Genomic DNA, 144179 nt, shown 5'->3' with positions numbered 1-144179 from the left:
TTGATTTATTTCAATCTGATGTTACCCACGGCTCAAAGTGACCATTTTCCCATCTGCAGCGTAGCCCAAATACTGACAATTAATATGGTAATGCCGTTTTAACCTGGTGCTGTTTTGCTTATGTGAAATCCATCTCTGAACCAGTCGTGCATGAACCTGACAGAAGAGGACTTGCAGTTTAATTCCCATTGGGGCATTATGCTGAAGGCCTTTGGGAAAAGTATGTGAAATGATTATCCAGTGTGATAAAATCCACTTTGTGGCACCAAATTGGGTTTTTAAATAATCCATGTAATTGAGTTGGCTGGTGACAATGACTGATTTTTGGTGAATATATTGTGCAAATTTTTAAAGAACTTATAGAGACATTTGTTATACACTGTGCTTGAACTCATTTCTGATTTTCTCCCCACAGCTGTATAGACTCGTGGTTTGAAGTGAATAGATCATGCCCAGAGCACCCTTCTGACTGACCTCTCCTGGCCTGCAACTGCTTACAGCCTTCTGTTAAAGGTAGGTAGTCAGACATTAACTAACATCACAAAGGCATGACTGTTATCATTGGAAGCCAAAATAATATGGGGGGATGGATCTCTGAAGTTATGACTGAGAAAATGGGGCTTGTGAGCATTATAATCTGCTTTTATAATAGATGCTAATGCGGGAAAGTAGAAAGCATATTTCGTCCATTAAATAAACAATGAGTTGACTTGGTTTTCTTCAGTGCTTAGTTTCTCGATAAAGGTAAGCATTGCTACTTGGCACACATTAGAGCAAGTGGATGGGCAGACTGTTCGATTATTCCGGTTGAATGTTACCAGGTTCCCCAAGCATCGAACTCATAAAGGTTGGAAGACGAATGTAGAACCCACAGTAACTGGCTCCCAGAAATATGCATAAAGAGAACTCTCCCCACTCCTGATGTAAGGTCTCATACCAAAACGTCGACCATCCCTCTATCTCCGCAGATACTGCCTGGCCTGCTGAGTTCCTGCAGCATCTCGTTGTTTACTCCAGTTCCCAGCATCTGCAGTCCCCTCTCCTCAACCAGTCTTGATTAATCCCTGCACTTTACATTTTGCCTGAAGCCAGTTACGGGGGACGGATGTTGTGATGCAGCAAGCAACTACTGTGGACTTGCACAATACATTACCAAGAAAAAAATAATTTTCAGTTTATTTGCAACGCCACAGGAGTAATATGCAAGTAAAATATCCGTGGAATGCCTTGCTTTTGACTTGCACAAGTGTATTTATTTATTTGGTCTTCGTGTAAAGGCTTTGTTTTGTATCTTGTCAAATTAGCTTGATGTCAATTAACTCATTCTGGTGAAACTCTAAATTTCCATTCTTGGTTACTATGGGGCAGATTTGATGATAATGAGTTATAACATATGCTCAAATACATTTGTAACTTTGCTAATCTGGCTGTAGGCTTTGTCTGTTGTTGGTCGGTGAGAGAAGGCAGTCCATGAAAGTGTTGTTCACTTAGAGAGTAGACTACCTTTGGCCAGGACCAAATAGCAGTCAGTCAGTCAGTGTAAAGTGGATGTATTTATGACACAGACACTTGCGTTTAGAGGCAGGGAGCAAACCCTTGGTCCAACAAAATCTTGGATCTCTTTTGTTACACAGTTGCCTGCTGTTGAACTTGCTGTGGGAGACAATTATGAAAGGACAATAAAATGTCACAGTGGTTAAGAAAACACAGCTGCTTTATTCAGCAGATACAATCTATTCATTATGGGAAAATATTAATCTAAGTAAAGATTGCAATAAATTTGAATTAAAGTTTATTGCATGAAAACTTAATTGTATTCTCCTAATCATATATTGTACAAGTCGACCAGGTGGAATGAAGTACAACCACAAATTTTACTTGGAATAGCTAAGGGATAGCATGAGTGCTGTGTCATCATTGGTAGGTCTTGAATGATAACTGCAGAAGCTGCGATTTTTGGTAGCCCAGTTCAAATTTCAATTAAGTGCACTTTTGAAAAGTGCCTCCATTCAATACTTCACCAGATCCAACTATCAGTGTCGCTGTAACAAAAGAAGGAACAAATACACAACTGGTCTTAGTTCTGGGATTCTAGGTTTGCATCAACAATGAAGACAGAAGTATAATTTTTTTATGTCCAGGTTTTCAGAACAGTTGAGGATTAAAAACGAGACAGTTTATTGGGAATCTATCAGCAATCCTCTGGGATTCCAACATGTCAGGCTGCATTCAAACAGACTCCAAAAGGAAGGCTGGTTGTCAACTACATTATGGTTAACAGTTTAATTAGAGTCATAGAATGATACAGTGTGAAAACAGGCCCTTCAGCCCAACTCGCCTACACCAGCCAACAATGTCCCAGCTACACTAGTCCCACTTGCCTGCACTTGGTCTATATCCCTCCAAACCTGAACTATCCATGCACCTGTCTAACTGTTTCTTAAACAATGGGATAGCCCCAGCCTCAACTACCTCCTCTGGTAGCTTATTTTGCTCCTCTGGCAGCTTGTTCCATATACCCACCACCCTTTGTCTGAAAAAGTTACCCTTCGGATTCCTATTAAATCTTTTCCCCTTCACCATGAACCTATGTCCTCTGATCCTCGATTCCCTTCCTCTGGGCAAAAGACTGTGCATCTACGCAATCTATTCCTCTCATGATTTTGTATACCTCTCTAAAATCTCCCCTCATCCTCCTACGCTCCATGGAATAGAGACCCAGCCTACTCAATCTCTCCCTATAGCTCACACCCTCTAGTCCTGGCAACATCCTTGGAAATCTTTTCTGAACCCTTTCAAGCTTGACAATATCTTTCCTATCACATGGTGCCCAGAACTGAACACAATATTCTAAATGCGATCTCACCAATGACTTATACAACTGCACCATAACCTCCCAACTTCTATACTCAATACTCTGACTGTTGAAGGCCAAAGTGCCAAAAGCCTTTTTGACCACGTTATCCACCTGCGTTTTGACCTTCAAGGAACCATGCACCAGTACTGCTAGATCCCTCTGCTCTACAACACTACCCAGAGGCCTACCATTTACTGTGTAGGTCTTGCCCTTGTTCGAAGTCCCAAAATGCAACACCTCACACTTCTCTGTATTAAATTCCATCAACCATTCCTCAACCCACCTGGCCAATTGATCCAGATCCTGCTGCAATCGTTCACAACCATCTTCACTATCTGCAAAACCACTAACTTTTGTATCATCAGCAAACTTGCTAATCTTGCCCTGTATGTTCTCATCCAAATCATTGATGTAGATGACAAACAGTAATGGGCCCAGCACCGAACCCTGAGGCACACCACTAGTCACAGGCCTTCAGTCTGAGAAGCAACCTTTCACCATTACCCTCTGCTTCCTTCCATGGAGCCAATTTGCTATCCATTCAGCATTTCTCCTTGGAACCCATGCGATCTAACCTTCCAGAGCAGCCTACCATGTGGAACCTTGTCGAACGCCTACTGAAGTCAATAGGCAATAGGTGCAGGAGTAGGCCATTCGGCCCTTCGAGCCAGCACCACCATTCAATGTGATCATGACTGATCATTCACAATCAGTACCCCGTTCCTGCCTTCTCCCCATACCCCCTGACTCCGCTATTTTTAAGAGCTCTATCTAGCTCTCTCTTGAAAGCATCCAGAGAATTGGCCTCCACTGCCTTCTGAGTCAGAGAATTCCACAGATTTACAACTCTGACTGAAAAGGTTTTTCCTCATCTCCATTCCAAATGGTCTACCCCTTATTCTTAAACTGTGGCCCCTGGATCTGGACTCCCCCAACACTAGGAACATGTTTCCTGCCTCTAACGTGTCCAATCCCTTAATAATCTTATATGTTTCAATAAGATCCCCTCTCATCCTAAATTCCAGTGTATACAAGCCCAGTCGATCCAGTCTTTCAACATACGACAGTCCTGCCATTCCGGGAATTAACCTAGTGAACCTACGCTGCATTCCCTCAATAGCAAGAATGTCCTTTTTCAAATTTGGAGACCAAAACTGCACACAGTACTCCAGGTGCGGACTCACTAGGGCCCTGTACAACTGCAGAAGGACCTCTTTGTTCCTATACTCCACTCCTCTTGTCATAAAGGCCAACATGCCATTAGCTTTCTTCACTGCCTGCTGTACCTGCATGCTAACTTTAAGTGACTGATGGACAAGGACACCCAGATCTCTTTGTACTTCCCCATTTCCTAACTTGACACCATTCAGATAATAATCTGCCACCAAAGTGGATAACCTCACATTTATCCACATTAAACTGCATCTGCCATGCATCTGCCCACTCACACAACCTGTCCAAGTCACCCTGCGTCCTCATAGCATCCTCCTCACAGTTCACACTGCCACCCAGATTTGTGTCATCTGCAAATTTGCTAATGTTACTTTTAATCCCTTCATCTAAGTCATTAATGTATATTGTAAATAACTGCAGTCCCAGCACCGAGCCTTACTGTACCCCACTAGTCACTGCCTGCCATTCTGAAAGGGACCAGTTAATCCCTACTCTTTGTTTCCTGTCTGCCAACCAATTTTCTATCCATGTCAGTACCCTACCCCCAATACCATGTGCTCTAATCTTGCCCAATAATCTCCTATGTGGGACCTTATCAAAGGCTTTCTGAAAATCCAGGTACATTACATCCACTGGCTCTCCCTTGTCCATTTTCCTCGTTACATCCTCAAAACAATTACAGAAGATTAGTCAAGCATGATTTCCCCTTCATAAATTCATGCTGACTCGGAACGATCCTGTTCCTGCTATCCAAATGCTCCGCAATTTCTTCTTTTATAATTGACTCCAGCATCTTCCCCACCACTGATGTCAGGCTAACTGGTCTATAATTTCCCGTTTTCTCTCTCCCTCCTTTCTTAAAAAGTGGGATAACATTAGCTACCTTCTTAAAAAGTGGGATAACATTAGCTACCCTCCACGTACCCTCCACGTAGCTATCCTGCACTCCACGTTTACTCCTCTTTCTCACATTCACCCACCTTCGCTCTTCCTGTATCCTCAGTGCGACAACCTCACTGTAGGTCATCCAATTGCTCAGGGCCAACACGTTTATTCAGGAGCTGCACCTGGACACAATTTCTGCAGGTGTAGTTTCCAGAAGCACCAGCGATGTCCCTGACTTCCCACATCCAGCAGGAAACACACTGGGTTACATCAGCAAGTTAGCTTTACACTACAATCATTTTGGACTCCATAAAATTCCTCAATGAACATCGCAACAATGTAGGGGACCTGATGGCTTGATGGGGTAATGTACCAGTAAGTAGTGGAACACACAGCTGCTTTCTCGACTGCTTGTTTAAAATATACGTGCGAAGAAAGTTTGCAATTCACCATGCAAAGTCTGATGTACCCTGCGTTGCATTGGAATTTGAAGGACCAAGGTGAAAAGCTGCAGTAGCAGGTTTCAGGTGTGATTCAAGTGCTCGGCTTGATACTTCTTAAAGGTCGAGAGCAATAAATGTAATTATTTGAACTCCAGAGTTCAGATTAAGAGGTGTTTTACCTTGGGCAGGTAGTCTCTGCCACTCATGTTTGGGATGGCCTAATGTCATTTCTTTGGTGTTCTGGCAGTGTAATGTTTATGTCTGCTGCTGTGGCTACTGTGTGTGTCAGTATTCCATAACCTGTGCCCATCTGGGCAGAGCTTGGACAGCTGTTTTCCCACCAATATGAAATTACCATTGGTAAATCTTCCTCCAACATCTGTTCTCATGATTTCTGAGTCATCAGGTGAAACCCCCGCCTGTCTTTTTGCTGGACCCACTGAAGTATGAACATCTAAGAGGTTTTCTTGAGAGGTTCACTCTCAAAGTTATCTTTTTGTACCACCAACTGTGGAAGATTAAAATGATACAAATCCAGCTTCAAGAGTCAAGACTGTTTAATTGTCATATGTACCAAAAACAGAACAATTAAATTATTTCTTGGGGAAACATAACGGGTGACCACCCCTACCTAAGATGGTAATGATGTGGGGCTTGGATAATGGCAGTGCCGTTGAATGAAGAGAATTTTGATTAGATTGTTGTTGGTTCTTTGGCATTGTGTAGTATAGATATAACTTGTTGCTGAGCAGACCAAGTAGGAGTGTTGTCCAGATAATGTAACCTAAGGCCATGCACTGGTTGGTAATAGGCAGAGCAGCACATCAAACTGGATTTTCAGCAGTTGTCTGTAAATAATCTAACTTGACTTGGAGGGCAGATCAGCTCTCACTGCTCTCTCCCCTGGTCAGACAGACCATTCCAATATCACAGGCACAAAACATTGTGAAGAAAACAGTTACTAACTGCAACCTCACTAAAGCTGCTAACTACTGCTCATTGAAAAGGCTACAGATGTCCTGATATGGCAAGGTTCTTGAAGCTTGCAACTAGCTTCATTAAAACTATTTATGAATAAAAGCAGAAAGGTCAGTGTATGAATGGATGGGAGCTTTGATTTTTTTTTGTCTGAATAGCACGCAGACAGAAGTGTTATATAATTTGCTGTAAACAGAAGACATTTTATTCCAGCAATAAGCACACTATAGAGTAAGTATATATGAAGTAGCAACATTATTTAGCATTATCTTTGACACCTCTCTCCACTTTCTTGATTTCTCTGTCTCCATTCCCGATGGGACAGACTCTTGACTGATGTCTACTACAAACCCACCGACTCCTACTGTGATCTGGACCACACCTTCTTCCATCCTGCCTCTTGCAAAGACACCATCCCCTAAGCACATTTTCTCCTTCACTGCATCTGCTTCCAAGATTAGGCTTTCTAATCTAGAACATCCATAATACCCTCTTTCTTCAGTAAGCGTGGTTTTCCACTGCTATTGTAGATGGATCCCTCACCAGAGTCTTCTCTATGTCCCGTAGTTCTGCTCTCGCTTACCCTCCCCACAAACAGAACAAGGATAGTGTTCACCTGGTCCTTACCTTTCACCTTGCCAGCCTCCACATCAAACTCATCATTACTGACATTTCCACTACCTTCCTCATAATCCCACACCAGTCACATTTTCCCGTCCCTGCCCATTTCCATTTTACGCAGAGAAACCACCTTCCCACGCAAACCACCCCCTCCGCAGGTGCTTTGCCCTGCAACTGCAGGAATGTAACACCTGTTCCCCTCCCTTCTCCTGCACATCCATCCAGACAGTGGTCCTTCTAGGTGTCACAGACATTCATGTGCACCTCTGGCATTACCATCTGCTGCATTTGGTGCTCCTGAATTACATTGGCGAGACCGAGCGAAGGCGAGGCGATTATTTCATCAAACATCCACTCGGTTTGCCAAGGCCTGTTGGATCTTCTAGTTGCTGGTATGAACGTTGAATTCTCCAATTTCAGACACCTCACCGTTTCCCCCCTCTCTTCCCTATGTCTCATCTGGATGCGCACCCATTGCTCCCTTTCGCCTTCTCCACCATCCGCTGCCACCTATTTTCCTTCGTCTGGCTTCACATTTAATTCCTCTTCTATCCATCTCTCCTTATCTCACACTTTTTGTCTTTTGTTCTCTGGTCGTTGTCCATCCATTTGCCAGTTAAACCCTTCTCACATGTATCCACCTATCACTTGCCAAACTTTGTCCTGTCCCACCTCCTTCAACTTTCTCCCTCCCTCTACCACAACAATCAACTGAAAAAGGGACTCGACCCGAAACTTTGTTTATCCATGTTCTCCAGATATGCTACCTTATCCACTGAGTTACTCCAGTATTTTGTGTCTTTTTTTGGAAACCAGCATCTGCAGTTCCTTGTATCAGCGATATTTAGGACTTAGATTATGGGATAGAAGCGGTTGTGTGCATAGGTATTGAACCTGTGCGTTTTTTCTTCATTCATCCAAATTTTCATCCTCGTGGCTTTTGCATCTGAAATAACAATGAGGGTAAATTGATTTGCAACCTTAAGCATCTGCATAAGTTGAGTTCACTGCAGGAATTGGGAAACATTGTTGAATACATGTGTTGCTCCAGAGAGAGCACACGGATGTGATCTCAATGGCACACACATTGAGATGCATGGACCTACTTGAAGTTATTATACATATTTGACTTTTTCACATAATTTCTGTAAGAGCGAATTTCCGTAACCGAAATGGCCTTAACACAGTACGTGTAAATTTTTAATGGTATAATGTATATTAATCACTGCCTAATACATTTTCTGACATTGAAAACTAGCTCTCACAGGATGCAATCTTATTAGTGTTCAATTATTGCTGCAGATTTTTTTTAAACTAAATAAAACCAATCTAGTTTCTTTATGTTTCATGTGCTTCTCACTTAAACCGTTTTATCCCTCTTTGTATTCTGTTTTCTCATTTGAAATTAAATTCAAAATTCAAATTGATGTTTTCCGATTCAAACTTAAAGGCGGCGCTGCCATAGCAGCTGCGGCTTACCTGCGGTCCATTTGTCTTTGTGTTTTGTTGTTTTGTTGTGTCTTAATTGTCAATGTGATGTTGTGTTTTTGTGTTTGTGTACTATGTGTGGGTGTGGGGGGGAGGGGGGGAACTGTAAAATTGTGACTATGTGTCCCTTCCGAACGGAGACCCGACCTTTGTTTTCTGGGTCTCCGTTCCTGCTGAGGCCTACCATCGGCCCAACTCCTGGAGCTGGCGGCCTCCAGGGCTCTGGTTCGCAGAGCCCGCGGATCGGACTTACCATCAGCGGAGCCGGCCGTCTTCGGAGGCTGCGGGAGCGGCTGCGACTCGCCTTAGGCTCGGGCCGCGTGGATGCCGACATCAGGAGCTCCAGCAGCGGCAGCGTGTTCGCCCGCCCCGGATTGCGGGGCTTGGGTCGCGGACATTTCACCGTCCGGCGCGGCCTAAAATAGGCCGCGGGATTTTTCTCTGCTGGGTGGGGACTTCAATGTCAGGAGCCACGACCGCCCCGACGTGCAGCAGCAGCGGCAGCGACAGCGTGTTCGCCCGCCCCAGATTGCGGGGCTTGGGTCGGCCCGCTGCGGACCTTTCACCGTCCGGTGCGGCCTGCAGCCACAACAACCTGACTGCGGGAGAAGATGGCAGGGGAAGGGAAAAGACATTGTGGCCTTCCATCACAGTGAGGAGAGGACTGGAGGAGACTCACTGTGATGGATGTTTCTTTTTTTTGTGTGTGTTTTTGGGGTTGTGTAATTTGCCTATTTTAATGCTTTATTGTGTAATCTGCCTAATTTAATGTTTTATTGTTGGACTGTGGGTGACTGAATTTCGTCCAAAAAAATCGTTTTTTTGGATGACAAATAAAGCTATCTTGAATCTTGAATCTTGAATCTTAATAAAGATTGTTAATGGTTTTTCAGTCTGATTGAAGTCTGAGTACATTCACAATTGTTTAACATGTTCATACAGAGTTCAAATGCTCTACAGAAGCAACTGTTTTATATTTAGTTTACGTTTTAGTGCAGAGTCCTATAAAACATCTCTGTTCTTGTTCAAGTGTAATGAAAGCTAAGCTAAGCCCAATTCATTCACTGCTGAGAGCAAAATACAGCCTATTATGTTTTGTGTAAAATTTACCCTTTTGCATTTGTATGATTTGAGATTATTTTTAAGGGTGCAGAAAGACAAAAAGTAAAGGTTTGATATAATTAGTTGTACATTGAAACTTGCATGTAAGTCAACGTTTTGTCAATATATTGGAAATATGGAGCCTTATTCATTTTCCATTGCTGGAGTTTTGGAAAATCTACATGGAAACCTGTAAACTTTAAAGGTTAAATTAAGTACCTGCAGGAAGAATCTTCTCAAAGAGTTTAGAATTTAATGAGAATTTGAGAAACCAAAGTTGTTAACATTTACGTTAGGAATATTTGAACGCTCTAAGATCAGAATCAAACAATTTGAGTTCAACATCTAATTATAGTCAAGCTATCTGCCATGTTGTAGCTAATCTAAGAGTTTTTCCCAAAATTATTTTGCTTCGAACTGTGTTTAGGATAGAGATATTTGAAGATCTTTTTTTACATTGTACAAAAACTTAATTTGATTTAATCATTTCACAAATTTATGGATAAACGATAAAAGGTTGTTGCCTCTGAGGGAAGGTCCTTGAGTGGAGAACAGGTTGGGAAACCCAGTTGCACAGTTTTCCTCACACATTCTTCAGATGGACAAAGGGGGGTATGAGGGCAGGACCCAATGATGTATCAGAAGGGAAAGCTTGATGAACTGGGAGAAAGCACTTTTTACAAGCCCACATTGGTTTTGCATTTTTAATCTCTTCTGTGAGGCATTTTTTGCCCCCTTTCTCTATTGGGTTTTGTTTGGCTTCAGGTATATAGATGGTTAGGATTAAACCTGGACAGCTGGCTAAATACTGAATCAATTCTTCCCTTAATCTTCTAATTTACAGAAACATGGATTGAATTCTCTGGAATCTCTCCTCAAACTTTAACCCTTGGAAAACCAGGTATCATCCTGTTGTGCATTCTCCAAGGCCAATGCACCCTTTCTAAAGTGTGATGCCTGGAATTTTTCACAGAACTCCAGACGTAGTGTGATCAGGGCTTTGCTTGAATGCAGCATGTTCTACCTTGTTCTTTGATCTTCTTGATGTGGAGACATTGTCCCCATGTCTTTTGGGGACAATTTTCCAGACCCACTCATTTTAATGATGAATTGTTACATGCCCATAATCTTACCCACAGGTTTTAGTTCATGTTTTGTCCATTTTGCATCCAGAGTTGATGCTGTTGCATTTGTCTCTTTTGTAATTCATTTTGCCTGTTCACTAAATCCATTAATGTCTCTGTAATTCAGTGCTTCTATCTGCATTCATTACAATCCTCCTATCTTTCTGTCATTGATTAACCTGATGGGTAATTGTTTTACACTGCACACTCCACACAGACAGCACCCGAGGCCAGGATTGAACACACCGATATTGCTGTGAGGCAGCTACTCTCCCAGCTGTACCACTGTGTGGCCCTCATGTCATCCAGATTGCAATTGGGTGGTTTTTTGGTTTGTTTTTCTTTTACTTGTGTTCTGCTTCAATCCATTTATCCACCCAAGGCTAGCAAATTAACCTCGTCCCCCAGAGTGTTTAATGTTTCTATACCGCAATATGCTTTAATTTGAAATCCTTCCAATGTTTTTCTTTGTGGTTATCCAGTTGCGGATTTTTACCGTGCTGAAAATCTCCAAGCCTTCAATCAGTTTCCAGGCAAAGATTTATGAATGTATTAAATTCTGCAGTACTGCAATCACCCCATGTGATTTTAATCAATCAAAATAAATGGCAGCTTGTTTTAGAATATTTTTATTTGTAGAAACCTCAGTGATGTACGCTGTTATGAACCTTGTAGGTGAACTCTAGTGTAACGGTTGGCATGGACTCGGTGGGCTAAAATCAAGTCAAGTCAAAGTCAGTTTTATTGTCAATCCTCAGCCAGTTTACACAGACAGAAAATCGAAATACCGTTTCCCACAATCCCGAGGAACAAAGTGCATAAAACTAAGTTAAAATTAAAAAGGCACAGCAAACAACAATCAACATAAAATATAAAATATAAAATATAGTCACTTCAAATGCGTTAAAAAAAATTTTTTTAAGTGTCTGGTGCTGGATGTGCGTGTGTGTGGGGTGTTAAAGTCCAGGTCCAATAGGGGCAGGGGAGAGAGGAGGAAGGGAGGGGAGAGAGTTCAGCATCCTGACAGCCTGGTGGAAAAAACTGTTCTTTAGTCGGGTGGTGCTTGACCTCAGGCTGCGAAACCTTCTCCCTGAAGGCAGGAGGGTGAAGAGGCTGTTGGAGGGGTGGAAGGGGTCACCCACAATGCTCAATGCTTTGCGGGTGAGGCGGGTGGTGTAAAGGACTAGGAGTGTTGGGAGTGAGGCGCCAGTGATCCTCTCAGCAGTGTTCACTATGCGCTGCAGGGTCTTGCGGCTGGAGGCTGTGCAGCTTCCGAACCACACAGTGATGCAGCTGCTGAGGATGCTAAAATGCCTGTTTCCACGCTGTATCTCTAAACTAATATATGTTCCAGTTTCTGGATGATATCTAAAGTAATGCCTTTTCTTTTCTTTCAGAGCGCTTTGCTCACTTTGGCTAAACCCTTACCTGGAGGTTAAGAATCTGAAATGGTCAGTTTACCCCAAAACTGAAAATTCCAGTACCGGTTTTGAACAGCTGAAACAAAAAGCACCAAACAAAATTTCTGCATCCCAAACCAGGATAAAGAAGGAAGTATGTGAAGGTCAACGGGCGGTGGAATGATCATGTCAGCCCCAGAATAATGTAACGGCTGTCAACTGATTCAATTAATGAAATGCCTGTATGGAATAAAAAGAGGAAAAGGACTAGCCAAACAGAGCATGATTGCTTTTTGGATTTGAGAGTGCTGTGCAAAAGACAGGTCTCTGGGATATGACTCCATGGAGGCAACCACAACAGGGTTACAAAAGCAAAGGAGAGTGGATTTTCACATGTGTTGACCAAGTTCTGAAAATGCCAGAATGTAAAGCATTGAGTGTCTGTGGGCTTGTAGTTGTGTCCATGATGTGTTTACACAGTGTCCAGTGTAGTCAGCGTGTTCTTGCTGATGTTTGTACAGACACAAGCACTCTCCTGATTTCCTTCCATCCCACTTTGTGACAGATGATGCCAAAATTTATCAAAAAACAGACCTCGCTATTGTTCTGCAAGGATTTCTTCCTTGTCAACAGTTTTCCGCCAGAAAGTCTCTCTGCACTAATATTTGAACATGGACTCTGTCTTCTTGAGCTCTGCAACGTTGTGCTACAGAACAGCACATTCATCCTTAAACAGTTAAAATCTTTTCTTTCCTCCAAAAAGCCCTTCTGGAAATTTTATGGCTTCAGTTTCCGCCAGAGATGAGTGAATCTGTCCTGCTGTTAAAGATATCAATTTTACTTCAGCTTGAAATGTAGCCTGAATGTTCAGGCCGGTGTATTAATAACAGCCAGGGAAAGATGCTCTCTTTGTTTGTTGAGATGTTTTGATATGGTGTACCATCACGATGTTCAATAAACTCTTGAATTAGCATTTACATTAACTTGTGTTAGACAAAACTTAAACTGAATAAAGAGTTCCCTTTCCTGATCTTATTTTGCCACAAACAACTTCCCAGGTGAACTAAATAGCATGGCGTAATTTGTTTTTTACTACTTTGGTTGAATAGGCTTCAAGTAAGTCTCAGGAAATGCAATGGACCTGCACGTGACCCAGATATGGGTAGTTCTCCACTTTCTTTAGGGACTACAGTGACATTGGACAGCCATGTTATAGCAACGAGGGCTCTGAGTGTTTGATCAGAGCTGTGGAGTGTTGCTGCTACCTGGCGATGTGTTTACAAGGTTTTGCAAGTTGACAGGAGTAACTGAGACGAGGATTCATGATCCCGTGCTCTGTGATCCCACAGAGCTCTCGAGCAGAGCCAGTCCGCTGACCTCGACAAACCTAAATTTGCTAGGTAGAACTAACCATTTTATCAGGGAGTTAATCCTCGCTGCAGCATTTACTAATAAATGAAATGGTATTTTGTTTTCCAAAAAACTAGTGTTTATTGTTGATGAACCCTCAGACAAACAGATCAGAGATGAAGTTTTTCAAGAAAGAAAGCAAATTGGATTTGTAGACTGAACGTTCAGAAGGAAAATGAGGACCATGCACACCAGCATTTCTATTAAAAATGGTGGTTGCCAGCTGACTCTGGAATCACAATATGAAATTGCACTAGTATTCAAAAAAACCATTTGAGACTATGCTGCTAGCAGTTTGGGGTACTTTAAGTCACTGCATGACGAGCAGAGAGTTTGAGTGTAAGATACATTGCTGCAAGAAATTTGTGCTTTTCCCAGAAATGTGAGTAGACCTAGCACTTCCTGGAACTCTGTACAGTCATTGTGAAATTAATGTTTTGATGTGGTGGGTTACGGGCTTTCCCATATGTACAGCGATTGACTTGCATAGCAGGATGGCATTGCTGCTGTTTTTACTGTGTGTTTTGTTCTATCCTCGGCTTTACATTACGTAATGGTTTCTCTGCGTTTTCTGTTTATTTGAATGAGTTGACCAGATGTCACACTGGTGAAGTCTCCGTAAAGGGAACGTTTACCCATATGAAGATGTTCAGAGAGCCAGTGAAACAGGAACTTTTCTTTTAAAAGAAAGTTTTGATTTAAAGATGTTGCACAATACACAGCACATTTATAATGACTTAAAGTAATGCACTTTTTGTTTATTGTGTATTATATTTTATTTTAGTTTACTGGATGCTTTTGCACAGCTTTTAATCTGTTACAGATTCTCACCTAGGTTGTCCTGTATTTCAAGGTGAGCATTGTGAAAAGTAAATCAAAATCTAAATCTATTTGCTTAATTTTGAATGCTTTGTGTAATCATTATTACTCTAATTTATGCAGTCGCAGTGCCTTCAGTTTAAACAATTTTGGTGCTCTCATTGAGCCTATTCGTTTTCAGCTTTTTCTGAGTATTAATTAAGGCCTGTCTTTAATATTTTTGTTGGACACTAGGGAGATTGGTTATTCTTGGTGTATTTGGCCCAACTAAAATATTCTCTTTTAAATCTCATGATTCTCACATCTCAATTCAAAAATTGAGACCTCTCACTTTAAATGTGTGAAGGAAATAATGAAGCAAAAAGTCTAAAATTGCATCAACTCTCTTTCTTCTCTACCTAATAAACCTCTTTGCAGTTTCTCCTCTGCAGCTGACATTTGACAAATGTGTAAGAGCTGAGCCCTTATTTCAGCAGTGCACTGTGGTTTGTTGCACTGTCTGAGTCTAACTGCACTAGGTTTAGCATTAAACTATTTCCGTCATCTACGAGTACAGTTGAGGAGCCCAGTAAAACAGAAATTATGGAATCAAATCAATTGGTTTAATGTTAAACATCCCTATGTAAACATTACACATACGCTTTTAATAGGAATTAAAAAGAGAATACATTGAAAATACCCAGGACCTGTAATATATTGAAATGTAAAACCTATGTTGCAATCCTCCTCAGAAATTGTGGGTTGGTAAATGATTGCAATATAAAGAATTTATTCTAAAATCCCACAAATGTTTCTACCAATAGTTTTTAATATAATCTTTCTGAAAGGCTAGATACGAGATGCTGTACCACAGAATGTGGGACAGAGTCGGTCATTTCTCACATGATGCCCTTGGTGGTTTTTGCTAAGCCAGAACTGATCACTTCCCCTCAGATGGGAAGTGTAGTTCAACAGGTAATCCACCACAGGCCACATCAATTCAGAGGGCTTATCGGCTGCTCTGACAGAGAGGTTTGGGGAAAAGCCGACTTCCTCAAATGATGGAAGGTGATGTGAGAAGATAAAATGGCTACCGTGGGGAAAAAAGATGCTCTATTTAAATAAGTAAAATGCTTTGCTGACATTAAGCTAATTTGCCAATAAATAATTTTACTTGTATTATATTTGTCTCACAATGAATTAGAGATTGAAGATGAATTTTTATGATCTCATCTTTGGGTTTAAAATTGAAGAAATGAAATTGTTGGTATGCAAGAAATTAAGTATCTGATCACCATGTTAACATCTCTCAAGGGTAGTTTAAGCTCGTGTGATGAAAAAGACACTCTTCAAGTGTTATAATCTCCAATTGACCCACTGGGTGTCCACTTAAAAATAATACTGTCCCCACAGATAGTACCTGGACACCAGCTTTAAACAAAGTGAGCAACAAAATGTCACTTTAGTACCAAGCCACTTATAAATATTATATAGCTAAAGATTTATATTAATTTCTAACATATCCAATTTTATTATTGTGCTGAACAATCACGAATAGCAAGTGCCATGAATTAGATGAAAGTATCCTGCCCCTTAATGTATCCACTTTTGCTCCACATCCCTTGCCTAACAACTTTATCTTTCTGCAATTTTTGATCGGGGTGAGGTAGGGGGAAAGCAGGGTAAATTTGCTCACTCTAGTTCCAGATTGCAGTTCCAGTTCTTCACAAATTTCCAAATAGCTTGATTTTAAATTTTGAGATGTTGTAAATTTCTACTTGGTCTTGAGTCCTCCACTATTAGGTATGGACGAGCAAGACTGAGCTGTGATCTAAGTGAGATAAAACAATGTCCGGTGCTCGAGGGAACACGTATCAAGTTTATGCAATTCAAATTTAATCCCCTAAATCTAGTCTCATTTTCATTCATCAGCATTGCACTCCTTCTAAGAAGATTAAATTCTTCCTGAAAAGGGTGCAAATATTAACAGTGTATCCCAGCTGTATACAAAGATATATGTTCCCATTTTATAATTACTTTCTTTTATCTGAGTAATTAAAGTAATAATGGGAAATTGGAACCCTGAACAAATCCCACATGGTGAATCGGTCTTTAGGAATGGAATAGGGAATCTGGGGAATATCACATGTCACATCTGTTAATCAGTTTACTACCGTTAATCCCTTCTCCCTCTTGACCAATTTCCAACCCAAGTTAAAGGCTCACATATATTTAGCCGGTCTATCCTGGTGACTGTTTTGAGTAGCTGCCACACAGCTGATGATAAACAGGCAGGCAGGCTTGCACTCTGCTATCTCTCTTCATCTTCAACAGTTCCAAACCTAATGGCACCATTGTTAATGCATGAAAAGTTTGAAAGTTTTTGATTGATACCTCCATAGTTCTCTCACTTACTACATGGGTTGGAAGCCACCAGATCCTGGAGATTTATCTATTCCTGTCTTGTTATTTGCCTTTTTCTCACATTCATTTATTTTTAGATTCCTTCCAAAGTACTGCTGTATTTAAGTCTTCTTTCCTTACTGTGAAATCAAATGCCAACCACTCATTCAATCAACATGTCTCTCTATTGTGATTTCTATGACAATATCCTGGCTCTTTTACTGGACCCACATCTTTGGAAATTCTTAATTTTCATTATTAATAACATTAATTAGTCGATTTTTTTTAATTTTGCAGTTCGTAGCGTTTAGTTGTAAATGCTTCAGCAATTTAATTAATATTTTCCACAATGTAACAGTGGAATTACGCAACTGAAAGCAGCCTCTGTCTCTTCTTTCCCTCATTCTCCCCAGTAAAATGTACTTGGCTTTCAGATGTTGAGCCCAGTAAAGAAAACAAAAGGGAGGTACATCTAACTTGCTTTTTTCTTTAACGAGCATTATACGCAATCACAAAGCTTGATGGCGAGTAGTGATTGTACGTGGGAGTTTGTCAGATAAATCCAAGTCATTCTTGTGAACGCACATGTTGCCCCACTAAATATATCTGGTCAGATGCATGTAGGGGAGCCGGGGAAGGGGAAAAGTAGATGTGTTATAAAGCTTAACCAAGCAGAATCACAAAATGAATTACAAATGGCGTGTATTCTGCTTCCCTTGCTGTACAATCATTCTGTGTGACTCGGGTGTTGCCTTATTCAAAGAGTTGTCTTTATGTCTTTGTGTAAAGATGGCGCTGATGTAGCCGGATCGGTGAAAGTGACCCAAGGTGATTGCTTCTGATAATGTAAACCCTAGATTTCTTTTTCAGACGAATGCATAAATTTAAAACATGGTATGGATCCTTGGACTTTAAAGCAGTATTTGAAAAAAATAGCAGCACATCTAAACAAAAGCAGACTTTTCAAAGATGAAATACTGTATTGATGTGTGTCATTAATTTTCAAGTCAATTTTTTTTAAGGACTTGAATATAATGGGATAATCTTTCAGCTGTCCTAGTGTATTTTACACTGTGCACTGTAAGCAGGCTTTCACCAGGTTTCAGTGAGAATGGATGGGATTTGTACGTAATGCAGTTTCTTGAAAAATGTTAAATGTTTACAGGCATATGCTTTTTATATTTACTGAGTAGAAGTTGATCCGAAATTAACACCAAAAAAATGAACTTCATTTTAAACAAACAATATCCTGTATGTTGATGTATAGTATGTATTTCGGAATTATGGAAAATAAAATCTACACATTCCCACATTCTGTCTCCAGTTTATTTTGCACTCCCTTCAAATCATCTTTAAAGCTTAATTTAGCGATTGAGTTTTGAGATTACTAAACTCTTGAATGTCTATCTGGGGTGTAGTGACTGACTGTTGTGGGTACACGGGTGTACTGAGCTTGAATGTTGTGGATTCACTATTGGGGTGCAGAGTCTAACTGTGGTGGGTCCTCTGGGGCACATGGACTGACTTAGTTCCCAGTTGGGGTGCATGTGTCTGACTGTTGTGGGCACTCCGTCGGGTCTCATTGCCTGCGGTCCATTATTAGGGTACAATGTCTGTTGTGAGTCATTCGTCTGAGGTATGTTACTTACAGTTCTCCTTTTGCTGAATTCCCAAAGTTGAATATGATGTGATGTTAGAAGTCCGAAACTTGAACTGAAACCCAGCCACTTCCTGTCACACAGAAAATGGGAGTGTGGGGGCAGAGGATGTCCCTTGAATGGGGAAGGTCAATTAACTAACCCACTTCTATTCAGCTGGGGGCTCATAAAATTGTCAGTAACTAGTTTTGTTTTAGCTTTAACACTACCTTGATTCCTAGACTTTGCAAAAACCTACCTTTTAAAGGGAGATGAGAATGTAACACTTTTCAAACTATCATTTGGCCATTGGTTACACTGTCCTCTCTGAATGAGACAATGGGACACTTTGTTGATTCAATTTTGGGGAATGGGTATGGCCTAGAGGGTCGATGTTTATTGACCATCCCTGATTGTCCTTGAGAAGGTGGTGGTGAGCCACTGCCTTAAACCACTGCAGCCCTTCGAGTGAAGACATCGCCACTGTTTTTTGGGGGTAGAAGTTATGGGATTTTGACCCAGCAATGCTGAGGGGCCAGTGACACATTTCCAAGACAGGATGATGCGTGATTTGGACAGAACATGCAAGTGGTGGTGTTTCTATGCACCTGTTGCCTTTGTCCTTTATCTTACAAAGGCAATTTTTTTTACAGGGTCAAAATGACAACGAAAACACCATTCTAAAAAGACATCAATCCAACAAACGTATATATGGATAAGTACCAAAGAAAAAAAAATACTATCATCCGGGACACAGTCAAGGCCCTGTGTTGTCCAGCAGCCCTGGAAAGAGACCAAGATCCCGTGGACACTGCTCCCTCTCCAGAGGTACCCATGCTTGGACATAAGACTGGAAGAGGGGCAGGCAGTCAGCCCAGGCAAAGCCCTCAGCTGCCCGCCACCATGACCCACTGATAGCCTTTGTCCTTGGTGGTAGAGAACCCAGGTCAGAGTGGTGGGGTTGCAGCTCACCCCCAGTTCCAATCTCACAATTGGTTGTTTGTTTCCCTCCTCATATAATCCAAACTCCAAATCCAACAGCCACCATGCACATGGGGTCAATGCCCACCACTTCCATTAATCCTACTCGCTCCAATACCAATCCTAGTCTCGAATCTCCCTTTGACACTGACCTCCCACCTTTCCCCTCCGTACTCTGAGTCTCTTCTATCCTCCTCGCCTCTCCCTGGCTGCAGCCGTTGGTGGGTAATCTCTCCAGCCAATCTCAGCCTGGCTGGCAGCTGCTGCCACCAAACAAGTATATTAATTAGTTCCCGTGATGAGTCATTGACCTAAAACATTAACTCCTGCCACAGATGCTGCTTGATCTGATGAGTATTTCCAGCATGTTCAGTTTAATTTGCATTTGATTAGGACTGCCCTAAATTTGGGAAAACTCGGGGGAAATTCTATCTTCCAGGTTGTTCTGACCACAGGATTCCTGGAGGGACAGAGCGATTCTCAATAGAAAAGTGGATCGACAGAACAGGCTTTCATCTGAAGCTCGGAATTCCTGAGGTAAGACTTTGATGTGTTTCTGTTGCGGTTGGAGATCTACTCTGACAAGTGGAAAAGGGCGATGATACTTGCAATGGTCACTGTGGTCTTCTGGATGATGAAGGTCCCCAATGGCATATTGTCTGATTTCCACTGCGTGCATCATATTGGAGCAGCCTCATAGGTTACAGGATGGGGGACATTGCAGTAACAAACATTTATTGACCCTTTGCAAAGAGTTTGTCTTTTTTCTAGATATGAGAGTCATTGCTAACTTGCCCTTGCATAACACCAGTGAAATCGAACTCCCGATTGCCGTGTTTTTGTTTTACATAGAGGTCGCCCTCTTTCAGATATAACGAACCGTGCAATGCACTGTATGACATTTTAATGAGACGGGTAATTTGCAAGAGCCATGTATTTAATTAGAAGGCACTTCTAATTACTAAAATTATCTACTGACTGTCTCTAAGCAAAAATGATAATTGAATCAATAAGTTATTCTGGTTTGTGATACAAGAACAGATTGCTCAACTATAAGTTAAGTTCACTTATCCAAGTTGTTTTTTGTTACATTGGTCTCTCGCCAGTACACAGAAAGCATTCCCAGGATCAAAAACCATAGTGGAATCAATGCTAAAGGGGCCATTTCAGCATTTCACTGAGGGATGTGTTACACAGGTAGTGCTGCTGAGCCAGGAACCTGGTGCTATTCCTGCCCACCTTGCTGCTTTGTTAGGACCCTAAGGTGCCAGTAAGCCAGTGTGAATCCAGCATGGAGTCATCTCAGGGCTTAGTATGGAGACGATGCCTGTGAGGATGAGTGTAGGGCAGGCTAAAAGGAGCAACGATAGAAGGATGTCAGGGCTGGGGAACACTGTGCAGCCAGACAAGGAGGGGGGTAGAGAGTAACTTCCATTGCCTGTCAGGGCTGAGCAGCTGTACCCATTGCCCCAACCAGATTCAGCCCTCATGGGCAACTTCACAGTGAACCCTGGGACAAATCATTGCTGGTAGAGTGCCAGCAGATAGGAAGGAATAGTGCCTGATTCCTAGCACAGCAGTGCACAACCACACTGGATATCTTCTGTAAAGTGGTATGGGATACTGTTCAGACTTGAGGGCCAAGTGTGCTGACACGAATCCCCATCAGCAGGGCAGCACCAAGGGGGTTTATTCCTGCTTTAGGATCTGGGAGTTGCTGGCATTTACTGCTCATCCCTAAGTGGCTTTAAGCAGGTGGTGGTCTTGAATGGCCTGTATCCAATTCTCCTTCTGCTTTGAGCTGCTTACAGTCATTCTGAATACTTGCCACGGTAATGTTAGGAGTGGCGTTTTGGGATTCAGGCCATAATGATGGTCCGGGTGATATATTTTAAAGTCAGGATGCTGTTCGACTTGGAGGGAAATCTTAAGGTGGTGTGGTCCCATACACCTGCTGGTCATTTTTGGTGGTATGTGTCATCGTCTTGGAAAAGCCACTCCACAGTCAGAATGCTAAAATAGTCTATTTCTCATGAGAACAATTGTGCCTTTTATTGCGACCTTCATCAAACTAGCCAGTATGGAATACGAGTACAATTTACTGATCACGCAGCACAAGCCGTGCAGATTTACTGCCCAATTTAAACTTTTATAATTTTGTTGAATCCTAAAATAAGATACTCGTTGCAGAAGTATTGAACTATTTATGCTATGATGCATCTGACTTAATGCAAGGATGGATTTAAAACCCAAGTGGGTTAGCAGCTGGGAATTAGCAAAGGATAAATGCCTGAATTTGATGAGCTCAGAGGGTCAGATAGTTCATTGCTCCTGTGGCAGGTTGGGTGAAAGTGCCCTCACTTACCATGTTGTAGCGAGTCTTAATTGGACGATGCAAGTCAAACATCAGTGCGATACAACGAGTTGCTGAGAGCTAATCTGCAGGATGGGACCAGATACAGGAAAATACGACCATCTTGGGAATGCTGGAAAGAGGTTTGTTGGGATGAGAACTAATAGTAAAATGGTGCTGATCAGAGTGGGTACAAAACATATAGAAGGCACCGCGTACCCATCAGATGTTTGCGGAGGCTGCAAGTGGAAGATTTACTCCATGGCCTGATATTTGGTATTCCATGAAACCATACTTTATATCTATTACACAAACCAGGATTGGATGGGTTATGTATTCTTCCAGTTATTCCACACAGTGCCTAATTTTAGAATTCAAGTACTGAATGTGAGAGAGGGTAGGTGATCTGATACAGACATGAAATTCTGACAATATTTTTTTTTTGAATTAGTAAACGTCATACTAGATCTCCAAACTTCTAGCAGACTTACAATCTAAAACATGGGACTATGACTTCCATTAGGAAGCTTAACTGTTTATACCTTTAACGCCCATTTTTACTCTTTGAATATTCACACTTTTGCTAACTCTTGAAAGTCCCCAAAAGTCTTTGCAATGTGGTTTCCAACATCTACAGATGCTAAAAATACTCATTGCGTTTAATGGCATAAGCTAAAAGATATATTGGAGCTACACATCAGGTCAGCTAACATTGGTGGAACAAGATAGAGAGCATGCATTTAATTTAGTTTAGTGATACAGCATGGAGTCAGGCCCATCAGCCCATCGAATCCCCGCCGACCATCGATCATCTGTGCACTAGTTCTATCCTACACACAAGGGGCGATTTACAGAAGCCAATTAACGTACAAACCTGCACGTCTTTTGGAATGTGGGAAGAAACCGGAGCACCCAGAGAAAACCCACGCAGTCACAGGGAGAACGTGCAAACTCTACAGCAGCACCTGTAGTAATGTTTCAGCTCTGGTAGTTGTTGGTAATAAATAGCAATTAGGTAAGTGAAACAGACTACAAATGCAGGAAATCTGAAATAACATCAAAGGGTGGAAAAGTGAATCGGATCAGCCTGATCTGCTGAGTTTGTCAACATTTTCTGTTGGGTAAGAATGGGCCAAAAAAGAGACATGGTGAGGAAATGAGAGGTCCTGTAATGGGGTGGAGAATGAGTGATTCCAGTAATATTGCTTTCAAATACAAAACAAACCTATTAAAGTTACTCACTCTAAGGAGAGCAAGTAAATAAAATTGTGTTACTTAGGAAATTCTAGCCCAACTGAAGAATGACAAAGAGTTAAGCAACAAAATGATACCCATACTACAATCACGCCATGTACCACCAGAACAAGGAAAGTCATGGGAAATAACACAGGACTCAAGAAAAAGTGACTGAAAACACATTGAACTGAATTGCAAAGACATGGTTTTGACATCAAAGAGTCTGGGTATGAAGGAACTGACAGCAGGGTTACAAAAGTCCAGAAGTCTTTCATCGCCAGAGGGAAAAATGAGCATTGCTGTTGGCTGTACTCACGGGAAGAGCAGTTGTACAGGACTACAACAGGCTTCCCGCTGATCCAAGTAAAATAGAGAGCATGCTATCCTGGAAAGTACAAGACATCAAAGCGTGTGCCCTTTGGGATCCAGACAGTCTCAGTGAAGCATTGCATAATGGCGGACTTTTGAGAGATTTTCTGAATTTATGTGCTGGTCCGGGGATGTCTGGAATATCAGACAGCGGTAAATCGGATCAATACACTATTTGAGAAAGAAAGCACAAGAATGTGAGAGTTTTATATTAGTTTTTTAAAAAAGAGGATAAATTAGTCAAACATGGAACGATAGAACAATTTTTTATTGATTTTTAGAAAGCTGCTGATGGAATCTGACAGCAAGCTGTAGCATGTAAATATGCCTGTCAGGGCAATTTGAGTCCAAGATGTGAGTGAGCAGAGGGTGTTAGTGAAGCCGAACAGATAGGTTCCTAGTAATGGTGGAATTATTGAATGTGTAGTGGCTAATATATTAGTATGTATAGAATAGAAAATAAGATTTTTTAAATTTCAGATTAGAAGGTTGGATGCTAAAGGAGTTACAATTGTACTCTCAGCTGATCAGTATTTTATGTTGCTGACTATTGTGAAGAAACAATGTTTGGCATATCTGGGTTGATATTTTATATAATGTTTGGTGGGAAAGCGAGCTGTGAGAAGAAAGCAAAATGACCTAGACTGGATATGTGGTTGGGCATGAAGGTGGTGGAGGTGATGTAGGTTAATTGGCTGGGTAAATGTAAAAATTGTCCCTAGTGGGTGTAGGATAGTGTTAATGTGCGGGGATCACTGGGCGGCACGGACTTGGTGGGCCGAAAAGGCCTGTTTCCGGCTGTATATATATGATATGATATGATATGATGATATAATGTGGAAAACATCCCGTTATTCCCTTTGGTGTGAGAATAGCAAAGCGGAATATTATTGAGGGCTTTGAACATGGTAAAATATCGGTGTTCATAGTTCATGAAACATGAAGTTAACATACAGGGTACAATATGTAAACAGGAAGGCAAATGCTACATAGATATTCATGGCAAGGTGAATGGTGTAAAAGGGGATATTTTGTTGTAGTTAAGCAAGGTGAGTGGTGAGATAATGATTGAAGTTCTGCATGTGGTTTTGATCTCCAGACCAACGGAAATAGATTTTGTCCTCAAAGGTCTGCAGATTCATTAAAGTGATTCCTCAGAGTGTATGGATTAAGAATGGCCTGCAGTCACTGGGGTTTACAACCATGAATGATAATCTTAAAACATATTTGGTTGTAAATGTCAGGTAAATACTGAACAACCTTTTGCTCAGGTTTGATAGTCTGGAAGTGGGTGGCACCGTGGTGCAGCAGTAGAGTTACTGCCTTACAGCGCCAGAGACCCGGCTTTGATTGTGACTATGGGTGCTGCTTGTTCCGAGATTGTACGTTCCACCCGTGACCTGCGTAGGATTTTTCAGGAGCTCTGATTTCCTCCCACGCTCCAAAGATGTACAGGTTTGTGGGTTAGTCGGCTTGGTCTAATTGTAAATTGTCCCAAGTGTGTGTGAAGGATAGAGTAACTGTGTGGGGATCGCTGGTTGGTGTGGGTCGAAGGGCCTGTTTCTGTGCTGTATCTCCACGTTAAACTAAACTAATGGACATGTTTCAGGAAGGAGGGTCCACACTTAAGGGAGATGAGAAAATAGTTTACTTAGACAATTGCAAATGTTTGGGTTTCTCTGGCCTGAACACCATGATGCCTGGTCATTGAGTTTATTCGGGACTAATCTTCAGGGGTTTAGGCAATAAAGTAATCTAGGGACAGGATCTGTTATTGAACAGCAGAGCAAGACCAAGGAGCTGGTTGCTAGGTCAAGGTAGTTGCCGGAGAAATAAAAAAATCAGATGTGACTAATGATGAAGTGTCGGGGTTTGAGGTTCACCAGAGAACTTAATGGAGAAGGGAAAATGGAAGTGACAGCAGGTTGTCAGAAGGGATAGAAAAGTGCCAGGAGATTCGTAAAATTATCTTAAAACTGATGAAGGACGACCCACTTTGGCTTGTTATACTTAAGTGAAGAAAAATTCAACTATCCTGTGAGGAAGAAAACATCTGATTCAATAATATCCAATGGGGAAAGAAGCCCTCACCTGGGCTGATCTGATGAAGTCCAGACCTTCACCAATGCTGCCCTCTGCAGTAATCTAGTAAGCACTACCAGCATCTGCAGTTATTTTCTACACTCGTATTCCGCTTGGGTAGCTTGCAACTCAATGAATGGTATGAACATTGAATTCTCTCATTTTAAATAATACCCCTCTTCCCCCATTACCTTTCCAGTGCCCCCCAAACTGGTGCACACCTATTTCTCCCACAATCCCACCCCTCTTGACCTTCCCCTTCCACCAATATCACTCTGGCTTTATATTTCACTTTGCTCTTCTCCTTATCTAACACCCTTGTCTCCTTTTCATCTCTAGCCAATCAACCCTCCCTCACCTGAATGCACCTATCACTTGCCAGGCTTTGTTCTACTCCACCTATCTTTTCTAGCTTTCTCGACCCTACTAAAACCAGTCCGAAGGAGTCCAACCTGAAACGTCACTTATCCATGTCCTCCAGAGATACTGCCTTAGCAGCTGAGTTACTCCACCACTTTGTGTTTGATCTTGTAAGCCATTCAGTTACATTAAATCTGTATGAAAATCAGTAATTCAAATAAAACCGATCGATTACTTGGCAGCTAATATTAAGTACTACAAAGGAAGCACCGCGGTGCTAGAGTAGTGCTGCTCCTTCACTGTTCCAAAGCCCCAGGTTCAATTCTCTCTTTCTCCTGACTCTCAGTCTGAAGAAAGGTCTCGACCAAAATGTCACCTATTCCTTTTCTCCGGGGATGCTGCCTGACCCACTGAGTTGCTCCAGCTTTTTGTGTCAATCTTCAGTTCAGTTCACTGTGTGACAAGATGTGGGTGATATGGTTTCCTCCCACATCTCACAAATGTGCTGGTTGGTGGGTTAATTAATAGGTAAATTACTCCTAATGTAGGAGAATCTGAGGGAGTTGATTTTTCATTGCAAGATTTTGGAAGGTGATTTTTCATTGTGAGATAAAGGTGTTATATTTTCCCATTGCATACTGCTGAGAAACAAAAGCATACAATTGAACTTCCAGGCAATCATTTCCGTATATAGTGTAAACTGCATTCTATCTTGCATTTACTAAATTGGCAAAGGGAGGATGGTGAGATGTGAGGCTGCAGAGAAAATAATTGCATGAACTGTTCTATCCTTGTGAGCAAAATATAAAGACTCTTTTTCTCCAGGTGAAACAAAGTTGTGCATTTCTATGTCGTTAAGATGCTTTTATATTGACCTGTAGTGGATTGGAAATAATGTGTTGGCCTGTGGATTTTGTTCAGCTTCAATACACTTGATGTTTGCTACCGTGTCTATTGTTGTGTTAAGATGGACTAGTGGCAGAGTTACCTGTGGCTTGCAGCTTTGAGCCTGCACGTAAACTTTAAGTCTGCCTCATTAGTGGCAGCACTCTGTTGGCTCAAATCCCACACTGAACATCCCAATACATGAAGGGTCTCGACCCGAAACGTCACCCATTCCTTCTCTCCCAAGATGCTGCCTGACCTGCTGAGTTACTCCAGCATTTTGTGAATAAATCGATTTGTACTAGCATCTGCAGTTATTTTCTTATATCCCAATACATGTTTCAGGTTTATAACCATATAACAACTACAGCATGGAAACAGGCCTGTCCGGCCCTACCAGTCCACGCCGACCATTCTCCCTGACCTAGTCTCATCTACCTGCACTCAGACCATAACCCTCTAATCCCCTCCTATCCATATACCTATCCAATTTACTCTTAAATAATAAAATCGAGCCAGCCTCCACCACTTCCACCGGAAGCCCATTCCATACAGCCACCACCCTCTGAGTAAAGAAGTTACCCCTCATGTTACCCCTAAACTTTTGTCCCTCAATTCTGAAGCTATGTCCCCTTGTTGGAATCTTCCCCACTCTCAAAGGGAAAAGCCTACCCACGTCAACTCTGTCCGTCCCTCTCAAAATTTTAAAAACCTCTATCAAGTCCCCCCTCAACCTTCTACGCTCCAAAGAATAAAGACCCAACCTGTTCAACCTCTCTCTGTAGCCTAAGTGCTGAAACCCAGGCAACATTCTAGTAAATCTCCTCTGTACCCTCTCCATTTTGTCGACATCCTTCCTATAATTTGGCGACCAGAACTGCACACCATACTCCAGATTCGGCCTCACCAATGCCCTGTACAATTTTAACATTACATCCCAACTTCTATACTCGATGCTCTGATTTATAAAGGCAAGCATACCAAACGCCTTCTTCACCACCCTATCCACATGAGATTCCACCTTCAGGGAACAATGCAGAGTTATTCCCAGTTATGTGCGGATCCATCAGTATTCGGATAAAATGTAGTTAAGGCTTTCTGTAGTTAAGTTGAGGGAGGATGTTATAATGCTGTTTGAAGGGCAGGAGTGATTTCTTTTGCGCGTTAGACAAACCTTACTCCTCAGACGATCAACATTGATCACCATTATTTGTCACTATTGCGCTGTTTGTGGAACCTCAGTGTAAATTGGCTGCTGAGTCTCCAGTGGCTGTACTTCAAAAATATTTAAATTGTCTGTAAAATATTTTGGAATGCAAACTGAAAATGCCCAAAATAAAACGAGGCAGGTCAGGCATCTGTAGAAAGAGAAAAATATTTCATCTGAACTGAAAAAGAGAAACAGATTTACCTGGATAGCAGAGAAGGTAATGGGCCAAAGGGAGTTTCTCCATCAGGGTGAAGTAATAGTGAAGGTAAGGGTTGTCTGGAATGTAATGCTGATGTTGTGGAATCTAACTATAAAAAAAGAATGAAATGGAAGAAACACGACTAGCCAGCCAAAAATAGCCAATTCTCATTCAAACACAAAGAGCCAGTTGGAGGATTTAATTTAGAGAATGAAAGGACACAACCTTCTCAGTCACAAGATGAGATGGTATTCTTTAAGTTTGCATTGGGCCTCATTTGTAACACTCCAGAAAGCATGGACAGAGAGGTCAGAGAGGGAATGGGATGAATTAAAATGGCAGGTCACCACGAGCTCGGGATCATTCACACATTCTGAGCACAGAGATTGAAAGAAGTGCAAGTGAACCATGGCTTCCCCTTCAGAGGCTATTTGGGTCTCTGCGTGGGAGGAAGGCAAGAGGTGAAAGGACAAGTGTTGCATCTCCTGGCGTTGCAAGGGAAAGTGCCATACAATGGGAAGTGGTGGACAGGGATGGAAAATCAGACCAGGGTGTTACATAAGAAGTATCCCATCGGAAATGCTAACAGGTTAGGGGAATGTGCATCTGCTGATGGAATCCTGATAGAGCTGCTGGAAATCATGAAGGATGATCTATTGAATGCAGAGGCTGGTGGGATGGAAGGTGTGAGGACCAGAGGAATTCTGCACTTGCTCTTTCTGGGAGGAGAGGTGGTGAAAATAAAGATGCAGAAAATAGATAAGTTGCAGTCAAGGTCTCTGGCGGGATGGAAATGATATTCTTGCAATTCCTCCCCCCTGTGCTACACTTGATTTGATGAGTCATTCCATGCAGGTACCTCTGAAATGTCTTCTTCCTAAACTGTGGCTTCTCTGCTGCTGCAGTGGTTCAACTGGGTATTTTTCATCGGATGTTTTTAAGGCAGAGATTGACAGATACTTATTTAGCAAGGGTGTCAAGGGTATGGGGAGAAGGCAGGAGAATGGGGTTGAGAGGGAAGATAGATCAGCCATGTTTGAATGGTGGAGTAGACTCAATGGGCTGAATAGCCTACTTCTGCTCCTATGACTTGTGAACCCATGAACTGACATCGTTACCTGTGTGCAAAAAAAACGTTTCAGTATACTTTGATTCGGAAATTAAAGTTTATTGTGCAAAGTTTGTACAATTTTAACTGTCGGCACAAGGAACTGCCAGATGCTGGAGTCTTGAGCAAAACACAATGTGCTGGAGGGACTCAGCGAGTCATCATCTTCACTCTGACGTAGTCTTGACCCGAAACGTTGCCTGTCCATTCCCTCCCTAGATGCTGCTTGGCCCGCTGAATTCCTCCAGCACGTTGCGTTTTACACAATTTTTAACAGATTTGGATTTAAAATAATTAAATTTAAGAACAAATCAGGATTGGCATTGGATATTGTAGTGTGTGACGCTGTCAATGCAAGATCACAATATCAGATGTTCCAGTTTATTAAATTGTGCAAGTAAGGCAGGAACATATCAGATCCTCCAGATGAATTTAAAAATCATTTCATTTCAGGACCCTGATTCATTTCACTCATTACTGACCAATTCTCATCCCATGTGAAGTCACTTCTCCAGTAATTTTTACAAGAATTTTGCTTTCAGCATAACCATAGCCATTTCCAACACTGCCAAATGCAAGATTTGACTCTGAAAGACAATTATTGGTTGGTGTTGCTCTATTTTCAATTGGTCTTGAGTTCATAAACACAATGGAAGACATTTGCTTCCTATAATTTTCAGTTTCTCCATTATAATTTAGTTAATGTGGCACAAGACACCTGTGCTTAGATTCTCCAAATCCAGGAACACCTTTTGTGAGTGTAGTAAAAACTGTAGTAAGTGTTAGGCTTTGGCTCGAGAGTGTAGTAAAAACTATTTTAGCTGTACTTTGGGAAATATGTGTTGCGCAATGCCTTGTGGTCCTCCAGGCACGAGCAAACCTTTTCAGCACTTGCTCCAGCACTTGTCAGCACCAGAGACTGGTATCACCATCCATCTGAGGAGATAGTGTGAACTTCCTTGCTGGTGGAAACTCAAAATCCTGGTACACAGCCCACAATCCATTTCTGACATTTAAGTGCTGTAACTTGCTTTTGTGATCGTTCCACCGATACTCAAAGTATCCTGGTTGCCTTTTACAACGTACCTTTAAATATGACAGGAGAGGGGCGATTGGGCTGGCGGTCACAGGGGAAAAGAGTAGAAACAAGATGGATGTCATTCAACCGTTTGAGTCAGGCTGGATTAGTTGAATCAGTCTATTTCAGAGTCGGAACAGCAACAAAAGGCAGCCAGTTGGTTGAGTGATCAAAATTGGCTTTTTGGATCGGGCAATAAAAAGGAGATGTGTAGCAGGGGTCTCTTGCGAGCGGCCATGTTGGGAAAGAAGCTGCATGGAGAATTGCTGTGCGATGGTAAGTGTTAGGCTTTGGCACGAGAGGCTTTGGTGAGGAGGCTGAACAAAGGGGGACAGGAGGTAAAGATACAGCCTGCTGTTTCTTGTGTGATTGTAGTGCTGGTCGGTAGAATGGTGCAATATTCCTGCTGCTGGATGTGGGAAATCAGGGTAACTGTTGGTGTCCCTGATGATGACACTTGTGGGAATTGTGTTCAAGTGTAGCATAAGTGGAGCTGCAGACGGACAACCTCAGCATCCATGAGAAGGAGAGCTTGATGGGTAGGAGTTACAGCGAGGTTGTAGCCGGGCCCTAGGGAGTGTTGTAAACCAGAGGGATCTAGATAGAATGATCAAGAAGGCTTTTGGAACATTGGCCTTCATCAGTCAGGGTATTGAGTATAGAAGTTAGGATGTTATGTTTCAATTGTACAAGATGGTGAGGCCGCACTGCCTTCAGTTTTGGTCACTCTACTACAAGAAGAATGTTATCAAGCTGGAAACAGTGCAGAGAAGATATATGAGGACATTGCCAGGTCTTGAGGGCCTGAACTACAGAGAGAGGTTACACAGGCTAGGACTTTATTCCTTGGAGCACAGGAGGATGAGGAGTGATCTGATGGAGGTGTATAAGATCGTGAGGGGAATTGATAGGGTAGATACACAGTCTTTTACCCAGAGTTGGGGAATCAAGAACCAGGGGACATAGGTTTAAGGTGCAAGGGGAAAGATTTAATAGGACCCTGAGTGGTAACTTTTTCACACAGAGGGTGATGGCTGTAGGGATCGAGCTACCAGAGCAGGTAGTTGAGGCAGGAATTATAACAACATTTTAAATGCATTTGGATGTACAGGGATAGGAAATGTTTAGAGAGATATGGGCCTAAGGTGGACTGGTGAGACTAGTGTAGATTGACCATCTTGCTCAGCATGGGAAAGTTGGCCTGAGGGGGCAGTTTCTGTGTTGTATGAGTATACGACTCTAAAAGTCACCGTGTTCCGCAGTAATGTTTTCATTCATGATGGGAAATATGATTTCATGTTTAACAGCTGAATTTTCTCTGAAGTAATAGGGAATGTAATTCAATATTGTTTTTCATTCTTACATAGAGCAAAATAATCAGTGCACGACATGTAGTAAAAGATTTCAAATCGAAAGAAACCTATCTAAAAGGAAAAAATTGCATCTGGGGATTAAAACGTGCCTATGAACTCTCCTGGAACAGGAATCTTTTTAAACATCTAGTGGGGACAAGTCAAGCATCCTCCTTTATGATTCAACTGTATTTTTAAACATGTTCATGCCTTGCATCCATCAAGTTGACAATTTGAAAGCAATGTTTCATTTTTCATCAAATCAACTGATCTATTATTCAAGTGAAAACTGGAGTGAACTTTATCTGTCAAGCAGCTGTAATTAATGTTGGAGCCAATGTCAGGAACTCACTCTTGGGGTGCAACAACCACCGTGGAAGAAAAAAACTACCCATGCATTGGCTTCTCAGGAAGTTCTGTATGTCCATTGATTAATCCCATTCACATTTCAACTTGCAGATTGTTGGGAAGTGGAAATCTTTGGCCAGACAAAGGTTATTCCCTTTCAAATGCTCTCCACCACTTTGCCTGGATTCATAATTTGTTTTGGATCCAATGCTGCCTTAATTCCTCTCATCACCTGCATACCGACGGCACCAATTTCTTCAGTCAGGAGATGCCGTTTGCCCAAGCCTATGCCGTGCTCCCCAGTACAGGTGCCATCCATGGCCAGAGCTTGTCTGTGCAAGAAGGAAACAGAAGACCAAATTCAGCCTGCTAATCCCTTACAATCAAATATCTTTCAAAGCAGTGCAGGTGCGCACTTAAGTAGATGAGGTACCAAATTCTCACCCAGTACATGGATAGAGTGAGATTACATGGTGCAGCTAGTAGAGCTGCTGCCTGACCTTGTCCTGGGTTCCACCCTGACCTTGTGTTCTGCTTGCATGTTCCCCCTGTGACTGCTCTGGTTTCCTCCCATTTTCCAAGACTTGCATGTTGATAGGTTAATCCACATGTGGGAAATTGCCCATTTTATGTAGGAGTGGCAAAATCTGGGGGGAGGTTGTGAGGAGAATGGGCAGCACAGTGGGGCAGCTGGTAGAACTACTGCCTGACAGCACTGGAGACCCTGACCTCGGGTGCTGTCTTTGTGGGGTTGGTACATTTTTCACCACGTTGGTTTTCTCCAGGTGCTCCAGTTTCTTCCCACATCCCAATGACATGCGGGTTTGTAGATTAAATGGTCTCTGTAAATTGTCCCTAGTGTCTAGGAAATGGATGAGAAAGTGGGATAACACAGAATTAGTGTCAACAGGTCAGCGTGAACTCGGTGGACTGAAGTGCCTGTTTCTCTGCTGCATCTCTAAACAAAAGTAAAATCACAATGAAAAGTGGGATTAGTATAGGGTGCATTTCAATGGGCGCTGTAGGGGCAGCATACATTCACAAGGCTGAAGGGTCTGTTTCCGTGTTGTATGTCTCTGTAACTCTGAACAGTCTGCATGTTTAGTTTTGATGTCACGGCTGCAACACTGGAGTACAACTAGACATTGAAGAGATAGTGTGGGCTTTGACCAGAATCACTGGCACCAGTTTAAAGGCTGCAAGTTGCTGGAGTGTGAACTGGTGCAGCAGAAAATACTTAAAGAGACCGTCTCCAAGCTTGCTCATGAGATATTCTCCAATGGACCCGATATCTCCAGTGCTCTGGGCGAGTCCTCCTCCTCCTGTTTATAACAGTCCATTAGTCCTTGGGAAATGATGGATCCAATTCTGGGATCTGCCTCATCACTCCCAAAGCCAGTTTTTCATTTAATATATACAGCGCGGAAACAGGCCTTTTCGGCCCACCAAGTCTGCGCCGCCCAGCGATCCCTGCACACTAACACTATTAACACTATCCTACACACACTAGGGACAATTGTTACATTTACCCAGTCAATTAACCTACATACCTGTACGTCTTTGGAGTGTGGGAGGAAACCGAAGATCTCGGAGAAAACCCACGCAGGTCACGGGGAGAACGTACAAACTCCTTACAGTACAGCACCCGTAGTCAGGATCGAACCTGAGTCTCCGGCGCTGCATTCGCTGTAAAGCAGCAACTCTACCGCTGCGCTACCGTGCCGCCTTGATTCATCCCCACCCACTGAAGTGGCGTTTCTTGTTGAGGACCATTGTTCCCGCCATGGTAAAGGAATGCCCAGGTAAAAGGATACAAGGCAATTGTGTTGCTTGTGTGCAAGACCCCTCGAGTATTGTGTACACGTGCAAAACTCCCTTGGAAGAAACTGGTGTCATTTTAGCCCGTTTCTACACTCCTTCAAATTTCTAGTCGCAGGTGTCTTATTATGTAAAAAATCAAGAATTGCTGTCTCAAATATTCACCAGAAAACCTAATTGGATCTATTTCACTTTTCACGAGGACCTATTTCCATAGAGATAAGCTCTACATTAACAAAGACAAACCAAGTGTATTTACTGATTATGGCATCAATACAGGTTTCAAGGAAAGCTTAAAGTGGTGAAAACAAAGACTCTTGGGTATTGATTACAGGATTTATAGTTTAAAAAAACCAAGGTCAGTAAAGTGGCTGTCAGTCTGAGGAAGACACAGATTAAATCTCCAAGTGGCCCAATCTATAAATGGTCCAAGAGTTGTGGGCAGGTGAAACTTAATATTTAAAATGCAACTACAATGCGCATTGTGTACTTTCAGTGGATGGAAACTGACCAAAGAAGGGGAAGTTGAATGAGATCTGAGAATGTTAGAGTCAATGCTTAATGTACAATCTCTGAAACATCAAAGTGCGTCAAAACAGTGCCAAATATATACAGTATTTTAATCCGATCATACCTCGGGTATGGTGTGCCTTTTTGTATAGGACTAAAAATAAACATGATACTAATCCATATGACCTAGGAAACCACTCGGCCCATCGAGTCTATGCTGGCTGCCAGAGCAATCTCATCATCCCATCCACACCTTAATCCGCATTAATTCTCCTGCAACCTGTTCTCTCTCTCGTGCCCATCAACCATCCCCACCCCCACCCAGACATTCACACTACACGTAATTTACATTCTCAAATCAACCAGCAAATCTTTGGGTGGTGGGAGGAAACTGGAGTGCATGGGGAGCAAAATGAGGTTAAAATGAGCTTGAGGCACATGTCTCCTGAGTTCTCCATGACCTCGTCCATCCTGTTGCATATGGTCTCAGTAAAATATTGTTACTGTACCTGGCCAATCTGTCAGTAAACTCTTTCACCCTTCGCTCCTCATCCTTGTCCATTGGGTCCATCGTCATCAAGCAGTGGAAGTTGCCATCTCCTACATGACCTACAATAGGTCCTTGAATTGGAATCAGATGATTGATTAGTTGTATTGCATAAAATGCAATGAAGAAAGATAGAAAAAGCAAGAACAATGAAGCCTTAATGACGTTGAGTTCAACGAGATTCCAATCAAGGTCATTGACAATGACCATGCTTAGGCATATCTCAGGAGACAATGTTTCATTTTTGTCTTAAAGACACTGGAGAACACAGAACATTCTGTTCCTTGAGTGGAGTCTCAACCATTCTGCACCTCAAATCATTCTCTTACCATTTCTCCACTTCTCATAATATTTATATCTAACAAAGGTTTCAATTGTTTATCAGAAGGGAGTTCCAGGTTTCATCTCCCTCTTCCTTGGTATCTCTCTCTCTCTCTCTCTCTGCTATCTCCTCCCCTCAAAATCTCTCTCTCTGCCATCTCTTCCCCTCAAAATCTCTCTCCCCTTCACCTATCCTCCTTCCCTTCCTCTATCTCTCCTTCAACCTCACCCAACAAACCTTCTCCTCCCATCACACTTCTCCCATAACCCTTCATAATTACCCCACTTTGCTCCACCTCGTCACATTTCTCCTCATCCCCATTGTCAGACCATCCCATCTTCTCTCCTGAACTCCCGCCCTCCCTCTTATCTTCCTCTTCCTCCACATCCACATCCCTGAACCTCTTTCCCTTTCTCCCATCAGGCCGTCATCATTCCTCTTCCTCAGCTGCCTTGTTGCCATTAGGCAGATTGGAAGCCAAGGACTGCCCTCTGCTGGTTTGGCCATTGGTTGATGGATTGGGCTCATGAGCTTTTGACTGGGAGTAGAAGTGATAGTGAGAGTCTACATCTTGTTGTGAATAGAACATTGGCTGGCGAACGGGAAATGAAAGTGGGAATAGATGTCTTGTACTGGCTGGCAAGATGTTGTGAGTGCTGTACCACTGGGATCAGAGCTAAGGCTTTAACTTTTTACAACTCGTTTAAATGACTTGGATGAAAGCACAAAATGTGTGTTGCTAAATTTCCTGATGCAACCGTGACAGGCAGGTTAGTGAGTCATGAACAAGACAAAAACACGGGTTAGAAGCGCATATAGAAAGGTTTCATAGGGCAGCCGTAGATCTGGTAAATGAAGTATGACTCTGACTCATCTCTAACCCCTCTCACCCTGGCCGCAAACTCTGAAGCATTTCCCTGTTCTACTCAATAACCAAAGTCTGTAGTCTCTTTTTTGCTCTGGTTTATTTTCACCCACATGTTTAGACCGTAATGTTGTATCCTTATTGTTTTGATGTGTTTATGCTTTATTCTTAATTGTTAACTGTATTTTGTGTTGTCATTTGTGAGCGGAGCACCAAGGCACATTCCTTGTGTCTGCATACTTGGCCAATAAACTTATTCATGAATGGAAAGTTAAGAATGCAGAAAGTTGTCTTAATTGTGAAAGATTGCAAAGTTCTGAGATAATTTGTAAAAAGCTAACAAATGTTATCATTTATTGTAGGGGGAGAGGTCATGACTCAGTTAAATATGGCATTTGTGACTAGATTAATGTGCACAAAACTGGCCTGTGTAGGAAGGAACTGCAGATGCTGGTTTAAACTGAAGAGAGACACAAAATGCTGGAGTAACTCAGCGGTACAGGCAGCAACTCTGGATAAAAGGAATGGGTGGCATTTCAGGTCGAGACCCTTCTTCAGACTGAGAGTCAGGGGAGGGGGAGATACAGAGATAAGGAAGTGTAAGGTGTGAGAACGAGACATCAAAGGGGAGTGCAGATGAAGGAAAATGTAGAATAGATCATTGTTAGCTCGGAGAAGGTAACAACAAAGCAAACAGAGATAAAATGTAATCTGGGATAGTCAGACTGGTCGGAGAACTGGGAAGGGGGGGGGATGGAGAGAGAGGGAAAGCAAGGGTTACTTGAAGTTAGAGAAGTCAACATTCATACCGCTGGGGTATAAGCTACCCAAGCGAAGTATGAGGTGCTGTTCCAGTTTGCACTGTGCCTCACTCTGACAATGGAGGAGGCCCAAGACAGAAAGGTCGGTGTGGGACTGGGAGGGGGAGTTAAAGTGTTTACCAACTGGCCTCCTTATTTCATGTTCTGGAAGCTGTTCAGGGAAGGTTTGCAAAACTAACAAGTTCATAAGTTACAGGAGCAGAATTAAGCCATTTGGCCCAGCAAGTCTACTCCGCCATTCACTCGGCTGATATATTCACCCTCTCAACCCCATTCTCCTGCCGTCTCCCCATAACGCCCGACACCCTTACTAATCAAGAATCTGTCCATCTCCACCTTAAAAATATGCATTGGCTTGGCCTCCACAGCCTTCTGTGGCAGAATGGGTGAATGTTTTAGGAGAATAAGATTTCACAGGCCAGGTGTGTATCTTTTAGGAGTTTAGATGAGTGAGAAGTACATGATTGAAACATCTGGATCCTGAGGGTTCAGGGTGGATGCGGAGGGGAAGATTCATGTGATAATCTAGCACCTCGGGATTATTTTTAAAATAAGGGATTGCCTATTTAAGACAGAGGGGGCTTCTTTTTTCCTGAGGATCATGTCTTCAGACCCTTCTTCCTTAAAGGACAGTCGAAGCAGAGTCTTTGAATGTTACCATATTCCCTCCTCTTACTTTCCAGGATTTAGACCCAGCGATGAAGGACTAGTGATTTATTTCCAAATGAGGATGGTGTGCTGTTTGAAGAAAGAGTACGATGGTGATAGAGCCTTGAACCTGCTGCCCTTATCCTTCCTGGTGGTAGTGGTCCTAAGTTTGGGAGGTGCTGGTACAGTAGCCTGGGTGAGTAACTGGTGGTCACTGCACACTAATGTTGGAGTGAATGAATGTCTAGGTTAATTGTTGAGTGCCAATCGAGTGGGCTACTTCATCCTGATGGTGCGGAAATTCTCAAAACACATTGAGGTGCATTTTCCCCCTCTTTGAGGTGCATTCATCCTGGCAAGCGGAGTGTATTCCATCATACACCTGACTTCTGCCTTACTGATGGTGAAAACGCTGTGGCATATCTGGAGAGGTATCACTTATCACATGATACCAAGCCCAGACCTGCTCTTTCAGGTTTCAGCATTGATCCAAATGAGATTCTGGACAATGTTGACAATTGAAGGTTGGGGTTTTGACTGTAGAATTGCATGTCAAGGGTCAGACTCTCTCTTGTGGGAGATGAGCATTGCCTGACACTTGTGTCATCAGCCCATGCCTGAATGTTGGCCCAGTCTTGCTGTATTCAGGCTAGAACTGCTTCGCTTGTTGATGAAATTGAATTGAACATAATGTAATTGTAAGAACACATTTTTACTTCTGACCTTATGGTAGAAAGTTACTGATGTAGATAATTGGAGCTGGGGTATTTTAGAAATCACACAGACCATGGGCTGGGATAGTGAGCTTCACAACTACAACCACCTTCCCCTTATCAAGGTATGACTCCATCCATTGGGCTGTTTCCCCCCCTGATGTCCATTGGCTTCAGATTTCCTTGATGCCCCCAAATTATTAAAAAGCTTTAACTGAGTTATTTTAACTTGTAGTTTTTTCCTTAAAATTAATGTTTACAGGTTTCACATGTGATAATATGCATACCTACTTGAGTAACCATTTTACTGGATTATTTTAGATTTTTCACTACACTGTTTCCTTGGTACCTGAGCAACTAGACTGTACTGACTGGAAGGACACAAAGTGCTGGAGTAACTCAGCAGGTCTGGCAACATCTCTGGAGAACATGAATAGGTATCATTTTGGGTCGAGACCCTTCTTCAGACTATAATGGCTACTCTGGCCCTCTTTATCAAGTACCAGTGCTTTGATAAGACTGAGCTACATTTGGAGAAACTTTTACTTATTCTGCACTGACATGGGAAATCAACAAAGGCGTTAGTCCATTCATTCACGACGTTGAATTACATGGTACACAGGAGTTAAACAATCGTGTCCCAATGTAATACTAAACAACATTGACAACAGCTACACCCCACATCAATCCCAGGGGATGAATCTAAATTTGGCAGTGGACCCTAGGAAGCAAGTGTGGCAAGTGTTTGGCAACCACCAACCTGTAAGCTTTGACTGTATCAGGTCATCTTTAGTAGTCACGATGATTTCGGGTAGCTTTGAGAGTGGAACACACACGTCTGTAGAATAAGCCTTCAAAAATAAGGGAGAATTGTCGGTCGGTTTGACTCGTCTGAAAAGTTTGTTTGAAATTATGGAAGTGAGGCCCGAAGCTGCCTCACCTTACAGCCCGGCCGCAGGGCCCGCGCAGCGTACCACGCATTGTGCCGTGCTTGCCATAGCTTATCCCGATTTTCTTGATCTTTGGCCCAAATAAAATCAGAGCCCCTGTTCGCCTTCGCTATTTCGTCTGAGAAGCAAACAAAGACAAATATGACACAGCGGGCAGCCCACTGAGCAATACAGACCAGAGGGTTTAGTGCGGAAGAATGAGTGTAAGAAAATAACTGCAGATGCTGGTACAAATTGAAGGTATTTATGAGATGAATTCCAAACACTGAATCTCCACATCACTGGAACTTGAAACCCATGGGAGACAATTAAGCAGCACTATTGTCTTATCCTTTTCCCAGAGCGCGACACATTTTTCCCTTCAGTTCTTTTCTCCTGAAGATAATTATTGAACCCACTTTCATCATTCTGTTAAGGTGTAGGTTCCAGATTGTGACAATTCACTGCACAAAACATTTTTTATCTCGCTGCTGGTAATTTTTCAACACACAGGCCAAACTTCCACCAGGTGTGGCATGGAAGCAAAATACCAGAGGTGTGAGGAATTGTACGGGTGGTCAGGTTGAATCCTGAATCTTGGTCTTGATTAGTATGGGTGTCAGGGGTTATGGGGAGTAGGCAGGAGAATGGGGTTGAGAGGGAAAGATAGATCAGCCATGATTGAATGGCGGAGTGGACTTGATGGACCAAATGGCCTAATTCTTCTCCTATATAATTTATGAACTTATGAATCCGGGAATAAACACATACTCGATGGGTCAGGCAGCAACAATGGAGAAAGTTAGCATTCAATGTCAGTGAATTTTCATCAGAACCATTTCTCTCTCCCCAGATGCTGTCTTGTCTGCCCAGTATTTCCAGCATACATTGCTTTATCCCAGAAGTTTTATGTTATACAAATTACCAATTTAAATAGTTAATATCATCCAGGATTGGTGATTTTAGAGGAACTATCCAAATTAATTGCAGGTTTCAATAAGAAAAAAATTGGATGAGTTATATCAGTGCCTCAGACTGAGAAATAAAGATTGATAAATATTTAGGTAAGTTGTTGAGTTATTTTGAAAAAATAAGTTAACCTGCCCTTGCTGTCAGTCAGGGAACAGTACTTCAGTTTAGGTTGCCTCTGGCCGCCTCTGTCTGGGCTGGAAAATTAGAAGCTAGTTTAAGATAGTACATAAATATATGAACCTTACAGTCAGAAACAGGAGAATTTATCATGGGGAACATAGAAATGGCAGAGCAAGTTCTTCACTGAAGACGACATAAATGAACATTTCAGTAATGTTGGGGAGTCAAGAGTCAAATGAAAAGAAGGAATAAGAGGAAATTAGCAGAACATAAAAATAGCACTGGAGAAGTTAAATGCACTAAAAACTGATAAATCCCCAGGCACCGATAATATACATTCCAGCCTTTTAAAGGAGGGAGCACGGAGATAGTGGATCACTGGTTCACACCGTCCAATATTCTGTCAATTATGAAAATTCCTGTAGATTGGAGGATGGCAAGTGTTAACATTATTTTATAAAGGTGAGAGAGCTAAAATATCAGTTAGATTAAATCAGTAATAGGAAAATTAGAGTTGTACAGCAGGGAAACAGATCCCTTGGCCCAGCTTGTCCATGCGAAACCAACTAGTCCCAATTGCCTGTGTTTGGACCTTATCGACCTAAACCTTTTCTGTCCATGAACCTGTCTAAACGTATTTTAAAATATTGTAATTGTACCCATCTTTACTATTTCCTCTGTCAGCTTGTTCCACATACCCAAGAGTCCCAGTGTGGACGTGGGGCCGAAGGGCCTATATCCTATATCCACGCCGCAAGGCTCGAAAAGAATTGATCAGGGTAGTGTGGAAAAAGTCACCCTAATGTTCTTTTTAAATGAATTCCCTTCTCACCTTAAATCTATGCCTTCTCGGTTTATCCTGGGAAAAGGACTGTGATCACCCACCTTATTTGCACCCTCATGATTTTATATATCTCTTTGATAACCCCTCAATCTTCTACGCACCAGGGAAAAAAAGGTCTGAGCCCATCCATTTATTCCTTAGAATTCAAGATCTCCAGTCCCAGTATATCCTTGTGATTCTTTTCCTTACCTGTTCCTGCTAATGACTACCTTACCATAGCTAGGCATCCAGAACTCCACACAATACTCCAAGTGTGGTCTCACCAACACCTTGTAAAGTTGTAACATGATGTCCCAACTCTAGTATTATACTCAATGCCCTCGTTGAAGGCAAGCATGCCAAACATAATCTTCCCCACCCTTTCTATCTCTCGGAGAACTACATGCTGGTATCCCTAGGTGTCTCTGTTGTACAGACATTCACTGTATAATTCCTTCCTTGGTTTAATGTCACGAAATGCAACACTTCACTTTTGTCCAAGTTAAATGCCATCTGCTATTTATTTTGCCCACTTTCCCAGTTGATCAAGATTGTGTTGCAATCTTCAATAACCATATTCACTTTCCACTATACCACCAATTCTGGTGTCATCAGTATATTTACTAACCACGCCGAATACATTCTCATCCAAATTGTTAATACTGATGACAAACAACAATGGATCCATCACCAATCTCTGCAGCACACCACCAATCGTGGCCTCCAATCTGACTAACAACTCTTCACTGACGCCCTCTGACACTTATCACCGAGCCAGCTTTGTAGCCAAATGGCAAGCTCACTGTGGATCCCATGAGGTCTACCCTCTGAACCTGCCTGCCATGTGAGAATTGTCAAAGGGTCTTGGTAAAATCCATGTCGACCATAACCACTACTGCCCTGCCCTGATCAATCCTCTTCCGAGTCTTATGGCGTGGAATTAGGCCCTTCGGCCCCACTTGCCCACACAGGGACTCTTGGTTACCTCTTCAAAAAAACTCAGTATGACATACAATTTCGTACACCCAGAGCTATCCTGACTTTCTCTAATCAAAGTTGGCCTTTCGAAATGAAGGTCAACCCTGTCTCTCAGAAACGCCTCAATAACTTTCCCACCACTAATGTTGGGCTGAAAGGCCTGTAGTTCTCTGGCTAAACCTTGCTGCAACTCTTAAATAAAACCACAACATTAGCCACCCTCTCACCTTCCGATGAAACAAATATATCTGCCCTTGCCTCCCTCCCTCTCTAATGATTTAGATGAAGGAATTAGAGTAACACTAGAAAGTTTGCAGATGACACAAAGCTGGGTGGCAGGGTGACCTGGACAGGTTGAGTGAGTGGGCAGATGCATGGCAGATGCAGTATAATGTAGATAAATGTGAGGTTATCCACTTTGGCGGCAAAAACAAGGAGGCAGATTATTATCTCAATTATGTCAGGTTAGATAAGGGGGAAGTGCAGCGAGACCTGGGTGTCCTTGTACACCAGTCACTGAAAGTTGGCATGCAGGTACAGCAGGCAGTGAAGAAAGCTAATGGCATGTTGGCCTTCATAACGAGAGGATTTCAGTATAGGAGTAAAGAGGTTCTTCTGCAGTTGTATAGGGCCCTGGTAAGACCGCATCTGGAGTATTGTGTACAGTTTTGGTCACCTAATTTGAGGAACGACATCCTTGTAATTGAGGCAGTGCAGCGTAGGTTCACGTGATTGATCCCTGGGATGGCAGGACTGTCATATGAGGAAAGATTGTATTCACAGGATTTTAGAAGGATGAGAGGGGATCTTATAGAGACATATAAAATTATAAAAGGAATGGACAAGCTAGATGCAGGGAAAATGTTCCCAATGTTGGGGGAGTCCAGAACCAGGGGCCACAGTCTTAGAATAAAGGGGAGGCCATTTAAAACTGAGGTGAGAAGCAACTTTTTCACCCAAAGAGTTGTGAATTTGTGGAATTTTCTGCCACAGAGGGCAGTGGAGGCCAAATCACTGGATGAATTTAAGAGAGAGTTAGATAGAGCTCTTGGGGCTAGTGGAATCAAGGGATATGAGGGGAAGTTTGGCACAGGTAACTGATTGTGGATGATCAGCTATGATCACAACGAATGGCGGTGCTGGCTCGAAGGGCCAAATGGTCTCCTCCTGCACCTATTTTCTGTTTCTATGTTTACCTTCCCATGCCAGTCCCATTGGTTCACATTTGACTTATAAACCTCAATCTTTCCATATGCCTGCCCATATGCCTGTCCTTGGCCTTGTTCACCCCACACCTGTCATAATGGGTGGCGATCGGTGACTTTATCTCAAAAGATATATGTGCCGCAGAGAATATAGCAAAGTTTCACCAGATCAATTCCTGGGATGGTAAGATTTTGGAATGAGGAGAGATTGGATCAATTAATGCTTTTTGCGTTAGATCTCATTGAAGCGTAAAAATACTGGCAGGGCTCAAAATACCAGATGCACGGAGGATGTTCCCCAGACTGAAGTGTGTAAAACAACGAGTCAGTCTAAAAATATGGGAGAAAGAATTAGAATGCTCGGAGGGTGGGAAATCTGTGGAGATCTTTACCAGAAAAAACAGCAGAGGCGAAGTTGCTACATATATCATGTTGAGAATGATGATCAGACATGATCAAACTAAACGGACCAAATGTCCACCTCCAGAGACTATTGTTCCCTTTTCCAGGTACATTTGGATTTCAACATTAGGGATAAGTCCATATCACTTCACATTGATCATAAGTGATCGGAGCAGCATTAGGCCAAGTCTACTCCACCATTCAATCATGGCTGATTTATCTCTCCCTCCTAACCCCACTCAACTGCCTTCTCCTTGAGGGGAAGATTGCTTTGGAAAGGCACTTAAGTTGTGATAAAATATTCTGTAGAATAAGCAAGACTGAGCTTTTACTAAACCAGATGTAGTAGATGAGGTTAGAGGAGGTGCATACCCAGTTATAAACTCATCAAACATAGAACTGTACAGGACAGGAACAAGCTTTTCATGCCACAATGTCAGTGTCAAACATGATGCCAAGATAGACTAATCTCCTCCGGCTGCATATGATCAATAGTACTCCATGGGGTGAGAGTGGGAAGGAATAGGGACATTGAGCCTACCTGTCACCTGGATCTGCTCTGCCAGGCTTTTCTCAGTGCCATGGAATTCCAGGAAGAGCGTTGAAGACACTGTGTAATTCAGATTACTGTACTTGTTACAAGCATCGATCATCACATCGTCCAGGAACTCTGGGACAAGCAAAGATACCTTTACAGCACCGTACAATGCAGCAATAAACAACATTTCACTGGAAAAAGGAAAATGAAACCAGTGAGTCAAGCAGAAGGTGGTCCAATCTACATTAAAGTCAAAAGCTCATAGTAACACCAGACAGATGTCAAAGTTTGGCTTCATTGTATTCATGGATAGTATTATCTGATTTGAATGCAAACAAAAGCTTTTCACTGTATCTTGGTACCTGTGGCAACAATAAATCTATACCTTAACCCAAGTGTTGGGATTTCAGAACAATAGCAGAGTACATTAAGGAATTTTATTCTACTTGTTTTAACCTGAATTGCTCTGAAAGTAAACTTCATGCTAAAATGAGATTTTACAAACAGTACAATCTTTACACAGTTGCAGTTGTGATGCAGCTCACAATCCCTCGTGCAGACCATCTCTGCACCAAGCTAAATGCTCGCCTGCACTCATGCATCCATTGCACGTAACTACTCTCCCCTGCACATGTCTGCTTGATCCAAGATGGTGGCCAACCCAGGCGACTCTGTGTGCTAGTCACAGAAGTAGATCTGCAATCAAGAAAGCTAATGGCACGTTGGCCTTCATAACGAGAGGATTTGAGTATAGGAGTAAAGAGGCCCTCCTGCAGTTGTATAGGGCCCTGGTGAGACCACATCTGGAGTATTGTGTGCAGTTTTGGTCTCCTAATTTGAGGAAGGACATCCTTCCTATTGAGGCAGTGCTGCGTAGGTTCACGAGGTTAATCCCCGGGGTGGCGGGACTGTCATATGCGGAAAGATTGGAAAGACTGGGCTTGTATTCACTGGAGTTTAGAAGGATGAGAGGGGATCTGATAGAGACGTATAAAATTATGAAAGGACTGGACAAGCTAGATGCAGGAAAAATGTTCCCAATGTTGGGGGAGTCCAGAACCAGGGGCCACAGTCAAAGAATAAAGGGGAGGCCATTTAAAACCGAGGTGAGAAAAAACTTTTTCACCCGGAGAGTTGGGAATTTGTGGAATTCTCTGCCACAGAGGGCAGTGGAGGCCAATTCCCTGGTTGAATTTAAAAGAGAGTTAGATAGAGCTCTAGGGACTAGCGGAATCAAGGGATATGGGGAGAAGGCAGGCACAGGTTACTGATTGTGGATGATCAGCCGATGATCACAATGAATGGCGGTGCTGGCTCGAAGGACCGAATGGCCTCCTCCTGCACCTATTTTCTGTTTCTATCACACATTACAATCGCTCCTCTCTTTTAAATCTCCGACAGCACCATTTCTTACTAAACGTTATTCCGTTTATCATGTATCTAAACACTGTAGATGGCTCGATTATAATCATGTATTGTCTTTCCGCTGACTGGTTAGCACGCAATAGAAGATTTTCACTGTACCTCGGCACATGTGACAATAAAGTAAAGTAAACTCAGCTCCCCCTGTAGTCAATAACGCCTCCTCCCTCCCACAGCATCACTCCTACACAGCCTGCAATCTCCCCAGCACTCCTCCACAACAATGCTTCTCCCCCCCTCACTAAAGCACACCTGACCCTGTCCACATTAGTCCACAACTATGCCCCCCCCCCTCGCTGATTCATGTCATCCCTGCAGCTGTTCCCACCCTCCTCACCTGTCCATTCTCCCCTCCCCACACACTCACCCACACCCACACCAGGTCCACAGTGTCTTCACAGTTTTGGGACGAACAACATGGAGGGAAACATGAAAGATCTGATTGAAAGTGGGTGGAAGGGTACATTTATGTGCAGAGATCCCGAACTGCACAGACCCGTTCTATCACCCTCCTCACATGTCTCTGGTAATCAGCCGGGCCCCAGAAAGTCCAGCTAACTCTGCCGTTCCCCATCTTTCGCAGCAAACCTGCAGGTGGTGACAACAGCTCGAACAAAGGCCAACTCTGCAAACTGTGTAATCCGATTACAACAGAGAGCAAATGGGGAGGCAGCAGCAGTTTGCAGACACCAGTCATTACTGGGACATAGAGTGTGTGCCCAAATATAACATGCTTTTAAATAATAAATTAGTAGTGCACAATGTGAAAAGTGCTCTAAAAAAATATGAACCCTTCAATAAGCACGTGAGGTGTAAAGTTATTTTGTGCATAAGGTAGACATTCTCCTGACGACACACCACATGATTGCAACTGGATTCAGAGGCGGTTTGAGGGTTAAGCAACCTACAACTCATTGGTCAGGACTTTTTTTATTATATGTATGAAGGAACAGCAGATGAAGGTTTAAATCGAAGACAGACTCAAAAAGCTGGTGTAGGTGGTTCAGGCAGCATCTTTGGAGAAAAGGAATAGGTGATGTTTCAGGAAGATGGGTCTTAATCCAGAGATGCTGCCTGACCCGCTGAGTTACTCCAGCCTTTTGTGTCTATCTTCTGTTTTATTATGTTCTGCTTCATTGCAATGGCTAAAGACCAACAGTCACACTCAACTCTGCACTGATTAGGTCGAGCATGAAAGTAGCATTTTGCATTGCTACAGTTTGTATTAGTGTATGTATTGTGCAGCACTGTTGAATGTGGGCTTATATTCACTGAAATTTATACGGATGAGAGGGGATCTTATAGAAACATATATTAAATTCTTATGGGATTGGACAGGCTAGATGCAGGAAAAATGTTCCTGATGTTGGGGGAGTCCAGAACCAGGGGTTACAGTTTAAGAAAAAGGACTGGGATGAGGAAAAACCTTTTCACCCAGAGAGTTGTGAATCTGTGGAATTCTCTGCCATAGAAGGCAGTGGAGGCCAGTTCACTAGATGCTTTCAAGAGAGAATTAGATATAGCTCTAAGGGCTAACGGAATAAAGGGATATGGGGAGAAAGCAGGAACAGGTAATGATTTTGAATGATCAGCCATGATCATATAGCATAGCGATGCTGGCTCGAAGGGCCCAATGGCCTACTCCTGCACCTGTTTTCTATGTTTCATAGAGCGTGAAGATCGGGTATTTGACCCTCTGGGCTGACCATCAGGCATCCATTTACACTAATCCCATTTTATTCTCCCCACCCAGTTCTGCCACTCACTTACATACCTAGGGCAATTAATCTACCCATCCGCACATCTTTGGAATGTGACATGGAACCTGAACACCTGGAAAAAAGCCCTCAAGATCAGAAGGAAAACGTGTAAATACTACACAGACAGCAGCGATGGTCAGGATTGAACCCAGGTCACTGGTGCTGTGAGACATTACCTCTACCAGCTGTATTACTGTGTCACCCTGTGTTTAGAGCATTGCACTGCAGTAGTCTAGAGCTTGTGGTCTATGTGTTGCTATAATGCTGCATCAGAGTACATTCCGTATGCATTTGGGTTGGGGGTTATCCTGAAATCTATTATGTACAGAGCAATATCTGTTCTTTCACACGTGATACTTCAGCAGTTTCCACAACCCAGTTCCAACATGTTGTTTTATACCCCGTGTATAATGTTAGAGTGCCTTACCTATCCTTGCTATGGGAATGCCATACTGCAGCACCTGCACCGTACAATCCACGGCAGCCTGGACTGTTGGAAACGTGCAGACTGCAGACACCATGGACTCCGGTATCCCGTAGAGACGCAGTGTTGTCTTGGTGATTATTCCCAGCGTTCCCTCTGAGCCAACAAAGAGATTTGTCAGATTGTACCCGGCGGACGTCTTCCTGCAGGAGGAACATTTTATCACAGTGTGCACTCAACACGTTTCTCCCAGGCTGTGCAGCCCATCAACAGATGTCTCCACTGGCGGGAGAGTCTAGGACCAGAGAATAAAGGGACGTGCCTTTACAAAGGAGATGAGGAGGATATTTTTAAGGTGGAGATTGACAGATTCTTGATTAGCACAGGTGTCAGGGGTTATGAGGAGAAGGCAGGAGAGTGGGGTTGAGAGGGAAAGAAAGATCAGCCATGATTGATTGACGGAATAGACTTGATGGGTCGAATGACCTAATTCTGCTCCTGGTAAACATAAACTAATGTAAGGTACATATCTGTACATTAACTGTAGATTTGGACTGCGTTTCATCATATTTCCCCAGAGGGCAGATGAGCCTATAACGAACATCTTTTCATTTCATCACAGTCTGTAGGGAGTCGACCCGAAACGTCACCCATTCCTTCTCTCCAGAGAAGCTGCCTGACCCGCTGAGTTACTCCAGCTTTTTGTGTCGACCTTCGATTTTAAACCAGCATCTGCAGCTCTTTCTTACACGTCTGTCTCTTCCCACTGCTCTCTGCACTTCTTGTCAAGGCAGTTTGTCAATTCCGCAGCCTTGGAGGCAGCCTCTTCGCCAGGTTCAGCGTACAGGAATGCATCGTAGCATGCGTCACACTCTCCGTCCCATGTGGGGATGTACCGGCGATGATAGCCGCGAAGAATGGAACTCTTTGCTGCCCTGATGAGGAGTTTGCAGAGGGCTGAGTAGGCATTGTCCAAGTTGGTGGGGGTTGGGATGGGGATGGGGATTGGGGGGTGGGGATGAGGAGTTTGCAGAGGGCTGAGTAGGCATTGTCCAGGTTGGTGGGGATGGGGATGGGGAGTTTGCAGAGGGCTGAGTAGGCATTGTCCAGGTTGGTGGGGGTGGAGGTGGGAAAGGCTATAGATCCAGAGGTCCACCAGACCTCTCCACAAGCTCCTCGAACGGCTTCTCCTGGCCCGGCTCGATCCAATCATTGACCCTCAACTACCCGCTGAACAAGCCGGATTTCGGCGTGGACGCTGCACCAAATAGTCAAGCTGACCAACGACATCGAAGACAGTTTCGAAAACGGTCAATAAACAATAGGTGCAGGAGGAGGCCATTCGGCCCTTCGAGCCAGCACCGCCATTCAATGTGATCATGGCTGATCATTCTCAATCAGTACCCCGTTCCTGCCTCCTCCCCATACCCCCTGACTCCGCTATCCTTAAGAGCTCTATCCAGCTCTCTCTTGAATACATTCAGAGAATTGGCCTCCACTGCCTTCTGAGGCAGAGAATTCCACAGATTCACAACTCTCTGACTGAAAAAGTTTTTCCTCATCTCAGTTCTAAATGGCCTACCCCTTATTCTTAAACTGTGGCCCCTTGTTCTGGGTGACAAGGCAGGCATCACACTGGTGGACCTCACCGCCGCTTATGATTCTGTGTGGCACCAGGGCTTGATCTCGAAGCTCCTCCGAACCATCCCTGATCGCCATTTAGTGCGGCTCCTTGCCAACATCCTTGCCAACTGCAGTTTTGTACTCAAGACCAATGACGGACAATCAAGCCGACTGCTATGCCTAAGAAACGGAGTCCCCCAAGGCTCGGTACTGGCCCCCATGCTCTTCAATCTCTATATCAGCGATCTGCCACGCACGACCTCGCGCCAGTATGGATACACAGATGACTTGGCCCTACTGCACTCGGACGAGAGCTGGTCAAATGTTGAGGATGTGCTCTCGGCGGATATGGAACTTGTCGCGGGCTGCCTTAAGATCCGGAGACTAAAACTGAGTGTGGCAAAAACCACCACAATGGCCTTTCACCTGAACAACAAGGAAGCTCAACGCCAGCTAACCGTCACCCTCAATGGGTCATCCCTACCCTACAACCCATTTCCTACATACCTCGGGGTGAAACTAGATCGGCAGCTGACCTACAAGCAACACCTTGAAGCTCTCCGTGCTAAAGTCTCAACAACGCCCAAGCATGGTGCCGCAGCGCTCATACTTGCAAGCTAGACGCCACCCTCAACGACACCATGCGGATCATCACTGGCTGCCTACGCCTTACTCCGACGGATCTCCTGCCGGTGCTCGCAGGTATCGCACCCGCCAAGCTTCGCAGAGAGTTCTTCACTCATAGGCTGGTGTGCAAGGCTCCGTCGGACGCCAAACATCCTTTGCACCACCTCGCCCAGGATTCACAGCAACTGGGACCTCAACGCCTGTCATCTCGTCACCCTTTCACCCATCATGCAGCGCCCCTCTGTGGCTCCGGTTTCAATATACGAGGAGCATGGAGAACCAGCTGGGAACAGACATCGCGACCTCCTCAATTCACTGTCGCATCGAACACCACAGCCCCACCCGGCTCGGACATGCCCCACTACGAGTGGGTCGCCCTGAACCGGCTCCACACAGGGGTCGGCCGGTTCAACGCCAACATGCATCATTGGGGGTTGCGTCCATCAGCAGCCTGTGTGTGTGGAGCAGACCAGCAAACAGCGCAGCACATCATTTTCAACTGCACTGTCCTCCGTCCCCCTGGTGGAGGGGTAGACCTCACGGCCCTTGACAACACCACATTGCACTGGCTACAGCGCCTGGAGGGGGTTACATAATTTCTGCTGCCTCAAACGCAAGAAGAAGAATGATCACAGCCTAATGTACGTGGGAGCAGGACTTCAGCCTATTTGACTTGGAGCCGGATGGACACTTGCACTTTAATCAGCAACATCATGTTGTGTTTTCTGCCTGACGAGAGGCTGATGGGAATGGGATGTATTGGAGAAAATGAGGCTCTGGTGCAAACTGTTTGTTTTCACCCACTGATAAATTCTATAGCTCCCCAAGGATATCAGAGGACCCATCAATTCCAAATATGTTAGGAACATAAGAAATAGAAGCAGGTGAGGCCCATTCAGCCCATCATGACTGCTCTGTCATTCAATATGAGCACGGTTGATATTTTATCCCAACACCATTTTCCTCCATTAACCCCATATTCTTTGACTCCCTTAATATTCAGAAGCTCATCAATCAACGTCTTGAATATACTAAGGTAGACACAAAATGCTGGAGTAACTCAGCGGGTCAGGCAGCATCTCTGGAGAGAAGGAATGGGTGATGTTTCGGGTCGAGACCCGTCTTCAGACTGCTACATGACTGAGCGACCACAGACCTCTTAGGGCAAGAATCCTAAAGAGTCCTTGCCCTTTGGGTGAAATGTCTTCTCACCTTGTCCTGAATGGCCAATCCTTATTTTGAGACTATGAACCCTAGGTTATAGACCCCCTCAGCCTGCTGAAATGTCATCTAGCCTCATCTAAATAAGAACTTAGTGTGACTCAATGAGATAACTTCTCCAGGAACTATAGAATGCCATGTTAGATAAAATGCTGAAGGCAGACACATAAATGCTGGAGTAACTCAGCGGGACAGGCAGCATGTCTGGAGAGAAGCAATGGGTGACGTTTCGGGTCGAGACCCTTCTTCAGACTAGATAAAATGCTATTTAACAAGGAGTGGTATTTTATGCTTTACTTGCTTTCAGTACCTCGACCTCCTTTCTGCTCCTGCTGTGTACATGATGCTTCCATCAGCCAGCACCACTTCCAAGTTGATCACGTTCTCCCTCATCGTGCCGTACCGTACCGCATTCGTACCCGAGGCGCTGGTGGCGGCCATTCCGCACAGGGAAGCATCCGCTCCCGGATCTGTGGAAGAAAAGGGAGTCTGTGAGGAGTCACCAGAAGGCTCCTCGTCTCTTCTTCGCTTTGCTCCGTCCCTCCACCTGAATGGATTCTCATTTTCACCACAAACCCCCAACAGGCGTTACCATTATCCCCATTTGCCCACCACTCCTATAATGGACACAACGCAAGCAAACCATCATACATTCATAGTCAGACAGCACAGAACCAGGCCCTTCAGCCCACCAAGTCTATGCTGACCATCAAGCACCCATTTAAAACTCATCCCATTTTATTCTCTCCACTTTCTCATCAACTTTCCCCAGATCCTACCAGATACCTACACACTAGGAGAAACGTACAGAGGCCATATACCCACGCACTCGGAAAAATGTACTGAGGCCATATACCTACACACTGGAGAAATGTACAGAGGCCATATACCTACGCACTGGAGAAATTCACAGAGGCCTACTATTAACTTACCTACTAACCCACACATCTTTGGGATTGGAAAACAAACAGAGCGCCCAGAGGAAGCCCATGTGGTCACAGGGAGAACGTGCAAACTCCACATAGGAGGCAGCAAAGGGCAGGTTTGAACCCTGGTCACCTTACCTGGAGCTGTAAGGCTGCACCGTGCTGCCCTATTTCGGGTGAGACTTAATGAATTCCTATTGAAAGATGCTGTCTATGACATTTAAACCGCTGCAGACCTCTTGATTATTAAATCGGACCCATGTGAAGGTTGTACATTTTCCCTGTGACCTGCGTGGGTTTTCTCCAGGTGCCCACACACCCAAAGACGTACAGGTTTATAGGCTAATTGGCTTGGTGAAATTGTACAAGGCTGTCCTTCGCTGCCTTCGGTGTGGAGTTTGCCCACTAAATTGTCCCTTGTACAATGATAGTGCGGGGATCTCTGGTCAGCGCAGACTCGGTGGGCCGAAGGGCCTGTTTCCACTCAATATCTCTAAACTAAACCTAACAGGACCTCACTATAAGCGTTGATATCTTTATTCGAGAAAAACTTCACCTGTGAAATCTCTTTCATAGCACCATCAGAGACAATGTAGTAAAATCAGAATAATTTCCCACAGGGCAAGGTCCAGAATAATGCAACCATACATGGCGAGAACAAACATGCAGCCACAGGTGCTGCTGGCTTTGTCTTGCTGGCAAATCGAGCACTGGTTAGAGGATGTGTACATTTCTGAGGAGGTCAATCTGATAATCAATATGCTTAGTTTGGTCTGGCGATACAGCATGGAAACAGGCCCTTCAGCCCACTGAGTCAATACCGACCTTCGATTACCCGTTGACACCAGTTCTATGTTATCTCACTTTCCCATCCCTTCCCTACAATATAGGGTCTGGTTTACAGATTCCAATTAACCTTCAAAGCCGCACGTCTTTGGGATGTCAAGAGCGTTTTATTGTCATATGTCCCGAAATGGAACATTGAAATTCTTACTTGCCTGTGGGAAGAAACCGGAGAACCTGGAGGAAACCCATGCAGTCACGGGGAGAACGTGCAAATTTCACACAGATAGCACCCAAGATCAGGATTGAACCCGGTTCTCTGGTGTTGCGAGGCAGCAGCTCGACCAGCTGCGGCACTGTGAGATCAGCAGCTCGACCAGCTGCGGCACTGTGAGATCAACAGCTCAACCAGCTGCGGCACTGTGAGATCAGCAGCTCGACCAGCTGCGGCACTGTGAGATCAGCAGCTCGACCAGCTGTGGCACTGTGAGATCAGGTGTCCTGAGGAGTTCAGGGTCCATTTCATGGGCACACTTAAGCCAAACTTACCCACTGGAAACCAGAGTCCACTGCCTCGCAGGTAGTTATTCAGGCTTTTTCTGGTGACTCCTGGTTCCACTGTCACATCAAAGTCAACTGTATTGAGTTCCACGACTTTATCCATCTTTGTGAGGTCAAAGCACACACCTCCCTAATGAGAAAAGAAGCAACAGATGTCAGAGACTCCATTAGTCACTGGGAGAGAGGAGGCAAGGTGGTGAGAACAAACATTAAGAAAGCATTTGTAGGACAGACACTGAAACCAGTCCAGTACATATGTGAGGCAGGACTGGAAGCAATATGGATGAGTTAAACACTCTGAAGTGTCCTGAAAGTCATTGGTTTGAGGGCAATTAAGGATGGGTGATACAGATCAGTGACACTCACGTTGCCATGAATTAATTAGAAAATATAGTGATTAAAGACCAGACTTGTAAAAAATAGATTTATAGCACAATATTGTATTCTGCAACTACCTTTGAAAAATGTTCTGTTTGCGTAGCATGTTTAAATTTCATTTTAGTATCTCGCAAATGAAAATAAAACTGTTTATTCTAGGGATTAGTTCTGCGCTGAGGTTAGGGTTGAGTTGGTTGTTCTTCTTGTCTCTAATGTTCTGTAATAGTAATAACCAGGCAGAGAAATTGGTGGAAGGTGTCATTAGAAAGCGCCTGGTTTAATAGGAACCCTATTAGTGGGACTTCCTGTAGAGAAACCCAAATGAAAGGCAGGAACAATTTTGTTGAATAATTTATAGAGATGCTTTGAAGTAAACAAGATACTTATTTATTTTGGATATAAATCAGTTTGTGTGATGGCGTCTGTTCCAATAGTTTAAAAGTGGGAAATCAATTAAAACCCTTAAAAAGCAGCATCCATCTAACAATGGTGCACCCAATGGAGCTGCTGCCTCACAGCACCAGAGGCCTGGGTTTGATCCTGACCTCTCTTCCTATTTGCATGGAGTTTGCACAATCTCCCTACAACTATGTTTCTACCTTCTCAGTGCACTGGTTTCCTTCCATATCCCACACAGACAAGCTTCACCACACGAATCTCAGGGCTGGAAGAGTTAAATTACAAGGGCACGTTGCATAAACCTGACTGCTTTTACATTGTGCACAGTACAAAGGGGCATAGTGATCAGATCAAAGTGCGACAGGCAAATACCAAGCAAGGATGGGAACTGTCTCAAAATTCGAGAGTGAAAATAAGAATAAATTCTGAACGGAAATGCGGAAATTTGGACTCCTTTCCCCAAGCAGCCACAAGGTCGGTTGCTGGGTCAGTTAAAGGTTTTGAGTAGGAGATGGATATTCGTTTTGTTAGGCATGATATCCTGACAAATGGGAAGAGCTGTACAAATTGAACAGCGGTATAGATTAACTACAATCTAGCCAAACAGCAACAGAAGGGTTTTCATAGTTTACTCCTTTTTATCAGCTCATAAACAGAAATACTTCTGAACTATATATTACTAAACAGGTTGCGTGGAATATATGAGTCAACTTTAAACAGACAATCATCTTTGCTGAACCTAAATTTCAAGCGGCCCGTTCAGATCCAAAGAAAGACATGAGGGAAAAATTGTAAATAGAATGAAAAACATAACAGTCAAATATAAGAGGGCAATGAGAATGGGGAATAGTTCAAAAGGATTTTTTTTAAATTATCCCCCCCTACCCACTCCCCGCCCAAGCCAAGTACAACATCATAGTAATGTCAGGCAAGAGGAGAACAGAACTTCCTTGAGTTGCTCAAAAGTTAAAGCAAGCATCACCAGTAATCTGGGACATAGCTCAGGATGAAGGGGACCACGCACGCATTCCCGAGTGTCAAACTAGGAGAGTGCCAACTCATAAATCACCTTTACTACAGATTTGACTCATACTAATCCATTTAATTCACCACTCAGTACCGTTGGTCTGATTTCTGATGCTAAGACTAGGTTGGAAGTTTGTCTTCTGCCTGCAACCAAGATTGAGGACCATTTATGGTGCATATTTGGCCTGCTCAATCCACATCAGAAAACTCCCTCAACCATATATTAAATAACACGGTGCAAGATGATACTTTTCTCATTGTTTTAGCTTTACACAGGCGTATGTTGTAATTACTACTGCAGGAATAACTGTACTTACATCCATGAAGGGTCCCACCTTTAGAAGCTCAGTGCCCCACCCAGACTGTAAACGTGCAATTAATTCAAAGAAGCTGGAAACAGCCAGATACGGTGACGCTGTGCCTGCTGCTGCCCTTGTGGTGTTAATTTTCTAAAGTGAGAGTGGAATGATTTGTCCAGGCTCCGTGTACAAGCAGAATTTATGCAGCTGTCCAAATGCCAGGAGACCACCCGACCCCTTTTCTAACCTCCCTGGCAGGGATCAAAGGAATGCAAACCATTCCATTTGGGACCAGTTTGGTTGCAAGAGATGCTGGAATTTGACCGTATCAGTCTGTCTTTGGACTCCACTCCAGCTTTTTAGATGCCGTTTGCTCCCTTATTCCTCCTCTCTCCCGAGACACCAACAAGACATTGGGGGGGATATGCCCTGAGCGGGGAATTCGGTTCACCAGCTCCACGATGTGCCCATGTGCCAGTAGGCCTGTGAGCTGCATGTCTCCTCTGAGATCTACTGAAGCTTTAGTCTGGGGCTGGAAATGTCCCAGTGCCTGAGGACGCACAGCAGAGGATTAGCCTCTAGACAGACAACTGACACAGAGAGAGAGAGACTTACTCACATAGTGCAAGTAGAAAGTGATAAGTGTGTAAAACACACCGGCACACAGAAAGTTAGCAGCAAACAGCACACTAACCCGCTTTTCACTTACCTGTGGTAAGTGATAGAGATATTTCTAGGATAACACGTGAAATGCTGTACTGTAATTGTCTGTTACAGGAGGCTGGTGTTAAATTATCACCTTAAAATGTCAAAGTACTATTTCGGTTACTTTGAGCAGAATAATGAGCGAGTGTTTCAAAACTATGATTGGCATTTCTTTTTGGAAGGTTTGGTAAATGTTGCATCAAAAGCAATCGTACATTTTTATAAAGAAAAGGAGTTATTTAAAAGGAATAGGATTATGTGAGTGTGGCTGTCATGCAGCTATTATCAAGAACTGTCTGCAGCACCAGACCTATTGGTTACAGAGGTCGATCATAATTAATCCAAGGACCCAATAAGGACCGGCTCTTTGTTCTAACATCTGCCATTGCCGACTCCCTCCACCCTTCTCTCCGGTTCTCTGGTCCTCGAGGGCAGGCAGGGGCCAGGCTTGGCGGCTTCCCTCTTCAGGCGGGTTTCCTGGGTCAACAGTAGGCAAGCAGGCCTGCTGCTAGGGTACGTCCAAGGCCCAAAAGTCCTTGCATTCCCGGCAAATCCCTTCTAAAGTCAACAAGCAGCTCCTTGGTCTTGCTAACGTCGAGAGCAATGATTGTTGTTCTGGCACCATTCAATCAGATTTTCAACCCCCCTCCTGTACTCTTTGAGGCATCATTACCTGTTATTCAACAATGGTGACATCGGCAGCAAATTTAAAGATGGCGTTGAGGATGTGTTTGGCTGGGCAGTCATGGGTATAGAGTGAGTAGAGAAGGGGACTGAGCATATAGTCTTGAGGTGCCCCTGTGACGATGATTAGCAAGGAAGAAATGTTGTTGTCCAATTCGTACTGATTGCAGTCTGTTGATGAGGAAGTTGAGGATCGAAATACATGGAGCAGAGGCACAGTACTCTTGAGTTTAATGACAAGCTTGGAGGCGATGATGATGTTGAACGTACTCGATGAACAACAGCCTGGCGTACAAGTTCTTATTGTCCAAGTGGCCCAGTGCAGAGTCTAGAGCCAGCGAGATCACAACCCCTTTTAATCTGTGTGTCATTACATGAATTATAGTATCCCTTGGTTCCCTTTCATAATCAAACTTTGATCATTCGTTGTTGCATAGACATAGCAAATGAACCTCAACAAAGAACTCTGAAAACACCTCTTGAGATCACCTTCATAGCAATCGCATTCACACACCTTTATCATGAAAATAAACAGAGAGTAGCTGTTTAATTTCTTTGCCGCTTCCTTATTCCCCAATATGATTTCTTCTTTTCCTATCCATGAGGGGTTCACATAACCTTTTGATAATCTTTTACTTTTTGCATATCTATAGAATATTTTACAGTTTTTTTACTTTGTTTTATATTCCACATTCACCTCCCTTAGCAATGTTTTGGTCTTCCTTTGCTGAAATTAAAAATCTCCCAATCCCCAGACTTGCTGGTCTTTTTGACAATATTATAAGCCTTTTCCTTTGATCTAAATTTATCTTTAGCTTCCTTTCTTAGCCACTAGGCTGTTTCCCCTTTTGGAATTTCATGCCTTAAAGGGATATATATTTGCAGTAAACTACATATTCATTTGTAAACTGTAAGCCATTGCTTGTTTACCATCACATCATTGAATTTAGTTTTCCCAGTCTACTGGAGCCAGCACAACCCTGGTGCAGTTCTTTGTTTAGAGTTAACATAGAAACATAGACATAGAAACATAGAAAATAGGTGCAGGAGTAGGACATTCGGCCCTTTGAGCCAGCACTGTCATTCAATATGATCATGGCTGATCATCCAAAATCAGTACTCCATTCCTGCTTTCTCCTTACATCCCTTGATTCTGTTAGCCCTAAGAGCTATATCTAACTCTCTCTTGAATACATCCAGTGAATTGGCCTCCACTGTCTTCTGTGGCAGACAATTCCACACTTCCACAGAGAATTAAGACACTAGTGTCAATTGGACTAAATCATTTTCAGTCTCCATCTGATGTCCAATCACATGTTAATGTAGTGTGCCTACCCTCAGGGCCACGACGCCTCCTTCCAGCCCTGTGCTTGTACCAAAGGGGATGATGGGGAGGTCGTTCGCCCAACATATTGCAGCCAGTCTGCTGACCTGGTCCACATTCTGTGGCCACACCACGATATCTGGAGGTTTGCACCTTCACATACAAAGGAACAGTGTCGATAACGTGTGGATTCAGCACATCAATATTCCAAATACAAGACATACTAACATTGAACATAGATTGGTACAGCACTAGAACAGGTCCTTCAGACCACAATGTCTATGCCACTGAACATGATGCCAAGTTCAACTAATCTCCTCTGCCGGATCCATATTTCTCCATACCATGCACATGCAGGTGTCTATCCTAAAGTCTCTAAATGCCACTATCGTATCTGCATCAACCACTGGCCCTGGCAGCCCGTTCCAAGCACACGCCACTCTCTCTGTCAAAAAGCTCTCTACTCATCTTTAAACCTTGCCCCTCTCACCTTGAAGCTATGCCCTCTGGTCTTTGACATTTCTACCCAGAAAAGGTTCTGACTGTCTACCCTATCTGTGCTTCATTTATATCATTTTATAACTTTGTTCCCCTCTGCCTTCGATGTTCCAGAGACAATTATAGAAAAGTGTAATTTATTTAGAGAAATATATTGTTGACCATTTAATTTAAAAGGGGGTTAGATTTTGCTTTCTGAAATACGAACAACAATCCATCAATCTTTATTTAGACCCAGTACCGTTTATTGTATCAGCCATCCAAACCTTAACATCTACCAACCTTCTTAATTATTCTAATATTTACCATCTTTTGCTCAGCTTTAATTTTTGTGTGGACCTAGAATTGGGGTCACATTGTGGTCAGTTGGCAGAGGCATAAAATAAGCAGCAAAGACCAACACCCCATTCCCAACACCCATTTGACAAACAACTGGAACCAGACACTTCTCAGGTTTACTGGGGGGTTTAGGAAAAGCAAGAGGAAGAAACGGAGGACTTGAAATTATTCAATGTTGTTCATGATCGTGGGTCACACAAAGCACCCCAGAGCTAATGCAACACCACTGAGTTGTCAATACTGTTGTAATGTTTGTAGTGAAGTAACCAGCTTTTGCATTACAGGGTCCTAGCAAGAGAAATGGCTAATTCAAAGTCTTTCAGTCACTTTGGTCGAGTGATATGTATGGTTAAGGGAAAGTACTTTCATGGGGTTTGCCTGGTCACCTGGATGAATGAATTTCACCAAGTTTAGTTTAGATTGCTATTGAAGATAAAAACAGTTTTCATTTGGTCAGAGTGAACTGGATGTGAGTAGACAAATGGCTGTCCCTGACACTTTTGAAGCAAGTGGCTTAAATGAATGGCATCCCAAGTCTGGTTTCACCAGGATCGCTTAATGGCCAATGTAAACAATGACACTGCATGTCACTGGTAGACGTTCAAGGCAAACAACCTCTATGTCACAGTTTGTGGCAAAACCATAATCAAAGGTACTGTCCTAACATATACATGATCATAATCAGTAAAAATAAAGGGGAATGTCGCATCTCTCCACTTGATTCATCGTGTCATGGAATGAAGATAGGCACAACGTGCTGGAGTAACTCAGCGGGACAGGCAGCATCTCTGGAGAGAAGGAATGGGTGACGTTTTGGGTTGAGACTGAAGTTCAGTCAGAGGAAGGGTCTTGACCCGAAACGTCACCCATTCATTCTCTCCAGAGATACTGCCTGTCCGCTGAGTTACTCCAGCTTTTTGTGTCTATCTTCAGTTAAAACCAGCATCCGCAGTTCCTTCCTACATGAATCATAGAATGATGCGGCAGTCAGGAGGCATTCATATTAGAAATTAATTTATTGAATAATTAAAATCTTTCTATTAGTACTAACTCTCTCTCTCTCCCCTCTTAGAGGGTACTCCTGAGAACTTACTAAGACTGTGGTCAGCGGTCTTTAAAATCTCCGTCAAAGCTTCTGTGTAAACGTCTGCACAGGGCAATATTAAAAGCTGATCTGAAACTAGAAAGTACTGCAGGTACTGGAATGTTAAGCAAAAAACAAACTGCTAGAGGAACTCAGCAGGTCAGGCAGCATCTGTGGAGGGAAATGGACAGGTGGCATTTCAGGTCTTTCTTTAAACTGATGACGAAACAGGGAGAATGTGGATGAGAGATGAGGAGAAGGGGTGGAGCAAGAACTAGTAAGTGAAGGTGGATTCAGGTGAGATGGGGTTGATTGGCAAATGAGTCAGGTGGGAGAGAGAAGGATTGGAGATAGTAAGAAGGCTGGAGATGAAGTGAAGACAAAAGGGTTTACTGAGGGTGGAATCTAATAAAGCAGGAAGATGAGCAGTGAAATGTAAAACCAGGCAGAGGGACTAGGGAAGGGTAGGAGATGAACAGATGGAGGGCAAAAGAACGGGGTGACGTTGTGGGGGAGTGGAAAGGACTGTGTGTGTGGAGGGGGAGGAACTGAGAAAGATGACGTAGGGAGGGTGGGAGGTTACCTGAAATTGGAGAACTCAACGTTTTCTTGCCCTTGAGGTGTAGGTTAACCAAACAGGATATGAGGTGCGGTTCTTCCAGTTTGTGTGTAGCCTCACTGTGGCAATGGAGGAGGCCAAAGACATACAGGTAGATATGGAAAGGGGAAGAGGAATTAAAATGGCTTGCAACCAGGAGCTCCAACGTACCCTGGTGGATTGATAAACTCAAACTCAAAAAGCAGTCGCCTAGTCTACGCTTGATTCCACTGACGTAGAGGTGGCGACATTGAGAGCACCAAATGTATTAGAGGAGATTGGCGGAGGAGCAAGTAAACCTATGGTTCACGTGGAAGGTCTGTTGGGGACCCTGAGGGAGGAGGTGTAAAGGACAAGTGTTGCATATCCTGTGGATGCAGGGTCAGTGCCTGCGAAGAGGATCGGGTGGGAGGAGCAAATCAAGGAGGCCAAATTAATGGTGGCATAGTGGTACTGCATGAACGTTGCTGCCTCACAGCGCCAGAGACCTGGGGTAAACCCTGATTAGTGTACGTTCTTCCTGTGAACGAGTGTGTTTTCTCCAGTTGCCCCAGTTTCCTCCAACATTCCAAAGACGTGCAGGTTTGCAGGCTAATTGGCTTCTGTAAATTACCCCTAGTGTGTAGGATGTGAAAGTGGGATAACATAGAACAAGTGCACGGGTGATTGATGGTTGGCGTGAACTCGTTAGCTAAAGGGCCTGTTTCCACGTTGTATCTCCAAGTTGTGGTGAGAGAGGTCTCTGCAGAAGGCGGAAAGGAGGTGGGGACGTGAAGATGAGATCAGTGGCAGGATCGCTTCTAATTTTGCCTGTGCCGCACCCAACCCAAAGTCATTTGCAGAAAAGTGGAATCAAACAGACCTGCTGTGCTGCACATTTGACAGAACTGAGGACAAGGGGGGTTAAAACTGAACACCTCAACTGAACCTAGATAAAGTGCTGAACCAACCCAACCCCAGGGGATGGACCTGAGCAGACCACAAAGTGATACACAATGTGGGCTTGGGTACCCACCCTCTGCCAAATGCTGCTCGATGTCTCTCCTACGAGGCTCCTTGGGGCATTTTCAATGCTAGAGGGGCTGTATCAACATTAGCCAAGAATCACACGCAACATCTGACTTCCCAGCAACCATAAACCTTTCAATTTACAAATTCCAGTAAACTGATTTAAGAGGAGCTCTAAAACCACAATATTTTTCCAAAATGAAAGCTCAAACTCCTACCTGTGGTATGATTCATCTTTTCCATGCTGCTCCCGCACTGCAGTTGATGTGGAAATGTTGTCAGCTCCTGCTACAGCTCGCAGAGCGTCTGTAACGTCCCTATTCAAACATCTCTGAAGGGAAAGAGCACAGCATTCAGACAAAACCTTGCAACATTAATTGGCCCCTCTGTTTGCCTTTTGAAAAAAAAATTAAAAATCTTCCCCCCCACTTCACCCTTTCATTAGGTCGGCAATATGTGGATAGGATTTTCTTCTCCCCTATGGTGACACGGTGGCGCAGCGGTAGAGTTGCTGCCTTATAGCACCAGAGACCCAGGTTCAATCCTGACTACTGGTGCTGTCTGTGTGGAGTTTGTACATTCTCCCGGTGACCTGCGTGGGTTTTCTCCGTTTCCTCCCACACCAAAGACTTACAGTTTTGTAGGTTAATTGGCTTGGTATAATTGTAAATTGACCCGAGTGAATGTCGGATGGTGTTAATGTGCGGGGACCTCTGGTCGGTGCGGACTCAGTGGGCCAAAGGGCCTGTTTTTGCGCTCTTTCTCTAAAGGGAGGTTACGTTGCCCAGTGTGCAACTAATTAGATCTACAAACCATGTTCAGTGCGTGGATGCCAGCTGCCATGGTGCTCAAGACTGTGGAAAGGGAAGGGGATGGTGGTGGGAACTCCAGTATACAGTCGTTTCAACCCGATTTCAAACTATGGCTTGTGAAGTCTGCATCAGTGACAACTCAAAGGTATTTATTCACAAAGTGCTGGTGTAACTCAGCAGGTCGGGCAGCATCTCGGGAGAGAAGGAATGGGTGACGTTTCGGGTCGAGACCCTTGAAGGGTCTCGACCCGAAACGTCACCCATTCCTTCACTCCCGAGATGCTGCCTGACCTGCTGAGTTACTCCAGCACTTTGTGAATAAATACCTTCGATTTGTACCAGCATCTGCAGTTATTTTCTTATACTCAGTGACAACTCAACCGCCTCAGCTGATCAGGCCACTGGATCCTTCATTTGGACTCGAATGTCGATTGGCACCTCGTATTCCTGGATCCCTGTCTCCACAAAACAAAAAAAAATTACAAAAAGCTGCAGAAACTCAGCATCTCTGGAGCATACTTTATTATCACATGACATGTGACAGTGAGATTCTTTGTTTTGCATACTACACACAAGGTATGCAGAGTCTCCACGACAAAGTTACGACATATTCAATGGATCCCTCTTGCACTGTCAGACTTGGTTTTTTAAAATTGTGTTATGCACTAATATCTTGTTTTTTGCAGTCATTTTTCTTTAAGAAATGTTGTGCAATTTATGTATAATTTATGTGTGTGTTTGTCTGAGTCTTTGTGCCTTCGATGCTGCCAGAAGCAAGAATTTTCAATGTACTTGTACCTCACTGTACTTGTGCATATATGAAAGCAAATTCAAGTTGACTTACGTATTGAGGTATGACAGCCAAAAGCAGGAAGGAAATGTTAAACTTGTACATTAGGCTGTGGATGCAGATTCACTAGGCTGCAGCCAGGATGGAGGGAGTTAAATTTCTGCACAAGGATTACTTTTGTTCATTGTGATTGATTAAATTAACTGATACATGCCTTCAAAACAATGGGACTAAATGCCCGGTGGTTACAAACTAATGAGTATTTGGCCCATGGGAAGACTGTTGCTGAGGGTTGTGATTCCAGCTGAGCACTTTCCTTCCATCTCGTGTTGAGAGTACTGCTTGGGGAAAACAGTACATGCACACAGACATGGCAGAGAAGAAATTGAGGCAGTGCAGCGTAGGTTCACGAGATTGATCCCTGGGATGGTGGGACTGTCATATGAGGAAAGATTGAAACGACTAGGCTTGTATACACTGGAATTTAGAAGGATTTAGAAGGATGAGAGGAGATCTTATCGAAACGTATAAGATTATTAAGGGGTTGGACACGTTAGAGGCAGGAAACATGTTCCCAATGTTGGGGGAGTCCAGAACAAGGGGCCACAGTTTGAGAATAAGGGGTAGGCCATTTAGAACTGAGATGAGGAAAAACCTTTTCAGTCAGAGAGTTGTGAATCTGTGGAATTCTCTGCCTCAGAAGGCAGTGGAGGCCAATTCTCTGATTGCATTCAAAAGAGAGCTGGATAGAGCTCTTAAGGATAGCGGAGTCAGGGGGTATGGGGAGAAGGCAGGAACGGGGTACTGATTGAGAATGATCAGCCATGATCACATTGAATGGCGGTGCTGGCTCGAAGGGCCGAATGGCGTCCTCCTGCACCTATTGTCTGTTGTCTATTGATGAAAGGGGATCTTATAGAGACATAGAAAATTATAAAGGGACTGGACAAGCTAGATGCAGGAAAAATGTTCCCAATGTTGGGAGAGTCCAGAACCAGGGGCCACAGTCTTGGAATAAAAGGGAGGCCATTTAAAACTGAGGTGAGAAGGAACTTTTTCACCCAGAGAGTTGTGAATTTGTGGAATTCGCTGCCACAGATGGCAGTGGAGGCCAAATCACTGGATGAATTTAAGAGAGAGTTAGATAGAGCTCTGGGGGCTAGTGGAATCAAGGGCTATGGGGAAAAGGTGGGCACAGGTTACTGATTGTGGATGATCAGCCGTGATCACAATGAATGGCGGTGCTGGCTCGAAGGGCCAAATGGCCTCCTCCTGCACCTATTTTCTATGTTTCTAAAATATTAAGGGACAAAGTAATAACACAGGAGGAAAATGAGAAAGTGGCAGAAATTAAATCAACAAGAGGTTGAGGTTAGAATTCAAAATGTTTATGCAAAAACTGGAAAAGAAACCGTGACAAATATATTTCAAAGCAGTACTAAGTTCTAAGCGATAAAAATTAAAATGATGAAAGCAAATAGAAATTGTAGCAGGTGTATTATGTTAAACTTTCAATTTTTTTAATAATACAATGTCAAGGAATATTAAAAGAGCCAGCAGGTAAAATTCAATGTCCATGTCCATGAGAAATTGATTCATGCGTTAATATATGGCTGAGTTAATTTGCATGTAAAAATTATAATGAAACTCACAAAAACTTATTAATAGAGATAGGTGTACAAGATAGTTTATTCCAAGCCACAAAAAAATGTGGTAAAGGAAATGAGAGAGTATACACATTAAATTTAGCAAGGACACAAAACTAAAATTAAGTTATGTACTTCACTTTGTCATGTATCATATTTCCCCTTTCCTATCCTCATCAAAAAGTGCTGACTCCTAGCTGAAGGTACAGATTCACTGGTCCCTTAACATCACTTCTTACATATGAATCCTGAAGATTAGCATGGCCTGTCTGTTCATTCAGAGAATGCATCCAGCCCGTTCTAGTGAAAATAACCCCTATCCCCATTCCCGGGAGCTAAAACCAGAATTAACCTGGCTGGAGTCTAAATCACAATGTAGACCAAGGGCACCGAACCTGGAAATTCCCATGCCGTATGTAACACTGGATATACCCCAACAACTTAAACATTGTTGAATCCTTTTTGTACGCAAAGTTTGGTACAATACTGCTTGTAAATAAAAATCATGAAGAACAATCTAAAGTACGACAATTCATAAGCATTGCCTGGGTGTTTTAGCCACTCAGTGTACGAGTTCCAGCTGTGACTTTCTTATGTGTTTACAAACACTTTCTTTTATTAAATAGCAACAGCTATTGTAAGCACTTACACGTTAATTTGAATAAAAAAGTTATTTGGGTTTATTTTTATTAAACTATTATTTTGTTGCACGAGTCTTAGACTCAAAACATTTTACAGCTTAATTATTTTGAAATGATTTCTGTGGTAGGCAGCTTGTTTGCATTTGATAATGGGAAGGTGAACTATACAAGAAGTTCCAGCAACCACAAACTGTTAACCTTGCTGACAATGGTGGTTCAGTTGCTGTCAGTGGCTCTAATGCAACCACATCACAGAGCGATTAGGGAGAGGGATTATATTTGTGAGTTGTCGTTGAGGCCAAATTACAATCATAATGAACTGCATTTATTTTTGAGCCTAACTAAAAATAACTGACACCCAAGCTGATATTTGACGGCGAATGGTTTCAACTTCACGGGAAAGGGAGCTGGTCATTTGGTCCTTCGAGTCCATGCCAACCATCATTCGGTAAGGTCAGAACAGATCCTTTAGCACAATCCTATCTTCCCGCAAATACCTTTGCAATCCTCGATTCCCTGAGTGGCTACAAATCTATTACTCTCCTTCTTGAGTGTCCTCAGAAGTTGACAATTTTTGTTCCTCTGAGGTTGACTCATAAAGGTTTAATGCAAGCAGTTGCTCACTTCAGTTCTCAGTGACAAAACGCTTATTCCATTCCCCAGGACAAGTGAAATACCCTCCCATTATATAATTGGTCAAATGCCTTAAGAATTTGTTAAGGTTGCATCTCACTTTTACTTATTATGACATTATTGATTATTATATATATCCAAGGGTAGGTGAGTATTAAATGTATTAAAGAGGAGTTGATAACATGATATAGGTAGAGGTAGAACGAGAAATTGAGAAAGGTCGAGAGAGGTAAAGACACGTAAATAAGGGAAATGTTCTTGCTCTCCTGACAACCAGTGTAAAACAGATGGGCTGAATGGCCTTCTGTGCTGCAATAAAATAAGAAACTTGAGTTCTGAAAGATTACAGCCCGTGTTAATTCCACAACTGGTGCTGAAGTAAAGACCAGAGTATTTGACCACTTTTTGTCCCATCAATTGTAAACCAACATTCACTTTCGTTGGGAGTTTGTGCCTGAACTAACCCGTGTTGGCTCAGCAGTTGGAAACTAATTTAATGCTGTAGTTATGTTACATCTGTTAAGCAGCATCAGTCAATGTCAAAGTACTCTTCCCCACTGGTACACACCAAATGGGTTTTTTTCTTCTTACAAAGTCGGTACTTGCAGTTTTTCGCCTGTTGAATGGTTAATTTGCCAGTATTGTACTTTCAACCTTTTACCCAACTAGTGTAACATTCAAAAACTATTCATTTAATATACATGCACGACCAAACCTGTCCTTAGATTTAAAGGTCAAATGAATATTGACTGAACTTGAATTGACCTCTGTGGAGTAGTTTCGATATATATATATCTATATATAAATATAAATGGATTGGAAAACTGCGGGGCCTAGTTGGGGGGGGGGGTGTTGCGGTTCCTTCTACGCCCAGAACCGGCGATGGGCTGCAGAGGCCGCCGTGGGCGAGGGGTTGGTGAGGTTTAGCGGGCGGCCCGGACACCTCCACCTCCTCCTCCATCTCCACCTCCTCCGCCGCCTGTACCTTGGGCTGAAGCCGGTGGTTTCTCCAGCCTGCGACACGTTTGAGAGCCGGGAAGGCGCGGAGCAGCGAGTGCAGGGCCATGGAGCGGACGCCGCCGCGAGACGGATACACTCTGCAATGGATACACTCTCCACTAGATAGATACACTCTCCACTGGATACAAGTGCGCGGCCGCGCTCTCGCGCCCCTGGCGTCTCCCGCCCGCACTGCAGCCGCGTGCTCCCTTCCCCACCTCTACAATAAAAGTGCTGAAGTAACTCAACGAGTCACACAGCATCTCTGGAGAACATGGATAATGACATTTCTAGTCCCGACCCGAAACGTCACCTATCCATGTTCTCCAGAGATGCTGCCTGACCTGTGGAGTTACTCCACTACTTTGTGTGCATTTTTAAAAGTCCATAATGTAAATGAATGATTTAGTGGAGCACTTCCCAGATCTGACCTTAAAGTGCGATGGGATGGCTAATTCAGCACGTGCTGGCACAATAAGTGATGCTTGGGATTACTCCCTTGCTGATTAGCGTCCGGTGTCTCCGACTGGAAGGCACACGTAAATAGATCAAAGGGGGACCCACTGAATTACTCCAGCTCTTTGGGTCTATCTTTGGTTTAAACCAGGATGTACAGTTCCTTCCTACACATTTTGTCCGCTCCACTGCAAAATCTGCTCAAAGTATGCCTACTTTGAAATGTCCATTTAGGGCTTTATACCTATTCACGTATAAAGCCCTAAATGGACATTCCCCCCCCCCTACATCAAAAATCTTCTAACCCCCCTCTCTAACTCCAGGTCCCTCAGGTCAGCCGACTTGGGGCTACTCACTATCCCGCGGTCTAGGCTTAAGCTCAGGGGTGACCGCGCTTTTGCGGTTGCAGCTCCTAGACTGTGGAACAGCATCCCTCTCCCCATCAGAACTGCCCCCTCCATCGACTCCTTTAAGTCCAGGCTCAAAACCTATTTCTACTCCCTAGCGTTTGAGGCTCATTGAAGAGGCGCTGTGAACTGTTTGCGTGCTACTGTATGTTTCATTTTTTTCCTTAGTACCTAATCAGATGTACAGCACTTTGGTCAACGTGGGTTGTTTTTAAATGTTCTATACAAATAAAATTGACTTGACTTGACTCTCTCTGACGGGAGTTCTGCAACACCCTCTCTCGCTGCACCCCCTCTGTGATTCCTCCGGCTCTCCAGCTCTACGACCATGTTTTAACCCAGACTCGCTACCATAGCCACGTGTGTTTTATCACCATAGACCATAGCCAACAATGGACCATTGTGGGCTCTACCTTTTCTTGATCATCATTGCTTTTTGCATATCTTTCTATGCGTATTGGTTCTTTGAGCCGCCTATATCTCTCTCATTTCCCTTCCCCCTGACTCTCTGTCTGAAGAAGGGTCTCGCCCCCCAAAACGTCACTTATTCCTTTTCTCCAGAGATGCTGCCTGACCCGCTGAGTTACTCCAACTTTCTGTGTCTATATTTGGACATACCATGTGTGTTTGAATGGCAAGTACAGGATAATGTGATCTGCTGAGGTTTACACCTGTTCGGCAGCATTAGTCACTGAGCAACATTGCAGAGATCAGGGAGGAATCTTCACATCCACCCTAATGGATACAAGGTACTTCGTACCTCGATAGCACGGGAGGACCAGAGGTACAGAAAAGGCAACGGAAAGGTTTTAAATGAATGTTAATATTAGAAGCAATCTTTCACATAGGTTCAAAGCATTAGATCTGAAATTATTTTATTACAATGGCACCCGCCACTATTGTACGACGGTTAATTAATTTGTATTGGTACTTATTCACTATAACGAGTACATGCTTGCAGTGTAAATGAGTCTATATGCATAAAGGTTATAACAATAGAATTTAAAATGAGTTTTTCTGTCATTAATCTGAGTGATAATTACTTCACTAGTCCCTCGAGTCATTGCTGAGCTCTCGCTCGATAAGACTTACACAGTGATGCTCACTTCTTCTTCGAAGAGCAGCAAACTCCTGCACATCACCATCAGTTATTTTTAAAAAGTCTCCATTTCTATTGTCCTTGCGGTCCCGCATATCGTTTTGGTTTGCTGCCTGTGGAAGATGTTTTAGACTGCACTTCAGGGATGAAAGACAATTCTGATGAAAACAATCTAAAAGTCGAACGTTTCTTAGTTCAGAGGAATTTATCCTGGAATATTGTCGTAGGTTGGAGAGAAGATACTTGAAGGAACTGCACCTCACGAAGAGATGGGAGTGAAAAGAATAAGTGAGGCGATGCCCATAACAAATAATTGGATTGAGTTAAATCCAATGAGAATAGTAAATGGTTTTGAAAGCAGAAATGGATCATTCAGGATAGTTCAGGGCCGTTAGTCTTACCTTAGCCGTGACCAAACTTCCAGAATCCAAAACATGGGATGAAGTCAGTGAAACCTGAACAGAAGGTCAAGGACTATCTCAGTTTAATTTAGTTTAGAGATACAAAGTGGAAGCAGGCCCTTTGGCCCACCAAGTCCTCACCGACCAGTGATCCACAAACATTAACACTATCCTACACACACTAGGGACAATTTACATTTATACCAAGCCAATTAACCTACAAACTTACACGTCTTTGGAGTATGGGAGGAAACTGAAGCACCTGGAGAAAATACGCAGGTCACGGGGTGAATGTCTGAACTCTGTGCAGACAGCTCCATAGTCAGGATCGAACCCGGGTCTCTGGCGCTGTAAGACAGCAACTCTACTGTTGCACCACCATGCCAGCCCAAATCTTGGCAATGTTCCGATAGGTAGATTGTGTTGGAAAACTTAGCTGAATATTCTTTTACCTGAAATACAAACAATGTTTCTCTTTCCGCGAATCTCCTTGACCTGTTGAGAGTTCCGTATTTTCGGTTTTTATTCCTTTCTGCACTACCTGCACCAAAACACCATCCTGGAAAGTTTCCAGTCAGGTTTCAGAGCCCACCACAGCACAGAGTCTGCCTTGTTGAAGGTACACAACGACCTGCTTCTCGCCATCGACACAGGCGACTGTGCAATCCTGCTCCTTCTCGACCTCAGCGCAGCGTTCGATACAGTGGACCACACCATCTTTATTGACCGTCTCCGGTACGCGGTTGGCATTGATGGCACTGCCCTGAGCTGGTTCGCTTCGTACCTCAAAGATAGGAGTTTCGCCATCAACATAGGCAGTTATTCCTCTGCTCCAGCTAGCCTCTCCTGCAGAGTTCCACAAGGCTCCATCCTAGGCCCCATTCTCTTCTCTCTATACATGCTCCCCCTTGGCCAAATCATTCAAAGGCACGGCATTTCTTTCCACTGCTATGCCGATGACACTCAGCTTTACCTCCCCCTGAAACCCAACAACCAGTCAAATTTAAACAGCCTCTTACACTGCCTTGAGGACATAAAATGTTGGATGGCACAGAACTTCCTCCAATTAAATGAGAGCAAGTCTGAGGTCATCCTATTCGGCCCCCCCCCCGACTCCATCAAATCGATAACAGGCAGTCTTGGAAGTCTATCCTGCCTAGTCAAACCGCATGTCAAAAATCTCGGCATGATATTTGACTCTGCATTAAAATTTGATAAGCAAGTCAACGCTGTGGTAAAAGCCAGCTTCTTCCAACTTCGAACCATAGCTAAAATCAAACCTTTCCTCCAATTCGACGACACAGAAAAAATCATTCACGCTTTCATTTCCTCCCGCCTAGACTACTGCAACTCCCTATACACTGGGATCAACCAATCTTCCCTGTCCCGCCTGCAACTGGTCCAAAACGCCGCAGCGAGACTCCTGACGGGTACCCGTAAAAGGGACCACATCACCCCGATTCTGGCCTCTCTCCACTGGCTCCCTGTACGGTACAGAATCAACTTCAAGCTCCTCCTATTCACGTATAAAGCCCTAAATGGACATTCCCCCCCCACATCAAAAATCTTCTAACCCGCCTCTCTAACTCCAGGTCCCTCAGGTCGGCCGACTTGGGGCTACTCACTATCCCTTGGTCTAGGCTTAAGCTCAGGGGTGACCGCGCTTTTGCGGTTGCAGCTCCTAGACTGTGGAACAGCATCCCTCTCCCCATCAGAACTGCCCCCTCCATCGACTCCTTTAAGTCCAGGCTCAAAACTTATTTCTACTCCCTAGCGTTTGAGGCTCATTGAGGAGGCGCTGTGAACTGTTTGCATGCTACTGTATGTTTTTTTTTTCTTCATTAATACCTAATCAGATGTACAGCACTTTGGTCAACGTGGGTTGTTTTTAAATGTGCTATACAAATAAAATTGACTTGACTTGACTTGACTTGACTTGACTTTCCTTGCTGTCGTGCTTCATGCTTGGCTGTCTACCCGTGTCTCTCCCTGAGACCTCTTCACTGAAATTAAAGTGTGGCTTTTATTAATGCCTGGTTGCGTTAAACCACAATTTGGCTGCATCAGGAAGTAATCTTGCCCTTCTATTCATGCCAGCATCATCGAATGTTGCAACTGAGCAGGTAATTCAGCCCATCATGGCGATTGTTGGTGGAGGTATCCAATCAGTATTGACACCCTTTTTATGTATTGAGGATCTGTGCATTGTTGATAAGACCAACATTTAAGCCCTTTTTCAAATTCCTCTTTGAGAAGGAGGAGGAGAGCAACATCTTAAATTGCTACAGTTTTTCTCGCCCCTGCACCACTGGTTAGCATTGAAACAATCTGGTCCATTCTTCTTTCTGTTCCAGCACGTTGGCAAATGTATTCTCCATCACAATTATTCTTTCAATGGAAATTATGCTGGGATGCACCCTACAGTGCCGTGTGAAGTAGTTCTAACAGAGGTTTCATTAAAAAAAATCCTTACAGTACCTGATTCCTTAAGGGGTCTTGGGCACCGATTGGAAGCTGGGCATAAAAGGTATGAAGGTATGTTTGAAACCATTCCACCTCACCACATTATTGATCTACCTAAAGCAAAGCTCTGACTGTTGTCAAAGAGGGCAGACACAGAGAAGTTGTTCCATTAGTTTAGGCAGGTCCCATTAGTTTAATTTACAACCACTTGTAATGACTACCAATAAACACAAACTTTGTATGCATTTCTAGAACAGGTTTTCTCAGCCTCAGGTTTTCTCAGCCTTGATTACACTTGCAAGCTGTTCAGGCATGTCGATACGCATTTTTTTGACAGTGAGTACTTTGACTCATCAGCTTCTCTGGATCAGAATCTGAACTTGATCTGTTTACCAAACTGTGAGCAATTACCTTCACTGTTCGTGTGCCAGCATGTTCCGTATGTAACTTAGTCAATATCTTTGATCATATAGTTATACAGCATGGAAATAGGCCCTTTGGCCCAAATCGTCCATGTTGACCAAGGTGTCTACCTGATCATGTCCCACTTGCCTAAGTTTAGCCCATTCCTCTGAACCGTTCCTGTCTATGTACCTCTCCAAATGTCTTTTACACATTGTAATTGTACCCACTTCTGCTCATTCGATATACCCACCATCTGTGTGAAAAACCTGTCCTTCAGGTCCCTTTTAAATCTTTCTACTGTTATCCTAAACATTATATCTTCTAGATTTACTTTCACCTACTCTGGGAAAAAGACGGTGACCATCCACAGGAAATCTAGACAGCTCGGTATTGCAAAAGCTCCCTTGATTGCCAGACAATCAACCTTGGTGGAAATATTGTGGTCTCAGTTCTTCATCTGTGCCACATTCCAGCTGTGACCAATCTCCAAGAGTACATTCATATGCATAACGCATAACTGGATCTTTCTAAGTTTGTGATGATCACGGAAACAGTCCATTGTTGGCTGTGAGCTAGGTGATTATGAGTTATACAGACAATGAAATTCAGCAAGACAGTGAAACTAGTACAATGGCTAGGATGGGGGAGGGACAAAGAGAGAGGGGATGCAAGGGTTAGAGAAATCAATGCTCATACTACTGGGTTGTAAGCTACCCAAGCAAAATATGAGGTTCTGGTCCACCAATTTGCATTTGGCCTTAATCATTGCTTGCTTTAGCTGAGGTACACAATGGTACTTTCACATCCTCCATGTCTGAGCTGTCATGAGGCAGTCCAGGCGTTGCATTGTTACTCCTGTCTGCATTGAGGTCTCAGTATTCCAGATTGTCATAATCTTGAGTACTCAACAAGTAATTGAAGGGATGAAAAAAATGATCCTCCTAATTGTAATTGGACTAAAGGTGTACCTTTGCAAATGCCGCCTAACCAAAGTCCGATATAACTGCATCATAACTTCCTGACTCTTCTATTCGATGTTCTGACAAATGAAGGCAAGCATACCATGTGCCTTCTTTACCATTCTATCTACTTGCGTTGCCATTTTCAGCGATAATGGACTTGGACCGCAAAATCCCTAGGTACATCTATGCTGTTAATTAATAGATTTCTCTTTTAAAGAAATGAATGGTGAACTTCAATGCCACACCTTTACAAGTAACATAAAATTACATGTTCAACTACAGAATGATAAGTATAGTGCATCCATCAGTGATTATGTAATGGCTTTGATGAATTATCCATTTAGTTGAAACAATGGTGAATTGGTACTCTGATACCAATGCAAACCTTTCACAAGCTAATATTAATTGACTTCTGATGTTGTAATGGACAATATGAGCTTTATTATTCAACTGTACATTAAACATATTGTACGCATGCTCTACATCTCTTCACCATGTCCCCAAATTCTCCATCAATTAATAAATTTCAAGAATAGTTGCCAAATCTGATTACACAAGTGTAATACTATACAATTCTCAAGAATTACCTCAGTTCAAGAACATGTTCAGGTTTCAGAACCTTTGATTTTACTTATACTGTTCCTTTTATAGGTTGCAAACCAAGTAAGCCAAGGTAAACCACTTCACACTCCACTTTATAATTTCATGTTATGCCTGTATAATTGCTTCGGTACCTCTGTTAGAATTTGTGATTTTTCTTTTCTACAGCGTGCATTGCAATGAAAACATCCTCCCCATTACATAAGCAATGATTCATGTCTTGTTAAATTTCGTTCATTGTGGCTTGGAAGAGATTTAGGTGTGAGTAACATTAAATGGGTGCTTGGTGTATAAGTATAAAATCCCTTGTACATATTGAGGGTTAAGTGCTTTGGGTATCAGCAACATTTAGTTCTGCTTACGATGAGACAAGCCTAAGTTTGTTCAAACTTTTGCTGTAGCCAGCACAGTATAAGGATCTGGTGATGTTGGTGGTGGATATTATCCATTACTTATTTCCTGTTTGAAGATGACCTTCAACATATGATGAGCTTTTGACGGCACTGGGCCTACATTCGCTGGAATTTAGGAGAATGAGGGAGGACTTCATTAAAACATATTGAATAGTAAAAGGCTTGGATAGAGTGGATGAGAAGAGGATGTTTCCACTAGTGGGAGAGTCTAGGACTAGAGGTCATAGCCTCAGAATTAAAGGATGTTCTTTTAGGAAGGAGATGAGGAGGAGTTTCTTTAGTCAGAGGGTGGTGAATCTGTGGAATACTTTGCCATAGAAGGCTGTGGAGGCAAAGTCAATGGATATATTTAAGGCAGAGATTGATAGATTCTTGATTAGTACGGGCATCTGAGGTTATGGGGAGAAGGCAGGAGAATGTGGTTTGGAGGGAGAGATAGATCAGCCATGATTGAATGGCAGAGTAGACTTGATGTGCTGAATGACCTAATTCTACTCCTATCACATGAACTTATGATCTTCAACTTACTGCAGAGCCTGTTTGCTTTATCCGCACAATAGACATGCTTTAATCATTGCTATCTGTTGTTTCCATCATTTCATTCTTCTCCAAGTGATATGATTCAGTTAATCCTGGACATTCAATTTATAAGAAACAAATCATGGCTTGTAATAAATAGGTTTCACACCTGGTTTAATGCAGATATGCACCTTATAACCTTGAATACCATCATGGATTTTCTGAAACTTAATCAGTGGGATGTCTAGTTTGCCATCCTTGCACTAAACCACTACACTATAACCATCAGGTCTTAAACACTACACAGCACTAATCTCAACTACGAGCTTCTATTGATGGTCTTTGGTTGTATTGAGCACTTTGGGTTTTTTGCTGTAATATTGTGTTCATTCATTTATTGAATTTCTGGATATTATGTACAAACTATGTGTATTGCATTTACAGGTCTGTTATGCTGCTGCAAGTCAGAATTCCTTTGTTCTGTTGTCGGCAATTAAACTCTCTTGATTTTTGATATATTTTCCCAATTCAACTTCATTTATTTTCCTTTGAGGTATACTGCTGAAATTCTGTAGACGTATCGTGATCCATAATTGAGGAGTCCACAGCACCATCAGTCTTCGACAAGCAGGGCTTATTATTTTGATCAACACTAGTCTCGAAATCCTGATTCACCTGGATTTCATTTTGCCCATTTACAACATGTACATTGTGTAAGGCAGATTATTTGAGTAATTGATTCATTAAAGATTAATTGTATTAATCTTTCCTATAAATTTCCAAACAATGTAGTTTAAGGCGATCGCCGAGCTTACAATCACTTTGGACGATCACCTACTTTGAATTTGTGGCTGCTTTGAATTGGTTTCACTGGGCAATTGACTTTGCATCTCTCACAGGTAGTTCATCCGGACATACCCCTGTCTCTCTTCTTCAGCTTGGATACAATATGTGCTCTATAGTCTTGTGACTTTACACAAAACGAACCATTTGAGATAAACAAGGTTCTTTCACTTGTTGTACCAATGGCAGGTTTCCTCAAATTAAATTTGGTAACAATCAAGGTAACTTTGAATGGACCCATTCATTATTCAATCCACAAATTGAACTCTCTGTCAGAGCCCCATTATGAAGCTCATTAAAGATGTAATATAATACATGGAAAACCAATAAAAATTGCAATTGAATCTGTACCAGAAATGATGGAAGAACTCAGCTAGTCAAGCAGCAACTGTGGAAAAAGGAATTTTAGCGTTAGTTCTACAACATGGAAATAGGCCCATTGGTCCACTAAGTCCACGCCGACCATCCATCACTCGTTCACACTATTTCTATGTTATCCCATCCACTTACTACACACTTACTACACTACTTCTATGTTTCACATCCACCTACTACACACTGGGAGGCAATTTACAGAGCCCAATTAATCTACAAACCTGCACGTCTTTGGGATGTGGGAGGAATCTGGAGCACCCAATGGAAACCCACAGGGAGAACATGCAAACTCCACACAGGCTGTACCTGACATCAGGATCGAATCTGGGTCTCTGGCATTATGAGACATCAGCTCCAGCCACTGTGCTGCCTGTGCCTCACCGTACTTTTGAAAGAATGTCATTAACCTCTACTAGCTGCGCCACATTTGGGTCAATTACCCTTCCAAAGAAATGGGGGAAGAGTGGACAGTTGACAGTTTTCAAAGCAATGTTGGTAGGAGGATTGAGGTGGTGTAAGACAAACAAAGACTGCATGGAGATAGACAGTTCAGGTGGCACAGACCATGAGTGCTGGCCATTAGCAAGGCATTGTCAAGGAACGGATTGGGTAAAGGTCATAAAACGATAATGGAAGAGATGGGAGAGCAGTTTGCCTTAAGTTGGACAATTCATTGTTTATTCCAGACAGTTGCAAAGTGCCAAGACAGAAGCTAAGATGTTGTTCCTCTCGTCCATGTTGGGTCTCGCTGTGGCAGATAGGAGTAGAATTGAGAATTAAAAGACATGTAAACAGGAAGCTCGGGATTACCCCTACAGACCAAGCATAGGTGCTCTGCAAAGCGATCACACCATCTACATTTGATTTCTCCAATGTAGAGAAGATCACATTGTGAACACTAAATGTAATGGACTAGATTAGAAGAATTTCTAGTGCATTGCTGTTTCACCTGGAATGATTGTTTTGGTCCCAGGATGGTGGGAATGGAGGAGGAGAATGGACAGGCGTTGCATCCCCTCCAGTTTTATGGGAAGGAGCCGTGGTTTGGGGGGTGGGAACAGAAGAATGGACAGGAAGACACTAGTGAGCAGACCCTGTGAAATACAGAGAGGGAAGGAATAGGGAAGATGTGTTGGGATCATGTATGTGGTGACCATATAATGTATGATTCTTCAAAACTACAATAGAGTTAATGATTGATTCATCATACGAATGATTTTGTTCAGAACTTAAACTTTCTGTAAGTTTGTGGGGTTGAATTCTCCTATATTTTCTTCACAATTCTGCAAATGAAAAAATCCATTACTTTTTGAAGAGCAATTAAACTGGTTAGAATTTTTAATACCACCGGTTCAATTTCAATTAAGTAGGTCACTTTCTTCTTTGCTTGAATTACTTTGTCGAGTACTTCAGCCTTTCCTGTGCTTCCATCCGAATCTGGAAAACCATTACAACATCTCCATGTGTTCTATAAATGAAGAAAGAACTCTAAATCCTCTTTGAAAGTTCCTTGCCTTTCATTATTAAGAAACAAAGTAACTATTTTGTTTTCTTATCCCGATCTCATTGACACCAAAAGTGACGACCTGGCATGCAAGTGTTTCCTGCGGTTTCAGGAACTTTTGTTCAATGACCCTCTGAACTGCCAACCCTGTCTCTTTGAATGTAATCTCTGCAAGAACTGCCAGGAGCCCTGTAAACTGCTTTAGTGCTTTGGACCATAGTTCCCTGGCCTCCCCTTCCATGTGGCAATGATGGCAGTATGTGGTCTATGTATGTGGCTGCCAACAGTCTGTGCTCCTCACATTGCCTTTGCCACTGTTCCATTGAACATCAGGGGATGACAACTATCACTACTGTGTATACAAAACTGAGGCTGTAGAAATAACAATGCATCACTGCAACTGGTCCTAAGCCTTCTGCTTAACACACAAGTAAAAACCAGAAAAAAATCTTTTGCATTCTCCCGTGTGTTTTGTCTTGGCCTTATTGCAAATTTGAAATATCTGATAAAATGCATCAATTTCTAATAATGGTTTGTTAATTAGCGGAACATCAAGGCTGAGGCCAAGTCAATCGATATTTTTAAGATGGAGATTGACAGATTCTTGACTAGAAGATAGACACAAAAAGCTGGAGTAACTCAGCAGGACAGGCAGCATCTCTGGAGACTTCTGAAGAAGGGTCTCGACCCGAAACGTCACCCATTCCTTCTCTCCGGAGATGCTGCGTGTCCTGCTGAATTACTCCAGCTTTTTGTCTCCGTCTTCAGATTTAACCAGCATCTGTAGTTCCTTCTTACCCAAGATTCTTGATTAGTACGGGTGTTAGGGGTTATGGGGAGAATGGGGTTGCAAGGGAAAGATAGATGATCAACCGTGATTGTATAGACTTGATGGGCCGAATGACCTAATTCTGCCCCTATAACATGAACATTTCACACCTGAATCACATGCATGTCATTCCTGCAGGTTCCCACTCCACACTGACCATTCTAGTAATTGTTAGCATTGCAAGCAAGCTATAATCCATCCCGTCCAATAAGTATGTCATTTTGTGTAAATACACTATGGAAGTACAGGGATAACAAACTTCCTAACAGTTCTTGGAGGGAAGTGTCAGCACTTCTGTTCCTCTGGGCTATTAATCTTTAAACTGGGAAAAAGTAAAAGACACACCATTTACTGTCTTCATGAGGCCAGCCTTCTGAAAAATTCAACAATCCATTTGACATCTGGTGCTACAAGTAAGGATGCTTGTCTCAGCTCTGCATAGCAACCAATTTTGAACGAGAAATCAGATGGAAAACTGGGAAGTTGCAGGGTTTTTATGGTGGAAGTGCGTCAGAGTGAGGTGCTCTGTTAGCTGTTGATCTCTATGTTGTCATCTATGCTGTGCCTCAAAGCTATGGTCCCATAATAGGAAGTGAATGTAACAAGTTCTAAGTTAATTAGTGCCACAGTTAGTTCGACGTCTGATGTGAGGCACCAGAAAAAGAAAGGTTTATAAAAGTAAGGGTTCGGTTACTGTTCAGATGATTATAATTCTTATCTATAATGCTTATCTTATAATGCTTACTCTGGCAAAGGCAGTGGTGGTTAATGTTAAAATATGTTTCAACAGGATGATGGCACAATATCATTGGCCGAGACGTGAATCCCGATTATAATTTTCTGCCTAATAATTTTGCTGCCTGTTTGTATGTGTATATCTACGTAATTGTACAAAAAGAAGGTATTTATTCACAAAATGCTGGAGTAACTCAGCGGGTCAGGCAGCATCTCGGGAGAAAAAGGAATGGGTGACGTTTCGGGTCGAGACCCTTCTTCAGTCTGAAGAAGGGTCTCGACCCGAAACGTCACCCATTCCTTCTCTCCCGTGATGCTGTCTGACCTGCTGAGTTACTCCAGCATTTTGTGAATAAATACCTTCGATTTGTACCAGCATCTGCAGTTATTTTCTTATACTAATTGTACAAAAAAATTGATTTGGATGAATTTGTTTGGAATGAATGCCAAAAGTTTGCAAGTGTAAACATGCCTTTAATTAGTGGGTGGATAACACTTGCCAAGTCACAAGGTAGCACGGTATGAAGTGGAATTTGACACAAATGATTCTGGCTTGCATTGTTCTGTGCCCGTGTGGGACTGTATGGGTCATGGATCCATGGTGTTAGAGGGTCAAAATAGTCTGTTCTGTTTTGTTTTATGAGCCGTTAACCTCCTCTAAGTATGTCACGCAGAAAATCAACGAACATGGCTGCACTAACCTAGAAAAGTAATCGGTTCATTTGAAGTAGAGCCTGCTGGTACATCTGTTACCAACAGCAGATAATCCTTCGATAAATGGACCTCAAGAGCATGGACATTTGTAAGAACTGGGGAAGAGAAAGCAGCCAAAGTTCCCCCATTCACAATTCCTTCCACCACCAGTAAACATTATTCTAACAGGATGTGAATCAGTTTTCAACTTGCTATGCTGGTGAGAATCCCCACGCAGTCGGAAGTACCTGAGTTTCACTTCCAATGAGATGAAAGGAATTTATACGGAGGTGGGTTCTAGACCGTACTCCCGTGGTAACTGATGTGAACAAAAGTTTGAAAATGAAATTTGTTACTAAGCATAAAAATGTTTTAAATCAATAATTTCCCCGGGGTAATGTTTTCGGTTTATTATCCGAATGCCCCTGTAGATTAAATAACTGGCTGAAAGTCTCCTTTGGCCTCATGTTGAAACGTGCCGTGCTTTTTCTAATGACGTGTGTACTTGGACTGGATTCAATTGCATCAAAAGAAAGTAAACCACTCCTCTTCCATGATCATTAAATTGGCTTATTTTGCCGGAGCCTTTCCAAATTTTCCAAAGTGTTCAACAGCACAAACTAATGGAATGGTAAAAAGTAGGGACAAGATCAGTGGAGATTACTGAACACTTCAAGCCCATCTCTTAAAAGATGTCAAGCTGAATTCCAAACTCTCAGATGGTGGTGACGAGAATACACAGCTCAATTCACAAGCCAGAAGATTGAACTCTTTTCCAGGTAAGCTGAGCTGTCTGTGTTTGTACAGAAAGTTAGTCCTTTTCACTTCTTCCCAGCTCAGTTTTCTATTGAGTGTTAGTGATGTGTTTGGTGTGACAGAGAATGTAATCACTCATCAGATGGACAAGCAGTGACATTTGTCACAAATTCCATTTGTCACTTCACGTGGTAATGATGTTTATTTTCAATATGTATAAAGAAGTACACTTTAGTCCTCAAAGGGATAATTAATTGTAGCTGCTGGTGCCAGCCCTCGTTAGAAGTGGATTCAGGACAATTGTGGTTTCAACCTAATGGCACTGTACTCCTTTAATTACCATTGCAGTCAGCTTACAACTTGCTGTGGCTCATTTTTACATTGAGTGGAGCATCCTTTTAGTTCCTGTTCCTTCGTAGCAAACACACCATAAAAAGATATACATTGGGGCACGGTGGTGCCAGCCTTACAGCGCCAGAGACCCGGTTTCAATCCTGACTAAGGGTGCTCACTGTTTGGAGTTTATACATTCTCCCCATGACCTGCATGGGTTTTCTCCGGGAGGTCCAGTTTCCTCCCACACTCCAAAGACGTACAGATCTATAGGTTAATTGGCTTGGTAAAATGGGAAAATTGTCCCTTGTGTGTGCAGGATAGTGTCAGTGTGTAGGGATTGCTGGTCGGCGATGACTTAGTGGACAGAAGGGCCTGTTTCCACACTGCATCTCTATACTGTCTAAGAACAAAACTATACATCACTCAGATATAAACTTCCTCAAAAGCAATGTATTCTTCACACTTGTGTAAAGTATCATAAAAACAGTGTAAGGTTCACAGATATAAAGTACCATAAATTGTGTATATTTTATGGTACTTTCTTGTGTACAGTAATGTATAAACCCTTTTTCATAATCTAAAGTCACAACAGATGAGTAGATACATCACATAACAAAGTACCATCAAACAGTGCTTAATGTACATCGGGGGAAAGACTAAAGCCCTATTTAAAACTGAAAACTGAAGCTACAGACTCGGAATGTACTTTCAACCATCATCTGCAACTTGAACAGAAATTTTAAAATGTATGCATTTTATTTTTGTAGTTTGGGACAACATCTGAACCCCCGAGTGAGATCTCAACTGTGCACCAACTCCCAACCAGTCATTATCTATAAATAAAGCACATCTAAGCGACTTAATTAGGGCATTCATTGCCTTTTAAGAACTCCCAAATATTCTTTACTCTGGATTCAGCACCGGCTGCTCTCTTGAACGAAGTAGACGCCCACAGTGAGATGACAAACTGAATGAAAAGATTCTTATTAATGCTTCCTGGAGTTACATAATCACAAAAATCAAGAGTCGCATAGTTTTTCACGTGATTGTATTCTCCCTGACAATGAGGTGTGTGAGACGACACAGGAACATTGCGTTTTTATGTGCCAGCTTTCTCGGATCTGTGTCTCTTTTGCTTTGTGCGATGCAAGCTCAGGATATGAACTCAGTGGCCATGGACAACAGGTTGCACATTCAGGGTGCTGAGCAGCTTAATACAAGATCAAACGGGCTGAAGGGCAGGAGTGCCCGTTACAGCAGTTTCCAGCAACGGAGACTGTACAAGTCAGGGCACTTTGCGGAATCCGTGCAGATTATTGAGTCAAACCTACATCACAAGATTAAGAATGCACGTCCTGTTAGAAAGCCTAACAGTGTGAAATGGTTGGGAGAGGACAATGAAATCAGAGAGGATGCAAAGCATGGTCTGGGTAAGCGGACTGGTCAGAAACCAGCAAGAAACCATAGTGCAGCATCACGGATAAATCTCAATGGGAAGAAGAGAAAGAAACCAGCAAAAACTAGCGAGGACTGCCGGCTCTGGTTTGATGGATTCCATTCCACTGATTTCCTGCATGGAGCTGATTCAAGCAAACCCCTCACCTGGTTCAGTCGAAGGGACCGGGAGCTGGTGAAGCTCCTGGCTGGAGGAATTGTCCTAAAGGCTGGCTACCTCACTCGGGGAGAAGAGACGGTCCGTGTGGTACTGAGTATTAATAACTCCCTCGCTGTAGAGGGGAGCAGGGAGCAGTGCCGAGCGGGAGCCTGCGGATTAGTGAAGGAACTGAGTGACCTGAGGGAAGTCTCTGCTTTTCACCTGGACCGGATCCTGGGCCTCAACATCAGCCAGCCAGTGGTGGCACGGCGGCTGAAGTCCCTCCTGCTGCCGCAACAATACGTAGATGGTCCAGCGAAGCCCGTTGTGTTGTGGGATCCATGGACGCCAATACTTCAAGGTCCCATCCCACAGCAGGATGTCTTCCACATGGCCCAGTTCCCCAGTGTCTTCAGGAAGTGCGGAGAAGGGGGAAGTGAAGTGTGTGTCCGGGACGACAGCCCAGAGCTGCAGAAGATGAAACTGCTGAATTATTTTTTCCAGGTAATCTTGACACAAATATGTTTGGACATGCAGCACCTCACATTGGGTGGGCTCTGGACCCTGCTCGTTTACCTTGGGAGAGGTTTAGAGCAGGAGACCGTGCAGATTCACGAGGATCAGATCAGGCCTTAGAAGGTTAAATTACAAAGGCAGATTTCCTTATATTGCCTTACGTACAGAAAATTAATGGGTTGCTCTGGTTGAGATGTTTTGAAAAGGATTGATGGGGTAGAACCTGAGGGCATATGGTTTTGAAGTTCATTGATGTGAATGAAATAGTCTGGGGAGCGTGGGGGGCAAAGTATAGGTTTGTAGCGTGACTACTGACCAGTGATGAATTTCAAAGCATGCTTTCCCTACTTAGATGGGGCATCTTGGTCGCATGGATGAGTTGGGTCAAGAGCCTGTCCCTGTGGTGTTGACTCTATGAGAAGCAATGGGCTCTGCCTTTGTTTATGAATAAACAATGGCCCTTTCCTTGACATATACCAACAAATTAAAATGTTGAATCTGTCGTTCAGGATGACGTGACTTTAAATTATCTAAGATTCTGCTGTCAATTTTGCCCTGTAACCTCATTTTGCACAGTGTTCATGGCAACAAAAAGGATTTTGTAAAATAAAAGATTAGTCTCTATGCTGTAACACAGTTGAACAGTAGGGGGCGCACATTCCCACAGGAACTTTGTTACTGCTGCTCAAATATTTTTGTTCTGTCCTGCATCACAAATTAATCCCAAGTCAAGTGGATAAAACCTGCCCTCAAATCTCAGTGTAACTCTAGTTTGGCTCCGTTTTCTTATAGTACTTTGCAATGCAGTGAAAGGAATTGGATAATAATTCACACAATGAAAGCAAGATACTGCCTGATGCTGAAAGTCTTAACATATAAACAGAAAATGCTGTAAATCCCAAGCAGGATTTGCAGAGTTAACATTTAAACAAAACATATAAAATCTGTGTGGAAATACTCCACTCACAGTACAGTGATCAGGGAGAGTAGCTCTCAGACATAATTAGAATATGAAAGTCGTTTAAAAACCATCAGTCCTCTTTTCAATGGCAATCTTTCTCCTAAAAACTGTAAATTTATTCGGAGATGTAAGTAAGAATGGAGGGTAATAGCTCGAAGAGAGCTGTGCAGAATAATTTCAATTTTACCACCTTTGGTGTACACATTCACACACATTTTCTCACACATATACAAGCACATACATGGATGCACGTATACACATACATGGATGCACGTATGCATATACATGCACGCACACATAAGCAAAGGACACATGGATGCATACATTCAACTCATGAACACACACACTACTCAAACATATAGATAGTACACACATACCCACACGTCTGCATACACAAACCCGCACACACTGCTCAAACACACATGATGCACGTAATCACTGAAACACGCACAGATACACAGGTCAAACATACAGACAGCACCAACATACACATGCACTCAAACACACATAACGCACTTTATCACTGACATGCGTACACAGACAAACGCACACACCACCCAACACGCATAGTGCACATAATAACAGTTGCATACACAGCTCAAGCGCACACATTAAACCTAGCTCTTTATATTGCACAGCTTTAAACTGCTTGATGTTATGGGGCAGGGGGATAGGGTTGGATCTGTTTCCCTGATGATCACCATGCCCTCTACCCTCGAAAAGAGAATAGCTTTGCTTTTTTTGAAGAACTTGAGTTCTCGACTGGCTGCTTTTCCTCTCAGGATTCTCTGAATGGAACAAGCAGTGCAATTGTCCTGGGCCCCAGACAGGCTCTGGTACGGATCATTGGAGCCAGTACAGGGACAGAGAATGAGCAAGGGGGAAATATATGTAACTGCCTCGGCCCCTAAATATGATTTTTTGGAGAGCCTTGTGCCACAGTTGCTATTATAGATTGGTGAATTCTATTCACCATTATCTGAGTAGTGAATTGACCAGTCAGTGAGCTGAGAGATATGGGTTTTGGGATATGGCATTGAGAATGAGTTTGCTGACTTTGATGGCACATTGAATTTCTTGCAGCACTGACCGCAGGTCCTAACATTGACCTCCTGAGTTATCGGCTCTCTTGAATTTCTTGAGTAAGTGCTTGTCAGGCCCCCTGGCCCTCCTCTGATACAGGACACCCCGCCCACTGTCCATCTCTTCCAATACCACCAGCACACATTGAGACAACCCTGACCTGCTTTGCCTCATGTTGGCCCATTCTTTCCTGTTTCCCTGCATAGAGTGTCATTTGTAGAAAGCCATTACCTGCACCATTAACAAAGCCTGTCCGGACATCTGCTCTGAAAGCCAAGGGAACCGGTAACTCTGGGGGTCTCTGCCAGGACCTGTATTCTGCGCTGCAATAAATTCAATGACCTCACGCGTGCCAATAAGCTTTCACAGCTCCAGTCTAGCTTCAGCAAGTGCAGAGTTGCCTTATTCAGAACTAGCCGCCCATAGTACTGGCTGCCTGCTGATGCATCAGTGAATGAATAACATGGTTAGCCCTAGATGAATGAACCCAGGACACATGCAAATGGACAGCAGCAGGAAGTTGGCCTGCTTTGAAGGTTACGTGCACAAGCAGAATTCTGTAGATGATGGAAATCTGAACTAAATAAAAAAATGCCAACTTTACTTGTGCTCCCAATTCAGTGTACTGAGTTTGGCGCCCACAACACGATCTTATCTGCACTAGGGAATGGGACGCAGTGTGGGCGAGCACATTGCAGAGTGCCTCTCATCAGTCCATCAACCCCCAAGTTCCCAGTTGTCTGTCACTTTAACTCTCCAGTACACTCCCACCCTGACCTCACAGTCTTTGACCTTCCACATTCTCCAACAAAACATCGTGCAAGCTAGAGGAGCACCTTCCAAAGTCTGACTAGCGCATCACAACCACGCCAAATCAACACCTTTTTTCACAACAGTAACTTTGTTACAAGCTCAATGGACAACTAATACACTATTCTAAGGACATGCCGATCAAAATGGGTTAGCGTACGATGAGCTTTTGAAGGCATTGGGCCTGTACTCGCTGGAGTTTAGAAGGATGAGAGAGGACCTCATGGAAACTTACCGAATAATGAAAGGCCCGGATAGAGTTTATGTGGAGAGGATGTTTCCACTAGTGGGAGAGTCTAGGACCAGAGGCCTTAGCCTCAGAATAAAAGGATATACCTTTTACCTCTTGATGAGTACAGGTGTCAGAGGTTATGGGGAGAAGGCCGGAGAATGGGGTTAGGATGGAGAGATAGATCAGCCATGGTTGAATGGCGGAGTAGACTTGATGGGCAAAAATACTTAATTCTACTCCTATTCCTTATGTCCTTGGAAAGGATTTGAGGAGGAATTTCTTTAGTCAGAGAGTGCTGAAACGGTGGAATTAATCTACAGAGCGCAGCGGATGCCAAGTCAATGGATATTTTAAAGGCAGAGATTGGTAGATTCTTGATTAGTATGAGTGTTCGCAACAGTCTGTTCGAACTCCTTCCATCGGGCAGACGATACAAGGCCTTCTACGCCCGCACCTCCAGACTCAGGAACAGCTTCATCCCCAGGGCCATAGCTGCTATGAACCGGTCCTGCTGAGCCGGATGGCCACAATGCATAGATCAACTTGCACTTTACCTTGTCTAAAACTGTTACAATTGTTTCGTTTCGTTGGGTTGCTGTTGTCGAAATTACTTAAATTATTGCATCGTATGGGAGGCGCATTCCCAATCTCGTTGAACCCCTGGGTACAATGACAATAAAGATATATTGTATTGTATTGTGTCGGGTTATGGGGAGAAGGCAGGAGAATGGGGTTGAGAGGGAGAGATAGGTCAGCCATGATGGAATGGCGGAGTAGACTTGATGGGCAGAATGGCCTAATTCTGCTCCGAGAACTTGTAAACATAAAATAAAAAGAATATGCATACAAGCAGGTATCAAAGCAAAACATTATCATTCTTATCCAAGATGCACTCAGACAGTGAAGGCGGCCGAGGTGCCCATGGATACTGTGTGCAGGGACACAAAGGTATGGATGTAAGCTGGAAGAGGGGCAGGCAGTGGTGTGGTTGGTGGTTTCAGTGGGTCAGCAGATCAAACCGTTGCTGCTCACATGTGTAGCCTTTCCCTTTTTTTTTGCCATGTTCTTCCTTTTTCTGCTGGTCATTTCACATTCATTATCTTCTTACATTTAAAACCCCATCAGTCCAACTAATGTTATTCACTTTGTGCAGGAAGGAATTGCAGGTGCTGGTTTAAACCAAAGATACACACTAAAAGCTGGAGTAACTCCGTGGGTCAGACAGCATCTCCAGAGAAAAGGAATAGGTGACTAGAGTCCGAAGAAGGGACTCGACCCGAAACGTCACCTATTCCTTTTCTCCGGAGATGCTGTCTGACCCAGAGTTACACCAGCTTTTAGTGTCTATCTAATGTTCTTCACTAAATGCCTTTAACCCACCTCCACCACCTCTCATGAAATTCAACACACTGTCAAAAATCCTTCCCTTTGTCCTCCACCTCTCTCTGCATCGTAAAACTGCATCAACCTGAAACATTCACTCTGATTCTCTCTCCACAGATGCTGCCTGGCCTGCTGAGTATTTTCTATTTTTATTTCGATCCCCATGCTGCATGTTTAAGGCATGTAAAATTAAGCTTGCACGGTCAATGCAAGAAGCAGTCACACAGGTGATTCATTTTGTTTCTCACGAGATTTCTTCCATGATCCGAAGCACTGAATCAGTTAAAAACATGTTTTCGCAAAACCTCCTTTGATTCACAAGAAGGAGACCTCCAGTTTTAGTTCAATACATTGAATGGATAACCTCTGCCTTGTTCAGTCTGCTGCAGACATTAATCATGCTCAAACAATGGAAACTTGGATAGTCAATCAGCAGCAGGCAGATCTGTTAGCACTGATAGCGCTTGCAAAGGCCAAGAGCCCACACTTCCCAGCCTCAGGCAGGCAGTGCGGAGGTTGGGAGAGATGAATTTGAAATTGGTGTTACGCGCAAAGCATCTATATACTAAAACTCTCGTTTGTTATCTTGTTTGTGACTGAACCTCAGCCAAAATGGTACACGATAGCGCGACAGTTGTAGGCCCACCTTACTCACCATTGTCACTTTAGTGATAATGCAAGTAGTTTTATTGAAATCGGTGTTATGTTTTTTAAGTTATTCACATTTTTAAATTTAAAAGGAGGGGAGGGGAGGGGAGGAGGGAGGGAATTGGGAAGGGGGGAGTGGGGGAGAAGGGAGAGGGGAGGTGGGGGGGTGATGAGGGAGGGAGGGGGAAGGGGGGAGTGGGGGAGAAGGGAGAGGGGAGGTGGGGGGTGAGGAGGGAGGGAGGGGGGAAGGTGGGAGTGGGGATGAAGGGAGAGGGGAGGGGGGGGGTGAGGAGCGAGGGGAGGACGGGAGGACAGGGTGCTGCACCAATGCAGGAGAGGTTTGGGCCCAACGGGTCCACTTGGCGTAGTTTGATGCTAAAATTCACCCAAAAAAACCCAGAGTCTATTATTTGGTTGTACAATCTTAAACACTTTGAATTTTCATTCCAGTCAATAGTGTCTACATTAGTGAACAGTTTTTAGAAGATTTATCCATTTAAAGATTTAGCACTTTATAAAATATTGACAGTACAGTCAACCCCTTGTGTTACAGGAGGGCAAGGGGAGTTTTGTTCCCAGAAAAGTTAACGGGATTCTCCGTATAGTGAGTTGAAGCATTATATTGATTATATTGAAAAAAATTACATTGATTTACTTTTTTTGCAGGTAAATTCTGTGAGAGTGATTTTTTTTTTCCCCTTTCACAATTTATTTGAGTAGTGATTTATGAATTCTGGAAGGGTGAGTTTTGTTAACCTGAACAGTTTAATGCAGGGGCTGTGTAGGAAAGTACTGCAAATGCTGGTTTAAAACTCTGGTTTAATGCTGGTTTAAATGGTTCAGACTGAAGAAGGGTCTCGACCTGAAACGTCACCCATTCCTTCTCTCCAGAGATGCTCCTTGTACCACTGAGTTACTCCAGCATTTTGTGTCTATCTTTAATGCAGGGGTTGCCTGTAGAGGTAGTGGCTGTAATCCAGGTGTTCCCCTTTGGTACACTGGGGAATATCTCCTGCTGAGACCCACACAGTGGAGATGCCTGAGACATGGCCGTTCCCTGACTGAGGCAGGAAGGTGGCCCTTCACACAACCGGACACTGGACCTTGGACACCCACACTGCCCCACAGAACTCCTTGTCCTGCCTACGAAGGTTGTACAAATCTCCGCAGAATTCCCAGCTCCAGATTAACTATAAACCAATAACACAAGAAGCAGGATTCAATGATTCGATGGTATTTTAAATTAAACTTTACGTGTATGATGTGTGTGGGTCTCATGTACCTAGGTACAGTGAGATGCTTTGTTTTGCATACAATCTAGTTCAATCATAGAGCAGACCTCACCTAGGCAGTACCCGAGTGTCGCCATGTTTCTGGCGCCGATAAAGTTACAAAAGTTCACCAAACTGGCCTATCTTCTGCTGACCGCCACACGTGGCAACAGGTGGACCCCACTGGGTCCCCCTTTGATCTAGGCAGGAATAACCGCCACATCCCTCAAGACAGGTCCCCCAAGCTTGGCCCGCCATTCAATATTGTCACCACTCATCAACGCTGGCCTCAATTACTCTTCTATGCCAGTTTCTCATAACCCTCAATTCTTCGATCTCCCAAATATTTATTTGTCTCCACCTTAAACACATCTAATGTTCTGGCCTTCACTACCCTCAGAGGCAGGGAAATGGAATTCAGAGATTCACTACCTGTCAGAGAATAAATTTCTATTCACCTCTGTTTTAAAGTGATTGGCCCCTTGTTTTGTAGCTATGTCCCCTTGTTCGAGACTTTCCCATGATTGAAAACGTTTCATCATCTGCCCTGTCAAAATTCCTTAGGAATTTATATCTTTGAATAAAATCACTCCCCTTTCGTTGGAACTCCAAGGAATACGGACCAAACTGTCTAGCTTCATTTAATAGAACAACCCTCTCGTCGCAAGACATCAAGAAGTACTCTTCTGTACCAGTTTCTCAATCATGGCTGATCTATCTCTCCCTCCTAACTCCATTCTCCTGCCTTCTCCTCATAACCTCTGAAACCTGTATTAATCAAGAATCTATCTACAGTGCCCTCCATAATGTTTGGGACTATGTATAAACACTGCTGTAATTTCTACATGGTGAAACCAAAATGTATAAAAATGGCCTTTATTAAAATCTGACAATGTGCACTTTAACCACATGTGAATTTTTCTATTACAAATCTCAAATTGTGGAGTACAGAGGCAAATAAATAAATGATGGGTCTTTGTCCCAAACATTATGGAGGGAACTGTATCTATGCCTTAAACATATCCACTGACTTGGCCTCCACAGTCTTCTGTGGCAAAGAATTCCACAGATTCACCACTCTCTGACTAAAGAAATTCTTCCTCATCTCCTTCCAAAATGAACGTCCCTTAATTCAGAGGCTTTGACCTCTAGTCCTAGACTCTCCCACTGGTGGAAACATCCTCTCCACATCCACTCCATCCAAGCCTGCTAAATTTTCTTTGGACAACCTCCACATGAACATACTCATGAATATGAACTATAACATACTTATTTAGGTAAGGGGACCAAAACTGTGCACAATACTCCAGGTGTGGTTACACTAACATCCCGTACAATAGTAGCACAGCCTCTCTATTTATAACTTACCGTTCCTTTGTAATACAGGCCAACATGCCTTTTGCTTTCTTGAGTATTTGTTGGACCTGCCTGCTACTCTTTTGTGATTCATGTTCCACAACACCTAGATCCCTCTGAACACTCACTTCAGTCTCTCTCCATTTAGATAATAATCTGCCTTTTGATACCTCTTAACATAATGTATGACCTCACACTTCCTCAAGTTGAATTCCATTTGCCAATTTTTCACCTAATCGTCCATTCAATCTAGTGTAAGAAAATAACTGCAGATGCTGGTACAAATCGAAGGTATTTATTCACAAAATGCCGGAGTAACTCAGCAGGTCAGGCAGCATCTCAGGAGAGAAGGAATGGGTGAGGTTTCGGGTCCCGAAACCTCACCCATTCCTTCTCTCCTGAGATGCTGCCTGACCTGCTGGGTTACTCCAGCATTTTGTGAATAGCCCATTCAATCTATATCTCTTTGAAGAATCGCTATGTCCTCATCACAATATGCTCTTCCACCTACCTTCATATCATCGGCAACCTTGGAAACCTCACCTTTTGTTCTTTCCTCCAGGTGGTTAATGTAAACTGTAAACAAGTGAAGGGCAACAACTGATCCCTGAGGGTACTCCACAAGTTAAATCCTTCCAGCCTAAAAAGAACACATCGATTGCAACACTTTTCATTCCAAATTGGATGTGAACAGAACAACTCCAATAATCTGCTTTCTGATCATTCAGTAATCTCGATGATTCGGCATGTGGCTCCCTGGATAATGTCTCCCTTGCTCCCTTCTAACTGGCCTGGACCCCTGTTCCCATGCTCCCTTCCACTCACAAGTGAAGAGTGCACCCTTCCCCTCTTCTACAGGAAGACAGTTCCCTGCACCCTCTTTCGCTAATGAAGCTATGATTCCTACACTCCCTCCCAACTCACCAGGACCCTGCACTACCTTTAATCCAGAGGTACAGCGTGGAAACTGACCTTTTCTCCATTCCCTTTAAACCTGGGTTCATTGGGAAACTTAATACCATTCTGTGTAACATCTACATAAAGTGAGGTAAAGAAATGTCGAGTAAGAAAATAACTGCAGATGCCGGTACAAATCGAAGGTATTTATTCACAAAATGCTGGAGTAACTCAGCAGGTCAGGCAGCATCTCAGGAGAGAAGGAATGGGCGACGTGAAGAAGGGTCTCGACCCGAAACATCGGCCATTCCTTCTCTCCTGAGATGCTACCTGACCTGCTGAGTTACTCCAGCATTTTGCGAATAAAGAAATGTTGAGGTCATAGTCCAGAAAATCTGCTAAACCAGTCCCACCAAAGTCCCAAGCATGCCGGAATATCAGAATTTTACTGTAGTTCAGAAAAAAAACAAGATGCTGGAGGAACTTAGTGGGTGGAGTGGCATCTGTGGAGGGAGGGGGGATGATGGGGAGGGAGGAAGGAATTGTCAGTGTTTGGAGTCAAGTTTACTGTGGTATGTTTAGTGTTTTTATTCATCATCCTGTGTGAGTTTTCTGCCACAAATCAAGGGAACAGTCATTCAAATAAATAGGACAAATCAGATGGTAGAGGGAGGATACTGTGAGTAAAGCTTTACATTTGATTCAATTAAATCGGTTTACCTATTTTTAATTTACTTATGTAATACTTTTTTTAATGTTATGTTTCTCAATAGTAGGTCTTGAATAATTTTCAAGAATCAGAAGAGTTTTATTGAAATTCTTTCTTGCACTTCAGTACAATCCAGAGATACAGCGTGGAAACAGGCCCTTCGGCCCACCGAGTCCGCGCCAACAATAATCACTCGTACATTGTTCTATCCTACACACTAGGGACAATTTTACAGAAGCCAATTAACCTGCAAACCTGCATGTCTTTGGAATGTGGGGGGAAACCGGAGCACCTGGAGAAAACCCACGGGGTCACGGGGAGAATGTACAAACTCCGTACAGACAAGCACCTATAGTCAGAATCAAACCTGGGTCTCTGGCGCTGTAGGGCAGTAACTCTACCACTGTGCCACTGTGCCACTGTGCCACCTTTAAAGCAGCACAATTGAATGTGAATACAATAAATGTTCATAAACGTTTAATGTAATCAGTGGAAAGGAGACTCAGTGAATCCCTGAGGTGGAACCTATCCCCTCCAGAGACACTTGAGTTAATGCTGCTGACTGCTTGTGCCGGGGGAGGTCATGTCACCCTGGCTTTTGCTGATGAGCTGAGTGACTGGCTTCTGGTGGGAAACTGCAGATTTACAGCATGCTCTTCGATGCAATGAGCCGAGAAGGAAGAGGACAGTTCCTCATTACGACCGCACTCTGGGAATTGGACTGGTCTCAGCAATGCGGTGACCGGCCAGATTACCAGCAATGCATCCCACGGATCAGTTTAGCAGAGAATATGGTCGTAAAGCTCCATCTGTTTCCTGGAAATCAGGAGCTTAATGGAGCAGCACAGGGATTGTCATTTGGTGACAGTCACGCTTTCAGTATTGCGACTACAAATCTAGGGACAATAAACTGTACCGAAAGAGATAACATCCCCATTCCCTGACAAATGGATTTGGCAACTCGTATCAATAACTAAAATAGCCTTTACAGCAGGAGATCACACTGCTGTTGTGTTCCTGTGGTCATGTATATATTGTTCAGTGACCTGTAACATTAGCAGCTCCAGCTTCTCCACAAATACAGCCTTTCCAGCCAAGAGCTCCTGTCCTCATTCCCGTGTACAACATGGCCTCAATCACACGCAGAGAATGTATTTTGCATGCTGTTGACAGGAGTCCTGTTCATTTCCTCCACAAATATTTTGTTTATTTCAGGATGTGGAGATCATTCTGGCCAGCTTCAACAAAGGCAAGGAGAAGCAGACAGTTACTTTCGGAGATTTGGATTGGTAAGTGCTTGTGCAGTACCTAGAAAAACGGTTGAATTACACGTAATGCATGGGGGTTGTAACGTCAAAGCAGGCCATTCAGCCCAGACAGTCCATCCTAGTCCTTTTGTTCAATGGGTCATTAATGGCCATTAAAATTATTGGGTTTAATTCCCGTCACTTCGTGCATTAGAATTCCAGAATTCAGAAGTGTGACCCAGGTTCACGATGGAGAGAACTGTCTGAGAAGAATCCTGAGTCATTCTTATGCCACTACACAGTAGGGTGGCTGTGTGAATGTATAAGAAAGCCAATAGCAGTTTAGCATTTCTGATCTTGTCACTGGGGAATGATGTAAAATGGGCTGTCACACCCCTAGGGACAAAGATTTACTGAGGGACAGCACCTTTCATGAGGTTCCCAGAACAGTTTGCCAATCTTTTCCATCTGGCGATACTTCGAAATGAACTGGTTTTAAAGCTGGAAAGGGTGCAGAACTTTACAAGGATGTTGCCAGGACTGGAAGGCCTGATCTATCGGGAGAGATTGAGCAGGCTAGGACTCCATTGCATTTCTTCTTCACGTACCCATCAACAACCAGGGGGAAATTTATCGTGGTCATTTAACCTGCCAACCCATGTGTCTTCTAGTATCCATCCTTGACTGGGTGTCAGTGTTTATCTGTTCATGCTCCTTAAATCTGCCGAAGGATATTTTTTTCAATGTTGTGTCATTTGAATGGATTTTTTTCCCCGGATGGTCTATATTTTAAAAGGGATATATTGTTATCTGGTCGGCTACAGGTTACCTCCCAGAACTCTGAAGATCATCTCATCACAGTGCCTGTCCGAAATGCTCCTACGTTCCTTGTACGAAGACCAGGAATATTGGCAGAGTAAAGGGCCAGTCTCCCTTCTGAAGCTGGTGGACAGGATTAATAAAAGAGCTCAGGTTTTATTGCAGCACATTGCTGACGGACAGGTGCAGCAGAGGAGACCAAACGTGAAATGAAAATACTGTCTGAACTTGCAATTACCAACCAACAGGGCGGCATTGTGGCACAGTGATAGGGTTGCTGTCTTACAGCGCCAGAGACCCAGGTTCGATCCTGACTATGGGTGCTGTCTGTACAGAGTCTGTACCTTCTCCCCGTGACTGCGTGGGTTTTCCCTGGGTGCTCCGGTTTCCCCCCCACACTCCAAAGGCGTACAGGTCTGTAGGTTAATTGGCTTCGGTAAAGATTGTAAATCATCCCTAGTGTGAAGGTTTGTGCTAGTTTACTGGGATCGCTGGTTGGCGCGGACTCAGTGGGTCGAAGGGCCTGTTTCCGCGTTCTATCTCTAAACTAAACTAAACAGTTAATTTCATATACAGACACTCCCCGGCCAATACAAAATGGCGACTTAGGTAAACTCACACAATGTAAAAGGTTCTGTACTCACTTCCTAGTACAATAACAGCAGTTTATAATTTCCACTACAACGAACGGTTACTCAAGTTTACATCGGAAATAAGTCAGTAATTACCCAGAAGGCCGCGCTCTGCAGAAAGTGCCCCAGTTGCAGGCAGATGCAGCTGAGACAGTTAATGCTCTCAGTGGGCTATTTTAGGCTGGGGTTAAGGATGGTGATTTCACCTTACGTTAAATCTGGCTTAGGTAAGGGTTCACGGAACATAACCCTTATGTAAGTCGAGGAGTGCCTGAATACTGTTTGATCCAATAATTCACCCAAGTGAATGAACATGAACAGTAAGACGAGCAGGATACATTTTGAATATTATCATTGATCACATAATGCAGCTGCCTTATCACATAGTTCTGGCACTGTGATCAATGTTGATTGTCCTTAAAGTTATAGAGTGATATAGTGTGGAAACAGGCTCTTCGGCCCAACTCGCCCACACAGGCCAACAATGTCCCAGCTACACTAGTCCCACTTGCCTGCGCTTGGTCCATATCCCTCCAAACCTGTCCTATCCATGTACCTGTCTAACTGTTTCTTAAACGATGGGATAGTCCCAGCCTCAACTACCTCCTCTGGCAGCTTGTTCCATACACCCACCACCCTTTGTGTGAAAAAGTTACCCCTCGGATTCCTATCAAATCTTTTCCCCTTCACTTTGAACCTATGTCCTCTGGTCCTCGATTCCCCTACTTTGGGCAAAAGACTGTGCATCTACCCGATCTATTCCTTTCATGATTTTGTATACCTCTATAAGATCTCCCCTCATCCTCCATGGAATAGAGACCCAGCCTACTCAACCTCTCCCTATAGCTCACACCCTTTAGTCCTGGCAAGATCCTCATAAATCTTTTCTGAACCCTTTCAAGCTTGACAATATCTTTCCTATAACATGGTGCCCAGAACTGAACACAATATTCTAAATGCGGTCTCACCAGCATCTTATACAACTGTAACATGACCTCCCAACTTCTACACTCAATACTCTGACTGATGAAGGCCAAAGTGCCAAAAACCTTTTTGACCACCTTATCTACTTGTGACTCGTCCTTCAAGGAACCATGCACCTGTACTCCTAGATCCCTCTGCTCTACAACACTACCCAGAGGCTTATCATTTACTGTTTAGATCCTGCCTGTAATGTATTCATGCATATTCATGTGCCATGTTAATGAGTGGGTGTTCCTTTAGCCGAGAACGCTGGGTAAATAAAGGCTGGCGCGATTCAGGCAACGAACTTGTGAGTGTACTTTATCTTTATGCCGTGCTGAACATAACAAAATTGGCGACGAGGACGGGATTGTGGAGGAGACAGTTTGTTTTGCATAGCTAGCATAGCTTTTGTACTGCTAAGTTTTAGATGCTTTGCTACACCAGAACAGGCAGGAAATCCGAGCTTGTGCAAGGAAAAAAACTCTCCTCGATCCTTTGTTTTAAAAAAAAGAGAAGGACAAAATGGCGGCGTCCACGGGCTACATCGGAAGCCTGGGCACCTTTGACAAAAGTAGAGAGCTGTTCAGCTCCTATATAGAAAGAGCAAACATGTTCTTCATGGCAAACAACATCACGGAGACCAGTGGTGAAGGAGAGGTTGTGGCTGCAACAAACAAGGCCTTTCGTGAACGCATGAAAGCGATTCTGCTCACGGAGATCGGACCTGAAGTGTACGGCACACTCGTGAATATCCTTGCGCCCATAAAGGCAAAAGATGTGCCTTTCAGTGACATTATAAAGAAGTTGGAGGAGCACTTCAACCCAAAGCCTCTGGAAATTGCAGAAAGCTACAAATTCGGCACGAGAAACCAGAAGCAAAATGAGACAATCAGTGAGTACATTGTTGCCTTGAAAAACTTAACGTTGCACTGTAACTTTGGAACCTTTCTTGAACGCGCACTATGCGACAGATTTGTTTGTGGTCTAATGGACGAACGAATTCAGTCCAGACTCATGAGCACTCCTGATCTTACATTTGAGATAGCATGCAAGATTGCTACTACAATGGAGATGGCATCAAAGAATGCTCGCGAGTTTCGTTCACCACATACTGCAGTGGCCGTGTACACACACAAAGCAGCGCCTATGGCCAATCCAAAAGGGGCCAAACTGAAACCGAAATATGGCGGGGAGCCGAGTGCAGCCAGTTGTTATCGTTGCAACGGTAATCACCCATCCCAATCCTGTCAGTTCAAAACAGCTAAGTGCTATAACTGCCAGAAGAAAGGCCATATCGCCTCAGCATGTCGGGCCAAGCTTAAAGTGGGAAACACATGACAACACCAGAAAAGAGTTCACAACTTAGAGATGAACCCGGATGATAATGAACTTGGGTTGTACATCATTCATGCAACTGATGTCAATAAGCCTACAACCAGCCAAGACAAGGACTTTCGAATTAAACTATTGGTTAATGAACAGTTAGTTGATATGTGCATTGACACGGCAGCAGACTGTTCGGTCATGAACAAAGACCTGTACGAAACAAAGTTCTCACAGACACCATTGTCCGAGAGCAAGGTCAAGCTGAGAACCTACTCCGGCGAAGCCTTGGAGACGTGCGGACAAATGAATTGTAAAGTTCAGTGTAATGGCCAGTCAGTAACACTGCCCATCATAGTGGCCAGCTACAGAAATAAACCAACCCTCCTTGGAAAGGATTGGCTGAGTAAAATAAAATTAGACTGGAAGAACATTTTCAGCATCGATGCGTCCAGATCACGTCTTGAAAATGTCGTAAGCAAACATGCTAAAATATTTGCTGATAGTTACACGGGAATAACAGGATACTCTGCACACATTCGACTGCAGCAAGATGTGAGACCTGTGTATTGTCGACCAAGACCGGTACCATATGCGCTAAAGCAACAAGTGGAGGAAGAACTCAACAGGTTGGAGCGGAATGGAGTACTCATGAAGACAGACCAGAGCAACTGGGCAACGCCAGTTGTGGCTGTACCCAAGGCTGACAAAACTGTTCGACTATGCGGTGACTACAAAGTCACAATCAACCAAGCTGTTGACGACGAACAGTATCCTTTGCCAACCTCGCAGGATCTGTATGCAGAACTTAGCGGAGCAAGAGTCTTCACTAAGCTGGATTTGTCTCACGCTTATGCCCAACTCAATGTTGACAAAGAAAGTCAGCAGTGCTTGACCATCAACACACATAAGGGCTTGTATTCATATACAAAGCTGCCCTATGGTGTGAAATCTTCCCCGAAAATCTTTCAGTCCGTCATGGACAAAATGTTGCAAGGCATTCCGAACTGTGTGTGCAACCAGGATGATCTACTGATATTCACAGTGGGCATGGAAGAACATCTGGAGATACTCGAGCAAGTTCTTACACGATTGAACTGCCACAACGTCAAAGTACGAAAGAGCAAATGTGCATTTGCACAATCAGAGGTGATCTACCTTGGACTCAAAGTAGATTCCAACGGACTGCGCCCTGTGAAGGCGAAAATTGAAGCAATTGTGAATGCTCCAACGCCCAACAATGTGTCAGATCATTCTTTGGGATGGTGCAGTTCTATGCACGATTCCTTCCAGATTTAGCAACCGTGCTAAAGCCACTACATCATCTGTTACCAAAGGATGAGAATTGGATGTGGGGAAAGGAACAACAACATGCATACGACATCTGCAAGAAAAACCTGACAAGTGACAAACTCCTTGTTCACTACGACACGACGCGCGAGATGAAACTTGCTTGTGATGCTTCAAGTTATGGTGTAGGTGCAGTGATTTGCCACGTAATGGATGACGGACAGGAAAAGCCTATTGCTTTTGCCTCCCGCACCCTATCACCAAGTGAGCGCAACTATGCACAGATAGAAAAGGAAGCACTCAGCATTGTGTTCGGAATCAAGAAATTCCACCAGTTTCTTCTTGGCAGACCATTCACCCTTGTGACTGATGACAAACCACTACTCACGATATTGGGTCCCAAGTCAGCTATACCTTCCATGGCGGCATCAAGGATGCAGCGCTGGGCAATTCTGTTGTCCCAGTATGATTACAAGGTGGAGTACAGAAGTTCCAAATGCAACGCAGTCGCAGATGCGTTGTCCCGTTTCCCCCTTGAGAACTCTGATGTGGGAAGCGAGAACTCAATCTACACACTGCCAGTCGTAGATGAAGACTTTCCAGTGACTGCAACAGAAATTGCAGCTGAAACGGTGAAGGACACTGTGCTGAAGTGTGTCTATGAACAGACATTGAATGGTTGGACTGAAGTCGAGAGTGGATCAACCTCGGAACTGAAGCCTTTCTATAATCGACGACATGAATTATCATGTGAGCAGGGATGCATAAAGTGGGGTTACAGAGTGGTTGTACCAGAGTCTTTAAGAAACAAGATTATGTACGAACTTCATGCCGAACATCCTGGCATAGTTAGCATGAAGTAAATTGCTAGAAGTTTTGTGTATTGGCCTGGTATAGACAGTGACATTGAGTCACTGGTGAGCAAATGTAGCGTTTGTCAAAATTGCCGCAGTAAACCACCAAAACACCACTGCAACCCTGGTCATGGCCAAGTAGACCGTTTCAGAGAGTTCATGTAGACTTTTGTGAAAAGGGTAATGATAATTTTCTGGTACTAGTAGATAGTCATTCCAAATGGATTGAGGCTAAGCATATGGGATCAAGCACGACTGCTGAGCGTACCATAGACGAGTTGAGATCGGTTTTTGCATGTCATGGTTTACCAGAAGAACTTGTTTCTGATAACGGACCTCAGTTTCGTTCAGAACAGTTCAAAGAGTTCATGCAGCGTAACGGGGTAAAACACACACTTGTTCCCCCATACCATCCAGCCTCCAATGGGGCGGCGGAAAGGTCTGTTAGAGTTGTCAAAGAGGCTCTCAAGAAACAGGTTTTGCAGGGTAGTTCAAAGCTCAGCATGAAACATCGTTTGGCTAGTTTCTTGCTGAAGTACAGAACCACACCACACACAACTACGGGTTATTCACCTGCAGAACTGTTGATGAAGAGAAGGCTAAGAATACGCCTAAGTCTAGTTCAACCCAATTTGGCCTCGAGAGTTGAGCAAAAACAGTTAAGTCAAAAACACCACTTTAACTTCCACAAAAAGGAGAGGAACTTCAAGCCAGATGAGCAAGTTCATGTGCTCAGTCCTCCCAACAAGTCCAGTCGAGACAAATGGGATGTTGGGAAAATAGTGGAAGTGTGCGGAACAAAAAGATACTTAGTGGATGTTGGAGACAAGATCAAAAGTGTTCATGTGGATCAAATGATTCCAGCCAAAGATGAACCAAAAACTGAGCATGAATTCCTAATCCCTGAGTATTCATCTGAAAGTGAGTTAGAAAAGACTATTGTGGTTGATACACAAAATTCAGTGAGTACAGATAAAGAAACAGACTTGTCTAGTCAAGGTCAGTGTACTAACATAGAACCAAACAAGCCAACAGTTGAGTCTACACGTACATCTGTTACGCCTGTTGCACCTGTTACTGTTAGACAATCAGGCAGGAACCGCAAACCAGTAATTAGGTTAAATTTGTAAGTTAGACACCTCACTCTACAAGTAAAACGAAAATGTGTGAATATGTAAAATAAATGTATTATGTTTAGCATTTGAAATTTTGTGAATATGGTTAAAGGTATTGGTTTAAATCAAGTATCACAACATCAAAATTGTAACTGAGTACTTGGATTTAATACTTAAAAAAAGGGAGAGCAGTGTAATGTATTCATGCATATTCATGTGCCATGTTAATGAGTGGGTGTTCCTTTAGCCGAGAACGCTGGGTAAATAAAGGCTGGCGCGATTCAGGCAACGAACTTGTGAGTGTACTTTATCTTTATGCCGTGCTGAACATAACAATGTCCCAGCTACACTAGTCCCACTTGCCTGCGCTTGGTCCATATCCCTCCAAACCTGTCCTATCCATGTACCTGTCTAACTGTTTCTTAAACGATGGAATAGTCCCAGCCTCAACTACCTCCTCTGGCAGCTTGTTCCATACACCCACCACCCTTTGCGTGAAAAAGTTACCCCTCGGATTCCTATCAAATCTTTTCCCCTTCACTTTGAACCTATGACCTCTGGTCCTCGATTCCCCTACTTTGGGCAAAAGACTGTGCATCTACCCGATCTATTCCTTTCATGATATTGTATACCTCTATAAGATCTCCCCTCATCCTCCATGGAATAGAGACCCAGCCTACTCAACCTCTCCCTATAGCTCACACCCTCTAGTCCTGGCAAGATCCTCATAAGTCTTTTCTGAACCCTTTCAAGCTTGACAATATCTTTCCTATAACATGGTGCCCAGAACTGAACACAATATTCTAAATGCGGTCTCACCAGCATCTTATACAACTGTAACATGACCTCCCAACTTCTACACTCAATACTCTGACTGATGAAGGCCAAAGTGCCAAAAACATTTTTGACCACCTTATCTACTTGTGACTCGACCTTCAAGGAACCATGCACCTGTACTCCTAGATCCCTCTGCTCTACAACACTACCCAGAGGCCTATCATTTACTGTTTAGATCCTGCCTTGTTCGATGTCCCAAAATGCAACACCTCACACTTCTCTGTATTAAATTCCATCAACCATTCCTCCGCCACCTGGCCAATCGATCCAGATCCTGCTGCAATCGTTCACAACTGTCTTCACCATCTGCAAAACCACTAACTTTTGTATCATCAGCAAACTTGCTAATCTTGCCCTGTATGTTCTCATCTAAATCATTGATGTACATGACAAACAGTAACCGAACCCTGAGGCACACCACTAGTCACAGGCATCCAGCCTGAGAAGCAACCTTCCACCATTACCGTCTGCTTCCTTCCATGGAGCCAATTTGCTATCCATTCAGCTATCTCTCCCTGGATCCCATGTGATCTAACCTTCCAGAGCAGCCTACCATGCGGAACCTTGTCGAACGCCTTACTGACGTCCATGTACACAACATCTACAGCTCTGCCCTCATCAACCTTTTTTGGTCACGAGCTGTTCCAATACAATTACAGCACTGGCATGTACCTGACTATATGGCAAATTACCTAGCTATGTCCTGTTCACAAAAAGCAGGACAAATCCCATCCTACTAATAACTGCCAACGCATCTCGTTCTCAGTCTTCAGTGACTTTATGGAAAATGCAGTCGACAAAGAGCTAAGAAGCGACCTCTGACCCCCAACACCCCGCTCACCATTGCACGGTTTGGGTCGTAGCACTGGTTGAAACATGGTTGAATGGGCTGAATTCCAACAGTGAAGTAATGGTCTTGATGCCAATGCAGTGTTCAACTTTAGTCAGAGGGTGGTGAATCTGTGGAATTCTTTGCCACAGAAGGCTTTAGAGGCCGTCAGTGGATATCTTTAAGGCATAGATAGATTCTTGATTAGTACAGGTGTCAGAGGTTATGGGGAGAAGGCAGGAGAATGGGGTTAGAAGGGAGAGACAGATCAGCCACGATTGAATGGCGAAGTAGACTTGATGGTCCAAATGGCCTAATTCTACTCATATCACTTGTGACTTATGACCTTATAAGTGCGGTATCAAGAAATCCACATAAAACTAAAGTCATGGCCATTCAAAGGGAAAACATTTGTGACTGGAGTTTAGTTTAGTTTAGAGATACGGCGTGGAAATAAGCCCTTAGGCCCACCAAGTCCACACCGATCATCCGTTCACACTAGTTCTGTTTTATCCCACTTTCTCATCCACTCCCTAAACATTAAGGGCAATTTATAGAGGCTAAATAACCTACAAACCTGCACGCCTGGGAAACCGAAGCACCCAGAGGAACCCCATGTGGTCGCAGAGAGAACGTGCAAACTCCACACAGACAGCACCTGAGGTCAGGATCGAACCTGGGTCCCTGGCGCTGCAAGGCAGCAACTCTACTGCTGCACCACCGTGCTGCCCCAAACATCTGCCCGTAATCTTTACCTATTGATGCTCCAGCTACAGAAAAACTCCAATAACCTGGCACCATGAGGACCTTGGTGCTGGAAAAGCAGATTTTCAGGACAGTTAGCTGCTACTCCTATTAATTCTGTTTCTCACAAGTTACATTTTTGAACTTGAATCATACAAAATGGTGCCAGAAACGCAGCCACTCTTGTGGACAGTAAAGTACCATTGAACCATTGAATACATTGTTGTATGATACATTTTCCAATGATCCTGCTGGGTTTAAAGATACTGTGGGAAACAGAACTCCAGGGAGTTTAAAAGGGGAGGGAGCCAGATGAGCCAGGTACTAAACCATTGGGGTTTCAAAGCAATTGGACGTGGTGTTATCGAAATTTCACTGTACTTTAAGATTCAGAGGCAGTTATCCATATTATTTTAATAATATACAAAAATATCTTCTCTGTTCCTTTTATTTAGTTGTTACGGAAAATACATTACTGCAGTTAGTTAACAGTGCAAGTGAACTTTGAATCACCCTGGTTTGATGTTTAACAAATAGATACATAGCCTTTGATATTTAAAAAAAGAGAGAAAATGCCTGTCTGATTTGTAAATGACTCTGATTGACTTAAAGAATGTGAACAATTACGGTCTTGAAGTTTCATGCACTTTGGCAGCAGAGTAATACTTCATCTGTTACTGGATGTAATAAAAAATGGGCAAAATATGAAAATTGCCTTCATTTCTCTACTGGCTATTTTATTCTATTACCCAAGGCAAATATCCACCCTGAGGCCTGGGACTTTACAAAACACCTCAGAGCCTGCATTTGCAAACGGTCCCAAGACAATTGAAAATTGGTCTGTGTTATGGCTCCAATGAGTCTGTCAATGAATGAATAGCAGAACTTGTAGATGCTAGAAATCAAAACTAAGAACAGAAAACAGACCCGAAACGTCATCTATCCATGTTCTTCTGCCTAACCTGCTGAGTTGCTTCAGCATTTGTGTCTTTCTTTGTTTATCTTACTACAGAAACAGCCTGACCTGCTGAATGTTTCCAGCATTTTCTAACTCGATCAGTAACTCTGTGCAATATCTTGACATAATACTTATCGAGCAAATAGTGCCTAATTCATGCACATCCCTACAATCTACCAGCCAGGTCACCATGGAAAGCATAAACGAAGATAGACACAAAATGCTGCAATAACTCAGCGGGTCAGGCAGCACCTCTGGAAAAAAAGGTGACGTTTCGGCTCAGAATCCTTCTTCCAACTGGGGACTCTCTGCAGTCTGAAGAAGAGTTCCGATTTGAAACGTCACCTATTCCTTTTCTCCAGAGATGCTGCCTGACCCGTGGAGTTACTCAGCATTTTGTGTCCATCTTCGGTATAAATCAGCTTCTGCAGTTCCTTCTTACACACAGAAAGCACACTGTTGGTTGGCATCATAACTTGATTAGGGAACAGCTCTGCCCAAGACCGCAAGAAATTGCTGAGGGTTGTAGATGTAGCCCAGCACGTCACACAGCATAAGCTTCCCAATATTGACTCCATCTACATTTCAAGCTGCTTCGGAAAAGCAGCCAGCATAATCAATGACTGGTTCCACCCTGATCATTCCTTCTTCCCCCTGCTTCAGTCGGGCAGAAGGTAAATAAGCTTGAAAGTGCCCACCACCAGCCTCAGGAACAGCTTCTTCCACTCTATCAGGCTTCCGAACAGTCCATCCATAAGCTAGGATTCACTTCTATCCCTTTGCGGACATTGGACTTTGTCTATGGAACTGATGCGCTACAATGCTGAGAACTATATTCTGCACTCTGTTTCCTCCCCTTTGCTTTACCTATTGTACTTGAGGTTGACTTGATTGCATTTAGGTATAGTACTATCTGATCTGTTTGGATAACATGCAAAACAAAGCTTTTCACTGTACCTCGGTACACTTGACAATAAACCTAAACCATTGCATGTGATCTATTCCATGCAGTTGGTGAATGCGGTCTGTACTGTGTGTACTTAGCCCAATGTCCCACTTAGTCTGAACAAAGTGGATTTAAGCTCCTGCTCTGAGCTTTAATCACATGCCCTCGGCTGATACCATTAGACGTGTTCTCCTTTACATAAGTCGTTAAGCTGAGATCTCCTTCGCCCTTTTAGAAGGACGAGTCAGATACAAGGTGGTCATTTGAGAAAGAGCTGGGTTGTTCTAGTTTCCTAGTTGGAGACCTTCCATGTTTGATGATGAGATGTTTTGATGCTGGATATCTGATCACGTTACATGTGATTATCTGTCATGCGCCTGCCTTCCTACATTTACCTAGTGACAGTTGCATCCCTTGAATATCAGTGCCTATGATGTTGTGCCAGTTGCTACTATGCCAGAGATTTCAAGAGCCAAGATACCATTGAACTGTGGGCAGGTGGGGTGGCAACCCAACAGAGGAAGAGTGATAGAGACCAGCGTGGACAAGCTCTGCAGGGAAAACCCCCCTGAACAGGCATGTGATAATAATCTCATGATTCCTTTTTAATATTGCTGAGTGGACAATAAATATTGGCAGGTACACCAGGGGATAAACCTCTCGCTCTCCAAAATAGCGTCATGTTATATTTTTACCTTCGTACGTAGTCATTGGTGTTATGTCCTATTGGAAATTGGCAACCACAACCCTGTGGGATGCTCTCATTCCTTCAGAGTGAGGCAACTTCCATATTCATGTTCATTCTTTGAAGTGAGACTTAAATCCCCCAGCTGATAGTCAGGGTGATAGTATTACCCGGCAAGGCACAAGTGACTGCAGACTAGAGAAACAACAGCCCCTGTTCCCCTCGCCACCCGCGTCAATGATCTCACCTGTAGCGTTGATCCCTCCTACCCTCTTCCACAGTGGAGTTGCTGCCTATCCTATACACTAGGGACAATTTTACATTTTGACCGAAGTCAATTAACCTACTAACCTGTACGTCTTTGGAGCGTGGAAGGAAACCGGAGCACCCGGGGAAAACCCACGCAGTCCCAAGCGGAATGTACAAACTCTGCGCTGACAGCACCTGTAGTCAGGATCGAACCGGGGTCTCTGGCGCTGTGAGGCAGCAACTCTCCCACTGCATCACTGCACTGCCACTTCCCAACCTCCCCCCCCCCCCCCCATTGACCCCTGATACCTACCTTCCTTATCTGCCTCAACTTCCTTTTTACCTATTCATTCGTGATGTGTAGATGTAACACAGTGGCAGCATTCATTGTCATTCAGTGGTTGGGCCTAAACTGTGGAGGCATAGGAGAAATACAGCACAGAAACAGGTCCTTTGGCACATTGAGTCTGCTGTGACCATCTGGACATTTATTTTGATGCTAACCCTACTCTAACATACTTTATTTTCCCCACATTCTCAACAACTCCTCCACAGATTTGATCACTCACCTACGCACTCAGGGCAATTTACAGTGGTCAGTTTACCTCCCGACCCTCACGTTCTTGGTATGTGGGTGGAATCTGGAGCATCCTGAGGAAACCCATGGGAGGACGGACAAACTCCACAAAGAGAACACACAAAAGGATCTGGATAGAACCGTGGTCGCTGGAAGCACTTCTATTGCTGCACCACCATCCCACACCCCAAGGAGGCAGCAGTGAGGCAACCAACTTCTGGCTCTGTTAATGTAGGTAAAGTAACTGCAGTTTCTTACAATCTTCACCACCATCGAAGGGATCTACGAGAGTCGCAGCCTCAAAAAGGCAGCCAGCATCATCAGACACCCACACCAGCCTGGCCACACTCTCATTTCACTCCTGTCATCTGGAAGAAGGTATAGAAGCCAGAAAACTCTAACGTCCAAGTTCAGGAGCAGCCTCTTCCCTACAACCATCAGTCTATTAAACACTGCAACCTCCAAGTAGGCTCCAAACTATTTTCACCTGGGGGCAATATTTTTGACTTTGCACAATTATTGTTTATTTATTCATCTATTTAAAAAAATATATGTACACAACTATTTTTTGGTGTTTATTACGGGTTTTACAGAGGACGATGTTTACATACCTGTTGTGCTGCTGTAGGTAAGAATTTTATTGTTCCGTTTTGGGACATATAACAATAAAACACTCTTGACTACCTTGACTCTTGATTCAATTGTGTTCATAACCACTACTTGTTCATCACTTTCTGACCGGTATTCTGTGCTGTGCCTTGAGTCACATCAAGGGTTGTCCAGTTAAGGATGGCAGACTGATGCCTCCTGGTACCAGCATCAAGGATACCGCTGCATGATGGGATAAAAACCACGTTTCGTAGGTTGCCAAGTTTGTAATACCAACTGCGCAGAATTGTCTTTATTTTACATGAACAATTCAGCAAAAGAGCACAAGGAAATAGGAACAGGAGGAGGCCACTTGTCTCCTCAATACCATCAAGGATGATCTGCCCTGGACCTCATCTCCTCTGCTGTGCCACTTCCCCACAGCTCTCAGTTCCCTGATCTTTCAGAAATTGATAGATTCCACTTTAAACATCACCAATAATCTACCCGACAGTGTGGCATGTGGCTTTCAAAGTGCACATGGTGAAAACTGACTGTAGCCATATTTGGGATGCAACAGTCAAGTCAAGTCAAGTCAATGGGAACTACACTCGCCCCCCTGCAGGACCTATACATCAGGAGGTGCAGATCCAGAGCAAGCAACATTATGGGGGACCCCTATCACCCCAGCAACGGACTGTTCCAGCTGCTACCGTCAAGCAAACGCCTCCACTGTCACGCTGTGAAAACAGAGAGGATGAGGCGGAATTTCTTCCCACAGGCCATCAGGACTGTTAACTCTCATATCACCAGGGACTAATTTAATTTACTGTATTAATTTATTTTTTGTGTTAAAAAAAATAATTTCTATTCTGTTTTGTGGTTTTAGCACAATCTGCAGGCGTTGCCACTTTCATTCCACTGCACATCTTGTGCATGTATGTGGCAAATAAAGTTGACTTGACTTGTAATGAAAGCCGAAAATTGCCAGAAACTCCCATCAGGTGAGAAAACATTGGTGCAAGGAGAGGCGGTTAATGTTTCAGGTCCGGCACCCTCTATCAGAACAAATGATACATTTCCTGACTGGGAGAGGCTTAAATGACCAAAGGGACCATTCCTGCTCCTATATTTTGTGTTTTACTGAGGGCTTTATAACAACCACATTTGGAGTATTGTGTTCAGTTTTGGTCATTAAGTTGGAAGGAGTACAGAGACAATTTACGTAGATGTTATTGGGACTTGAGGACCTGAGCTAAAGGGGAAGGATGGGCAGGACTTTATTCCTTGGAGCGCAGGCAACTAACGGGTGATTTTATAGAGGTGTATAAAATCATGAGTGGAATAGATAGGGTGAATACACACACTCATTTTGCTAGGGTAGGGTTATCAAGTAGCAGAGGGTATAGGTTTAATGTGAGAGGGGCACGATTTAGTATGAACCTGAGGGACAAATTTTTCACTCAAAGGGTGGTGGGTAAGAGGAGAAGGTTGAGGTGGGTTCTTTAACAGCATTTAACACACACTTTAACAGGTACATGGATTTTTAAAAACTTGAGAGGAATATTGGCCAAACGTGGGCAAATGGGACTAGTGTAGATGGGACATCTTGGTCAGATAGGCCGATTGGCCTATTTCCGTGCTGTATGACACTATGACTCCATACAAACTACCTGATGCTTGTGAAACACAAAATCAAACTGACAAATGCCTCAAAATGAACTAAAAATAAAAATTCAAGTTATAATGCACGTAAAAGAATTACCTCTCAATGGAGCCACGACAGATTATGCATAAAACCAAGTTCTTTCTGCCAGTGTAAAACATGCCTTTGTCTTGCTCTCCTTAGATTAAGTATCATTTTGAACTGGCGTGTTTTACAATTTGTACACATCAGCTATTTCTGGTGAGTATTTCTTTATTCCCTGACATTCAAAGTCCCCTCTGTTCAATGTTGCTTTCATTAAAGGTGACTCAGCAAAGCTGATCCATTCTCTCAGCATCTTTGATCTGTTTGAATTATTCTGGAAATGGCCTTTTTTAAACAAATATTGGATGTTCAAATAATTCTCAATGCCAGTTCCCGCAGTCCTGCTGATACAACTGAAAATGTGGACGATTGGCTGTCAGATTCATATTGGCAAATGTCACGTCTCAAACTGTTCCATCAGAGAAGTAACATCAAGAATCATTGAATAAACTAATGCTGAAGGAGGCCATTCAGTCCATTACATATGTGCTGTGTCTAAAAAAAAAGTAAGAACGCGTTCAATTCATTGCATCCATACTATCTCTAACAGAGAACAGTCCACTAAGTTGCAAACTGCTGCATTTTCTACATATTCCTACAACTAAAGGAAGCACAGTGGCACAACTACCGCTGCGTCACTGTGCTGCCCATTTTGGACAGAGAAATGTCTTCAATCAGAAGGCGTGAATCTTTAGAATTCTTGAAGGGAAATGGAGGGCGAGCCATTGATAGTGTTCAAAATTGATACAAATAGATTTATGGATATTTTAAAAAATCCATTGAACGGGATTAGTAGCAGAAAAATGGCGTAGAGAGGGTCAGCCATTACCTTAGTGCAAGACAGCGCAGACTCAATGGGCTGAATAGCCAACTCTTGCTCTTATGTCCAATGTTCTTAGATAGAATCTGAAATTAAAGATGTTGTGGAGGTGCTCAGTGAAATGAGGCAGGGTCTGTGGAGAATGGATTAATCCCATGCCTCTCTGATTTTGTCACTGCTTTGTTATTTATTTATTACAACACAGAATGGGAACATTTGGCCCATTAAGCCCATGCCACTTCCCAGTTCAGCAATCCATCAGTCCTATTCCCTCTCCTCTTATTTCCCTTATAGCTCTACCACTTTAGAGGGTCAGACTTTAGACTTTAGGGATGCAGTGTGGAAACAGGTCCTTTGGCCGAACCAGCGATCACCCCATAAACTAACCTACGCACACAATGGACAATCTTACATCTTACCGGCGCCAATTAACCTATAAACCTGTGCGTCCTTGGAGTGTGTGAGGAAACGGAGCACCCGGAGAAAACCCAGCCAGTCACAGAGAGAACGTACCAACGCCATACAGACAGCACCTGTAGTCAGGATCAAAACCGGGACTCTGGCGCTGTGAGGCAGAAACTCCACCACTGCTCCACTGTGCCGCCCACTTACTTTCTTACTCTCTCATCAACTCCACTTTGATTCTTACTGCCACTTATGTACACTAAAGGATAATTTACCACAATTAATTACTCCAGCAGCATAGGTTTACACATATTGTCTTTTCTACCAGAATGTAGTAACTCATACCAGACTGTCATCTGTACACCACCTGTCAGATGTCTCCCACCGGCTGGTTTGGGCCCTCTTAAACTCTAAATAAAGTATACAACATTTGCTCGCAGTTCTGTTTACTTTGGCATTTCTAATCTCCAATATGCTTGTGAAGTTTGTTCTGGGAGTCATTTCACCCTGTTTATTCCTTTATAAGCCTTCACGTACATGCTCAGGATTAATTACAGATTGTTAACACAGGTTGCGTGATCCAAATCAGAAAAAAAAAAGTACGGAAAATGACTGACCTAAAGATCTAGCGCATTAAAGTTGAGGAAGTCTGATGCATGTGAATTAGATGAAGGTTTTCTCATTTCAATTGAAAAGTGTACGGTGACCGACAACGGGGAACCCGCTCGCCACTGAACGAGGATCGAGGATCGAGGATCGAGGATTACCCGTTGCAGACCGATGGCGGATGACCCACCGGTATGCACGGCTCACGGGCTGTGAACTCTGAACACGGGCCCGAGCCACCAACAGTGATGGGGCCACCACGTGTACATGCAGTGTGTGAGGTTGCAGTCCCTGTTCCAATATCTAAAGGGGCTGCTCCTTGCTTTTTGGCTGCATTTTTCACCCACCATCCTCATCTTTGGACACCCTGTGCGTAGGGGAGAGGGTAGGGCCGAAGATGTCCTTGTTGGGTTGCTCCTGGGCCAGGCCAAGCTGGCCATCCGCGACTCACGGCGCCAGGCGGAAGAGGGCTCCGCCCGAGCCAGCTGCCTGCCCCTTTTCCGGGGTTACGTCCGCGCCCGGGTGGTGTTGGAGAGGGACTACGCGCTGTCCACGGGCACCCTGGGGGATTTCCGGGACCGCTGGGCACCGCGGGGGATTGGATGTATCCTGGATGGGGATTGTAATATAATTGTATAATAGTTTCAATAGGTATATTTGTTTGTATAATATTCTGGTGGTGGGTTCTGTTTTGGTTTTATTGTATTGTATATATTATTTTAATATTTGAATTAATATTTTTGAATTTAAAAAAAACCCAAAAAACCAGTGATGGGGCCTGTGCCATCGAGAGAGAGCAGGGACCCGAGAGAGAGGTGAACTGTTGAGAACAACGGGGGGGGCATCAATTACAATGGGGAGGGGGACTCAGCAGGGGGCCGTCGAGATCGAAGGGGACCCTGGAGGGGAGGGGAGGGGTGTGGGGCTGCTGCCATGTGCAGTGGCAAGAAGTAGACAGGCTGTTTGATGAACGTTTGTTGGCGCCAAAATGTATCGACACTTGTGTGCTGCCTAGGTGAGGTCTGCTACATTACTTTACTGGGTTGTGTGCAAAACCACGCATTTCACTGTACCTAGGTACATGTGACAATAAAGTTCATAAGTGATGGGAGCGGAACTAGGCCATTCGGTCCATCAAGTCTACTCCACCATTCAATCATGCCTTTTCCCCATAATCCCTGACACCCTTACTAATCAATAATCTATCTAGCTCTGCCTTCATATTATCCATTGACTTGCCCCTCACAGATTTCTGTGGCAATGAATTCCACAGATTCACCACCCTCTGACTAAAGAATTTCCTCCTCATCTCCTTCCTAAAAGAACGTCCTTTAATTCTGAGGCTATGACCTCTGATCCTAGACTCTCCCACTAGTGGAAACATCTTCTCCATATCTACGTTGTCCTGTCCTTTCACTATTCGGTAAGTTTCAACGAGGTCCCCCCTCAGGCTTCTAAACTCCAGCGAGCAGAGGCCCGTGCTGTGAAAGGCTCATTGAATGCAGTCAAAGTATTATTGATTCATTGAGTTGAATAATAACCGGTCTCTCTCAGGCAGTGCTTTTGTGATTTGATTTTTCTGTACTAAGCACACCTGAATATGGAAGTCAGCTATTGGATCCGGTCTCAAGAGGTTTGATACAGAGTGGATGCTGAGCTCTATTTCATTGAAATGAAAGGAAGCGTGTTCTCAAGAATTACTCTCATACACCAGTTTAGTACTGCTCAAGCAGTCTGGAGCTTTAGTCCAGCTGCTATTTGATGGAAGGATTGTTCGTAGGGAACAAACCATTAATAAAGCAAAAGCCCTCAGTGTAACATATAAGGTTTTTAGTTTAGTTTAGTTTAGTTTAGAGACACAGCATGGAAGCAGGCCTTTCGGCCCGCCAAGTCCGTGCTGACCAGTGGTCACCCGTACACTCTCCTAGTGCTATCCTAGACACTAGGGACAATTTTTTTTTTTACAAAAGCCAACTAACCTACAAACGTTGTTAATGACAACGTTAAAATACACCACAAAGATCTGACAAGGCAATCAAAACTTTATTTAAGAGCATCAAATACAGTGGTCACTGGGTGCAATCTAGCTTTTTCTGTTGCAGGCACTTAAGCATTTGTCTTCTTCAGAATGGTCTTACAAACAACTATGAATCATGCACCTCAGAAAGACACAGATCAACAAACACATCTCAATCCCAACCCATGGTAGATAAACAGATGTCCTGTTACCCTTTCAACTTCATTTTCTTGTTTTACGATTCCATTTGTACTTCACAACGTCTCTGTAGTGTTGGACAAAACCCGGAGCACCCGGAGAAGCACAGGGAGAATGTACGAACATCGTACAGACAGCACCCGTAGTCAGGATTGAAGCTGGGTCTCTGGCGCTGTAAGGCAGCAACTCTACGGCTGCGCCACTGTGCATCCACTAAGGATCTCCTTCCTGATTTTGACTGCTTTCCGAAAGCAGTCCATCCCCCAGGTAACAAATTCATTCTGTTCTTCCGTCCATAACATGTCCGGCACACTCCTTTGGAGTGTGGGAGGAAACTGGAGCACCCGGGGAAAACCCACGCAGTCGCAAGGAAAACGTAAGGATTACTAAATCCTTACTAAATCCGTACAGACAGCTACCGTAGTCAGGATTGAACACTGTGCCACCATGCTGCCCATACTTTCTAACAAAAAACTCAGCCCGAATTGAAGTGAGATATTTTATTCCCTATGTATCAAGACAATTGAGCATCACATTTCCAACTGTGTGCTTATGCATATTTTCTAGGTTATAAGAATATTACAAAATCTGTCAGGCTGGGAAAACCATTTTTAGACCAAATGAGCAAATAAGCAGCTCTGTGGTATTTCAATGACAAAAGAAATGTGTTTCTTCTTTGCTCCATAACTACACGTGTGTCTATTCAAGCTGCCAGCTCTGAGGATATTGACCTAGTTAGGCACAAGCCGAAGGGCTTTCATGTTATCAAGAAGCAAAACACTTAAGTCTCATGTTTATGTAAGCTGATGTATCTGTTCTCATCCTGATGCACAAAATCATTCATGGATTTTAAAGGGAGTAAAAATAGATCAGAGGTAGACATCACAGCTGCAATGCCTCATCCAGCTTGGATTATCATGTTGTCTGCTCAGGTATGCAAATATTCATCTGTTGAGATTATCCTGCTGAGTTGAAATGCAGAAATACCTGTAGATCAAAGTCACGGAAGTGGAATATAATGATAGCGGGTCTAATCTTGTTATTCCCTCTTGTTGTATTTCCTTCTGAACGCACTGCCTCTACACAGAAGGGCTAATGATAGCAATGATGCTGATGATGGCCACTTGGCAGATAGCTTATGTATCAGCGTTATATCTTTCACTAAGAGGCAGGCATTAGTCCCGCACTGATTTACACATTCTACAAGATCATCGAGTTTGAAGGAAACAGCAACTGTGCAATCTAATAGATGTTTTGAGGGCTCCCAGGAAGGTAATTTTAGTTATTGTTTGGTAATCCTTGTAAAATGAGCTGCCTGCTTCCTGAAAGTCTGTTCTTGAAAGTCCACTGCGTGCTTCTCAGGAATGAAACGCAAGCCAAATAGGCTTTAGCAGATGATGGAGTTTTTTCAAAATGAAATTTCCCCTATGGTTTCCTGAGCTATAATCCTCTGATATAGACAGGGAATTGTCCGATCACTTCTGACCAAAGGGGAAAGTGTTTCCAAGTACTGTACAGTCAAAAACTGTTAGTCTGTTCAATAGAAGTGTTATTTTTATTAATGTACTCTTTGATTATTTGAGTCATTTGTCTAAATTTGCTGACAACACTATGTTAAACACTGCAAATTGTGCAATTGGAAGCCAAATGTTTACCAAAAGTAGTAAAAAGGTATTGGTAGATTGCCTAAAAAAAACGTATGAAATTTGCAGTCTTTACTAAAGATCTCAGGAAGATAGACCAAAAGATTTATTTATGAGAAATTTGGACGGCACAGTGGCACAGCGGTAGAATTGCTGCCTTACAGCATCGGAGACCTGGGTTTAATCCTGCCTACGGGTGCTGTCTGCATGGAGTTTGTACGTTCTCCCGGTGACCGCGTGGATTTCTCCGGGTGCTCCGGTTTCCTCCCACATTCCTAAAACGTGCAGGTTTGCAGGTTAATTGGCTTCTATAAATTGTCCCTCGCATGTAGGTTAGAATTAGTGTATGGGTGATCGTTGGTCAGTGTGGACTCGGTGGGCCTAAGGGCCTGTTTCCACACTGTATCTCTAAACTAAACTAAACTAAACTAAAGTAAATGCTCTTAGCTACTGATAGAATTGGTGACATCAGCCCAACTTGCCCATGCTGACCCACATGCCCCATCTACACTAGTACCACTTGCCTGTGTTCGTCCCATATCCCTCTAAACCTATCCTATCTATCTACCTGTCTACATGTTTCTTAAACGTTGTGATAGTACCTGCCTCAACTATGGCAGCTCGTTCCATGCACCCACCATCCTTTGTGTAAAAAGGTTACCCCTCAGGTTCATATTAAATCCTTCTCCCCTCGCCTTAAACCTATGTCCACTGGTTCTCGGTTCCCCAACTCCGGGCAAAAAACTCTGGGCAATAGTGCATTTACCCGATCTCTTCCTCTCATGATTTTGTACACCTCTATAAAATCACCCCGCATCCTCCTGCGCTCTAAGGAGTAAAGTGAGTAGGAATGAACGCAGATGCGAGTTTACACCGAAGATAGACACCACGCCCATATATCTAACGTCTAAAGTCTAAAGGCTAGTGGTCAGGTACAAAGAAATAACGAAAGTACTTTCATCTCAAGAGTATGAAAATAACTGCAGATGCTGGTACAAATCCAAGGTATTTATTCACAAAATGCTGGAGTAACTCAGCAGGTCAGGCAGCATCTCAGGAGAGAAGGAATGGGTGACGTTTCGGGTCGAGACCCTTCTTCAGACTGATGTCAGGGGGGCGGGACAAAGGAAGGATATAGGTGGAGACAGGAAGATAGAGGGAGATCTGGGAAGGAGGAGGGGAAGAGAGGGACAGAGGAACAATCTAGTTGGAGAAGTCGATGTTCATACCACTGGGCTGCAAGCTCATCTCAATAGTGCTCGCTGTTATGGATGGAAGCATCGGCCACACAGTGCTCAGTTTAGACCCGAAATGGATTACTGCATTCAGTTCCAAAAAACATAGGTCTTAGAGAATCAATCTGCATGGGATTGAGTGCAGCACAGATTCACCAGGACAGGGCTGGAAGTGGCCGGAATACATGGACCATATTTGCGATCTGTTGCATCTGCAAGACTAAAGGTGTAAAGATTGAGGTGATTGAAGTCACTTAAGGGTGTGATAGGGCAGGTTGATAAAATCCCAGATCCTCTGCTTGGAGAGCACAAAATAAAGATGGTACTTCTTCAAATGAGATCTAGGCCATTGATGTCTAAACAAGTTTGTTTTTATAATGAGTTTATAACAGCAAGTTCCTGGGAATCTCTGGAGGCTGTGCCAACTGTACATTTCGGATACGAGGTTGACAGATTATAATTAGTTAATGTAACAGAAGCAAAGTGGTAGTTCCATTATCATGTATCTGTACACTGTGAGCAGCTCAATTGTAATCATGTATTGTCTTTCCGCTGGCTGGTTAGCACGCAACAGAAGCTTTTCACTGTACCTCGTTATACGTGACAATAAACGAAACTAAATTTAGATGGCATCAGCCTGGATCTGATTAAGCGGTGAAACAGGCTGAAAGGATGTATTATTTACCCCTGTTTTTGTCAATTGGTGGGATTTATTATTGGGTTTAGTTTAGTTTAGTTTAGTTTAGAGATATGGCGTGGAAACAGGCCCTTCGGCCCACTGAGTCCGCGCTGACCAGCGATCCCTGCACACTAGCACTATCTAGGGGCAATTTACAATTTTTACTGAAGCCAATTAACCTACAAACCTGTACATCCTTTAAGTGTGGGAGGAAACCGCCGCACCTGGGGAAAGTCCACATGGTCACGGAGAGAACATACAAACTCCATAAAGGCAACACCCGTAGTCAGGATCGAACCTGCCTCTCTGGTGCTGTAAGGCAGCAACTCCACCGCCGTGCCGCCACCATGTTCTTCCATTAAATACTGTTATACAGTTGATAGCTACTAAAAGCAAGATGGTGACTATAATCAATATACTTATCATTGTAATCCAACAGGCCATCGATTGTGTTCCACAGGTGAAAGTTCATCAACCTGAAACACCTACTCTGGTACTCTCTCCATTGGTGCTGCCCGACCCATTGAGTATTTCCAGCTGTTTCTATTTTTATTTCAGACTTATGGTTTCATCATTCACTGAGGACATAACTAACCTGCCCCTTAACTTCATTCACCTGGTTCGATTCTAAGGCGCTTAACTCTCGGAGAGAAAAATGTCTACCAGTTTGTGTTAGAGTTCCAAGCTTCTAAGATGAGCTTCTTAACCTGAATATGGACTCAAAATGCTGGAGTAACTCAGGGGGTCGGGCAGCATCTCTGGAGAAAAGGAAGATAGACACAAAAAGCTGGAGTAACTCAGCAGGTCAGGCAGCAGAAACAGAGTAGGTGACATAGAAACATAGAAACATAGAAAATAGGTGCAGGAGTAGGCCATTCGGCCCTTCGAGCCTGCACCGCCATTCAATATGATCATGGCTGATCCATGTTGGGACTGAACCCTTCTTCAGACTTCCACGTGGCTGTGGTAGCGAGTCTGGGTTAAAACATGGTCGTAGAGCAGGAGGAATCGCAGAGGGGGAGCAGCGAGAGAGGGTGTTAAAGAACTTCTTCAAAGCAGGCATACCTCGAGAAGATATCGCAGTGGAGCAGACGACATGTGTAGGAAGGAACCACAGATGCTGGTTTACACCAAAATGCTGAAGTAACTCAGCGGGTCAGGCTGCATCCCTGGAGAAAAGGAGTAGGTAATGTTTCGGGTTGGGACCCCTCTTTAGACCCATTCTAGCCTGAATGCATGGTTTTAATTTAAAGGCTGCCTCAAAGTTCCACATTTTGTATTGAAAGGAGCATAATTGCTGGTTGATGTGATTTCCCCTCATGATCGAACTCTTGCAGTCCTGGTAATGGCGTTGTACTCCCTGACAAAGATATCCTTCCCCAAACACAGCCAGCGCCAGGGAAGTGAGACAATGTTGCAGAAGTGGTCCTAACGAAGTCTTTGTTCAGCTGTAGCAATGAATCCTCCCTTTTCCATTCCAACTCCCTACGTTTGACACTTCCTTGGATGTTTTGAAAATTGCTCGAATGTATTCCCCTTTGGTCCAGATTTCAGAGCAGCTGTGGTCAAATCCATTTGCCAGGATTTTGGCACTTAATCTGTCAGTGTCTCTTTATGATTTGATGTTCCCATCTGCATGGTTTATTAAGCCTCTAATCTCTGTCACCTGTAAATGTAGACATATATCCTTCTATATTATTATCAAAGTAATTAATAAATGTATTGAACACTTGTGGTCCCTTCACAGCTGTTGGTGGTCAAAGCCAATTCCTTTCTTTGTATTAAAGCGTCACCAACAATTTGCAGTTGTATAGCATCTTAAATGTGGTAAAACCTGTGGTTGTCACGTGTACTGTATTAGGGATACAATGAAGAACTTTGTCCTGTGGTAATATCCTGGCAAAGTCATATCAAAAAATAAACAGAGTGAAGAATCGAGTGTTACAATCATGGAGAAAGCATGGATAAGGAAAAGTTCAAGGACCTCAACGGTGTAGATTGGAAGATCAGGAAATTCAATCCCCGGCAAATGAGTGATCTGTTCAAGAGTCCAATAACACCATGGCACGGTGGCGCAGCGGTAGAGTTGCTGCCTTACTGCGCCAGGGATCCGGCTTCCATCCTGACCACGGTTGCTGTCTGTGCGGAGTTTGCACGTTCTCCACGTGACCTGCGTGGGTTTTCTCCAGCTGCTCCAATTTCCTCCCACACTTCAAAGTCGTACAGGTTTGTAGGTTAATTGACGGTAAAATTTAAAACTGCCCCTATTGTGTGCAGGATAGTGTGGGTGTGTGGGGATAGCTGGTTAGCACAGACTTGTTTCTGCACTGTATCTCTAAACTAAACTACACTGAACTAAACTAAACAGTATAGAACAAGCGGTGCTTGAATCTGATGGTATGTGCTTCCAAGATTTTGTATCTTCTACCTGACAGAAGAGGGCAGATGAAAGAGTGAGCAGAGTGTGAGTCGTCCTTGATTATGTTGGCTGCTTTTCCGAGGCAGCCTGAATGAAGATGGGGTTAATGAGAGGGAGGCCGGTTTGTGCTGCAGACTGGGCTGTGTTCACAGCTCTGCGTTTTCTTGCAGTCTTGGGCAGAGTAGTTTCCATACAAGCTGTGATGCATCCTGATAGGATGCTTTCTACGGTGCAGTTGTAAAATCGGTAAGAATTATTGGAGACATGTCAAATTTCCTTGGCCTTTCCAAGGTGCCTCGGAGTAGTTGCAAATCAGACGTTGCAGTGGAGATTTTAAGGCCGGTGACTAACTATGTTGTGGGAGAGTAGGATTTCACATTGAGGACACCATCCAGTGCACTGTGCAGCTTTACAGCTGTGCTAAATGGGATAGACTCAGATTTTTTTTTTAGATTTTAGAGATACAGCGTGGAAACAGGCCCTTCGGCCCACCGGGTCCGCGCCGCCCAGCGATCCCTGCACATTAACACTATCCTACACACACTAGGGACAGTTTTTTTGTTTTTTTTACATTTACCCAGCCAATTAACCTATATACCTGTACGTCTTTGGAGTGTGGGAGGAAACCGAAGATCTCGGAGAAAACCCACGCAGGTCACGGGGAGAACGTACAAACTCCGTACAGACGGCGCCCGTAGTCAGGATCGAACCCGAGTCTCCGGCGCTGCATTCGCTGTAAGGCAGCAACTCTACCGCTGCGCCACCGTGCCGCTAACGTCTGGCAGCTCACGGCCTTGATGAGCTGTTAACCATCAGCAGCAGCAGAAATGTCCACCAGCTCCAAGGTAACCACATGGTTCTGCCTATCCCTCATTCCTAGTCAGCAAGGGGATTGCTAAAGGGAGAATATAAGATCTCCCCCCTAGCCCAAACTTTCCCTGCAACTTAAAAGCATGTGTGTTTTTTCACTTTTACAATTCTGGTGAAGAAGTGCGGCACATCGTACATCGTACTGGTACATCGTAGAGTTGCTGCCTTACAGTGGCAGAGGCCCGAGTTCAATTCTGACTACGGGTGCTTGTCTGTATGGAGTTTGCACGTTCTCACTGTGACCACGTGAGTTTTCTCCGGGTGCTCTGGTTTCCTCCGACACTCAAAAGACGTGCAGGTTTGTAGGTTAATTGGCTTCGGTAAAATTGTAAATTGCCTCTGGTACGTAAGATAGTGTGAGTGTACAGGGTGATCGCTGGTCGGTGCGGACTCGATGGGTTGAAGGGCCTGTTTCCGCGCTGTATCTCTAAAGTCTAAAGTTGTTGAACTTAAACACTGTCTCTGTTTCTCTCCACACAGTTGCTGCCAGACGCATCACAGCTCGTGATGTCAACTGCTCTGCTCAAGACCACGGGAAACCGCAGAGTATCCCGACAATTCTTGTTTTTATTCAGAGTTCCCTCATTAGTACTCTTTGCTTTTCCGTTATATATTTTATTGCAGTTTTCCGCTTAAACTTACTTTTGACCAATTGCCGTCTTTGATTAATTAGTTTCCCTGTGATATCAGCTGTAGTATCCTCTTCCTCGACTGATACGAACAAACGGATGATTTTTCCTGGCTTCAAGTGCTTGGTTTGGAAGCAAGAGGGGGTGAAAACAGGATGAGAGAGGACGTCAGGAAGCTGGCTCCAGCTCAGCATCCAACTGATGGGCTCCAGTCTCAGGCAACTCACTGGGGATAACGTGTTGTCAGCTTCAGTCTGCTCATCATTCAATTAGAGTGATACAAGCAATGCGGTCGGTGCAATTAAACTGTGGCTCCAGGAACTGCCCACGATTCCTGGAACTCACAGTAAGAGCAAGGTTACAACAGAGTTAGAGTCGAGGGGCTGGAGAGATGATGGGGGAAATGTGCCCATTAGTGCCGGCTCTTTCACGCATCAGTTGTGAAAGGCAGCACGGTGGCGCAGCGGTGGAGTTGCTGCCTTGCAACACCATGGACCCAGGTTCGATCCTGACTATGATGCTGTCTGTACTGAGTTTGTACGTTCTCCCCATGACTGTGTGGATTTCCTCCGGGTGCTCCGGTTTCCTCCCACATTCCAAAGGCATGCGGGTTTGTAGGTTAATTGGCCTCTGTAAATTGTCCCTACTATGTAGAATAGAACTAGTGTACAGGTGATTGTTGGTCGGCATGGACTCAAGGGCCGAAGGGCCTGTTTCCATTCTAGATCTTCAAACTGAAAAGAAATGTTTCTTGAATCGGCTTGCATTGAGCATTTACTTCAACAATTTTAGAGGCTTGTACGTCTAGTTAGCACACTGCAACTCTAATCCATTACTGAGGGTGTGCCTCAGGCTGCTACATTAGGCCCGAGATGAGGCTCGGACATGACTGGTAGCAGGAATCCACCATCTCAGCCACACCACCAGCAAAAGAGACTGAAGCAGGTTGAGCAACAGCAGGGACTCCAGCAGCAGCAGCAACACCACCAGCAACACTATCAGAAGGACTAGGATTAACAGGAGCTCCACCAAGCAGCAAGAACCTTTCCAGCGCCACTTCAACCATGACTAAAGGGAAGGATGCAGGCCTCGCATCACTGCCTGTTTCCAGGGCAGAGACCTAGTTGTCACCACAAACCTGGATCTGACCTTGTCACGCCTCACAGCTTGGGTCTAGTTGATCGCAGGGCAGCTCATTTGGCCCTCTGCACCTTGGCTGAGGTAACGTAGCCAGTGAATCACCATGTGGCTGAACCCTTTATGAGCTTCCTTTTATAATCTTTCCATCCCTCTCTGTGGACCTCGATTACTCTTTGCACTTCTGAATGCCCCTTCCCTTCGTTTTCCATTAACTTTCACCTCGTTTGTCCACTGTGACATTTGACAAGTACATACCTTGCTCTTCATGGAGATATTTACATATCACGCTGCCTCGGCAAGGCCACCAGCATAATCAAGGACGTGTCGAACCCCGGCCACTCCCTCCTCTCCCCTTTCCCATCGGGCAAAATGTATGGAAGTGTGAAAACGTACACCTCCAGATTCAGGGATCGTTTCTTAATAATAATAATAATAATAATAATGCATTACGTTTGTATAGCGCTTTTCTAAAAACTCAAAGACGCTTTACAGGGTTTACTAAAACATAGACAAATAAATAAATAAATAAGTAGACGAACAGAAAAGGAAAAATAAGGTGAGGTGACGGTCAGTGGTTGAAGGCAGTGCTGAACAGGTGAGACTTCAGTGATGTTTTGAATGTGGTGAGTGAGGAGGAGTCTCTGATGGTCTGAGGTAGTGAGTTCCAGAGGGTGGGAGCAGCGATGGAGAAAGCCCTGTCCCCCCAGGATCTGAGTTTGGTCCGGATGGGGGGGGGGACAGGAGGTTAGCAGCAGCAGAGCGGAGGGTGCGGGTGGGAGTGTGTCTGTGGAGGAGGTCAGTCAGGTAGGATGGGGCCAGGTTATGGAGGGCTTTGTAGGTCATGAGGAGGATTTTGTACTGGATTCTCTGGGGGATGGGGAGCCAGTGGAGCTTGTAAAGGACAGGGGTGATATGGTCACGGATCGGGGAGTGGGTGAGTAGACGGGCAGCGGAGTTCTGGATGTATTGGAGTTTATTGATGATTTTTGAGGGTGAACCATAGAGGAGGCTGTTACAGTAGTCAAGACGGGAGGTGATGAAGGCGTGGATGAGGGTTTCCGCAGCTGTGGAGGAGAGAGATGGACGGAGACGGGCGATGTTTTTGAGGTGGAAGAAGGCTGTCTTGGTGATGTGTTTGATGTGTTTGTCGAATGAGAGGGTTTGATCCAGCTGTTATCAGGCAACTGAACCATCCTAGCAACAACTAGAAAGTAGTCCTGAACTTCTATCTATCTCATCGGAGACCCTCGGACTATCTTTGATCGGACTTTTCTGGCTTTATCTTGTACTGAACATTATTCACATTATTCCCTTCATCACGTATCTGTACACTGTGAATGGCTCGATTGTAATCATATATTGTCTTTCTGCTGATTGGTTAGCATGCAACAAAAGCTTTTCACTTTACCTCGGTGTACATGACACTAAACTAAACTAAACTAAACCTGTCCGTGTTCTCCAGAGATGCTGCCTGACCCGCTCAGTTACTGCAGCACTTTGTGTACTTCCTCAAGAACCTTAATAACTGTGCTTTGTTTTTACTTTTATAATTTTTGGTGGCTTCAATCATATTTTGATAACTGTTAGATAAACTCCCTTTATTTGGTTATTAACTATATCTGGCTCATTATTAAGTATGATCTCCCCTTCCATTGATCCTGTACCATATTGTTTCAGAAAACTAACATAAATGCAAATTGGAGGAACAGCACCTCATATTTCGCTTGGGCAGCTTACAACACCATGGTATGAATATTGATTTATCTCACTTCAAGTAACCCTTTAATCCCCTCTCTCTCCATCCCTCCCCCACCCTAGTTGTCGCACTAGTTTCACTGTCGTCCTGTTGAGTTTCATTGATTGTATAACTCGTTATCACCTAGCCCACCACCAACAATAGACCATTGTGGGCTCCACCTTTACTTGATCGTCGTTACTCTTTTGCATATCTTTCATTTGTTTGTTCTATATCTCTCTATATCACCGTCTACAACTCTCGTTTCCCTGTCCCCGATTCTCAGTGTGATGAAGGGTCTCGACCCGAAATGTTACCTATTCCTTTTTCCAGAGATGCTGCCTGACCCGCCGAATTATAACAGCTTTTTGTGTTTATAAGTGCACTCAAGATGTGCATAAGCTTCTTGACAAATTACTTGGCTTTGGCAAATGGAGATGAAAATTAATGTCTCTTTTAAAAGCAGGAATGTTTTTGCTGAAGGGAGCTTTCTTATCTCTCGATTAATACACTCTGCCATTTCAGTGCAGCATTACAGGACCTGAGGCAGATTTCAATACTGAGTAAGATCCCTTGTTATTTTTACCACAAAATCTCAGCTGATTGTTTTCCATTACCTAGAAACCCCGTTAAGAGCATTGTAATTTCAGTATCTGCAGTTTAAAATAAAATTCACACCCTCTCAAAATTGCAGTAATGGCCTTGTTAACTAATAATCTACCTTTCTTCCAGGCTCCCTATCCTTTCTTAAGAGTTTTTTTGCTAGAATATTTAATTCTGAAACCAGTTGGCAGCTGGGTCTTAGAAAAGGACATCAGGACATCCTAATCTGTTGTGGAGCCTCTATTTTTTTTACTCACTGTAAGCACACAAAGCTCTAATTTGGCAGAAGGCCCACACCTATCCTTTCACTCAGATTGTTACTTTCATCGTTCCTGCTGTAATCACGTAAACTTTACTAGTGGAATCAAGATCACTACTTGTGACCCCCCTATTGTAAATTTTTAGTTTAGTTTAGAGATACAGCACGGAAATAGACTCTTCGGCCCACCGAGTCCGCACCGACCAGCAATCCCCGCACATTAACACTACCCAACGCACACTCGGGACAATTTTACATTTATACCAACCTACAAACCAGTACGTCTTTAGATCGAGGATCTCAGAGAAAAACCTATGCAGGGCAAGGGGAGAATATACAAACTCCTCAGACTGTATCCGCATTCAGGACCGAACCTGGGTCTCTGGCGCTGTAAGGGGTGTAGGGGTGGGGGGAGGACGTTGGATGTGTAGCTTGGATTTATTTGAAAACTCTTTCACAAAATGCACATGGTCTCTTGCCCAGATTAGGGGTATTGAGGACCAGAGGACATAGGTTTAAGGTGAGGGAAAAAAGATTTAATAGGAATCTGAGAGGCAATGTTTTCACACAAAGGGCGGTGGGTGTATGGAACAAGCTGCCAGAGGAGGTAGTTGAGGCAGGGACTATCCCAATGTTTATGAAACATTTAGACAGGCACATGGATAGGACAGGTTTGGAGGGATGTGGGCCAAACGCAGGCAGGTGGGACTAGTGTAGCTGGAACATGTTGGCCAGTGTTGGCAAGTTGGGCTGAAGGGCTTATTTCCATGCTGTATGACTACATGAAATGGTTAAGTCATAAGCCAAGCGCTTTTCCTCACATTGTCTTGTTCCTGAGAATCATTGTCGCACAGCGGTCAGTCAACACAAAGGAGTTGACGTTCTGTATCCTTCCTGTCCTTTCAATGCCTGTACTTACGTAGCAGAGTTCAACGCCCAGCTGGCAGAGAAATCCCTTTATCTACCTACAACAGTGGTCACACAGAGACTGTCAGAGTTGGGCCAGAATCCAGCGGTTACAGTGCACTATCGATCATGCCACAATACGCAGCAGACTACGGAGGGATGTGGAGTGAGAGACAACCCCAGACCACTTCATTTTGTGGTTTGTCCACTTTGTGGTTCATTCTGAAGCTTGGCACACAGGGGTGGGACATCCAACTTTTCCCAATATACAATCAAGATTTTTTTCGCTGAAACTATTTATAATTCGATATCCCTGGTCCCAATTCATTAGTTCTAGGAGCAGAATGAAGCAATTTGGCCCATCAAGTCCACTCTGCCATTCAATCATGGCTGATCTATCTTTCCCTCTCAACCCCATTCTCATGCCTTCTCCCCATGACACCCTTACTGATCAATCTATCATCTCCGCCTTAAAAATATCCATTGACTTGGCCTCCACAGCCATCTGTGGCAATGAATTCCACAGATTCACTACCCTCTGACTAAAGAAACTCCTCCTCAACTCCTTTCTAAAGGTATGTCCTTTAATTCTGAGGCTCTGGTCTCTGGTCCTAGACTCTCCCACTAGTGGAAACATCCTCGCCACATCCACGCTATCCAGGTCTTTCACGATTCAGTGAGTTTAAATGAGGTCCCTCCTCATCCTTCTAAACTCCAGTGAGTAGAGTAGAGACCCAGGGCTGTAAAACGCTCATCATATGTTAACCCAATCATTCCTGGGATCATTCTCGTAAACCTCCTCTGGACCCTCTCCATTGCCACTGCATCCTTCGGCAGATAAGGGGACCAAAACTGCTCACAATATTTCGTTCCTAGGACATTGTAAAGTCCTTTACAGCCAAGGGTGCAACAGAAGCACAGTGACTGATCTAAAGTAGAGGACACAACAACCAGTTTTTCCACAGCATGTCATAATTAAATGAATGATTAGGTCGTTTGTTCTCATAGCTCTGACAGTTAAGCGATAGATATTTTCTGGAACATTAATATTGGAGGAACTTCCATGCTCTGCTTTGAAATAATTACCAGGTGGCTGAGAAGTTTGAGGTTTTATATTGCAGCCAGAGGAAGGGGATTAAAAATGTTGTGGCATCATGCGACACTCCTGTGAGATGAATGGCCAACTGAACAATGGACCTGCTGGAGTACTGTGATTGAGCTGCCTTCACTGCCATGCAGTAAATCTCCCCCTACACAACTGTGAATGACAGAGGTTGGTTTAAGCAAAATGAAATCCTGGAAATTTGTAAGAGTTGTCAGACTTGTGTTTTCCTAATTGGCATGCGTGGTGACATCTCAACGGAATGAGAACGTTGCATTTGCTTGGCATGAGACAGAGCGGTGAATTAGACACTGCAATCAAAGTGTGTTTCGATAGCGCGGTAGCGCAGCGGTAGAGTTGCTGCTTTACAGCGAATGCAGCGCCGGAGACTCAGGTTCGATCCTGACTACGGGTGCTGCACTGTAAGGAGTTTGTACGTCCTCCCCCTGACCTGCGTGGGTTTTCTCCAAGATCTTCGGTTTCCTCCCACACTCCAAAGACGTACAGGTATGTAGGTTAATTGGCTGGGTAAATGTAAAAATTGTCCCTAGTGGGTGTAGGATAGTGTTAATGTGCGGGGATCGCTGGGCGGCACGGACTTGGTGGGCCGAAAAGGCCTGTTTCCGGCTGTATTTATATGATATGATATGATATGATATGATATAATTAGTTTACTTTAATTTAGAGATTCAGCGTGGAAACTGGCCCTTCAGCCCCATTCCCTCTATCTTCATTTTGAAGAAGGGTCTCGACCCGAAACGTCACCCATTCCTTCTTTCCAGACTTGCTTCCTGTCCCACTGAGTCACTCCAGCTTTTTGTGTCTGTCTCCAGTTTAAACCGGCATCTGCAGTTCCTTCTTACACACCAACCCACTGCCTGCTTCTCCCAGCCCTCAGACCCCAACAACCCTTCCAGTAACGCTGCCCTGACAAAGCCAGCAACATAATCAAGGATGAGTCGCACCCTGGCCACTCCCTCTCGTCCCTCCCCTCTCCCATCAGGTAAAAAGTATAGACGTGTGAAAACGCACAAGTCCAGATCCAGGAACAGTTTCTTCCCAGCTGTTATCAGGCAACTGAATCATCCTACCAACAACTAGAGAACATTACTGAACTACTATCTACCTCACTGGAAACCCTCGGACTATCTTTGATCAGACTTTACTGGACTTTATCTTGCACTTAATGTTATTCACGTTATTCCCTTTATCATGCATCTGTACACTGTGGACGGCTGAATTGTAATCATGTATTGTCTTTCCGCTGACTGTTTAGCACGCAACAAAAGCGTTTCACAGTTCCTCGGTCTACGTGACAATAAACTAAACTCAAACACAAACTCATAACCTAGTGTTCCCCCAGCTTTGGCCTATTGATTACTTGCACCTCCTTTGCCCCACTGCAAGGTGTTATACCATCAGTGATCCAGGGGTGAGATCTGGTGCTCCTAAAGCCCCCTATATCCCCACTACCTCCTTTCCTTTCATTCTCTCCCTGTTGCCTCCCAGTTTCAATTGCCCTAATCTCTTCTTTAATGGTTTGTTGTGGCTTTTAACATTGGTTTCAGTAGCCTCCAAAGAAGCAGCTTGGAGGTCTATTGTTCCGCCCTTGGCCTCTGAAAGCTTTGTCCAAATGCTGCAGTTTAGTTTACTTTACTTTACTTTACTTTACTTTACTTTATTGTCACATGTGAAGTGTTGCACTTTTGCAAAAGTGCGCTGCAGTAGCAAAGTGTTTGTGCAACTGGGCATGTAAGAGAAGGACTAAGCCATTCAATGAAATCTTGTATTGCACTTTACCTCAGTGCCACTATCCTTTACTAACCCAATGGCCCTTGATCACCCATCATTCTCCATCTTGAATGTGCACCTTGAGCTTTGTGAGATTGATAGGCTGAATGGCCTAATTCTGCTCCTACAACCCATGAACTTTTGAACTTATGAAGAGATAACATTGGTGCAATGTGTTTGCTTTGGGATGGATGTACTTGTATTTACATTCTATAATGGTAAATCTTGCTGCCACAGTTCTCTGACTTCTGTGTACAGATGACAATGACATTTATATTTCATACGGAGACATGTTTGTGCCCTGTTTAAAAGACTTTCTACAGGGCACCAGGCACAAAACGGCTAGTGGTTTTGTGTTTATATTACAAGGCTTTGTCAGTAAAATGCCGAGGTTTTCTAATAAAAGGCAGGAAATCCTTCAGATTCAATTTTAAAGACCTCGATCAGCAAGCAGATACATGGTGCCTTGAATATTAATTCAGTGTGAGCACATTACTGGTGGTGTTCCTTGTTTTACAGATGAACTCCATATACCTTTCCAGCCTGGAACATGCAACCAAAACCTTTAGTTGCCGTGTTGCTCCCTATCTCTTCTAAGCTTTACTTTAGAGATATAGCGCGGAAACAGGCCCTTTGGCCCACAGATAGGCCAAATTATCTCCATTAAAGTGTAGGGAAATACGAGAAAAATCATCTTATACTTAAAGCAATGCAGATGATGGCCATTTGGCCCATCAGGTCTCTGGCAGCTCCTGTAGAAGGGGTCACATATGTTCCATTCCCCCTTATTTCCCCGTATCCCTCCTACTTATTCACTTTCACGTCCCATCAACTCCTTTTTGTTTCACTTTGCAGGTCAACAATGCAGTTCACATGAAAGTTGTTTAAGAGCCCAAAGAGATGTGCTTTGCCAGTAGACAGACTTTGTCAGTCTGAAGAAGGGTCTCGACCCGAAACGTCAACCATCCCCTTTCTCCTAGATGCTGCCTGACCTGCTGAGTTACTCCAGCAATTTGTGATACCTTCGATTTGTACCAGCATCTGCAGTTATTTTCCTACACTGCTTTGCCAGTAGAATGCAGATTGAGAAGATCTGTGAAGGCTATTGTGATCTGTGTTATCAGGCCCCATGACAATCCACGAGGACCGCGCCTGCAGCAGATTTATTAATGGAATCATTATGACTTGGTGTAGATGTGTTAACCAGCATGTGCCTAATAAACTCTCACTGCATTCACTTATTCACCAAGGGAAGAGAGCTCTTTCACTGCCCAGCACAAAATGTTGAAGTAAAGATAATGGCAAAGCACCAGGATGAATTTTCGCTTTGATGGTTCAATTTTGAATTGGAATTAATACTTAATCATCTTTGGTATAAATAGAATGCCACCCTGCTGCTTGATCATCATGGAGAGTGTTAATATGCCTTTTGCATAACCCATGAGTGCAGAACCAGTGGAGTCAGGATCATTGCATTTCATTCCTTGAGTTTCTTATATTGTCAGCTAAAGGACAGCCCAGTTGGTGCAGCAGTAGAGTTGCTGCCTTACGGCGCCAGAGACCCAGGTTTGATCCTGTCTGTTTGGAGTTTGCACGTTGTCCATTTTGACCACGTGGGTTTTCTCTGGGGTGCTCCGGTTTCCTCCCACACTCCAAAGACATACAGGTTTGCAGGTTAATTGGCTTCTGCTGATTGTAAATTGTCCCTAGTGTGTACGATGGTGCTAGCGTATGGGGTTATCGCTGGTCGACGCCGACTCGGACGGGCCGAAGGGCCTGTTTCCGAGCTGTATCTCTAAAGTCTCAAAGGGCATTCAAAGATGCAACTATATAAGGGGCGTGGCTGTGTTCTGCAGCTGCGGCTCACCGGCAGTCTCTCCGTTTTTTTTTTGTGTTTTTTTGTCATTGTTGATGTTAAATGTACGTTTTGTTTTATTTTTAATTCTGTGTATGTAGGGGGGTGGTGGGGGGGTTGGGGGAAACCTTTTTTTAAATCTCCTCCTCAACGGAGATGCGACCTTTACCGTGTCGTATCTCCGTTCGCGCAACGGCCTAACATCGTGGAGTCGGCGGCCTCCAGCTGGGATCGACCTCGAAGACTCCGGTCGCAGGGCCTGGACTTACCATCTCGGAGGCTTCGGCCGTGGGCCCTGCAGACCGCAACATCGGGAGCTCGCAGGTCCCTGGCTGGCGACCGGCTTTTGGGAGCTCCAGCCGTAGCAGCTTCGACCGCCCCGAAGCACGAGGCACGATCAACCTGCCCGCAGGCCCTTCATCACCCTGCGTGGCTCGGCCGCAGCACTTTACATCGCCCGGTGGGGGCTCAGGACTCTCATCGCCCTGCGTGGCTCGGCCGCGGCATTTTCCATCGCCCGGTGGGGGCTCAGGACTTTCATCGGCCTGCTCGGCTCGATCCTGGGACTTTCCATCGCCCGGTGGGGGCTTCAAGGGGTTGGGAGCCTCGATCGCCTCGTGGCGCCACGGGAGAAGAACGAGGAGGAGATAAGACTTTGCCTTCCATCACAGTGAGGGTATGCCTAGAGCAATCACTGTGATGGCTGTTTTGTGTAAAAAATTGTATCTGTGTGTCTTGTGTTCTTTAATGTCTACTGCCGGACCCTGACGTGAGAGGACGCTGGCGTTGAGTATTCGCCGCTTTTCCGTCAGGATAGTTTGTCTGTTTGTCTGTTTGTTTCTATGTTAATTGTATTTGTAAAGCGCTTTGTGCATGTGTTAAGGCGCTATATAAAATAAATATATTATTATTATTATTATTATATTGTAATACTGAGGGTTTAGGTGTTGACGGCTACGGGAGAGAATTTACTGTCCATCTCTGTTTGGCGTTGAGAAGAGACGGTTGTGTTCCCTCATGAGCCTCTGCTGTCCATGTAGTGATGGGGCTCATAAGGTCATATGGAATAGTAGAATTAGGCCATTCGGCCCATCAAGTCTACTTTGCCATTCAATCATGGCTGATCTATCTCTCCCTCCTAACCCTTCTCCCCGCGCTGCTCTTTGTTTGGAAGGTCCAGGGCTTTGGCTGGCAATGAGGAAGCAATGGTCCTGCATGTTGAAGCAAGGACGATATCCAAGTCATTAGTCTGATGAAGGATCTCGACCCGAAACGTCACCTATTCACCTACTCCAATGATGCTGCGTGACCCGCTGAGTTCCTCCAGCATTTTGTGTCTCTCTTCAGAGTAAACCAGCATTTGCAGTTCCTTTGTACACATATCCAAGTCATTCACTGTTTGGAAGCAAGAGGCGAGGTGTTTACCAGCCTCTCAACGTTGCACAGATGCTGATCTAAGCCACGTTAAGAACTAGGTCATAAAAATGTCCCCAGGATATTTCTCCTGTAGATTTTCGCTTCTTTCCCCACCAGGGTCTTACCCACACATCTTTTAAATGTTGTCTATAAAGAACACAGCATCTGCTCAGGGGAAATGGTGCAATTTCTCAAGTATTTGCAAAATCCCATAAACCGACATTTGAGGAGGAGTTGGCCTCAAATACTGATTGGCCCTGAGGTATAATCAGGCAATCGACATTTCCAGCAGAGGGAGGAGAGGGCCATGGGCTTTAGTGAGGATGAAGCTCACTGGTCTGTGTGGTGGCTGGTGACAGTGGAGTGCTTCTGATCGGTGTTGGGTTTTCTAACAAGCTGTGAAGAGCAGAAGATTTAGGGGGGGGTCTCCATTCCCCCTCAGAGACTTTGTAGAACTAAGGGCGGCATAGTGGCGCAGTGGTAGAGTTGCTGCCTTACAGCACCAGACCCGGGTTCGATCCCAACTATGGGTGCTGTCTGCATGGAGTTTGTGCATTCTCCCCGTGACCTGCATGGGTTTTCTCCGGGTGCTTCGGTTTCCTCCCACGCTCCCAAGACGTACAGGTTTGAAGGCTAATTGGCTTGGTAAAAATGTAAATTGTCTTTTGTGTGTGTGGGATAGTGTGTGGGAATCACCGGTCGGTGCAGTATCAGTGTGCTGAAGGGCCTGTTTCTGTGCTGTATCTTTAAACTAAACTAAACTAAACTAAACTAAACACCACTTCAGGAACTCAAGTCAAAGGAGCAATGCTTGGACTGAACGGTCTATTTGAGGCCAGCACAGGCAGGATGAGCCAAATGGTCTCCTGTGTCATAAATATTTGATCCTACTTTAAGCTGCCTGGGAACAGCCTCTGAAATTTGGGGATGAGAACTGTCCTCATTCTGAGCTTCAAAGATATTTTCCCAGGATCTTCTCAAGTCTCTCACTTCCTGCCAGTAAATTCCTGCACTCCAAATATTTGTGCAGATTTTGCTTGCAAGATGCAATGACCTCCGGATCAGCTAACCCCTGGGAAAACCATTCCACGCTGTGACAGTTTTCTAAGTCACACACTTCCGTAGACAGACACAAAAGATCATAAGGGGAATAGATAGGGTGAATGCACAGAGTCCTTTACCAAAGTAGGGGAATCAAGAACCAGAGGAACCAGGTGAGTCTGAAGAAAGGGTCTCGACTCAAAACGTCACCCATTCCTTCTCTCCTGAGATGCTGCCTGACCCGCTGAGTTACTGCAGCTTTTTGTGTCGAGTCTGAAGAAAGGTCTCGACCCGAAACATCACCCATTCCTTCTCTCCTGAGATGAGAAAACATTTCTTCACACAGAGAGTGGTGAGTCTGTGGAATTCTCTGCCACAGAATTTGAGGCCAGTTCATTGGCTATATTTAAGAGGGAGTTAGATGTGGCCCTTGTGGCTAAAGGGATCAGGGGGTATGGAGAGAAGGCAGGTACAGGTTACTGAGCTGGATGATCAGCCATGATCATATTGAATGGCGGTGCAGGCTCGAAGGGCCGAATGGCCTACTCCTGCACCTATTTTCTATGTTTCTATCTATGTTTCTATGCTGCCTGACCTGCTGAGTTACTCCAGCATTTTGTGTCTACCTTCAATCTGAAACAGCACCTGCAGCTATTTTCCTACACACGAACGAGAGGACATCGGTTTAAGTTGAGAGGGGGAAGATTTAGTCGGAATGTGAGGGGCAGCTTTTGCACACAGATGGTGGTGGGAAATGGAAGAAGCTGCCAGAGGAGGTAGTTGAGGCAGGTACAATAACAACATTTGAAATACATTTGGACAGGTTCATGAATAGGAGAGGTTTAGAGGGAAATGGGCCAACCGTGGGCCAATGGGGCATGTTGATCGGTAGGAGCATGTTGGGCTGATGGCCTGTTTCCATGTTGTTTGACACCATGACTCTATGACTCTAATTGAAGTGAAATAAATTCAATACAGCATGCACAAAGCTGCTAGAAATGCAAGATAAAAATGGGAAAATATCTGAAATTAGGCTGGAGGGAGAAACAATGCTAAGATTATGGGTTAATAAACCGAACCAGAATGTCAGTGATAAATGCCTTGGAAATGGATAACATTTTTTAAACACTGCGGGATGCAAGATGATTTTTTCTGGAGTTAACGATGTTGGCCATCATTTCTGGATGAAATTATGTAATTATATTGGCAATTCCAGTAACATAGTACATGGTACATGGCACAGAAACAGGGCCTTCGCCCCCACTATCAACGTTGGCAGGCCTGACATTTTCCCATCACTAAACGTGCAAGATGATGGTGTTAGACATTTTAGATTTAGAGATACAGCGCAGAAACAGGCCCTTCGGCCCACCGGGTCCGCGCCGCCCAGCGATCCCCGCACACTAACACTATCCTACACCCACTAGGGCAATTTTTAAATTTGCCCAGCCAATTAACCTACATACCTGCACGTCTTTGGAGTGTGGGAGGAAACCGAAGGGTCTCGGTGAAAAGCCACGCAGGTCACGGGGAGAACGTACAAACTCCGTACAGACGGCGCATCATGGAATACACATTTCTGCCCATGCAACATAAATCACAAAGCAATGTATGTTGACCTGAAATGGTTGGCATTAGCAACCCCTGTGAGTGGGTGTATTGCATGCCATGCATCAATGTCACCGGTTGCCTCACCCGTGTCAAAATGAAAAAAAAATTGCAAATGCTGGAAATTAGATTCTTACTTTAGACTTTAGACTTTAGAGATACAGTGCGGAAGCAGGCCCTTCGGCCCACCGAGTCCACGTCAACCAGAGATCACCCCGTACACTAGCACTATCCTACACACCAGGGGCAGTTTACAATTTTACCGAAGCCCAATTAACCTACAATCCTGTACGTCTTTGGAGTGTGGGAGGAAGCCAGAGGACGTGGAGAAAACCCACGCGGTCACATGGAGAACGTTCAAATTCCACACAGACAGCACCCGTAGTCGGGATCGGACGCGGGTCTATTGCGCTGTAAGGCAGCAACTCTACCGCTGCACCACTGTGCCGGCCCTAAAAGCAGAATGGTGGAAATAATCAGCAGGTCAGGCAGCATCTATGGAGAGTTGGCCTTCCAGGTCGATTAACTACTATCCGAACAGGGAAACATGAGAAATCAAACATGTTTTCAGTTGCAGAGAAGGGGGTGGGGGAGGAGGGGCATGGGAATGGTGGAGCAAAAGATTTTTGGTGGTAACCTCTCTTGCAGTTCCAAGTTACTCATGGTTCTGTGTGTTGGGTGTTCTTTGAGCTCTTTAAATGTAATGCTGGAAAGCATCAGAGGGCTGAGGTTATATTGAATATGACAGTGATCCTTGTGCACTCAGCATCACCAGCTTAGTCTCCCTCCAGGACTGACGTTCGTATAGTTTAATTTGATAATCCGTATCGCATATTGCAACATGACAGGATTTTAACAGCAACGAAATTCTTCTTCCCTGGATTTTATATCATTAACACAAAGCGTAGGGACACACACTGTGATAACATAGAACAGTAGAGCACAGAAACAGGTCCTTCGTCTCACGACATCTTTGTTGAACATAATGACAAATTAATTTGGTCCCTTCCGTCTGCACATGATCCATGTCCTCCGTTTCTTGCATATTCATGTGCCGAACTAAAAGCCTCTTCAATGCCACTATCGTATCAGTTTCCATGACCACGTCTGGCAGCATATCCCAGTCACCTATCACTCTCAATGTGAACAACCTGCCCTATACTCACCTTCCTAAACTTTCCTCCTCTGAACTTAAAGCCATGCCCTCTAGTATTTAACATATGATGATCTATGACATAGATTTAAAGTGAGGGGGGGGAAAGTTTTAATAAGAACCTGAGAGGTAACTTTTTCACACAAAGGGTGGTGGGTATTTGAAACGAGCTGCCGGAGGGGGTAGTTGAGGCAGGGTACTATCACAAAGTAGAAGAAAACTAGACAGGTACGTGGATAAGATAGGTTTAGAGGGATATGGGCCAAATGCAGGCAGGTGGGACTAGTGTAGATGGGGCGTGTTGGTCGGTGTGGGCAAGTTGGGCAGAAGGGCCTGTTTCCACACTGTATGACTCTATGACTTATGCATTTCCTAACACTGCCTGTATTTTTGACATTTCCAGCATATGCAATGTCAAGAGTATGTACAGGCTTATAATTCAGAGTTATTTTCAAGCTAAAAATAATTAAACCAAACAGTAATTTGATTTAAGTAAAGTAAATGGCACAGGAAGGCAATTTAGTGCTAAAAATGGAGCAATTAGATCATTTGAGTTAAGAAGCGATAAAATGTTCACTTCGTATGGGATTGGGTTACATTAGATGGATAATCTATGGGGGGTTTAATGACGTTCTGAATTTGGTTTGAGGTGTGCATTGTGGGCTTCTGGTTTTTTATTAAATAAAACATACCATATCTTATTTGACAAACGACTTCCAATCTGTGCAGTTTGTGAGGTATATATTGATCCATGGAAAAGGCCAATCCTTTACTTATCAAATTTACTAAATCAAAATCAAATCTTGTTGCCATAACTCCGCCAATTCATTCTCTGCACGTTTGAAAGTCAACCTAGGACTCATCCAGTATTCCCGGGAGGAGCAGCCATGGCAGTGTATCCTTTGAAGCAAGTCACAAACATTGATGCAAGCAAAGACTGACACCCACCCACATGCACACACACACACACACTCGCTCGTGCACACACGCGCACACATATGCGCACACCCACGCTGGCACGCATGTACATTCACACACACTCACACACACACGCTTACTCACACACTCACGGCTCAGATACAACCACGCATACACTGCTCAGACACACGCACACCCACGCACTCCCCTTCACCCACACACACATACACTGCTCACATACATATGCACACACACACATACCCGCTCAGATACAACCACCCATGCACACATATATGCTGCTCACACACACACAAACGCATGCATGCACACACCACACAATACAGCCACCCATACACACTGTTCACACACACAAACACACACATACACACACAGCTCACACATGGACAAATACATTCTGCCTGTACATACTGCTCACACACACAGCTCACACACATATGCACACGCAACCACTGCTCACAGATACAGAAGCATTGCTCACACTCTTTGAACTTTAAAACTTCTACTCCCTTGGCCTTGATTGTCTGTCACATCCCAGACCATTTCCACCCCTACTTACACTCCCCACTGCCAAGAGGCCTCTTCACCTTTATACAGGTCTCCCTCTTTCCTTGTATCTGTCCCAGCCCCGTCATTCCTTCTTCTCCCCGCTCCTATACGGCAGAGGGTACAGAGGTTTAAAAGCATGCACCACCAGGCTCAGGAACAAATGCTTCCCCTCTATGGTTACTTTTTTGAATGCTCTTTGCATAAGCTAGGGTACTGTCCAATTCACCTCTACCCTGCAGTCATTAGACTTTGTTTCTGGAATAGGTGCACTACAATGCTGAGATCTACACCAATCAGTCAAATCATTATAACCACTGACAGGCGAAGTGAATAACATTGATTAATCTTGTTATAATGGCACCTGTCATTAGGCAGCAAGTGAACAGTCAGTTCTTGAAGTTGATGTGTTGGATGCAGGAGAAATGGGCAGGACTCAAGACCTGAGCGACTTTGACAAGGGCCAAATTGTTATGGCCAGACGACTGATTCAGAACATCTCTGAAACGGCGAGGCTTGTGGGGTGCTCCCGGACAGCAGTGGTGAGGAGGGACAAACCACAAACCGGCAACAGGGTGTTGGGCGCCCAAGGCTCATCGATGCGCGAGGGCAACGAAGGCTGTCCCATCTGGTCCGAACCAACAGAAGGTCTGCTGTGGCACAAGTCACAGAAAATTTTAATGGTGGTCACGGGAGGAATGTGTCACAATACACAGTGCATCGCACCCTGCTGCGCATGGGGCTGCACACGGAGGACCAACAGCATATTAGGCAGGTGGTCATAATGTTTTGGCTCATCAGGTCATAATGGTTTGGCTGATCGGTGTATCATTCTCTTTGCTCTGCTTATTGTTCCTTGAGTCTCACTTGATTGTATCTGTTTCGTCTTATCTGTAATGAGTGGATGGCTTGTAAAACAAAGCTGTTCACTCCATCTTGGTGCACGTGACAATAATGAATCTAAACCTAAACCTATCTTTCTATCTGCTTCTTTTGAAGAACCTTTACTCACAAAATCCATCTTAGGGTGTTAACTTGAAGCTTCCTGTCTGCCTCCCTCTCTTTGTTTCGCTTTTGAGAAACTGCATAGAAACAGGCCCTCCTCCCACCAAGTTCACACTGACCAACCATCACCCGTACACTAGGTCTATCCTACACACTAGGGACAATTTACAGAAGCCAATGAGCATACAGACCTGCATGTCTTTGGAATGTGGGAGGAAACCAGAGCACCCGGAGAAAACCCACATGGTCCAGGGGAGAACGTACAAACTCCGTACGGACAGCACCTGTAGTCAGGATCAAACCCAGGTCTCTGGCACTGTAAGGCAGTAACACTGCAGCTGTGCCAGTGCGCTGCCCTCGATGTGTCGATCAGCATATTTCCCTCTGTCTCCTCTGTCTCCTCATTGTCAAAAATTGGAATCTCTAGCTTTGGATCTTGGACTCATTTGCATTAGATATTTCTGTTCCAGATAGTCTGAGAAGCTATTTTGTGTATGTATTGACATCATGGTGACCACTTCCTGATGAAGTTCCAACTGGACTGGCAACAATTCACCTGATGTATTTCTGGTGTCGTCACATATGTAAGATTAAACCTTTGTCATAAGATCATAAGGGATAGTAGAAGAATTAGGCCATTCAGCCCATCGTCTACTCCGCCATTCAATCATGGCTGATCTATATCTCCCTCCTCACCCCATTCTCCTGCCTTCTCCCCATAACTTCTGACACCTGTACTAATAAAGAATCTATCTATCCCTGCCTTACAAATATCCACTGACTTGGCCTCCATGAATTCCACAGATCCACCACCCTCTGACTAAAGAAATTTCTCACCTCCTTACTAAAAGAACGTCCTTTAATTCTGAGGCTATTACTTCTAGTCCTAGACTCTCCCGCTAGTGGAAATATCCTCTCCACATCCATTCTATCCAAGCATTTCACTATTCTGTATGTTTCAATGAGGTCCCCCCTCATTCTTCTGAACTCTAGCGCATACAGGCCCCTTTGCTGCACTTTTGGAATTGACCCATTGCTGATAGAATGTTGTTTCTCCATAGCCTAATCACAAAATGACTATGCCATTATCTTCAACATCTCTCTTGCTTTTACTTAATCTAGGAAATTCGAGTGCATATGACAGAATTTGCCTTCAACAAATCTATCATGGTGATAAACTCAAGGTTTTCCGAGTACAAATCATTTTATTCCTGACAATAGTCTCCATCATTTTGCCACCATTGACATTAGTCTGTCAGCTGCACTCCTTTACGTAGAAAGGAACTGCAGATGTTGGTTTACACTGAAGATGGACACAAATGCTAGAGTAATACAACGGGTCAGGCAGCATCTCTGGAGAGATGGACTGCACCCGAGGTCAGGATCAAGCCAGGTTCTCTGGTGCTGTGAGGCAGCAGCTCCACCAGCTGCACCACTGTGTCATTTATCTGGGGGATATTGAGACTCATTGAGGATAAACACCAGATGAATTAAATTTGATTCAGGTCCAGCACTGTTATTGTTTCGTTCTTTCTACCAACAACAGATGATCCGACTCCTCCTTTAAACCGGGCAAAATCACCAAAACGCACTTGACATCCCCCCCTGGAATTCCCTCCGAACGGGTGCCGTTTGGGGTCGAGAACCTTCTTCAGACAGTCTGAGTTACTCCAGCTTTTTGTGTCTATCTATGGATGGATCAGTTGTGGTCAGTCAGGTAACGGCACTCTGACAGTCTGCAATGGCTACCATGGTTCCTCTCAACAGCACTTTCCACGTGCACATTGCTCAGATGCTCAGTTCTATCTCTTAACCCCTTCAGCACCAATTTTACAGCACTCTTGGTTCCAGGACCTTTCTGGGTTTTCTGTTTTGCCAGACCAACAGAGGTCACGGCCTCTGAGAGGAGTCAGTCTGCCAGGGGTCAGTCTGCCAAGGCCGCTGAGAGACCAAGATACCGGCCAGCAAAGGTGAGCTCAGAAGTCGGCAATGGGAACAGATCTGCCGGCTCCAGCCAGGGGAACGTTCCAGAGCCCCGGTCGCAGGGGGGCAAATTCAACCCGCCCATCACCGCGGATGTCCCAATCAGGTCGAGATCGGCTACCTCACCCGACCTAGATGCCACATTTTGGAGGGAATTCCAGGGGGGGGGGGGGGGGGTTCTAGTGTGTTTTGGTGATTGTGCCCAGTTTAAAGGAGGAGTCGGATCATTTGTTGTTGGAAGAAAGAAAGAAACAATAACAGTGCTGGACCTGAATCAAATTTATTCGTCTGGTGTTTATCCTCAATGAGTCTCAATATCCCCTAGATAAATGATACTTGGCAGCTAGTGGAGCTGCTGCCTCACAGCACCAGAGACCCTGGCTTGATCCTGACCTCGGGTGCTGTCCATGTGGAGTGTGCATGTTTTCTCTATGACCAGGTGGGTTTCCTTCCATGTGGGTTCAGATTTGAACATTCCCTACTAGTTTAGTTTGGTTTAGTTTAGTTTAGTTTAGTTTAGTTTGGTTTGGTTTGGTTTGGCTTGGTTTGGTTTGGTTTGGTTTGGTTTGGTTTGGTTTGGTTTGGTTTGGTTTGGTTTGGTTTGGTTTGGTTTGGTTTGGTTTGGTTTAGTTTAATTTGGTTTAGTTTAGTTTAGTTTAGAGATACAGCGCAGAAACAAGCCCTTTCAGCCCACCGAGTCCGCACTAACCAGCGATCCCCGTACTCCAGCACGACCCTGCCCACTGGGGACAGTCTTCAATCTTTACCAAAGCCAATTAACCTACAAACCTGTACGTCTTTGGGGTGTGGGAGGAAACCGGAGCACCATGGAAAACCCAGTCGGGAGAAGGTAAAAACGCCCTACAGACCGCACCCGTGGCCAGGATCGAATCCCGGTCTCTGGCGCTGTAAGGCAGCAACTCTACCGCTGCCTGACACTACCTGACACAAAACCGATCTCAGATAAGGCTCTGTTGCTGAAAAAGGAACAGAGAACAAGATAGTTACATCAGCAGCTGGCAGTTAATGTAACACATCTGAGGTTTATGTCACATACTGCTGGGTGATGTCGTTTTTACACTCAATGTACGGATCACCTGGGTATACCAGTAGTATTTTATTCCACTGAAGTCCAATGGATAATAGAGAATGTGATGTGAAATGAAATGAATGCAGCGTTTTAATGGGGGAATGGAACTGTCAATCCAGTAATAATTATCTTGCAGTTTGCAAACTGGCAAGTCAGTTATCTCAGAGATTTTTTTTAACGTGAACCCAACATCATTTCGAGAGCCTTGCTGAATTCAGGGCTGGGATTGACAGGTGGGCTTTCATATCTGCTGCTTGGCAGTGTAAGCAAAATGCCAGTTGCCAGGCAAACCATTCAGATAATGAATTGAAATCACTGTCTCAGTCTTGCTGTCTCAGGCAAAGTTAAACAGCTTGCTGCAATTCAACAATGCAGCCAAATGACATGTCTTCCTCTCAGTCCTTCAACATAGATTTTTAAAACATTGTCAAAAAGTGTGTCGTTTGCAGAAAATATGGGAGTTTGGCCGATGTGCGTTTCACTGAATCAGTTCAGTTCAGTTTCATTTATTGTCACGTGTACAGAGGTACAGTGAATAGCTTTTGTTGCGTGCTAACCAGCCAGCGGAAAGACGATACATGATTACAATCGAGCCATTCACAGTGTACAGATGCACAATAAGGGAATAACATTTAGTGCAAGGTAACGCCAGCAAAGCCCGATCAGAGAGGTAGATAGTAGTTCAGGACAAAGATACTGGAGGAACAAGATAGACCACTCGACCCTAAAAACCACAGTACGTCATGGTGCCAATTTAGTAGGCAGAAAGTTGAAGAAACATTTAAAAAGAAAAATAACAAAAATCTGTGAATTGATAGATGAGATATATTCTGCGTCTTAATGGTATCATCACACATACTGTCCCCCCAAAACACTGATTACATTGCGAGAGGCACAACGGACAGCGGGTTTTGCCTACTAAAATGGCTCCTTTGCGTACCACACTTCAGTATAGGCGATTTCAAGGGAGTGGTCCATCTTGTTCCTCTAGTATCTTTGGTTCAGGGTTGCTCTCTAGTTGATGGTAGGATAGTTCTGCTGCCTCTCTGTCCCTGATCCTCTCGTTGCCCCTCGTGTGAGGCAGGATGGCTACCCGGTCTGCATTGACACCCTTAGCTACATCTCCTAGTAACTGTGTGGGGAGAAGATGTCTTCACTGCTGCTGTTTACTTCCCAACACTCCAATAAAACAGAATTAATTCCTCTGATCATAACGAGATCAGGATGTGGGGGACGCTGGCAGCCATGGCATCCAAATGAAAATATTGCAAATGGGATTAAAACTCTGGTTTTGTCGGGATAAATGGGTCCCTTTCGGAATGGCAGGCAGTGACCAGTGGGGTACCGCAAGGTTCGGTGCTGGGACCCCAGCTATTTACGATATACATTAATGACTTAGACGAAGGGATTAAAAGTACCATTAGCAAATTTGCAGATGATACTAAGTTGGGGGGTAGTGTGAATTGTGAGGAAGATGCAATAAGGCTGCAGGGTGACTTGGACAGGTTGTGTGAGTGGGCGGATACATGGCAGATGCAGTTTAATGTAGATAAGTGTGAGGTTATTCACTTTGGAAGTAAGAATAGAAAGGCAGATTATTATCTGAATGGTGTCAAGTTAGGAGGAGGGGGAGTTCAATGAGATCTGGGTGTCCTAGTGCATCAGTCAATGAAAGGAAGCATGCAGGTTCAGCAGGCAGTGAAGAAAGCCAATGGAATGTTGGCCTTCGTAACAAGAGGAGTTGAGTATAGGAGCAAAGAGGTCCTTCTACAGTTGTACCGGGCCCTGGTGAGACCGCACCTGGAGTACTGTGTGCAGTTTTGGTCTCCAAATTTGAGGAAGGATATTCTTGCTATGGAGGGCGTGTAGCGTAGGTTCACTAGGTTAATTCCCGGAATGGCGGGACTGTCATATGTTGAAAGGCTGGAGCGATTGGGCTTGTATACACTGGAATTTAGAAGGATGAGGGGGGATCTTATTGAAACATATAAGATAATTAGGGGATTGGACACATTAGAGGCAGATAACATGTTCCCAATGTTGGGGGAGTCCAGAACAAGGGGCCACAGTTTGAGAATAAGGGGTAGGCCATTTAGAACGGAGATGAGGAAGAACTTTTTCAGTCAGAGGGTGGTGAAGGTGTGGAATTCTCTGCCTCAGAAGGCAGTGGAGGCCAGTTCGTTGGATGCTTTCAAGAGAGAGCTGGATAGAGCTCTTAAGGATAGCGGAGTGAGGGGGTATGGGGAGAAGGCAGGAACGGGGTACTGATTGAGAGTGATCAGCCATGATCGCATTGAATGGCGGTGCTGGCTCGAAGGGCTGAATGGCCTACTCCTGCACCTATTGTCTATTGTCTATTGTCTATTGTAATGATTCAGATGAAAGTCAATAGAAACCAGGTACAAATGAATTCAGTGACAAACATATGGGTGGGTTAATAAACTGGATAGAATTGTAAGATTAAATTTCACTGCACCAGACAATCTTATTATTGCAGTATTCACATTCAGCCCGGGTCTGGTAGTTTCTGCATCCCAATTGCTGAAAGCAGATATCACAATTTCCATGCAGGACCCTCGTGTTATTGGATTGGAAAGGACTGCTGGCTCCATCGTAATTGCTGTGAAAACTATTATATCCCCATTATCTAGGTTTACTAGGTTTACCGGGTTAATTCCCAGAATGGCGGGACTTTCATATGTTGAAAGACTGGAGCGACTAGGCTTGTATACACTGGAATTTAGAAGGATGAGAGGAGATCTTATCGAAACGTATAAAATTATTAAGCGGTTGGACACGTTAGAGGCAGGAAACATGTTCCTAATGTTGGGGGAGTCCAGAACAAGGGGGCACAGTTTAAGAATAAGGGGTAGGCCATTTAGAACTGAGATGAGGAAAAACTTTTTCAGTCAGAGAGTTGTGAATCTGTGGAATTCTCTGCCTCAGAAGGCAGTGGAGGCCAATTCTCTGAATGCATTCAAGAGAGAGCTGGATAGAGCTCTTAAGGATAGCGGAGTCAGGGGGTATGGGGAGAAGGCAGGAACGGGGTACTGATTGAGAATGATCAGCCATGATCACATTGAATGGCGGTGCTGGCTCGAAGGGCCGAATGGCCTCCTCCTGCACCTATTGTCTATTGTCTATTGTCTATCAGCTTTCCAGTAAACAGAAAATTGGAGGTATTTATTCACAAAATGCTGGAGTAACTCAGCAGGTCAGGCAGCATCTCGGGAGAGAAGGAATGGGTGACGTTTTGGGTCGAGACCCTTCTTCAGACGTCTCGACGTCTCGACCCGAAACGGCACCCATTCCTTCTCTCCCGAGATGCTGCCTGACCTGCTGAGTTACTCCAGCATTTTGTGAATAAATACCTTCGATTTTTGTACCAGCATCTGCAGTTATCTTCTTAAACAGAAAATTGGGTTGGGGCTGCAACTGCTTAAAACGACACGGACGCCATCAATGCTATTTAGAGCCGAGGAAGAGGCATTGCACAGGTGTCAGAGACTGTATTGGGTGAGAGA

General features: G+C 43.9%; 3 protein-coding genes across 3 annotated transcripts in view; 2 read left to right on the top strand and 1 right to left on the bottom strand.

Moving 5' to 3' along the window:
- The window catches only part of znrf1 (zinc and ring finger 1), a 156950-nt gene extending 138963 nt beyond the window's left edge, over window positions 1-17987 (top strand). Inside the window, exons 4-5 of the mRNA XM_078400488.1 lie at window positions 416-513; window positions 12068-17987. Coding sequence (XP_078256614.1) covers window positions 416-473 — 58 coding nt within the window. The 3' untranslated portion in view covers window positions 474-513; window positions 12068-17987. The remainder of the gene's footprint in view (window positions 1-415; window positions 514-12067) is intronic.
- An 11165-nt stretch (window positions 17988-29152) lies between these two features.
- ldhd (lactate dehydrogenase D) lies at window positions 29153-67408 on the bottom strand. The gene is made up of 11 exons (XM_078400487.1): window positions 67287-67408; window positions 61998-62110; window positions 58264-58405; window positions 53426-53567; window positions 51478-51637; window positions 47700-47899; window positions 44094-44222; window positions 39064-39191; window positions 38884-38974; window positions 34717-34828; window positions 29153-32211 (listed from the first exon to the last, which is right to left on the bottom strand). The coding sequence occupies exons 1-11, from the start codon at window positions 67365-67367 to the stop codon at window positions 32037-32039; spliced, it is 1473 nt and encodes a 490-aa protein (XP_078256613.1). The 5' UTR covers window positions 67368-67408; the 3' UTR covers window positions 29153-32036.
- Window positions 67409-80611: 13203 nt separating this feature from the next.
- Window positions 80612-94844, top strand: LOC144594246 (Golgi-associated kinase 1A-like). The gene is made up of 4 exons (XM_078400485.1): window positions 80612-80783; window positions 81864-83194; window positions 93772-93845; window positions 94628-94844. The coding sequence occupies exons 2-4, from the start codon at window positions 82160-82162 to the stop codon at window positions 94833-94835; spliced, it is 1317 nt and encodes a 438-aa protein (XP_078256611.1). The 5' UTR covers window positions 80612-80783; window positions 81864-82159; the 3' UTR covers window positions 94836-94844.
- The last annotated feature ends 49335 nt before the right edge of the window (window positions 94845-144179 follow it).

This window comes from Rhinoraja longicauda, chromosome 6 (assembly GCF_053455715.1).
Source record: "Rhinoraja longicauda isolate Sanriku21f chromosome 6, sRhiLon1.1, whole genome shotgun sequence".
NCBI classification, from domain to species: Eukaryota; Metazoa; Chordata; class Chondrichthyes; order Rajiformes; family Arhynchobatidae; genus Rhinoraja; species Rhinoraja longicauda.
Note: the sequence above shows the minus strand (reverse complement) of the source record. Positions and strands in the feature narration are given on the sequence as shown.

Bases quoted from the DNA above. Each gene is read 5' to 3' on its own strand.
- LOC144594246 (XM_078400485.1), top strand. From the start codon at position 82,160: ATGAGGTGTGTGAGACGACACAGGAACATTGCGTTTTTATGTGCCAGC. The intron at 83,195-93,771 runs GTAATCTTGACA...TGTTTATTTCAG, and splicing joins TGCTGAATTATTTTTTCCAG to GATGTGGAGATCATTCTGGC. The intron at 93,846-94,627 runs GTAAGTGCTTGT...GGTCGGCTACAG, and splicing joins ACTTTCGGAGATTTGGATTG to GTTACCTCCCAGAACTCTGA.
- ldhd (XM_078400487.1), bottom strand. From the start codon at position 67,367: ATGGCCCTGCACTCGCTGCTCCGCGCCTTCCCGGCTCTCAAACGTGTC. The intron at 62,111-67,286 runs GTACAGGCGGCG...CTTTCCCTTCAG, and splicing joins ACCACCGGCTTCAGCCCAAG to AGATGTTTGAATAGGGACGT. The intron at 39,192-44,093 runs GTAGGCTCAATG...TTTGCTTCTCAG, and splicing joins AGAGCAGATCCAGGTGACAG to ACGAAATAGCGAAGGCGAAC.